Source organism: Microchirus variegatus (assembly GCF_963457635.1).
Source record: "Microchirus variegatus genome assembly, chromosome: 13".
NCBI classification, from domain to species: Eukaryota; Metazoa; Chordata; class Actinopteri; order Pleuronectiformes; family Soleidae; genus Microchirus; species Microchirus variegatus.
The window spans coordinates 26,042,277-26,186,455 of NC_139814.1; the positions used below are offsets into that span (position 1 = coordinate 26,042,277).

Below are 144,179 nucleotides of genomic sequence, written 5' to 3' on the forward strand. Positions count from 1 at the left end.
CAAAGCGAGAGAGAGAGAGAGAGAGAGAGAGAGAGAGAGAGAGAGAGAGAGAGGAGGATAGAAGCAGTAGAAGAAGACGCTTCCACGCAGAGAAGAATCCACGCTGCTTGACAAACACCGCGGGTTCAAGCACGCGCTGATGGGATCACATTTGAGCGCTTTCTCTCTCTGTGTGCGCGAGTGTGTGTGTGTGTGTGTGTGGCGCGCGCGCCCCCGCGTGCCTTCGCATGTGTTTTCCGCGAGGACCGAGGAATGATTTTTGCAGCGCGAGCGCCAATGAACGAAATCACCCCCCACGCGCCACTGTGATCCTCATCCTCTCGCGGCGGTGATCTGACGTGGATCCGCGTGGACGTTGACAAACTTTTCGCGCGTGTGTGTGTTTTTTTTTTTAATTATTGTTGTTGTTGTTTACTTGGAGCGCGTGAGCATCCTGGACGTCATGGAGGGCGAGAAGTATTTGCAGGAGCTCGTGGCGGAGAAGGAAACGCTGGAGCCGCATTATCAGCACTCACAGAGACTCCTGGACCAAGGTAAAGACACGCGCTTTAAATATACTGTGTGTGTGTGCGTGTGTGTGTGTGTGTGTGTGTGTTTGTGTATTCGCACGTGAACGCTGTGGTGATGGAGCTACAGGCTGAAGAACAGCTGTGTGGATTCTTCTGTTTGTGGAGTCATGGCAGTTTTGTCAAGTTGTTTTGCACCAAAGAAGACGCTCTTTCTTTTTGTTGACATGAGGACACACAATTTTGGTATTTTAACTGCAATATTAGATCAGAAATACAAATTTCCACCAGTGTAGGACACAGAAAACGACTATCAGAGGGATTAAAATGTGTAAAAATGCCCAAAGTGCTGCTTATTGTGAAGTGCAGGGTTGAAAACTAAATTATGACAACGTAGAGGTCTTCCCTACACACACTTTGGCATTTTACCTGCAATCCTACATCAGAAATTAAAATTTCCACTAGTGTAGGACACAGAATTTAAAGAAAAAGTACAGAAAACGACTACCAGAGGGATTAAAATGTGTAAAAATGCCCTAATATAAACCACACGTGCTGCTGAGTGTGAAGTGCAGGGTTGAAAACTACACAAAAGCATGATTTAAAACTAAATTATGACAACGTAGAGGTCTCCCCTCTACACTCACTTTGGTATTTTAACTGCAATATTAGATCAGAAATTAAAATTTCCACCAGTGTAGGACACAGAAAACGACAATCAGAGGGATTAAAATGTGTAAAAATGCCAAAATATAAACCACACGTGCTGCTGATTGAGAAGAACTGGGTTGAAAACGACACAAAAGCCCGATTTAAAACTCCGAAAGCAGTTTAAAGCATGAGATATGTGTGCTAACCCATGATAAAACATACATTATGACAACGTAGAGGTCTCCCCTACACACACTATGGTATTTTAACGGCAATATTAGGTCAGAAATTCAAATTTCCACCAGTGTAGGACATAGAATTTAAAGAAAAAGTACAGAAAACGACTATCGGAGGGATTAAAATGTGTAAAATTGCCAAAAGTGCTGCTGATTGAGAAGAACTGGGTTGAAAACTACACAAAAGCATGATTTAAAACTATAAAAGCAGTTTAAAGACTCAGTATATTTGTTGCAAGGGTTAACCCAATCCTAATCCAGGATAAAGGGTAAATTATGACAACGTAGAGGTCTCCCCTACACACACACACACACACACACACACACACACACACACACACACACACACACACACACACACTGTTGTTAGTTTACCTAAAACACTTTGTGTTTAAAATTACTTCAGAGTCTGTGACGTTATCACACGGCTAATCTCTCTCTCTCTCTCTCTCTCTGTCTGTGATAAAAACCCAGATTAGATCACAGTAAACTCAGCCTTAAGGTCAAATTAATTGCATTTTTTTTAGGAAACTCACTGTGAGTGTGTGACATGAAAGAGTTTGCTTCTCCTGCTGCGTCCTCAGATTAAAAACAACAACACTGGGATGAACCAGTTTAGAGAAATGTGACACTTTGTTCTGACGGACGTCAAAAACGTGTGATTTTTTAAGTTTTTAATTTGATTCTGATTATAGTTCATTCAAATTTGGGTTATTTTTTTATTATATTTCCCTCCATTAGCTGTCACTTCTTCCTCTGTTGAGCTGCGTTAACACCGTCTGCTATTTTTAGACTTGTTTAGTTTAGTTTAAAGATCATTGGTTTTATGTCATGATAACATTTGTGGTTTTTCCCCCTGTGGCACTCGGCGCTCGGTTAAATCCTCTAGTCCACGTTTGGTTTTTGAAGGCCAAGATCGTGTCGCGTCGTTTTCGAGCGATATTCAGTTTAATGGACTCTTTTGTTTAGCGATGCTTAAAAAGACAAACAAAAGTGATGTAAACAGGAAATGCCGCTGAGTTATTATTCAGGTCAGATATGGAGGTGGATTTAAAAAAAGGCAAAAATCGCTCGTCATTTCCACGTCACGGAGCGTCGTTCTGGGCAGGTTCTCTTCACCGTGGTCTTCAGCTGATGTTCTGCAGTGTGTTCTGTCCAAAATTCACTTGCAAGTAACCGAGACTATATCTATACAGATATCTATCGTCTGCATGGACACAGTGGAACATCTGGTTTTGGATCCTACGCTCTTAGAAATGAAGGGTTCCAAATGTGTTCTTCTACAAGGGCTGAGGTTCTGGAACCATTAGCTTCTAAAAAACCCTTGTTTTTCAAGGGTTCTTGATAACACTAATGGTTCCAGTAAGAACCATTTTGATCCACAGAACCCTTTAAAAGCCCTTTCCTGAATAAAGGGTTTTAAAAGGGTTCTCCTGAGGACAAGCCGAAAAACCTTATATGGTTCTACTTAGAACTTCTATTTCTAAGAGTGTACTTTATTTTTCCTTTGGTTTATATTCTCCTGTAGATGCTCTGTAGTTAAAATAAATGCCCCATAGGTGGCCAGTAACAAGTATAGTTAATAAACTTTAATGTTATACTTATGTGTACTTAAAAATGACCAATTCCTCCTCATTTTATTGTATTTTAAATTTTTTAAATGTACAGTTCTTACAAGAAGAAATACACGATAAATGTTGGGTTTTTTTTTTTTACGCCAAAGCTGCATGATGAGCGGATGAAATCTGCGATGAAAGTCACGTTAAGATAATATAAACCATAGTAAAAGCATAGTTTTAACCATAAATACTGTACAAAACACACAAAAATATACATTTGACTCACCATGAATGTGAGTCTGCAGCTGGAGACGTTCATATCCCGGCCGTTAGCTTTTTAAAACAACTTGGACAGTGCTAAATATTTAAATTGAATTTTTTTACTGTCTTAAGGCACCGAAGTATAAGATACATAAGAGGAACGGGATGACGAACCCTTTAAAAGCCCTTTCCTGAATAAAGGGTTTCAAAAGGGTTCTTGCTAACACTAAGGGTTCCAGGTAGGTTCCTTTATAAAAGGAACCAAAAAGGGTTCTCTGAGCACTAAGAGTGTACTACAAAACAACTAAATGTTGGACTGCATCCACACAAACTCTAGGGTTTGGTTTACCTGGACTACACGAGGCAGGTGTGACCGCACCCTTGAGCCATGTTAGCATTAGGAACAGAACCAAAGAAACCGCCCCCCGACTGTTCCATTTTTTCGGTAAACTTCCCCTGGGGTACCACAGTAAAATGGTACGAGACTGTGGAGCGAGAGGGTCGATCTAGATCGACCACAGACGGCCACAAACCGAGCAGGAGAAAAACCGAGCTGCTGGATTTCCTCCTTTGTTGCCCGCTGTGTCGCATTCAATGTACGACGCTACGTATCTGTACTGTATCACAACCTGTGAACCGAGTAAAGGTTCTGTTCACAGTCGGAAACGCAAGCCTGACCGAGGGCTTCACCGCTCCAAACCGTACCGTAACTGTACCAAACCCGACTATGAGATATGACGATTTAACGCTAAAAATGATGGAATAAGGATTAAGAAAGTTTTTTTTAGAGCTTTTTAACAGTTCAACTGAAGTTTGTTTGTGATGTTTGTGGAGGGGGCAAAGGTCGCCGTTGGTGCGAGTGGCAGAATTAATCCGTGACATTTCATGAAGTGAGTGGAACTCAAAATCTGGCCAAAAAAACAAGTCTGCGCCACAAACTCCCAAACTGTAAATACTGTTATCTCTGTCGTACACAACAGATGGAACCACGGCGCGGCTTAAAAGAACACTTCCTCTGCCATCTTGTATGCCGCTGATGAGTTCTGGACTTGATTATGCGACTGCAGAGGGAACAGCGGCTACAGTCGGCGCTCAAATGGCAAATATGAGATTAGCGCAGGTCTGGAGAGACTCGCAATTCAGGAGAAATTAGAGGAGCTTTGTGTTTGGGAAAAGCTCGGGGACGAGGCGGAGCGCTTTGATAAGTACGAGCTGTTCGCAGAGGAGCGAATCTCTGTGACGAGCTTCAAACACTCAGAGCGACAGACACTCAGAGCAACAGACGCTTAGACATATGGACACTGAGAGCGACAGACTGTTAGAGCGACGGACGGTTAGAGCGACAAACACTTAGAGCGGCAGATAGAGCGACAGACACTTGGAGCGACAGACAGAGCGACAGATGGTTAGAGCGACAGACACAGAGCGACAGACAGAGCGACAGACACTCGGAGCGACCGACAGAGTGACAAACAGAGCGACAGACATTTAGAGATATGGACACTGAGAGCAACAGACGCTTAGAGCGACAGACAGTGAGAGCGACGGACGCTTAGAGCGACAGGTGCTTAAAGCCACGGATGCTTAGAGCGACAGACGGTTCGAGTGACAGACACTTAGAGCGACAAAGAGCGACAGACACTCAGAGCGACACACAGAGTGACAGACACTTAGAGCAACAAACAGAGTGACAGACACTTAGAGCGACACACGGTAACAGACACTCAGAGCGACAGACACTTGGAGCGACAGATACTTAGAGCGACGGACAGAGCGACAGACACTCAGAGCGACAAACAGAGCGACAGACACTTAGAGCGACAAACAGAGCAACAGACACTCAGAGTGACAGACACTTAGAGCGACAGACAGAGTGACAGACACTCAGAGCGACAAACAGAGTGACAGACACTCATAGCGACAGACACTTAGACCGACAGACACTTAGACCGACAGACAGAGCTACAGACACTTAGAGCGACACACAGAGAGACAGACACTCGGAGTGACAGACAGAGCGACAGACACTTAGAGCGACAGACAGATCGACAGACAGAGCGACAGACACTCGGAGCGACAGACACTCAGAGCGACAGACACTTAGAGTGACAAACAGAGTATCAGACACTTAGAGCGACAGACAGAGCAACAGACGACGGCGTCTTAAACCACAACAGGACACAGTTTGTCATCAGAATCTCTAACAAGTTGCTGTTTGTTTTTATTCGTCTTACATTTATTTGTAAAGTGTGAAAACTTTACTCGTCGCCATAGAAACAGCAGCTTTGGCAGCAAAAAAAAACATTTAGACAACTTTTAGTGTTTTTAATACAAATCAAGAGTTCAAATGTATGAATAAATCCACTTCAGACCCTGGCACTGTCCACTTGTTATTCAGCTGAATGCCAAAATTGAAAAAAAATAAAAAAAATAAAAAAAATAAAAAAAATCTAGCAAGCCATGCCAGAGACGTCTAATAATCTGGAAACTATTAAAAAAGTGAGTTTTTAAAGAATAAAGAACATCTTTATCAAGATATTCTCTATTTCTATGTAGTGTATGCAAATGAGCTGATTGGCTTGATGACATTTGCGATTCAGCAATTTATGCGAAAGATATTTAACATAAAAAAATAATGAATATGCGAATATGAGATTATTTTGCATTATTTTGTCTAATGCACACGACGACGGTGGACGGGGAAAAAACAGACTTTGTCAATTAAACGAATCAACCGAAGTCAGGTTTATGAACCTTGTTAGAAGTTAAATGTTTGTATTTCAATCCCTGAGGATGTGAAGTCCTGTTCTCCATCATTTTTACAGCGATTATTATTATAAAACAACAACAACAATAACAAGGTAAACGCGTCCGTGCAGCAGCAGCAGCAGCAGATGCAGCGTGGAGCTCGGCTCTAACACCAGTCGCTGCACATAAGCTCCACATCAAGTGCTTTTATAATTGGACGTCCCACTGCAGGAGCACTCGGGCCAATGTTTGCTTTTGCATTAACAGCCTCAGCCTCTGCTTATTCACAGACGGAGCTGCGGTGACGGAGCATCCTCATTTTTAGACACGACGATACCCCGCTGTTAATTCATCTCATTTAACAGAGCAGGAGGAAGAGGAGGCTTATTTTTAGCCACGACGACGACGACGATGATGAGAGGAGATGAGAGGGTTAGAATGTGAAGTAAAGTCAGCTGCGGATCAAAGGCAGCGGTAAACGTCGACGGTGATAACGATCTGTGGATCTGCGGTCGGCCGACACACGCCGAGCTAACGCAGGTGGAGGCGGCGTTAGGCAGCGGCCGAAACCCTCGTCTGAGGCCGGGAGACGACGACGACGACGACGACGACGACCGGTGGATTTGACCCCGCAGATGTAGCAGCGAGGGCAGACGAGGGAGCAACAACAACAACAACAACAACAACAACAACAACAACAACCTGCTCAGCATGCAGACGAGCGGGAGGCTGAGGCTGCTGCTGGAATCCAGGGGTGAATAGTGCGGCAGGACAACACAAAAAAAAGCCCCTAACAAGGACTTGTTTGCAGACACGACAACGACAACGCATGCATGTTCTCACACCACATGGCCGCAGTAATGCGTCAAAGGTGCTATCATCATTTAGCTTCTTTTGCCCCTCCTCACTCGATGTTTAAAGCTCCCACAGAGCGGTCCTATCGCACATATATGCGAGTTATGGAGGTCCGTTCACGTACATTCACTTGTTTTTACGGTCAAAAACGTCCGAGTTGCTGGAAACGAGCCGATACAAATCTCTCCTCGCTGAAGCTCTCTCAGCGCAGCCGCGCTGTTTCAGACTGAACTCTCACCCCCCAGAAGACAGAACTGTGTTGTGATTGGTCAGCCAGCGTAGAGCCTTCCCAACTTGTGTCTTGTGATTGGCCAATACCAGGTAAGTGACGTAATTAGCTGACGTGCTAATTACGTCACTTCCTGGTAAACATTGTTTTAACAATCCACCTCCACAACGGACGTTGTTCTTCTTCTGCGGTTCAATGTACGCAACCGGATGTGCCCGGACTAGTGCCCGGAGCAGGAGATCTCGCTGAGCCCGAGATTACAACATTACGACACAGCGTTCTCAGCAGTGGCTGAACTGTTTGTTTGGAACCTTCAGGGCTTCATAAACGAGGGTAATGACGCAGATACACACTAAAAAACAGCGTTAATTGAAACTTCCAGTTTAGGTCCGCTTTCAGCTTTCAAGGCGCCATATGTAAGAATGTGGCCAAAATCGGTTACTACACTCAAATTCAAAACACCGAGGTCTTTTAGGTTTCGTTTTCTGACGTAACTGGCAACCCGTGGTGGCTCGGACAGCTGAGACTCTACTGACTGCAATGATTGGTAGACGGCGGTAGGTGGCGCCACATGCCGCCAAAACAACTTTTTTTTTTTTTTATGTGAATATTTTGTCTGTCCTGCTGTTGTTGGTGAGTTCAGTTTGTTATATGAACATTATTTCTGAGTCTCTGTGACATATTAGGAGGATTTTTAAGGCCGTTTGCTTTAGATTTATTACATAATGCAGATTTAACGCAGTCAAAGATGTAAAAGATGAACTGATCCTCAGGGTTTTTAATGTCATTACAGTGTTTGAGGACTTCTACAAATGTTTAACTCCAGCATGACACGCTTTAACAACCCACAACACTAAAAACTTTTTTCAGTCTTTCTCTATGTGTGTAGAGAAGATTCTTGCTTTAACTTTACAGTACATGAACTTTAAAGGGTTAAAAGTTCCTTTTTTAAATGTATACGTTTGGTATAGGCCTTAATGAAGACATAGGGAACAGTATTTTTGCACAATATTCTATTCTATTCAACAGATTAAAGTTCCCTGTCGCTACGACAACGGCTCGACAACAACAACAAATGAGGAAATAATGTGATTTAGTTCATATTAACGCACATTTTGATTTCCCTCAAACGGTTAGAGACGAACACTCGTGCCGTTATATACTCTTCAAACTTAATTATTGCAATTATCGAGTAGTATCTTATACTAAGTTATATAAAAAAAACAAATCCAACGTATGTAACCCTTTGCAATACTCATTATATCTCATTATAATCAGGTTTTCTTTTTAGGAAAGGGACAAAAAAAGTCTGATATAACGTACGTATGTTTTTAGTGTCCGACCTTTTCCAGACTCCTACTAAACTTTATTTTATCTGAACATGACGGCGGTTTTAAATGTTTAAAAAAAGAAACACATTATATATATATATATATATATGCTCAAAAGGAACCAGTACTTTATTATAATTGTTATGTGCGTTTATTCTCTCCATCTGTCGTTCGCTTCTCTATCGTCTCCATCGTCGATGTAAAGCTCTGAGTTGTGGCCTCGGGCTCAGCCTGTTGATTTAACGCCGTCACATTCTCCGCGTGGAACAAGCTGCTGCTCGGCGACAAACGCTGCATTCATATTTCAGATGTGTGTGTGTGTGTGAGTGTGTGTGTGTGTGTGTGTGTGTGAGTGTCTTCTTCCACCTGCATGCATGCATACGTACGTGCATGGCTGAAAGGCTGCCTTGAGCTGTCTGCTACAGGACACAGTGATCCAAGAGGAGACTTTCCAATTAAAGGGCTTTGCCAGGATGCTTTAAATAATGCAAAGTGCACTTGTTTAGGCACGAGCAGATGATGTATGAGTGTGTGTTTGTGTGTGTGTGTGTGTGTGTTTGTTTGCTTGGGACTGGGACTGGATACAGTTTGTGATACTTTTAGTCCCAATAATCCCACCAGAAGATGAATTGTCAACGTTAACTTCAGGATAAACCTTTATATATGAACGGAAATAACACTTCAGGGGGTGAACAATGTCAGATTAACGTCGCAATTTTAATTATCAGACAGCAAATGCTGCAAGTCATTATTTGAGACCTCGCTGTAAATCTTTAAGTACGTAAATAGAGTACAGTTTCAATTGCTGATGGTATCTCATGTCGCTGTATCAATATTTAAGGCTGATATATATCAGAAATCTGTTAGATTAAGACATAAAATGACCCTGTGTAGCAGGTTTTATTTCTACAACACGCAAAGAGCGAGTAGAGCGGGTTAGCTGCTAAATAGTGGAGTTAGAAAGCCTCAGCACGCTTCTCAAAAACATCTTGACCAGACGAAAAAACAACAACAACAACGTTGAGGGTCTGCAGTGGAAATGTTTTCAGATTTAGCAAATTCTCTCTCTCTCTCCTTCTCTCACACACTTTGTGGGTGAATATTTAACTTGCGTAACTTTTATACGATCCTTTATCTCCACTCGTCACACGGCTTTAAATTTTCCCGCACTTTTACGGTCATCCGTCGCTGACAGTAGACCAAAAAATAGGTTGAATGTTTGTAAAATTTAAACATGCAAATGTGGGTAGGTGAAGCAGCGTCTTATTTACGTACGTAAACCACGCGCTAGCAATGTTTTCAATTATGATTGTTGTAACTGTTGTACATCATAGAATTTATAGATGAAGAATCCCAAATTCGTTTTTCCCCAAATAACAAGCACCATTTTTCCACATTAAAAAATTCAGTTAAATGAATTATTTTATGTTGATTTCTGCAAACGCAGTCGTTCACCAATAAGTCAGTAGTTCTTGTTCCACGTTTCTTTTTTCGTCAGCGGCAGAGAGGATAAAAATAAGGAAGGTTTAGAGACCCTGTCACGGCCTTATATCTTGTCAATCTTTACTTCTGGCTCATGTGATTCAGTCTCTTATCCTCCTGCTTCTCTTCAAACGTGTCTCTCACTCTCACTCTGAGCTTTTGGCCTCTGCAGCAGCAACAAAAACAACAACAACAACAACGACAACGTCGTCAAAGTCTCACTGTGTGTGAATCTGAGTCATTATCATCATCATCATCAGCGTCGTCGTTTATCTGCCGCATTCACTGTTCTTTCTCTGAACGCGAACGACGACGTTAGCGAAGTTTGTCGGAGAGGCACAAACATCATTGCCTCTAAATATCTAAATGTACACGACAGTGTTTCAATTTTTGATGGCATCTCATGTCGTATCATTATTTAAAGCTACATTAAGACATATAGTGACCCCGAGTCGCCAGAGATTGAGGAAAAGTGTGAGATTTAAATAAAAAATGGTGCAAAAGTAGAGCCACTAAATATCCGAAATACTGAACGATACTGGAGTTAGAAAGCCTCAGCAGACTTCTCAAAAACATCTTGACCATAAGAAAAAACAACATCGTGGGAATGCAGTGGAAATGTTTTCAAATTTAGCAAATACACTCTCTCTCTCTCCTTCTCTATATACATCTATATTTAATATTTATTGTGGCCTTGTTATCTCCTTAAATTTCCCCACATTTCCCAATTTTTTTCCCAACATTATCGCCTCTATTATTAATCGGATAAACACGTATTTTGTTGCATCCAATCTTAATTGGTGAAACGGAGTGAGCCAAAGCAGACTAATTGATGAGTGTTTATTTTAGAACAAGACGTCGTGATTCGTCCAAAAAACTAAATACATATCTGTTTGCTTATATATTATTATATTTATGATTAGATGGAGGAAACACTGGCTTCACTGATAACGACGCCGCCGCCGCACTCGGTCTCGTTTACACTTTTTTAAAATTGAATTTACAGCTTCCTCCTTCTCCGTTTCCTCACACCTGGCAAACCTTTAAAGCACCTGAAACCTCGGGGGTTTTATTTGGAGGGTGGAGGAAATTCAGCGTCACCAAACGTCACCTCTGCTTCACCCAGCATCAGCTTTTTTAATGCTGCTGCTGCTGCTGCTGCTGCTGCTGCTGCTGCTGCTGCCAGACACACTGACAGGACACAGACAGACTTGGATTACACTGGATTAGTTTGTAAAGGAGAGGAATTGCCAGACTGTATCAATCTGTTTACTGCGCCTGAGGCCGAGAGACAAAGGGAGATGAGGATAGAAGAGAGGAGTGGAGTGAAAGTAAGAGTCTTCACTTCCCCAGGGGGAAGGTTATTTGTAAAGGGATTGAACCAAAGTCGCTTACAAAAGGGGAAAATGCAATCTGGGGGGAATGGGAGTTGAAATTGAAGGGGGAAAAAAAGGTTATGGCGAGGGCTGTCGTAGATGTGATGGCGATAAATAAAAAAAAGTTCAGCTGTAGCTGAAGAAAAAACACACAACTTCCTGCATGAGTTGACTGTTCTTACAGGTGCTTAATCTCAACCGGGACTAAATCACTGTCATTACAGCGGTGAGGAAATAACACGTGTGATTATCGCTCTACGGATCTGAGCGTCGTGAATTCAGAAAACACTTTTATTTAACAAAAACTGAACTGAATCCGACTAAAACCACACGATTACACTTCACGTGACTCTCTCCCTCTTCTTTATTTATGTCGTTTGGCACCTCTTGCACTGGATTAGCTCCTCAAAATTTCCCCCCAAACTGAAGCACAAACATCATTGCCCTCTAAATATCTAAATATACAGGACAGTGTTTCAATTTTTGATGGTATCTCATGTCGTATCAATATTTAAAGATTCAGAAATCTCAGTCACCAGAGATCGAGGAAAAGTGTGAGCCGGTCAGCTGCTAAATATCCGAAATACTGAACGATACTGGCGTTAGAAAGCCTCAGCACACTTCTCAAAAATATCTCGACCAGAAGAAAAAACAATAACATCGAGGGTCTGCAGTGGAAATGTTTTCAAATTTAGCAAACAGTCCCTTATTGTGGCCTCGTTATCTCCTTAAATTTCCCCATGTTTGCCAATTTTTTTGAAATAACACGTGCGATTATCCATCCACGGATCGGAGCGTCGTGAATTCAGAAAACACTTTTTTAACAAAATCTGAACTGAATCTTTTCTTCTTCTTCTACACTTCATGCGACTCTCTCCCTCTTCTTTAGTTATGTGGTTTTGTGTGTCTGGCACTTCTGTACAGAGAGGATTGCACTGGATTAGCTCCTCAAAATTTCCCCCCAAACTGAAGCACAAACATCATTGCCTCTAAATATCTAAACATACAGGACAGTGTTTCAATTTTTGATGGCATCTCATGTCGTCTCAATATTTAAAGATTCAGAAATCTCAGTCACCAGAGATTGAGGAAAAGTGTGAGATTTAACTCAAAAATGGAGCAAAAGTAGAGCCGGTTAGCTGCTAAATATCCGAAATAACGATACTGGAGTTAGAAAGCCTCAGCACGCTTCTCAAAAACATCTCGACCAGAAGAAAAAACAATAACATCGAGGGTCTGCAGTGGAAATGTTTTCAAATTTAGCAAATGCTCGGAATATCTTATCAATATTTAAAGGTGCATTATGTAATAAATCTAAAGCAACTGGCCATAAAATCCTCCTAATATGTCACAGAGAATAATGTTCATATAACAAACTGAACTCACCAACAACAACAGTACAAACAAAATATTTGCATTAAAATTTTATTTTGCAGACTGCAAATCATGTTTACGTTTTTGAAATCAAGTTTTAGCGTCATGTGGCGCCACCTACCGCTGTCTACGAGTCATTGCAATCAGTAGAGTCTCAGCTGCCGAGCAACCACGGGTTGCCAGTTATGTCAGAAAACGAAACCTAAAAGACCTCGGTGTTTTGAATTTGAATGTAGTAACTGTTTTTGGCCACATTCTTGCATATGGCACCTTTTAAAGATTCAGAAATCTCATAAAATGATCCTGAGTCACCAGAGATTGAGGAAAAGTGTGAGATTTAAATCAAAAATGGTGCAAAAGTAGAGCCGGTTAGCTGCTAAATATCTGGAGTTAGAAAGCCTCAGCACGCTTCTCAAAAACAACTTGACCAGAAGAAAAAAACAATAATATTGAGGGTCTGCAGTGGAAATGTTTGCAAATTTAGCAAATGCTCTCTCTCTCCTTCTCTATATACATCTATATTTAACGTTTATTGTGGCCTCGTTATCTGCGATTATCCATCCACGGATCGGAGCGGTGTGAATTCAGAAAACACTTTTATAACAAAAACTGAACTGAATCTTTTCTTCTTCTTCTACACTTCATGCGACTCTCTCCCTCTTCTTTATTTACGTGGTTTTGTGTGTCTGGCACCTCTGTACAGAGAGGATTGCACTGGATTAGCTCCTCCACCTTTTCCCCCTCAAACTGATCCGATCCGTTTTGTGTAATCCAACTCAATTTAATTATGTTTATCGTTCCGCCTCGCTGGTGCCGAGCAGCAGCAGCAGCAGCAGCAGCAGCAGCAGCACCTCGCCCAAGATAAGCCCGGGGACCTTGTGCCTCTTTGCTGGCAGAGCGTCTGCCTGAGCTTGTTGCTTCACAAACAGATGGTGTAAGTCACCTACACTCTCGCTAAATACTGCGCGAGGCACAATATAACGTCTCAGAGCTCCGACGCGGGGAAAAAAAAACATCCACCCGCCCGTCCAAACGTCGCAGATTACAACCTCCGTTATTCGTGGTGCAATAGGAGTTTGTGCACTTAAGCAGGGCTCTACATCCCACAGCTTAAGATGTAATGTGCCCACTCATGTACACAAGACACTTTATTACTTCTCAGAGAGCTGGTGCTTGGCATTAGACATCAGAAGCTCTCAATAAAAAGTTAAATGCAACGACAGTCGTGACCAAATGTCGGAGGATAGAGCTGCAGATGTTAGAGCCTAAAGCAGAAGAAAACACCATGCTCTGGATCAGCTCTGTTGTCAACATTTGTCCCATCAATCCACGCTCGATAACCTATGACGCCAAAACTTAAACAAAATAAAAGCCCTGAAACTCGACGTCGTCTAAAACCTCGGGAACTGGCTGCACGTCGTTTAAAAAGCCCACGACCGGGGAAAAGATCCTTAAAGAAAAGCTGCTCCCTGATCTGAGGCGAAACCCGAGGACGGCAGTAAACAGACTTCCTTCCATCTGCTCGGGAAGAACGAGATAAACTGCCCTAAATCCAAGCTCGCAGCCACTCACACCACGAGACTCCAAAAACTCTGATTGTTGCCAAAAAAAAGTCTCCTGAATGAAAACGTCTCAATGATACTTTTTACTTGGGAATTTACTATGAATTCATGACAAATATTGATGCACAGCACAGTTTGAACAGGCTGTGTTCAAACAGCATTGGTGCAAAATGGCCGTTTAATCAAAAGACGGCGGCCTTCCTGTTGAGTTTGGATCATAGTCATAATATCATTTTTCGATTTTCGTGCATGTACGACAATTATTGTGCTTTTCAGGGTGAATTTGGGGGTCACTTATTGGCCCCTCCCACATCCAATTTACCCTGCCATCTATCTAGTTAAGTATCTATCTATCTATCTATCTATCTATCTATCTATCTATCTATCTATCTATCTATCTATCTATCTATCTATCTATCTATCTATCTATCTATCTATCGTTTAGCTAGCAAGCTTTCATGTTAGCAAGCAAAGCTATCTATCTATCTAGTTAATTATCTATCTATCTATCTATCTATCTATCTATCTATCTATCTATCTATCTATCTATCTATCTATCTATCTATCTATCTTTTAGCTAGCAAGTTTTCATCTTAGCAAATCTATCTATCTATCTATCTATCTATCTATCTATCTATCTATCTATCTATCTATCTATCTATCTATCTATCTATCTATCTATCTATCTATCTATCTATCGTTTAGCTAGCAAGCTTTCATTTTAGCAAGCAAAGCTATCTATCTATCAATCTATCTAGTTAAGTATCTATCTATCTATCTAGTTAAGTATCTATCTATCTATCTATCTATCTATCTATCTATCTATATTTTAGCTAGCAAGTTTTCATCTTAGCAAAGCTATCTATCTATCCATCTATCTTTAAGCTAGCAAGCTTTCATTTTAGCTATCTATCTATCTATCTATCTATCTATCTATCTATCTATCTATCTATCTATCTATCTATCTAGTTAAGTATCTATCTATCTATCTATCTATCTATCTATCTATCTATCTATCTATCTATCTATCTATCTATCTATCTATCTAGTTAAGTATCTATCTATCTATCTATCTATCTATCTATCTATCTATCTATCTATCTATCTATCTATCTATCTATCTATCTATCTAATTCAATCTGCAACAGATAAAGTGCAGATTTCAGAATGTTTTAGTACAAATTTATTAAATATCCTTCTCCTCTTTTGAGAAAAGGAAGCATCTGCTTTGGTGGCATCTTTGTCTTTAATGAGCAAACACAGCGTCGCTAAATTCTGTAAATTTCGTGCTTTTTCGAGCAGCAGAAGTTAACCTGTGTTGCTTTGGTGAAGAGAACATTGACGCTCGTTTACAGCCATGTTTCCAGGACACTTCCCTCTGCTCATGTGTCCTGTCGGGCTTCTCCGTGTCTCCCGTCTCTATTTTAAGAGCCTCGTATTAAAGACTAATTGTGTCCTAACATAACATAACATAAATAAATAAATATACAAACACACAGTTTTTATGGCCACTCTTCATTCAACAAATAATCTCATGTCCTCATTTTCAATAACCAGACGCGGCCGTGTGCATAGATCCTCGTTAGCTCGTGAATGTGTCGCTAACGTGGCGACGGGCAGTAAAACATTCATTAAGTCTTACAGGCCGAACCATAAACAAGGGGTCAGATCAGGATATATGACCCTCATAATAACGAGGCCCGCTGTCGACCCTCTGCGCCGTAATAAAAGCGTACGCCGACGCGGTGACTGATGGATCGTACCAGCTCCGCTAGGCTGCACTTGTTGTTGAGAGTCGGACCGATGGTTCTGTCCAATGAGAGGCTTGTTAGAGTTTGACCTAGTGTCTGCGTCTGTGTTCTCATTAAATCTGTGTCTCTGCTGCCTTCATTAGTCTGTGGGTAATGTTTGGGGATGTACAGCAGTCTGGTTTTCTGTAAATATAATCATCAACAAATAAGAATAATAAGAATAAGAATATGACCTTGCAGTAGTTCAGCTCTCAGACAGGGATTTTTTTTTTAAATAACAGAGAGGTCTACAGTTATATATACTGGTAAAATGACTAATATTTAAGCACCTACAGTATATGACGCTTGTTCTCAGTTCTCAAGCTTTCATCTATCTATCTATCTATCTATCTATCTATCTATCTATCTATCTATCTATCTATCTATCTATCTATCTATCTATCTATCTAGCAAGCTTTCATTTTAGCTAGCAAGCTTTCATTTTAGCTAGCAAAGCATTCTATCTACCCATCTATCTATCTATCTATCTATCTATCTATCTATCTATCTATCTATCTATCTATCTATCTATCTATCTATCTATCTATCAGCTAGCAAGCTTTCATTTTAGCTAGCAAAGCTGTCTATCCATCTGTCTTTTATCTATCTATCTATCTATCTATCTATCTATCTATCTATCTATCTATCTATCTATCTATCTATCTATCTATCTATCTATCTATCTTTTAGCTAGCAAGCTTTCATTTTAGCTAGCAAGCTTTCATTTTATCTAGCAAAGCTGTCTATCCATCTGTCTTTTATCTAGCAAAGCTATCTATCTATCTATCTATCTATCTATCTATCTATCTATCTATCTATCTATCAAGCTTTCATTTTAGCTAGCAAGCTTTAATTTTAGCTAGCAAAGCAGTCTATCTATCATCTATCTTTTAGCTATCTATCTATCTATCTATCTATCTATCTATCTATCTATCTATCTATCTATCTATCTATCTATCTATCTATCTATCTATCTATCTATCTATCTATCTATCTATCTTTTAGCTAGCAAGCTCTCATTTTAGCTAGCAAGCTTTCATTTTAGCTAGCAAAGCTGTCTATCCATCTGTCTTTTATCTATCTATCTATCTATCTGCTAGCAAGCTTTCATTTTAGCTAGTAAATCTAGCCTAAATCAAGTCTGTCTGTCTGTATCCGAAATCTGCTCATTTTTACGCACAAAAACGACAACACGACCTATAACGGAAGCAGCCCAGCGTACCTGCAGCAAAGGTTGCTAGACGGAGGTTCCATTGTAGGCACCTAGCCTATTACGTCACTTCCGGGTACCTGGCCAATCACAAGACAGTTGGGAAAGCTCTCGTTGGCTGACCAATCACAACACAGTGAGCTATTTGCGCAGCTGAAGAGAGCTTCAGTGAGGAGAGATTTCCATCGGCTGGTTTGCAGCAACTAGGAGGTTTTTGACTATAAAAACACGTTAACGTACGTAAGCAGACCTCCATAACTCACATATATGTGCGACAGGATCACTCTACGTGAGCTTTAACGGAATATTTGTCGACATAGAATTATCGTTATGGAGCTACAGCCACACAGCATCTCTGTGATCATTACGACACGTCATTAATTAGCCGCTGGGAAACAAGAATCACGGCTCAATTCTTATCCGTCATGTGTAATTCATCTCCGGTTGGCAAATATGATCGTAATTACAGAAAGCGCGGCGGCGGCGGCGTACATAAGTCGATGCCTCCCGACGACGCGTCGATGCGATGAGGAACGCTGCTGCGAGAGAGAGGCGAACGGATAGAAATCAAGTTTATAGATCTGCGGTTCGCCGCTCGCTCCCACCTCCACGTCGAAGGTTCCCCGGGTTTTTAATTGCCGTCTGACCAGAGCTGCTTCTGTGTGAAGATGGACCGATTGATACGAGGAGAAGCGAGGGAAGGAGGAGGGGGGGGGGTGGAGAGGAAGAGATGGTTTTCTTTTTCTGTGGTTGTTGTATTGACAGCTTCTCATCCTGGAGGAGCTGATAAGAACACAAGATCCAGGGAGACGCAGGGAGAGAGAGAGAGGGGGGGAGTGGATTGCATTTCAGGGGCCAGGAATCAGAGCTGTTTTTGGGGGACGAGCGAAGCCTTTAGAGGTCCTCGTGTTCAGCGGCGTCTCGTGATGATGAGGACACGGAGAGGCAGGTGGAAATCTCCAGGAGGAGGTGGAGGGCAAGGAGGTTTTAACCTTGTAACGTAAATGAATTGGCTGCATGCGCGGGGAGCATCGTGTTCACGATCGATAGCAGGAGCGCATCGATCCGCCGAGCAAAACACAGGAGAGCTCTTTGCATGCCTGCGTATGTGAGGTCACAGCTTTATTTACTCCATGAGGAGACTTCATTATTTCCCCCCTTTTTCCTCAGCAGCTGTTTAAGCCAAACATCAATTTTTGTTATGATCAAATCTGACTGGATTTTGTCTTTTTTAATGTACTTAAAATACGATAGGATTTACGCTGATTGGCGGAACCACGGCACAGATTAAACGCTTTATAAACAGGTTTTTGTTTATCTTGTTGAGTTAGGATTATAGCGCATTTTTAGTAGTGACTTAAAGGTGCATTATGTAATAAATTGGCCGTAAAATGCTCCCAATATGTCACAGAGACTCAGGAATAATGTTCATATAACAAACTGAACTCACCAACAACAACAGTACAGACAAAATATTTGCAGTAAAAAAAAATATTTTTGCAGACTGCAAATCATGTTTATGTTTTGAAATCTCGTTTTTTGGCGTCATGTGGCACCACCTACCGCCGTCTACCAATCATTGCAGTCAGTAGAGTCTCAGCAGCCCCAGCAACCACGGGTTGCCAGTTACGTCAGAAAACGAAACCTAAAAGACCTCGGTATTTTTGAATTTGAATGTAGTAACCGTTTTTGGCCACATTCTTACATATGGCGCCTTTAAAGATTCAGAAAAATCGCGTAAAATGACCCTGAGTCACCAGAGATTGAGGAAAAAAGTGTGAGATTTGAATAAAAAATGGTGCAAAAGTAGAGCCGGTTAGCCACTAAATATCCGAAATACCGAAGGATACTGGAGTTAGAAAGCCTCAGCACGCTTCTCAAAAACACCTTGACCAGAAGAAAAAAAAGAACATCGAGGGAATGCAGTGGAAATGTTTTGAAATTTAGCAAATGCTCTCTCTCTCCTTCTCATCTGTATTTAAAGTTTATTGTGGCCTTGTTATCTCCTGAAATTTCCCAATTTCTTTGAAATAACACACCTTTAAGATTTTTGGTCATTTCCTGCTCCGAGACCTTTTCAGATATCTCCACCGGTCCAACTCTGGAACGTCCGGTCTGAACCGGTGTAGTGTGGAAACTTGAAACTGAAAATATTTTACAAATTCAATCTGATCATTTTTTTTAGCATTTTTAACTCAGGTGTGTTTATAAAGTTGGTGAAAATGAGAAATAAATTTCATCACATGACCTTTAGGTTGTGCTTAAATAAAAAGACATTAAAGCCTGTGTATAAACTATGTTTAAACATAGTAATGGGGAAAAAAGCAGCAGTGTTCTAAAGGTTAAATGCAGAGGTCACATTCACTATCACTAATTGGTGTAAAGTAGAGTAAATAACACATTATTCCACTTTATTCTGGCTTATTACGCGAGGCTTTGGAAACTGTAGTCAAATGTTCTGAAGTGGTTTCTGACAGAATATAACATCCAAAGTACAGTTTTGGTGAAAAAGACTTGATTTCACTGCAGAATTGTTTTTTTTAATAGTCTTTTTTTCAGCCACCGCGCTCTGGTCAGGGAGGAGCTCTGGTGGATCACATCACACTCAATCAATACTTGATGTGTAATGAAAGCCAAATATCTACAGAAGCAGCAATAATACACACAGATAAGCCCTCACATGGAATGACATCACTCCAAACACTTGACTTAGTCCACCTCCTGTATATGTGTGCGTGTGTATATATATATGTCTATATATATTTATGTGTGTGTGTGTATATATATATATATGTGTGTGTATATATATATATATATATATATATATATATATATACATATACATATATATACTTACATATACATATATATACTTACATATATGTGTATACATATATATATACATACGTACATATGTGTATACATATATATACATACATACATACATATGTGTATACATATATATATACATACACACATACATATATATACATACATGTGTATACATATAAACACACACACACATACATATATACACACATGTATATAATGTGTGTAACACACATATACACATATATATACACATACATATATATATATATACACATACATACATATATACACATACATATATACATACAAACATATATACACATACATATATATATATATGTATATACATGCATATATACACATACACATATACACATAAATACATATATACACATACATATATATATATACATACATACATATACACATATGTATATACATACATACATACATATACACATATGTATATACATACATACATATATACACATATATATACATACACATATATAAACATATATACACATATATACATACACATAAATATACATATATACATACACATATATATACATATATATATATACACATATATACATACACATATATATATACATACATACATATACATATATAAACACACATATATACAAATATACATACACACACATTTATATATGCATACATATATAAATATATTTATATATATATATATAAATATATTTATATATGCATACATATATATATATATACACATATATATATATATATACACATATATATATATATATATATATATATACACATATATATATATATACATATATATACACATATACGTGTGTGTGTATATATATTATAGATGAGAGTGTCAGTAGCACATCACCCTCACTGAGCTCCTCAGGTCACTCAGCGAGTGGTAATTGTGGCTCCTGCTGAGAGGAAAAAGCCCAACTTACAGGAGCCACTTTCCATCCATCAGAGCTCATTCAGAGCCAGAGTAAAGAGGAGGAATCCTGGGTTTGGGCCTGTGATGTTTCTCTTATCACCTCTTTTCTCCACTTCTGGTGCTTTGCAGTGCAGCAGGAGAATCCCTGCCAGCTCAGCCACTTTATTTCACAGTTTGCAGAAAATTAAAGTCGTCTGCGTCTGCGTCGGGTTCACACGAGAATGAAAACCTTCTGATATAGTTAACTTCAAATGTGATTTATTATCATTCTGTTTACGTTGAGACTTGGCATGTTCACGCTGGATGTCGTTCTATTTTTGTTACCGATGAGGAATATAAGTCAAATAAGTGAGTGATGCTTTATTTATGCAGCGGTTTTTTTTTTAAAACCACAGTCAAGTCACAGTAAAATGCAATATTTCATTAAGACAAATTAAAATAAATAGAAATTCAGTGGTAGTGAAAAGAGGTACTATAGGTATTTTTTTTGAGGGAATTATTTTCCTGATTCTGACAGTGAGGCAAAGTGTTTGAAAGATGGTAAATAAATGAACAAATAAAGTTCCATTTGGTGATGTGAGAGGTATAATAATGTTCTTTGCGCTCCCTGAAATTTTTTTGCGCTCCCTGAATTTTTTTTGCGCTCCCTAATTTGTCCTTAGCTGTTCTTTGCGCTCCCTCACTTGTTCTTTGCGCTCCCTTACTTGTTCTTTACACTCCCTTACTTGTTCTTTACACTCCCTCACTTGTTCTTTACACTCCCTTACTTGTTCTTTACACTCCCTTACTTTTTTGCACTCCCTTACTTGTTCTTTACACTCCCTCACTTGTTCTTTGCGCTCCCTGAATTTTTTTTGCGCTCCCTAATTTGTCCTTAGCGCTCCCTCACTTGTTCTCTGCGCTCCCTTACTTGTTCTTTGCGCTCCCTTACTTGTTCTTTACACTCCCTTACTTGTTCTTTACACTCCCTTACTTTTTTTGCACTCCCTTACTTGTTCTTTACACTCCCTTACTTTTTCTTTGCGCTCCCTGAATTATTTTGCGCTCCCTCACTTGTTTTTTATGCTCCCTCACTTGTTCTTTGCACTGCCTGAATTTTTTGGTGCTCCCTCGCTTGTTCTTTACACTCCCTTACTTTTTCTTTGCTCTCCCTGAATTTTTTTGAGTTCAGTTTGTTATATGAACATTATTCCTGAGTCTCTGTGACATATTAGGAGGATTTTATGGCCAGTTGCTTTAGATTTATTACATAATGCATCTTTATAACTGAAATTACTGGATTTACTTTTTCAGACCCCGCGGATACACTTGTCTGAAACATTTAAAAAAAACAAACAAAGCTCTGGCTCTTACAAAGGCAGGTGCGGCCGTATCATATCAGCGCTGGCTGTATTTAAGGCAACAGACAACACTCGTCAATAAACGTAGACGATGGGAGAAGGTCAGGGTCAATTAGATGTATGAAATATCGCCGATGACATTTATGTTGGCACGAGCGGAGGCGCTTTCGACCCCGCGGGACCCGAGGGGGCGGCTGGGGTTGAGACCTGGGCCGGCTACAGGAAGTCAATGACGGACGCCAGCGGAGACGACCATGTTTTTGCCATTGTGCAAATTGAAGAAACATAACCATAAATTTGCGAGCGGCAGATCGATGCAGCCCAGACGTGGCCAAGTCCAGGGGAAACGTATCCAGAGGCGGGGGTGGGTGGGGGTTCGGTTGGGGTGGGTTGGGGGGTTTAAAAGCATTCGATAACGTTGAAAAGAGACGGACGGAGCAACCTGCTATTAATCTTCCATTACAGGCCACAGGCCGGCGACCACCGCGAAGCCGGCACCGAGACGCTCGGTGACAGATTTCGGCCATTAAGCTCTCGCGCTGATGTGTGCACCTGGCAATCAGGCGGATTTCTCGGCGCATTATTGGCGCAATCACGGACATTCATCAGATGCGGTCCATTAGAGTGGTCGGGTTACCGAGGGCAGGACCGCAGCCCCCGTCCCTCCACCGACACCACTCTATATAGCGTGTCACAAACCCGGCGGGCAAACATATTTAGTATTTCATCTCGTATTGCTTACATGACGGGTTATTGATCGGGGTGGATTTCTAACATTGGCTCCGTCAAAAGATCAAGGACGTGGTATTGTAGTTATATATCAGTTAGGAGGGTTCGTTTTAATGACAAGGACAAGGAGACTGTGACTACGCTTTAACAGTAATGTTCCCATTATGCGCAGCGGCATCTCGGGAGACTCCCCTTAAATACGCGACTACTCAATCGTGACGAGACAAACCCATGTTGGAATGAAATGGGTCATACCATACTTTAAATAAATATGATAATGAGGCAGACGCCACAGATTGCCGCGGGGGTTATTATTTGTGTTATGTGTGGAGAACAGGAGGCGAGGCTGGGACTGAATAACGCCGCCGCCACCGCCGCCGCCGCCGCCGCAGTTTCAGTGGGAATTGGCCCGCGGCGGCACATGGGAGTTGAGATGGAGTGGATGTGACGGGTGTGTGTGTGTGTGTGTGTGTGTGTGTGTGTGTGTGCAGCGCTGCGCTCGGTGTGAATGAGCTTTGTGTGTTGGCGTGAAAAATGTGCAGAGTTCACACAATGTGCGTCGAGTTAAATTGTAAAACGCGCCGCAGCTCTACATAAATGACTAAATCTTTTTATGTTTTTTTTTTTAAATGCGACGGTTACTGTTTCATAAAAATGTCCTGCTAACAACGCACATTTTGAGTCAGAATCGAGTCAAATCAGGGAGCGTAAAGAACAAGTGAGGGAGTGCCAAGAACAAGGGAGCGCATATAAAAAATCAGGGAGCGCAAAAAAATTCAAGGAGTGCAAAGAAAAAGTAAGGGAGTGTAACTGTTTTTGGCCACATTCTTACATATGGCACCTTTAAAGGTGAAGTAAGTAGTTTATAGTGCCATCTAGAGGAGAGGCTGAAATTTACATCAAATAACTGCTCCTCTGCTCACCCCCTCCCTTCCCTGAGCGCTACGGTGTCCTCAGCTGGTCAAATGTCGTCCTCGTCGTCTTTCTCCGTGTCAGCAGATGAGGTTCGTGAGGCGAGGGAGAGGGCGGAGCTACCGCGGCCGTAGCAGACGTAGCGGAGAGAGAGGAGGCGGGACTTCAGCTACAAGTAAAGAGACGCTTGATTTGTTCTCTCGCGTTTGTCCTTACAGGCTCCGGTAGAAACATGGCGTCTCGCTGCTAACAGTGGCTATGCAACCGCGGCCCGCGACCATGTTATTTTACATGACTTTTTGAAACACTACGAAAATGAAACAAAAACTGTTGTCCCTTTAAGGCCTAAAATCTCATAAAAGGTCTTAAATACAGTTTTGAAAGGTCTTAAAAATCTATTAACGCTACTTTTAATAAAAACGTGCATAAACTTAAGTCTCGCTTTGAAATGTTTCTATTTTTGAGGATGCCGATAACAACAACTACAACGCGGAACTAAAGTAGGCCAGACCTGTGCTGCACGGTGAGAATTTACGCGCGCACCACTAGCTAGCGTGCTAGTGTGAGCGCGCAGCGGTGTGTTACAGCTTAGCATAGCAGCGGAGAAAAATTTCAACAATTTGTGGCACCAATTTTCCTTCATGTCTTTTGTACTTTCTTGCCAGTATGGATTTGAAATGGGTCTGAAATTGTATTCATATTATCTTAAAAAAGTCTTAAAAAGTCTTAAATTTGACTTTTTCAGATTATTCAGCTAAATCACGCACATCCCATCCTGGTTGTCGAGTCTGCTCAAGTCAGGAGGTGATGGGAGCGTGTCGAAGACTTGTGGAAATCAAAGCCCGATGAAAACCATAGCCTAACCTGGTTTCGCCCGACACCTTCCTGACTTTATCCTCGCTTTGATTTCACCTCCCGCTCGGGCGTTAGCCTCAGATTTAGCTCCCTTTCATCGCAACCTTTTTCGTCCTCGCGCTCGTCTTGTTTAGCCGGCTTTATCGGAACCAACTCGTCAAACGGCTCTAAGCTCTTCGACGTCTGAGAAATAATTACCGAGACGTCCGTGCACTCCGTCGTCCTCCAGGCACGGCGCTGTAGAAACGTCTTCTGGGATTAAGAAGAGCAGGTAAAAGCAGCGGGAAGATGTCGTTCAGTTAGTGAGCGGTGAGAGCGGAGTCGCAATAACAAAGGAGTAAAAACGTGCTGAATGTCAAAAATATACTCTTCATATACAATCTCCTTTATTGTGTTTGCATTTTTACATTTCTAGTGCAGCTCTTTGGGGCAAATACATCATTTACAATAAAAGCAAAAAGTGTAAGAGGTGAATGTTAATCTTTGGTTCTTCCTCTCTGAAGTCTTAGCCCTCAGCTCAGCAGGCGTAAGAAGTCCTCGTTGTTCTTTTAATCTGACTAACTCCTGTTCTCTGATTCAGTTTCGCTCCCCGTCGCGTCGCTCAGGTCATCGGCTGTTTCTGTCCTTTGTTTCCAAACATCTTCACAAAGAGCTGCAACATCTGGACGGAATATTCACCTCCATTATCGCTGCATGCAAGATGCTTCGGCATAATTTAGATTTTTAGTTCTTTTGAGCCATTTCACATAATGAATTAGACGTAATTCAGAAAATGCTGTGTAATACAGAAAATTAGCATGCTAATAATAGCTGCTAATGTGTTGGTGAGGGTTCTCAGTTGTCTTAGGTAGTTAGTGAGTCCAGCTAACTACAGAAAATTAGCTGCTAACATTAGGTGCCAACGTGTGTGAAGGTTCTCAGCTAACTACGGAAAATTAGCCCGCTGACGTTTGCTGCCAATAATTCTGTGAAGGTTCTCAGCCAACTACAGAAAATTAGCATGCTAATAATAGCTGCTAATGTGTCTGTGAAGGTTCTCCGTCGTGTTCTGTAGTTACCGAGTCCTGCCGCTTACAACTAACTACAGAACACAAGCTGCTAATGTGTCTGTGAAGGTTCTCAGTCATCTTACGTAGTTGGTGTGTCCAGCTAACTACAGAAAATGAGTGGCTAACGTTAGCTGCCAATATGTCTGTGAAGGTTCTCAGCCAACTGCAGAAAATTAGCATGCTAATAATAGCTTCTAATGTGTCTGTGAAGGTTCTCAGTCGTGTTCTGTAGTTACTGAGTCCTGCCGCTTACAGCTAACTACAGAACATTAGCCGCTAACATGAGCTGCTAATGTGTCTGTGAAGGTTCTCAGTGGTCTTTCGTAGCTAGTGAGTCCAGCTAACGATAGAAAATTAGCTGCTAACATTAGCTGCCAACATGTCTGTGAAGGTTCTCAGCCAACTCCAGAAAATTAGCATGCTAATAATAGCTGCTAATGTGTCTGTGAAGGTTCTCCGTCATCTTACGTAGTTGGTGTGTACAGCTAACGACAGAAAATTAGCTGCTAACATTAGCTGCCAATGGGTCTGTGAAGGTTTTCAGTGGTCTTCCACAGTTAGTGATTCCAGCTTACGACAGAAAATTAGCTGCTAACATTAGCTGCCAGTATGTCTGTGAAGGTTCTCAGCTAACTGCAGAAAATTAGTGGGTTCTCATTCTCTAAATAGATGGAGAAAAATGTGACCTGAAATGTGTCATTTGCATTCAAGCTATTAAACCCACACAGCGACTAACTTGTTGGATACGTCGGTAAACGTGGACTTGTACAACATTATAAGCTTTACTTTCCTTAATAGCTGGTAGCTTAGCTTTGCTTTGTGAGTGTTCATCACAACATTTAATCCCCGAACACTAAATCTTACAGTGATCTTTGACTACAGAGCTCGATACTTGAGACCGTTTGAAAAGAACGGGTTATTCAGCGCAGCACTACCTTCTTTGCGAGCACTTGTTTTGATTCTAAAGCCCTTTTGTCTTCAGTGTGAAAGGACTCCATCTCAGTTACAGGCACTGCAGTGTCTGCTCAGAGACACCAGGGCGTCCTCTACAGTGACGTTTAACCAGAGACACTGTGCTAATGTGAGGGTGAAAAAGGTTCTGGTTGAGACCTGGTGTCAAATATCCAGAACCAAGACCTTTGTATTTCATACATCTGAAGCCAGCTGAGCTGAGAGAGAGAGAGCGGCACTCGTCCAAATCATGTTTTCTCATCAATGTTTGATCGAGTAAAGGCTGAAGTTTGAAACACTCCTGGATTCCCGGGTTACAGTTGTTTTGCTTGTGCAGTTTAATCACGAGCGTTCGCAGAAGCAGGGCAGTAAAAACTATTTACACCAAGGCTACTATTTACACCAAAGCTACTATTTACACTAAAGCATCAAGAGGAGGTGTCTGGCCCTTTATCAACTTTTTTATTTTTATTTTTAATTTTGTACAAATCGTCAGTGTCTCTAAACCTGCCGTATGTACATGTGCTCAACAATGACGTCTGTGTCGATTCAGAAAAAGCAATCACTGGGTTCCACTTGTGTTTAATCTGACTGCTGCCAGAGCGACTCCATTATTTTACAGAATGGGTTCGATTGTTTTATTTATTTTATTTAAGGTGTTTATTTGATAAAATTCTCAAGGAGTCGATTGTGATTCTTTCTTTTTTTTGGTTTACCGCTGAATTTCTGTTTTTCACAATTTTAAATGTCTCTAAATGATAATATTATCCACCAACAGAATATGGTTAACAATGGTGTTTGACCTTTACCATCCCATTATCACCTGCCTACAACTGGTGTGTGTGTGTGTGTGTGTGACCTTCACAGCAGTCATTACAATGAGAGTTTTTCATTACCAGGGTTTTCTGCAAACACATTGTCTATTATCTGCCATTGTGGCAGCACGACGGCAACAACAATCAATAATGACAAGTACTGACAAGCTAAGCTAACAGCTAAAGACAATGGCCAAATCACTGTTGAGACTGATTTAAGGTCAAAGCTTCAAAAACACGATACCTGCAGTTCTAGTCGCAGAGAACTCTGTGTTTATTCTTAAGAACCTCTCTATACCATTTTTACACTACATGCCAGCTAGCTCGCTAAATTGTTAGCCTCTGTGGCTTTTAATTGTTTAAACAAATCTGCTTAAAGCTAACTACAGGAAAAGCTGCTTTACATTAGCTGCTAATGTGTCTGTGACGGTTCTCAGCTAACTACAGAAAATTAGCATACTAGCATTAGCTGCTAATGTCACTGTGAAGGTTCTCAGCTAACTACAGAAAATTAGCACGCCAACATTAGCTGCCAATGTGTCTGTGAAGGTTCTCAGTCGTCTTCTGTGGTTTGCGAGTCCTGCCGCTTACAGCTAACATTAGCCGCTAACGTTAGCCCATAGAATAAAACTATAGATTTAGCACACGGTCTTATTATGGTCAAAACCCGGTGCATTTATTTACATAATGTATGAACATTTTGGTTTATGAGGAATGAGAAACGTTTTTTTTTTAACAATTCAAAAAATTTAACCATAGCTTATCAAACGACGCTACTTATCACGGTTCCAAGCTCGAGGTCGGCGAGGACGACGGTGCACATGTTTTTGCACAAATTTAAACGGTGCAAATTAATGCTGTGCACCAACTTGGACCCAAACCGGGGGTGAAGTCGATGGCAGCAATTGACAGTCGCTCGTCAACTGGGACCGCGGCGCGCTAATGATGTGCATGGGCTGGTGATGCTGGTGATGCTGGTGAGGCCTAACACAGGCGTCTGCCATGGTGCGAGAACGGATTCTCGCTTTCAAACGCGTGAAGCCACGTCTTCATGGCATGTTTCTCCGTGAACATGTCATCCTGGAGAGAAGGAATGGAGTCTGTCTTACCTGCTAGTTAAGCCGCACGATAATTGGGGGTAAACAACCCTGCTATTTCATCGTCGCTTCCCCATCATCTTTTATACTCGTGTTGTTGTCATCTACCCCCTCCCCTCCGCTCCCGACGAGCACAAACGCCGGGCAAAAATATGGTTAACGTGTTTCATGTGACACTTTAATTTCCTCTCCGTCAATCGGCGCGACCGCTGCATCTTTTCACCGCCGCGCTGACTGACGGCACGCGATAGACGCGGTTTTTGGTTAGCGGCGGAAACCTGTGATTACACTATGGATGTGCGAATTAAATATGTATACGGCTCAATTTGACGTAGAAACAGCTGCACAGACAGTAGGAAAAACATTCCAAATAAATCCATTTTTATCCTGGACTGAACTAGTCGTTTACAAAAGAGCCGCCACATGTTTTATGTGGACATGGGCGGCTTTAAAGGAATCTGCTGTTCCCCCCCCCGAAAATGGATTTTTGTTTACAGTAAATCCAGCACAATCTGGGCACAGAGGTGAGGGCTCCCGGGTGCTTCTGTACGCCGGCAGTGGCCTCGCAGAGACTGTCATAAAAATGGCAGCGTCCTGAAGAGATAGCCGGCAGCGCTGCTGAGTCGACAGCCCCGCTGCGTCCTCGAGTAGTCCATTAGCTTTACCTTCCCTCGTCTCCGCAGGATCCTCACAACACTAAATGAAGCCAGGCATGTTTTCATCTTCCTTGACAGCCGGGCTTGCAGGTGCAGCCGTGGGAGATGGAGGTCCGTGTCAGCCTGAGCGTTCTGCCACATTCCCGTTTGCGTGATTGGCCCAGATGTTGACGCACACAGACCTCAGACTGTTCTCTGTTCACGCTTTATCCGAGAGAGTGAATTCCCGTCTATACGGTACCACCACAGCAGCCCAATTAAAGGCTTCGAAATCCTTTAAACTTCTTCCACGAGCTCAAATAAAATAAATAATATGACTTGTCCATGTTAGTCAGTTACTTTCCAAGTTCAAATGAGCCATACCAGCCTCCCTCCGTCCACGGTATCCAGGCAACGCCCGCTGAAGCAGTAGCGTAGAGGAAGTCGCCACACAAACGCTACCCAAACGCTCGCATGTTCACAATCCACCTACAGTGTTGTCTGTTAAAAGTGTGTCTTTAATCATCTCGCCGAGGAACACGGCATCGCACTTAAAACCGAGCGTTTTGAAAGAAAAACAAGTGTGGCTGCCAAGCAAGTCCACCTTCACGTCCTGAGATGCCGTTCTCAAACTCATCATTTGGCGTCTCTGTTAAAATTGTAAGCAAGCAGGTGCCGTTGACTTTTTACAGTTAAGGTTTACATGACGGTTTAATGTGGTTTTCTTCGTTCCTGCTTTACGCAAAGTTATTATGCTCTCGGAATAACACAAGTCTTCAAAGAGAAACTGAAAAACAAGAAATCTGGAGTACAAAAATACTGTTCTCTGTAGGCAATGAGTCAATAAGAAACACAACTTTTAAGCGGACCTAGACCGGAAGTTCCTATTAACGCTGTATTTTAGTGTGTATCTGCGTCATTACCTTGTTTACGAAGCCCTGAAGGTTCTAAACAAACAGTTCAGTCACTGCTGAGAACGCTGTGTTTTATTGTAATCTCGGGCTCAGCGAGATCTCTGAAAAAACCCGGTCCGGTTACGTAAACAGCGGTTCTCCTGAACAGCAGATCCTCCTGCTCCGGGCACTAGTCCGGGCACATCCGGTTGCGTACATTGAACCGCAGAAGAAGAATAACGTCCGTTGTGGAGGTGTTTCACGAGCGACAGTGTCTTCTGACTCTGTGTCTGAGTCGTGAAGAAGCTATTTTTAAACACTGTTAAAACAATGTTTTGATAATGAGTAGCAGTGCATCCACTGTTCCAGAGGGGGGAGCTGTGCTTCTGAGAGCGGGTGTGCTGAATATACTGGCCAATCACAAGACTCTGTCTTCTGGGGGTGAAAGTGCACTCTGAAACATCGCGGCTGATGAACAGCGTCAGAAAAGAGGATTTCTATCGGCTCGTTTACAGCAACTTAGAGGTTTTAGACCATAAAAACAAGTTAATGTATGTAAGTAGACCTCCATAACTAACATATATGTGCAACAGGACCACTCTATGTGAGCTTTAATATAAGTTGTGTTGCAGTCAGTGGAGACACAAACCACTCACTTTAGGTCACATTACCACCCCAGTACAGACTGTAGCACCAATGCTTGTGGCCAGTGTTGACTCAATCTCAGTCTGTCTCTGAACTAATGTGTTAAACAAACACAGATTTGCAATCATGAGTGGTCGCCCTTCACTCCTGTTACGCCAGGCTTTTTTTTAATCATCTGTTACTCCGCTATTCTTCTCAAAAAACTGACTCTACACAAAGTCCAATCCGGGTTTTTAACACTACCAAGTCGTGTCAAATTCATGAAATGAGCGATATTACATACGATCCTATCATTTACAGGTACGTCTGCAACCTTTAGAACGAAAAGAGCCATTTTTGTCACATCTCTGCAAAATAAGCTGCAAAATAAAACCAATTTGATGCTTAAAATGAAGATAATATCTTGTATAAAGTTGTTTTTTTTATACATATATACTCTATTTAAAGAACTACAGTTTTTCGCGTTTATGAAATTATGTAGTTTATGCTTGAGAAAACCTGCCTGGCATAAGTACATGGATCTAAAAATGGACAGGACTCCACAAATGTCTATTTAAGTGTTGGTGACGGCTTTCAGGAGGTTTTTCCAATCGCATTTGACGTCAAATATCAAAAACCCTTTTATTTACACCTTCGTCTCTACAAGAAAGTGTGAAAAACGTGGACATAAACAAAAATAAACACATAGTTAAGCTACAAGGAGCCACAGTTTGCAGACCCCGGTGCTGAAAGCTAAAATCCTGGTGTATTTTCATTCATATAATCACAAACGTTCCCTCACCTGCCGCCACAAAAATCTCTGTTTCGGATTAAAATGCTCATAGGAGAAAAGGACTGAGGCAAACAGATGAGTGTTAGCACATAACAGCAGCTTTACATGAAGTATTTATGTGCAGAGAGAAGCTTTCACGTCCTCCGGGAGAAAGTTTTTCCTCGTGTGTGGAGGAGTTGCTGCATCCGCTCAATCTTGAGCCACGGTGGCCTTTACAAAACTAACCACCCACTCCAGTCAGAGATACTTTTTTTTTTTTTTTTTTTTTTTATATAAAGTACATCTGCCAAAAACTCACCATGCGAGAATGTGAAAAAGAAAATAATGTGCACACTCATGAGCAAACATTCACACGTCTCTCTCTCTCTCGCTGCAATGTTTATTCTACCAGACGAGAACACTCGGAGCCTCTGCCCAAAAACATTCCCAGCTTCTTCTCCCAGACACTTCCTATGAAAATGTGTTAATTATATTTCCCATGATGCATCATCTCCCACCACAGCCAAAGTTCTTGCACAGTTGTGAACACAGTTGTGAAAGCAACTTTCAGCCCCGGATAAGGGGTTTCCAAAGCAGCCACAATCGAGCTGTCAATCCAAAGAGCGAACGAGTTCGTTCCAAGATATGGCTTCTCCAGCAACGGCTTTAATTCTCTTCATCCTGATGTTGTTCGGAGTCGTTGGCGAACTCGGGAGGATGCAGGTGTGTCATTCCCTCCGGTGTGTGGTCGATAATGAGACTGGGAGAGTGGTATGAATAACTCCATGAACTCTTTTTTTTCCATTTTCTTAATCTCTCCCTACAGGCCAGTCGAGCAACACCGAGTCATTATTTTCCATCAGGTTGCTTTGCTACTTGATCACACATATCACTTCCTGTGGGGAAGGACATAAAGAAGGGAAAGGAAAATCTCCGCTGCACTAGACCCGAAATTCAATATCTTTAATAAAGACGGGGGAACAGATCTCCTTGTTAAGGCCTCATGTAGGATTATTAACAACTGTCTTACAACTTTAAGTCAGCGTGGAACTTGTGACATGAGGTTATCAGACCGTAAAGACAAGAGTGGCCTCTAACTTCAGGAGAACTAACGGAGGTAGTTGATGTTCCCTTTCCCCCCGTAATCCCAGATTACCAGAGATGTGGTTAAGTGCTTGTCTGGAGCGCGTAGATTCATCAGGTCGCCGCCGTCGCACCTCGAGCACAGAGCCTGAAGCTAAGCTAAAGCACTCGCAATTGATCTAATCACTTAAAAAATAGATAGGAGTGAAATGTGGGGAAGAAGCTCCGATCACGTCCTCCCCCCCCCCCCCCCACGCTTTTAAAAGCATCGAAGCCGGGGATATCGCTTCTCGTTTTTAAAAAAAAATCCTAATGAAGTAGTTGAGAAAATGTCAAGGGCTGCACTGAGGACTCTGTGAAACATGTGGACGGACCCTTGACGTGGATTCTATCACAGGGAAGATGTGAAAATGCAAATGAATGCGTTTGTTTTTGCAGTTTCTCTGTATTTATTTAGAGTGCACTCTCTCTTTAGCACCGTGACCTTTTATTGAAGAGGCCCATGTTGCCATCGGCACACTGAGATGATCCTTTACCCACAGTCCAGAATAAACTCGGGGTTAAAGCGGCCTACGCTAGATTATACCCTGGGTATATTATGGCCTAGGCCACTTTAACTCTAGCCTACACAGAGGGTCTAGCCTAGAGGGTTATACTCTGGCCTAGGTCTGGCCTAAAGGGGTATAGTCTGGTCGAGAAGATTATAGTCTGTACTAGAAGGATGTTCTCTGGTGTAGAGGAGTATAGTCTGGCCAAGAGGGGTATAATTTGGCCTAGAGGGATAAAGTCTGGCCCAGAAGGGTATAATTTGGCCTTGAGGGGTATCGTCTGGACTAGAAGGGTATAGTCTGGTGTAGAGGGGCATAGTCTGGCCTAGAAGGCTATAGTCTGGCCTAGAGGGGTATAGTCTGGACTAGAAGGGTATAGTCTGGTCTCGATGGGTAAAGTCTATCTTAGAAGGGTATAGTCTGGCCTAGAAGGGTATAGTCTGGCCCAGAGGGATATAGTCTGGCCTAGAAGGGTTATAGTCTGGTCTAGAAGGGTTATAGTCTGGCCTAGAAGGGTATAATTCTGGCCTAAAGGGATATCATCTGGCCTAGAAGGGTATAGTCTGGCCTAGAGGGGTATAGTCTGGCCTAGAGGGGTATAGTCTGGCCTAGAGGGGTATATTCTGGTCTAGAAGGGTATAATCTGGCCTTAACGGGTATAGTCTGGCCTAGAGGGGTATATTCTGGTCTAGAAGGGTATAATCTGGCCTTGACGGGTATAGTCTGGCCTAGAGGGGTATAGTTTGGCCTTGATGGGTATAGTCTGTCCTCGAGGGGAATAGTCTGGCCTAGAGGGGTATAGTCTGGCTTAGAAGGGTATAGTCTGGTCTCGAGGGGTACAGTCTGACTTAGAAGGGTATTGTCAGGCCCGACTATAGGGGTATAGTCTGGCCCAGAGGGGTATAGTCTTGTACATGCCATGACAAGGAGTCAGAGTACACGTTAAATGTGGAAACATGTATGTAAACAATACGTCTTCTTTCCCGGGCAATTATTCTCCAGTGAATCAATGACCTGCTGGATTATCTCGTTCCCGTTTTTCAGCGCAGCTCCTCACGGCTCGCAGATAAAAACCGGTGTCGGCAGACGAGTCGTATCTGCGACAAATGACGTGAGATTTGTTTGAAGGGATCTTCACGAGTCACTCGACTGCCTGTGGTAGAAAACCAAGCCTCTCAGATTAAGTGTCTCCGCTTCATGTTCACCTCAATCTTCTGGAAACATTTCAAAGAAGCCGAGAACAAGCTTTTCCTCAACTTCAGGTCTCAGGCAAAGGAGAACGAGCTTCGACAAACCTATATATATATATTTTTTAATTGCCTATTCCTCCCTCCCTCCCCCCTGCCCTCACTTCCTCGTTCACTACGATGTTCTCTTTCATAAAATCCCACAGATGTGCTTCAGTGCTTGTTATGAGCGCACACATTCAGCAGGAGCTACAGCAGTTAGCGATTGATAAATCGGAGAAATAAAACAGCAGAGGAGCGTGGGGAAGCTTCTGCTCAGGTCTGCTTCTGAAAGGTTAATCAGATATGATGACCTACTGCAGACGGGTTAGGGTTATTCAGATGAATCAATCCATGATGACATTAAACGATTTCTTTGCCATAAAAGGTAAAAATAACGATGCAAACTACATATGAAAAGCAGCAAAGAATGCTTGAACACAAAGAGGACGTATAATTAACACTGAGAGGTTGACTATCCAATGGCTCAAACCTATTTTTGCTCATTTAAAGGAGAGAAAATGTGTGTCTCGGTTGGTTTTCTGTAATGATTCATCATCAAAGCAGCGATAAAAACAGACGTAATGCTTAATAGATGCAGTGTAGTCAGTCTGTCATCGGAGAAGTACGGAAAAAACACTTTATTCTTCCATAAATTAAGACTTTTTGATAAAAACATTGTTCAGTTTTGTGTCTTTTTCTTGAAAAAAAAAACAGAGACTTGATATTTATAATTTCTCATTTATTCTTGCCTTTTTCATGCTTCTAAATATCGTTATTCTGTCTGTCCACCTCTAATTACTGTATTATCGTATAGTTGGGAGGTATTGATAAAAAATTTAAAAATGTTAGGTGAATTAATGCACAAGTTGTTTCAAAGAAAACTAAGAACAAAGACTTCTTAACAGCCTCTACCTCATCTCCCTCTTGTCCTTTCACCACAACCTGTCTAGGCACATGGCTGCACATCTTTGAGCCTGGTTTTGTAAACTGGAAAAAGCCCAATTTTTATTTCCTGGACTGAAATACAGCAGCAGGGTGTGTGATGTTACTAAAATCACCAGACTACTGGGTTAAATATTGAGATTTTAGACATTTCCCTGCTAATTGTTGGAGATTAACCCACGTTTTTTAGGATTTTTAAGTCTTTCTAACTGGTCTACAGTTCGCCTTGTGTCGGACATCTCAACTGTTAGCACGTACTATGCTAGTGGAAACGCAACGTAACCGTGGCGCGGCAGTGCGGCGCACACGTCATGATCATGATGGTCGTTAAGCGTGTTGTTAGCGAGCGTATTTACAGTCTGGGCTCAGAAGTCGTTTACAATTAGCGACGGTGATTGAACTGTTGACTGGTGTTACGCCGCCTCCGTACGCCGCCCGTTAATGATCACCGTGTCAGCCATTTAGAGAGAGATGTTTATGAAAATGGTCTAGTCCAATTACCCAGCTGTTATTCCAATGATGTGCAATTATTTACAGTCATAACTGTTTTTTTTTTTGGTTTTTTTTATTACAGCTCTGGTGCCTCCAGGCGCAATTTGAGGGAATCGAAGGACTAAACAATTAGAGAGTTATTTGTTTGTTTCATAGCTGTGTAACTGTAAAGCATTGATTTAATTGCGTTTAAATCATTCAGACGAGGAATCTGCTGGTTTCAAATCCTCAAAGTGGTTGAGAAACGATGACATGATTTACTGAGCCAGAGTAGAGTCTTTAACAGTCGTGTGACCTTTTATCGCAGATTAAAGTGGCCCGTGTTGCTGAGATGATAATCCCAGGTGTCTGGGATGGAGTGCCTTTCTCATGCTTCTAACTACTGTTATTCTGCCAATTCCTTTCACCACAACCTGTCTTGGCAGATGCAGATCTTTGAGTCCGGTTCTGATGTTCAATTTACAGTCACAACTGTTTTCCATCTACACGACACGATGATGGTAAATATGTGGGGGGAAAAGCTAATACTCTTAGCCAGAGTAGAGTAGCCGTCCCAATACCTCCCCTTTAAAATTTCCCCTTGGTTTTGAGTGCCCTCAACCGTAAATTTCCCATCGTTGAGGGAAGTGCTATTGGGACATCACTACATGCAAATTAGCGTAGCGAACACAACGGACGTGCTAACCTACGTCACGTTTGTTTTTCTCAGTCAACGCCTTGCCGGGTGCTTCGAGAGCGTTTGCACTCTCAGGGCGCTTGGCGGGTAGCCGCTCGCTAGCTAGTTAGCTAGCTGCTTTCATAAATCGTCACTTATTTTCTGACATTAGTGTTCAAAGCTCAACGGTCGTTTGGATGTGTATCGAACCAACATATTCCAACACAACTCCACATTGTAACGAGCGTTTTTGAGGGGTCGATTATAACGGCAAAATCACATTTCCCCTTGCTCCTCCCTACACGTGAACGCGCAAAATGTAGGGTTAGGGAAAAAATGTAGGGTTAGGGGGAAAATGTAGGGTTAGGGGCAAAATGTAGGGTTAGGGGGAACATGTAGGGTTAGGGGAAAAAATGTAGGGTTAGGGGGAAAATGCAGGGTTAGGGGCAAAATGTAGGGTTAGGGGCAAAATGTAGGGTTAGGGGGAAAATGTAGGGTTAGGGGGAAAATGTAGGGTAAGGGGAAAAATGTAGGGTTAAGGGGAAAATGTAGGGTTAGGGGCAAAATGTAGGGTTAGGGGCAAAATGTAGGGTTAGGGGGAAAATGTAGGGTTAGGGGGAAAATGTAGGGTTAGGGGCAAAATGGAGGGTTAGGGGGAAAATGTAGGGTTAGGGGAAAAATGTAGGGTTAGGGGGAAAATGTAGGGTAAGGGGAAAAATGTAGGGTTAAGGGGAAAATGTAGGGTTAGGGGAACAATGTAGGGTTAGGGGCAAAATGTAGGGTTAGGGGCAAAATGTAGGGTTAGGGGCAAAATGTAGGGTAAGGGGAAAAATGTAGGGTTATGGGAAAAATGTAGGGTTAGGGGAACAATGTAGGGTTAGGGGCAAAATGTAGGGTTAGGGGAAAAATGTAGAGATAGGGGAAAAATGTAGGGTTGGGGGAAAAATGTAGGGTTATGGGAAAATGTAGTGTTATGGGAAAATGTTTTTAAATCATTCAGGTTTGTGTTTAAATCATTCATGTTTCAAATCCTCATCGTGGTTGAGAAAATGTCAACGGCTGCTTGGGATTTAACACGATGACGGGAAATATGGGAAAAGCTAATACTCGTGATTTACTGCGCCACAGTAGAGTCTTGTGACCTTTTATTACAGATTGAATTGGCTCGTGTTGCTGAGATGATAATCCCAGGTGTCACAACCTGTAAAAAAATACATGACAAGGAGTCACCGTACACCTGACGTGGAGGGGGAACATGTATGAAAACAATATCTTTACCGGGCGATTAGTCTTGACTGAATCAATGAGCAGATAAAATTAGTTCCCGGTTGACAGGTCATCGCTGCGACAAATGATATCAGATTTTTTTTTTTGCTTTTTTAGAAAAAAAAAAAGAAGATATTTTCCAGCGATCGCTCGTAAAAAAAAAAAAAAAAAAAAAAAAAAATCCACTGGCTTTGTGGGTGGAAATGTAAGCCCTCTCAGATGAAGTGGCTCAGCTGCATGTTCACCTCCATCTTTGGAGACGTTTCAATGACGATACAGGCTGAGACATTGTTCAAAGAGGGGGGGGATGAGGGTGGTGGTGTCCATTTACCCAGGAGAGAGATGGTGTAATCCATCAGCCCCGGCTGCTGCTGCTCGTTCAGCACGGCCCTGGCCTCAGCTGCCGACTGCTAACCATCGCTCCATCTCTCTCTCCTGACTGGACTTTCCTCCCCCACTCCTCCATCAACAGCTCTATTTTTTTTTTTTTTTTCTCGTCACTCCTCTTCCTTCTTTGAGGCTTCGCTGTAGCAAACGCTGGATTAAACCCGGATGATTTGCAGCATGAGAGGAGCTAAAAGCATGCAAATATCTTATGGATAACAAGGATATTAGGCCCTTTTATAGCAGCCATTCCAGTTTTGTCAGCCTTATACTAAACATTTTTACTTATTTTACGTGAAATTAAAGATGCATTATGTAATAAATCTAAAGCAATTGGCCATAAAATCCTCCTAATATGTCACAGAGACTCAGGAATAATGTTCATATAACAAACTGAACTCACTAACAACAACAGTACAGACAAAATATTTGCATTAAAAAAATATATATTTTGCAGACTGCAAATCACGTTTATATTTTGAAATCACGTTTTGGCGTCATGTGGTGCCACCTACCGCCGTCTACCAATCATTGCAGTCAGTAGAGTCTCAGCTGCCGAGCAACCACGGGTTGCCAGTTACGTCAGAAAACGAAACCTAAAAGACCTCGGTGTTTTGAATTTGAATGTACGTAGTAACTGTTTTTGGCCACATTCTTACGTATGGCGCCTTTAACATTTTTACTTATTTTACATGAAATTAAGTCGTTATTAATTAATTAAACAAACATCTCTTAGAAGTGACTGTTTTACAGATTTTAAACGGTAGTTAAAAATAGTCCAAAACATTAAATTACGACAAAATAAGTTGCTGTTATGATCAAAATAGTTTCTCTTTAAACTAGAGCTGCAACTTACGATTATTTTCGTAAGCAATGAAGAAATTAAGAAAATCTTCACATTTAAGAAGCTAAAAGGATCAGAATTCTTGTTTTAATCATGAAAAAAGCTTCAAACCGATTAATCCATGATCAAAATAGTAGTTAAATTACGACAAAATTAGCTGCTCTTAGCGTTAGTTCCTGCAAAAACAGTGAATCTGCAAAAGCAAGGGCTTTCTAGGGCAGTTTTTTCATTTTTTTTTTTTACTTATTTTACATGAAATTAAGTCATTTTTAAATTTATCTAACAATCATGTGTTGGAAGTGACTGTTTATTTGACTTTAACTCTCACAAAAGGTTCAATTAATGACATAAAAACACAGTGACGGACGCTCTCTAGAGCACTTTCTATATTATTTGCAGATGATATTGCGACTTCACCAGCTTAAGTTAATTGAGTTGATAAATAATTCGCATGAAAGTAATTCTACTCTGGATTCAATTATTCATGGGCAAATGTTTAGTTTTCCCCTAATCTGCCACCGCTGCAGATTAAAGCATACCTGTAATCCCTCTGCTGTGCTGCTGTTGTCGTCCTCAGACGCTCGCTCACGCCTCCTCCTCCTCCTCCTCCTCCTCCTCCTCCTCCTCCTCCTCCTCTTCTTCTTCCGGTTCACATTAATGCGTCTGTGTTCCATCCTAATTATTAGCCGCCGTCCTCTTGCAGTGAGAAAGCTGCAGAGGAGAAAAAAAAAGTAAGAGTGAACAATGCTTTCAGTGTGTGTGTGTGTGTGTGTGTGTGTGTGTGTGTGTGTGTGTGTGTGTGTGCGTGCGCTTCACGTCTGGAAACGAGAGAGCAGCGCCGGATCGCTTTCGTGTCCATTGAAGAATATCACTTACCGTAACGATACACGGCGTCACGGGACGCACCACGGAGTTTTCATCGTTTGTCCAAACTGTGACCAAGACTGTGAGGAGAACACACAAGCAATTAGATTAGATATTAGATATATATATATATATATATATATTTTTATATATTATATTTATATTTTTTTATTTATATTACCTACATATACATATATACATACATATAAACACACATATATAGGTATACACACATATATACACATGTATATGCACATATATATGTATACAAACATATATACACACACATATATGTATACACACATGTATAAACACATATACGTATAAACACATATACGTATACACACTTATATATGTATACACACATATATATGTATACACACATCTATGTATACACACATATACACATGTAAATGCACATATATATGTATACACACATATATACACACATATATATGTAAACACATATATATATATACACACATAAATACACACATAAATACACACATATATATGTATACACACATATATATATACACATATATGCACACACATATATATGTATACACACAAATATATACACACATGTATACATACATACACACACATGTATACATATATATATATATACACATATATATATATACATACATATACACATATATACATAAACATACATATATGTACACATATACACACATATATACATACATATACATATATGTACACATATACACACATATATACATACATATATGTATACATATACACACACATATACATACATATATGTACACATATACACACATATATACATACATATACATATACACACACATATATACATACATAATAAACTTTACTCACGTTAAATCTCGAGTCATTCGTCCCTCGCTTCTTCATCGAGGTCAAGGCTCTGGAAGAAAAAAAAAAGACAACTTCTTATCAAGAAATACGAGTACATTAATATTTGATCAGTGTGAAATCACTTTAATCTCCTTTTTTTTCTCATTAAACCTTTGACTGTGGTGTAATGGAGAGATGATATAAGACATAATTACTTCATTTTAACTCATCAGAGAGACTTTACTCATGTCTCAATCCCATCATTCTCCAGGGAAACAGCGACAGCGTCGGCCATTTTTTTTACAAAAATGTTCTGTTTTTGACGTTGTTCGTGTGTCAGAGGTGAATAATTATTGACTTATAAAGAGTTTGTCTCAGTGTGGACGACCTGTCGCAGAGAACAGAAAACACATTTTTGTGTATCGAGCTACACGTCGGTTGTTTTTTTTGTGTGTTTTTCCTCGGCCTCCTGTGGAGAAATAGTTCACAGTTATCAAACTCCGTCGCTTTGTTGTTGGAGTTTGGAGAGTCGCTCCGCTGGATTCCTCAGATCATGGCATCAACTTATCAGAGATGACAGATTTTACATTTTCAGCCAATGCCTTCATCTTGACTGATTTTCCCCAGATAACACACACACACACACACACACAAATAACACAACTTTGGAGCTTTAAGTGGCCTTAAAACATTCATGTGACCAAGAAAACTGCAAAGTGAATGAATAAAGGGCAAAGGACGGATATATATATATACATATTATATATATATACTGTAGTTATAGAGTTTTTCCTTCTCTCTCTCAGGAGGTAAATCATCTGCACAGCTTTATTCCGACAGCACTGAGTCTCTCTTGGCTCATTAGGACGTCCCTCATAACTGTGAAGCTCTTCATGGTTTAATCCCTGGAGCTGGATGAGCTCACTGAGCATTAGAGGCGTCTGTGAGAACGTTCTTCAGAGGAGTTTAGTTTTTAAACTTTGCTCACGTGTCTTAAAGGGAGCAACGTTTAAAGAGATTAAAGGCAGAATTATGGAGATTAAAGTCAGAATTCTCAAGATTAAAGTCAGAATTCTCAAAAATTAAAGTCAGATTATCAGATTTCTCAATATTAAAATCAGAGGTCTGGAGATTGAAGTCAGATTATCAGAATACTCAAGATTAAAGTCTAAATTCTGGAGATTAAAGTCAGATTTCTGGAGATTGAAGTAAGATTATCAGAATTCTCGAAATTAAAGTCAGAATTCTCAAGATTAAAGTTGGATTATCAAAATTCTCAAGATTAAAGTCAGAATTCTGAAGAATAAATTCAGATTATCAGAATTCTCAAGATTAAAGTCAGAACTCTGACGATTAAAGTCAGAGTTCTGGAGATTGAAGTCAGATTATCAGAATTCTGGAGATTAAAGTCGGTTTAAAGTCAGAATTCTGGAGACTGAAGTCAGATTATCAGAATTTTCAAGATTAAAGTCAGATTAAAGTAGAATTCTGGAGATCAAAGTAAGAATGCTGAGATTTAAGTCGGAATTCTGAGATAAAAAAAAATCAGAATTGTGAGAAAATGTTAATCTGAGATCAAAGTCAGAAAGTTAATTCTAAAAATAAAAAAAAAGTTTGAATGCTCAGAACGACTTTTTTATAAGTTTGTTTCCCCCCAAAAAAAGTTCACATGTGGCGCTAATCCTCTGCCGTATCACACTGATGCTGCTCAGGAAGTCAGAATCAGAGGCTTGGTCTGGGTTTATGGCTGATGCTGATGCTACTGATGCTGCTGATGCTACTGTTACTGCTGCAGATCATGCTGCTGTTACTGCTGCTGCTGATGTTACTGATGTTACTGCTGCTGCTCTTCATGTCAGCGTCTGACACTTCCCTCCCCGTGCACACAGCAGCTGTAGGTGAAGCTGCAGCTCAGCTCTGCAGGACGACTGCTAACATCAGCCAAGCTGAGCTTCTTCTTTTTTTTTTTCAAATAACTTTCAAATAAAAAAAAAACAACAAAAAAACGATTCATTCCTCAAGGGAGGTGGAGTAAAAAAAAGTGCTCAGACAATTCACATAAAAGAGAAAACTAAAAATACAGATCACTCTAAAAATACTCAGTGGTGGATTAGGTGAAAGAGGGAAAATGCATTTATCAAAGTAAACCAGCAGCAAACTTCACAGGTGTGTGTGTGTGTGTGTGTGTGTGTGTGTGTTTTAAATGACCTTCTCTGGCCTCGTGCACCGCGCTCTCTTAACGGCCGATTACACACTTAAGGCTGTGATATATGTGTGAGTGAATGAACTCACTTACATTGTTCGTAATATATAACGTGCACTTAATAATTAAGGCTCATTTAAATTTGGATATTTGTGATTTGCATAATTAATGGCCTCGTTTGCACTCTTACTTCTAACGGCAGATTTACGAGGCGGCGCTCGCTGTAGAGGAGCTGTTTTTATAGAGGAGAACATGTTTAATCCTTCTGATCCACTCACACCAGACACACACCTGGATTATATTACAGATTTTTTTTGTGATAACTGAACCCAGGTAATCTCTGAAAATGCTCCACTGATATTTAAACTTTTTCTTTAAGCTTTGCACAGTGAACAGTGGATTGGAATATTGATGGAATAGTGAGGGAGATGAAGTAGAATAGAATTAACTAGAATCAATATAAAACGTCAGATTAGAGACAGAATTCAGACTTTAATCAGAATTCTAAAGTCAGAATTCTGAATAATCAGACTTTTTTTCCCCCCAGAATTTTGACTTAAATTTGAATTTTTCAGAGAATTCAAAGGTTAGTGATATTAAAGTCAGAATTCTGAGATTAAAGATAATTTTTATATACAATATAAAAAGTCAGATTAAAGCCAGAATTCTGACTTCAGAATTCTGACTTAAATCAGAATTCTAAAGTCAGAATTCTGAGATTAAAGGGTATTTAAAAAAACCTCTCACTCTCAATATACGATATTTAAAGTCAGAATTCTGACTAATCTGACTTTTTTCCCCCAGAATTTTGACTTAAATTTGAATTTTTCAAAGAATTCAAAAATTACTGATATTAAAGTCAGAATTCTGAGATAAAGATCATTTTTTTAAAAAGTCAGAATTCTGAGATTTAAGGGTATTTAAAAAACCTCTCACTCGCAATATACAATATAAAAAGTCAGATTAAAGTCAGAATTCTGACTTAAATTTGACTGGTTCAGAGAATTCAAAAGTTAGTGATATTAAAGTCAGAATTTTGAGATTAAAGATGATTTTTTTTAGATTTTTAGAAAGTCAGAATTCTTTGAAAAAAAGTCAGTCTGAGATTGAAGTCAGAGTTCTGAGATTGAAGTGAATATCTAAAAAAGTCAGAATTCTTAGATTAAAACCAGAATTCTGAAAAATCTGAGATTAATCTCCAGAAGTCTGAGAAAAAAGTTGGAATAAAGTCAGAATTATAAGGAAAAAGGTCAGATTAAAGTCAGAATTGTGAGAAAAGTCAGATTAAACAGATCCTAACACTGATCCACTCACAAGAAAAGACAATAAAGAAACTTTGACAAAGCTGTTTTTCTGCGGTCTGAGTTAAATAAATGGACTCAGACGTTTCCTGTGCGATCATGAACTCAGCGAGGGCAGACTATTAATCCCAAATACAAAAAAGCTGTCAGATAATCCATGTAAATAAAGAAGAAGAGAGGATGTGCTTTCATTTCATTTGCACCATTGATTCTTTTCTTCTTGAACCGTTTGAAGCTCCTCGACATAAAAGAGGCGACAAAACGGCAAAGTCATCGATTTGACCCAGTCAGGAAGTGTGTGTGTGTGTGTGTGTGTGTGTGTGTGTGTGTGTGTGTGTGTGTGTGTGTGTGTGTGTGTGTGTGTGTGTGTGTGTGTGTGTGTGTGTGTTAGCATTCACATGGAAATGTTTGTGAGGAGAATAATCTCACTTTTTTTTTTTACCCTTTATAATTCATCATTCACACCACTCGTTTAATGCCTCTTTAAAGCTCTCTGTTCACCAGGAGCCTCTACTACAATATAAACTGTCAGATTAAAGCCAGAAATCTGAGAAAAAAATTCAGATTAGAATCAGAATAATGAGAAAAATCAGATTAAAGTCAGAATTATGAGGGGAAAAAACATCATATTAAAGACAGAATTCTGAGATTAAATGGTATTTTTTTTTTTTTTTAAGCCAGAATTCTTTGAAAAAAGTGAGTCAGAGTTTGTATTCAGAATTCTGAGATTAACGTGCGTATATTAAAAAAAGACAGAATTCTTAGATTAAAGCCAGAATTATGAGAAAAAAGTCAGAAAAGTGAGAATTATGAGAAAAGGTCAGATTAAAGTGAGAATTATGAGAAAAAAAAAATTCAGATTAAAGTGAGATTTATGAAAAAAAGTCAGATTAAAGTGAGATTTATGAAAAAAAGTCAGATTAAAGTGAGAATTATGAGAAAAAGTCAGATTAAAGTGAGAATTATGAGAAAAAAAAATTCAGATTAAAGTGAGAATTATGAGAAAAAGTCAGATTAAAGTGAGAATTATGAAAAAGAAAATCAGATTAAAGTCAGAATTATGAGGAAAAAAAGTTAGTGCTATTAAAGTCAGAATTATGAGATTAAAGTGAATGAATTGTGGAGATTCTTTAACGCTCTCCGCTCAAACACAGCGGGGGTGTTGACGCAGAAAATCACCGCTAATGTTTTTTAAGCTAGCAGTCGTGTGTGAGTTTGAACAGACAGAAAAATGAAGGTGGTTTTCTCATCACGAGCGATGATGATGATGATGATGATGATGAAGATGATGATGATGATGATGACGACTCGTTTGATTTTGAGAACGCTGCTCAGGAAACAGTCGCCTCCAGATAACGACGCACATTAGCGACGGCACAGTTTTCCGTCTAATGACAGTTTTATGGGAAACGCCATTAGGCGACAGGACCAACATCAGCTAACGCTAATCGTGGGACGAATCGAGCCTCGATTTGGTCGCCTCACGCCGAGTTTCCACGAAGAAACTCAGGGTTTTCACACGAGGAGCTCGAGCTGTGACCTGATACATGATTTATCAGTGATTAATCCAGATTAAAAGGATTTCTCTCCTGTTCCTTCCTCCTTAATGACGGTCTTTTGCTAGAACAGTGTGTTGGTATCATGCAGCGCTGTTATTAGGTTTAAAACAGGGACAGAGTAGAACTCTCAATATACAATATAAAAAGTCAGATTAAAATAGGAATTCTGAGATTAAAGTGAATATACAAAAAAGTCAGAATTGTGCAGATTAGAGTTATCGTCCTGATGTTTTTGGCGTCGCAGGTCGTGCTGTTTGACGGTGATTCATTTAAGCTGTAATCTGAGCAGAGTTAATGGCGTCTTTTGTTAGAACAGTGTATTGTTATCATGCAGCTCTGTTATTAGGTGTAAAACAAGCCCATAATGACACTGTAGTCTCAGCAACTCATGTTCTCACTTTATAGTTCTGTTCTTAAATGAAAACAGAATATAATCTGACACTCTGGTGATCAAAGTTTGGGTTCAGACGTGTGTTTCAAAACTTCAAAAAGTTAAAAGTGAAGGATTTTCTCTATTTATTCACATTCTATTTATTCTTAAAATACCTATATTTTATTGCACGATCACCAAAGGTGAGGAGATTGAAGTCAGAATTCTTAGATTAAAGCCAGAATTCTTAGATTAAAGCCAGAATTCTTAGATTAAGCTCTAGAAGTCTAAGAAAAAAAGTGAGATTAAAGTCAGAATTCTGTGAAAAAGTCAGATTAAAGTCAGACGTCTGAGAAAAAAAGTCAGAATTATGAGATTAAAATTAATATATAAAAAGTCAGAACTCTAGAGATTAAAGTCATAATTCAGAATTATTTGGAGATTTAAGTCAGAATTCAGATTTCTGGAGATTATAGTCAGAATTCTGCAGATTAAAGTCAGAATTCTTGAGATTAAAGTCAGAACTCAGCAGATTAAAGTCAGAATTATTTGACCTCAGCTCGACAGAGTACAAACAAAGCTTCAGGGAACGACATCCTAACGTGTGAAAACGTGTTTTTAATCCCTGTTTATTGCTCCTTGTGTCACAGATGAAGGTAAATTTACAGAACACACAAACATCTGCTTCAATAATCTCCTGGTGAAACCATCGTCACAGGTGTATGAAGCGCTGTTAGCAGGTAAAGCTAAAGCCTGCAGCGACTCTTTAATCTCAGAAGTGAGTAGAGAAACATTTAAAAGGCCTTAAAGAAAACAAGAGTGTGCACTTTGAACAACCTCCACTCACACGGTGGATCTGGACGTGTCGCTCCAGAGAATCCTCCTCAACATGCTGTTGTCGTGCTGCGTGTTTGAGATTGACGGATTAAAGCATCGTGTGCTGAACGTACACAGCGTCTATGAAGCAGATCCACAGAGTCCTCGACTCTCTGTGTTTATGATGATGCTTCACAGGCCAAACAGTCAAATGAAAGCTGCACCACTCCAGGGCCTCTCTGTCTTAATCCACGGACATTATCACTACACTGTAAGCAGGTCTTGGCTCGTTACCTCGCTGTGGAGCGCCAGGCTGGCAGGGCTGCACACAGGAAGAGGGAGGAGGGAGGGAGGGGGCCCCAGTCGACGAGAATGTAATCTCTAGATTAGGGGGGCGAGACGAATTCCCGCTGCCAGCCTGACCTCGTAAAAGAGCGACGGAGGAGCCGGAGTGAAGTGAAATTGACGTTTTCAGCACAGGAGCGTGTTTTTATTTGTTTATTTAAGCAAAGAGTTTAAAAAATAAGAGTCCAATAAAATAAAAACGGGGGAAAAACCTGAGTCCACGAAACACTGAATTTGACAATATCCAAAAATCCCTCGCTCACTTCAACGGTTCACGTGAGCTTCGAGGACTCAAACTCTCAAATTGTCCGCCTTATTTTAACCATAAAAGGACCAGAAAAATGCCCTTCAACAAAGTCTTTTGCCCATTTTTCCCAGAATAACGTCCAACATCCAACAATTTACTGCATGTTCAAATAGCGTTTCAACGATTTAAAATCAAGAAAAACAAAAAACGTATTTACAATAACGCGTTCTTCCCACAAAACCACGCTCGACGACAGTGATGCGATGTGCGCTTGTGCAAATGTGGTGTTAGAGGGTTAAGATAAAAGGGTCAATCTGAAAGAACTCTAATCTCGAATTATAAAAGACTCTAAGAATGAACCCTTCCACTGTAATTTATTGTCAATGTCAGTTATTTTTGAGCTTATTGTCTTAATTCTTACATTTCAAAATCCACCGTTGATGTTCACTTCACTGTCGCTACTCGTCAAGTATTCAGAATCAAATGACCGGATCGTGAAGCCCCGCCTCTTTTCTGCACGGCAACAGCGCTAACCAGCGTGTGTTGTGTAGAAAAACAAACAGCTTTAACTCCACGACACCTTTTCTGCTCATTTAAGTCTACAGAGAGCTTGTTTCACACCATATTCCTGCTTAAATATTATGCGCTTTACTTCATATTTCCTCTTGCCGAACGACACCCAACGTTTTTGGTTGATATAAACGCAGAAAATGAGAATAAGGACATTTCCCGTTTCCTTTGTTTGACCTCGTAATTGACAACAAACAGAATAATTGTCCGTGTCCAACCCGAGTTCAGTTATTTCTTTAAAACCATTGATTAAAAATGGAGGAAGAGGAGGACGTTCATATGATTCCCTATCGTCGACTAAAGATGGAATGAAATGTCTCAAAAATAGCCTCAAAAAGGACGATAAAAGAGACGATTGCGTGTTTAATTTCTTTTTTCCCTCTTTCCACTGCTCCCGTAAGAGTCGTCGCTCCGGCGGATTTTTCCGCTCCACGTGTTTTGGCACAGTTTTCAGACACTGGACGATCTTCACGATACGACGCTCTCCAAACATCAAGGCCGGGCACAAAGTCAAAGCCAACTCGGCAGATATCGGCTTTAAAATGCTGATAAAATCTGCTGATATGACAAATGACCACAACAGGAGGCCAAATAATCGGATATTGGCAAAAAAAAGAGTCCGATATTGTGCATCCAAGAAAACATCCAAAGAAAACAAGTCAAACAAGCTCGTACAAATATCGTATATGGTGCGAAATCGCCCAAATCGCCAAAGAATAGCCGTTCAGTCCAAGATGGCGTCCTTCCTGTGGGACTTACGGCAAAGTCGTCATCGACTTTTTGGACCGTCCTGACACGATTGACACGTGTACCAACTTTCGTCGGTGTACGTGATACGCGGCAAAAAAGTCGCCTGACGAAAGCTGATTTTCATTCCGCGCGTACATTCTGGTACGGGAAAGAACGTCAAAAACGCAATTTATTTGGAGGCAAAATAAGGTTAAATAAAAGTTTCACCTCGTTTCCTCGGAGCCAAGAAGAACCAGAAAGAAGAAAACCTGCTCTTTCCTCTCAATCACATGTGGAAATATTCACTTCTTCATATTTTAGAGTGCAGAAAGTCGACCGTGGGTCTATTTTAGTGCATAAATGATCATTTAAATTCTGATGGCTTGTCAGGCAGGGTGCACTGCACGGGGACAACTTCACGTCAATATTTTTAGCTATTTAAGCCACTTACGCGAAAACAAACACGGACTGAAATGCACATTTAATTCAGAATATTGGCTATTTACGCCATAAAAACGGTGTCATAAACTCTATAACCAGGAACATCCAAAGCAACAGAGATTAATTAGTGTTTGAATCAGAGGGAGAAAGCAGCTCTCATTATATATAAATATATGTTTTTAAAGCTGTAAACTTTTGACTCCCACATTATTGTTTACCGGCTGCTGATAGGCTGCCTTGTTAGAGCGCTGCTGACCCGGTCAGTGCTATGTTTCACAGCTAAATCACAGCAACACTGTGATATCACCGGTAATGAGCCGTGTTAAAATGGAAATGAGGACAAACAAAATAAAGTTTAACAAAAACAAATATGGAGCAATTCCTCTCACTCTTGTTTTTATGTGCTTCAGGTTCACTGACGTTAAAGGAATACTCGAGATCTGCTGCTCCACAGAGAGAGAGAGAGAGAGAGAGAGAGAGAGAGAGAGACTGGATCGATACCCCGGTTATGTTTGTGCATTAACTACAGCAGCACAAACTCACTTTATATCACTGTGAGCTTCAATATGAGAGCGAGAGAGAGCGAGAGAGAGCGGGGTTTTAAAGCTGCAGACGCTGTTTAAGGACTGGACTGAGCTTCACCGCACGATTAGAGCTCACAATCGTATGTTTCATAATATACTCAACAAAAATATAAACGCACAAACTTGAAACGGTGAACAAAAATTAGAACGTCATGACATTTGCTCAGATTCTTGATGCATTTGTTTATGGAATTACTTGTTTTGCTCAAACCCAGTAGTCCAGGGCCACTGCTATAGACTATAATCTCAGATTGAGTATTTCAAGGGCCAATTCCAATTCCTATCTTAACCCTCAAGATCAACCCTTAATCTTAACTAACCCTCAAAACCAAGTGTTGAGGGTTATTTTGTCACTTAGAAATGGGACACCCCTTAAATGCAGATACGTCTTCAGACTGTAGGGGGCAGAATAACGCCAAAGCTGCGTCCAGTCTGTCAACTCCATCAACTCCAAAACATTTACGTCAGGATTATTTATTACGATCTGTTTGTCAGTCAAGTTATTAGGTTGTCATTTAGTTATAAGATGATACTCGTACAAATATTCAGCTGACAGTTACCACACACCACGACTTATTGAAAAGTAAACCATAGCAAACCATCGCTATTGACAAAAGATCGTAAAATAAAAATAAATGTTACGCAACAATGACGTCAGTAATCCATAATATGGGCCTAAACTAAGATAATACAATGGTTTTCATCATTTTTATATCTCTATTAACAAAGAAAATACTTCATTTGTATCGTACTCGTTTCGGTGCCATCTTTGTTATGTGAAAACACGCAATGCACTCAATGCATTCTGGGTAGCCCTTGCTCCCAAGGGTGGTCTCGGAAAATCTCAACATTGAGGGCGATACAGCCCTTAAACTTGACCCTCAACTTAATTTTTCTGAGAATCGGGACAGCACTTGCACTAGAGGGAGAGCATTTTTGAGATTGAGGGTTACGCAAGAAATTGGAATTCACCCCAACTCACCAGAGTCATGGAGCCTGGCAGAGTGGTGGTCAATATGCATGACCAGTACACAGACACTCATGTGTCTTCATACCCATGACATGGTCTGGTCAATAACAGGGCACACCAAAATGTGGACTTTTGTCACTCATCAATATGCCACAGATGTCACAAATCATGAGGTGAGCGTGCCATTAGCTTGCTGCATTGTGTTCTTCCTGTCGTTACTCCAGGACTTTTGTTTTGAAATTGATCCTAATGCTCGCAAATTAAAGCCACTTTACTGATAAAGTTGTACTGTGTTATTTTAAGTTTTTCTTTGTGCGTTTATATTTTTGTTGAGTGTATATTACGTAAAGCTTCTTTTGTAGCGTTCAGGTCGTACATGGTTGTCAGTAAAAACCAAATTGGCAGGATTTAAAAGGTGCGTAGTCGGCTACGTCGCAGTTAACCGCGTTGAGAAACGTCGCGGTTAATACATCGTGAAGATTAAGCTGACGTCAGCAAACGACTGCATCCAAGACGGCGGCAGAAGAACAAGAACCAGACCCTGAAGTCTGAAGTCTGCTGTATGAGACTATTCTGGGTATCCAAGGAGATGTCGAAGGTGTCGTTCAAGACAAAATGTCAAAGGCCAAACGCTCATATTCCATGTTTTCACGATCGACCGCTAAAAAAAATAACTGTTGAAAGCATAGACTGTTAAGAAAGAATAAAGAAACTGACAACTTAACGGTGTTTTAAAGCATCTAGAGCCTTTGACCTGAAAGTTTACTGAGCAGAGGTCACTTTTATTGAATTAGCACTTCTTTATTCTTATTGTGTTTAAAAGGCAGCAAAAAAATAACCTTTAAAGGTCTTTGAGAACGATCCATCTATCATTAATCTAACGCCATTCACTTGAAAACAGGCTCTATGAAGCAATACTATCAGGTGCGACTGAGCTAGCGTTTGTGTGCTAGCGCAGGAGTGGGCGGGATCAAGACGCATTTATCCCATTCAACTTCCTTTTAGGAGCAGAAAAATTTACTTACGGAACTTTTTTTTGTGGCACTTCTGTGCGTCATGTTTGCAACCGGCTCGCTTTGCTAGCGCAAGGTTGCTGTTGTCGTCGCCTTTGTCTGTGATCCGCTAACGTCAACATGACGTTAGAAATTGTAGAAGACTTAACGACCTAAAAAAACACCTCCGTCTCTACACCGACTCTCCGTCACGCTCGTGTGCAGCCGAAGTCGTGCGTAATCCCACAAAATCTCTGCAGCTTAAGAATTCTAAACGGTGAGTCGATGCTAAACCACAGAGTCGCTTTGAAGCGAATGCAGCTGGGATTGTGTGCATGTTTTAAATATATATTTAAATCAGTCACTCATCTCTTCAGGTTTGACTCTGATGCACTTTGTTCTCCGTGTTGTGAACAAACAGAGAAATCCTGCACTTTTTAACTATTCACTGGGATTTTTGAGCTCTTCGGTTCGACAGATCTACAGAATGGAATATGTTATCACAGAATCGTATCGTGATATTATTGGCATCGTGAAGTGTGTGCCGTAAAAACTAAACTACTACGTTTGTTCAGAAAAGTCGTCTCTTCGCGTCTCAGAGGTGTTTTTATATTTGTTTGTTCTGAACGACCAGACATGAAGGAGGAGGAGGATGAGTGAAAGAGCTGCTGTCGAACAGACGAGTGACATTCATTAAATGAATCGTACCGACAGGGACGGGAATCCTCGCGTCTCAACCGTCTTCTCTTAAAAGGCAGCGATGTTTTTGAACCTGTGTGTGTGTGACGAGTAAATAACTGTTTTTAAGATTGTTGAAAGCCATTCTGTAAAAAAAGGTTAAAAAAAGGACACACAAGCAAAACTTTCAACATGGCTTCCTGATTTTGTCATGAACACATGATTATCCATCCATCCATTCATTCCCTGACATCAGTTTTTGTGACAATAATAAAAAGAAAGAAGAATTAAACAACCTCTCTTGAACCACATGCACAAACAAAACCTCCCTGGCCTTAAACCACAGCCTTAAAGCGCCATCAGACACTTCACCACCGTCTTTGTTCGTTCATTGACACAAACACGCGGCAGCAGGAAGTGTCGTATTAGTTTTCCCTGACCCCGCGCCGTATACATCACATTATTCTTATACTTTCGAGACATTCCACTCCTTCAGCTTCAGTGTCGCATCAGCTCTAATGACAAACATTATTCAGGTGCCCTTACTTTAAAGTGGTTTTAAAGTCATTTATATCTCACTTGGTATCCGTGTCGGATCGGATATCCGTACATCCTTAATTATCGCGTAAATCCTCGAAAAAGAGCATCAGCACGTGATGTATTATTTACAGCTAAGTTGTTTAAAAGAGGTAAATGATTGTATTGGAGGCATGCGGTATCTGCAGTGGTCGAAATGTAACCATTTATCGGGCAAAGGATTATATTTAGTCACTTCCGCAGACATCCAAAGTTCTGAAAGTACGGTCATACGGCGCCGTCTTCTCCTTCATTACAATAGACTCTACCTGTTATTTATATCATTTTGCAAATACTACCAATTTGTTTATTTTATGTCTATTTATGACATTTCCTCTGTGCTGTATGTCCTGTAAAGTATATTTGACAAATAAAAAGTTGAAGTTTATCTATGGTTCTATCTCAGAAACTAGTTATGGTACGGTGATGAAACCAATCAGGTGTCTTGGAGCAGGGGAAACATCTAAAACATGAAGGTCCCCAAAGACCAGAAAATGTTCTAAGAGATAATGTTCCTTTCACTTTATTTGTGTTTTTCGTGTATATTCTCATATATATAGTCTTTTTAGGGGGAAGGAACCATATGCGGTGCCTTCATGGACATTGATTATCTACATGATTTCATTTAGTGTCCTGTTAAGGTTTAAGGCTGTAATATCAGACGCAAAAAAAAAAGTGTCCAAAATGTCCAGCCCTCATCAGGAGAACACACTGAACATACGAAATCAACAATATGAAGACTGAGAAGCTCTTCTTGAGCCAAAAGTAGGATCAAAATGAATATATCTTGAGGGGGAGAAGCTGCCAAACGTGGTCACGGAGGTCTAATCAACCCACTGAAGTCATTTCATTCTTCACGTAACTCAACTATTGCTGAATAGTAAACAAATATTGATGTAGAGTAGGGTAGGGTAGAGTAGAGTAGGGTTAGGGTAGAATAGGGTAGTGTAGAGTATGGTAGAGTACAGTTAGTGTAGAGTTGAGCGAGTAGAGTAGAGAAGGGTAGAGTAGAGTAGAGTCGAGTAGGGTAGAGTAGGGTTAGGGTAGGGAAGAGTAGGGTAGAGAAGGGTAGAGTAGAGTAGGGTTAGGGTAGAGAAGGTTAGAGTAGAGTAGGGTAGATTAGAGTAGGGTTAGGCTAGAGAAGGGTAGAGAAGGGTTAGGTTAGGGTAGAGTAGGGTAGATAAGGGTGGAGTAGAGTAGGGTTAGGGTAGAGAAGGTTAGAGTAGAGTAGGGTAGATTAGAGTAGGGTTAGGCTAGAGAAGGGTTAGGTTAGGGTAGGGTAGGGTAGATAAGGGTGGAGTAGAGTAGGGTTAGGGTAGAGAAGGTTAGAGTAGAGTAGGGTAGATTAGAGTAGGGTTAGGGTAGAGAAGGGTAGAGTAGAGTAGGGTTAGGGTAGGGTAGGGTAGAGTAGAGTAGGGTTAGGGTAGGGTAGGGTAGAGTAGAGTAGAGTAGGGTTAGGGTAGAGAAGGTTAGAGTAGAGTAGGGTAGATTAGAGTAGGGTTAGGGTAGAGAAGGGTAGAGAAGGGTAGAGTAGAGTAGGGTTAGGGTAGGGTAGGGTAGAGTAGAGTAGAGTAGGGTTAGGGTAGAGAAGTGTAGAGTAGGGTTAGGGTAGAGTAGGGTAGAGTAGGGTAGGGTAGAATCGAGTAGAGTAGGGTAGGGTAGAGTAGAGTATAGTAGAGTAGGGTTAGGGTAGAGTAGAGTAAGGTAGAGTCAGTGATGTGGAGAATGCTTGTATATCTCTTTCTTTTTGAACACTTAATAATGACTCTAAGGTGCCGGGTGCTTCTAACTGTGCTTAAAGAGTTCCTCTATTTTGGCCTGAAATGCAAAAGTTGAGTCTTCTCCAAACCAAAAACAGGTGTTTGTTGTCATACGCTGAGATCTTCTGTCGTCGTCTCCTCACATCTCAAGAGTGTTTTTCAGGAGCGGTGAAAGGAGGGAAACTGGTCCAGAGTCTTGGCATGTTGCTAGGCGATGCATGCATTAATATTAATGCCGTCTTTTCTCGGAACACATACGCTCCCGCCCGCCCGCCCTCCCAAGACGCATCTCCATCTCATGGTGCTTCTTTTTTATCCTCCTCGCAACTCTGATCAGGGTTTTAATTACAATACATTCCAGTTTTCATAGTTGTTTGAACATGTGAAGATCTAGCGCGTCATGATTTCTCTCTATTTGCTTCTTTCTTTTCCATCTAAAACCTGCACATTTCAGCCTCGAGTCTTTGTCGTAGCCTCGCTGCACCTTTCACTCGCCCTCTCTCTTTTTTTTTTTGCCTGGCACTGAAACACAGATGTTATCACGTCTGATTAAACGCTCAAGGTTACATCTGCAAATACATCACAGTCCACACCTCTACCAAATAAAGACTGTAGAAGAGAAGGGAACTCCAGCACGTGTCGCGTCGAGTAAATCCATCTATCGAGACGACTGAGAATCAGCGAGTAGGTGAGATGAATGTCACTAAAGGAACCTCAATAATCCACATAAACACTCAGAGTCGTAACTTTTCTGCATATTAACGACGTTACAGACGCTCTGGAATGAAGTGAAAACAAGCTCGATGTGGATTTTCATGATTACGACCGTCATAAATGTCTTCGTCGCACTTCAGTTGATTTCCTCCTCAGTTTCTCTCAAAATTGTCTATCAAACTTTTTTGACCCATATAATGTGAGAAAATAGAACCATTTTTCAACTAATTGTTTTATCTGAAAGAATTACTCGATTATTCTTAATTTACTCAATGAATCATCAGGTGTTTTGATCATTATTAATTAGATTTCTGGTCGTTTTCAATCGATCGTTTGGTTTCTTAGTTTCTTTGCCCCGTAGTACAAACAAAATCATTAAAACTGAATCATTTTGGTTCGTTGGTTCGTCATTTCCAGGTTTGACCAAACGATTCATCGATTAATCGAGAAAATAATCGACGGATTAATCAATTACGAAAATAATCATTATTTGCAGCTCTAGTGGAGTGTTTTTAAGGAATAAAAACAAGCTTCGAAAATGTGAATCATTAAAACTGAATAATTGTTTTAGTTTTTTGGACAAAACAAGACATTTGAGAAATACTGAAGGGTATTTTCTGAAATTTTCTGGAAAAACGATGACTATTAATCGAGAAAACAATCTACAGATTCATCGATTATGGACATCTAGAGCTGAAACTCACAATTATCTTCCTAATCGATTAACCTGTCGATTATTTTCACGAAAAGTCGATGAATCGTTTGGTCCATAAAATGTCAGAAAATGCTAAATGCTAAAACATTGATTTTCAGTGTTTGGCAAACCTGGAAATGACGATGTCCTCCAATGTCTTTGATTTTGTCCACAAACCAAAATGATTCAGTTGTAATGATTTCTTTGTTATGTGGAGAAAGAAAATATTCACATTAAGGCGATTCGAAAATCCATTTTGATAAAGCGATTAATCGATTATCAAAATCGTTGACGCTAATGGACATCATCGTGAGTTGCAGCCCTCGTGCTAACGCACGTTAACGCATGATGGGTTTCCATGACGACCGGAAAAAGACGCACATGACGTCATGTTTACGTGCCGCGACATTGGAGTCCAGGCGCCGTTTACCAATTAGCTCCGTTAGCTCCTTTTTCGCACCGGTTTAGCGCGCCTACAGTGGAACCTGAGCGGTCCGTTTATTAAAGGAAAAGAGCAGCGCTACAATTAACGTTAGCGTACCTGTGTAACTGCGTATGTGCGCCTCTGTTTTTAAAGTTTAGCGTTAGCTTTATAGACTAATTTTAACAAATCGGGGAGTCACGTAAACATGACGTCACGCACGTCTTTTTCTGGTCAGTCGTCACGGAAACGCGCCATGCGTTAACGTGCACCCAGCACTCAAAATGAAAGATAGTGAACAAATAGCTGCTTTAAAAACTGAGAGAAAGTATTAACCACTAATATGACTTTATAAAACAATAGAAACACACTCTCATGTGTTCACTAACCTGTCATCTATTTGCTTAATAACAAACACAAACAGCAGGACCGGGCTGACGGTGAAACTGAGTCGAGTTTCATCTGAAGAACGATCAAACAACCATCGACGTCTTCTTTTTTTTTTTACTCATCCTCCTCTTTCCCTCTTTTCTCCTCCGCAGAGATCGAAAAAGTCCAGAAAGACGACGGCAAAGAGGAGGAGAAGTTCATCGACGTCGTCATCAACAAGAACATGAAACTGGGCCAGAAAGTTTTAATACCAGTCAAGCAGTTTCCTAAAGTAAGTGCTGTTCCTAACACGCACCAGAGACTTCACACACACAGCAGACACACAACTTTAGATGTGTGTGTGTGTGTGTGTGTGTGTGTGTTATTTATAGATAATGAAGCTCTGCTCTGCTTTTCCATTTCAATTCCTCACAACAGCCACTTGACAGATTGTGTTGATGCTCCGTGTTATTAGATGTAACACACGAGGAAGACGTTAAACAGCTGACAGAACTGGGCTAGGGATTAGATTAGGGATTCTACTTCCTGTCGGAGGAAGGGACTCTTTAAGGTTTTTGGAAAATGTTACAGCTCCTCCCTCACACTCACACACACACACACACACACACACACACACTAAATATCGCAATAAAAAACCGGTAATGGAAATACTTTATTTAAAAAAACACTCAAATATCGGAAAAATGGAACGGAAACATATTGAGATCACTGTTTTAAAAACCATGGAAACGTTCAAATTAGCAAATCGCAAAGGCTTCTTTAGTACGTTAGGAACCAAAGTCACTTTCTTTATTCTGTAAAGTTATGCATCAAGGTTTTACACTATTATAATAATAATCTATTACACAGTAAATATCGAAATTAAATGTAATTACATTTTTAAGCAATTGCAGTAAATATCCCCCCCAAAAAATCTATTATTTTGTGAACTGTGCTAATGAGACGCAGCAGACCAGTGATAAAATCCACAAAAAAGAAGATGCTAATAATCTCAGGTAACTTTATCCCATTGAGTCATTGGGAAAAATGCTGGATTATTAATCTAACCCTCCAACACATGTGCATGTAGGTCTTTCTTAAAGGGGAAACATTATGCAAAATCAACTTTTTAATCATTTAAATCCTTATATTTTGGACTCTGGAGGTCCTATCATTCAGCAAAGTGTGAACAAAGACGACTCACTCCTGTTTTTGTGGTCCTCCTCAGTCTAAGTACAGGAGATTAAAACACGCGATGTTGACTTCCGCGCTCATTGGGACGTCACAATGCGCTAAATTCCTGGAATTGTCTCGCTCCGCTTTGTCCGTAAAACACGCGAGAGAGTGCTGGCGAGGGCAACGCCATCCGAAAACCGGAAGCCCGGGAAAAGTTCTACTCTTGGCTCCACAGTGCAGCACAGAGTTCTACACGAACTTCCAGCCTCAGAGGATTTATCTGTCCAGTGGACATATGTTATATATGACGGCAATGTTCCCAGCTAGAGCCTGCACATGATCACTTTTCCAAATGCTAACTGCTGTTAGCTCCCAGTAGCCTCTGTGGCTGATGTCATTTCCTAGTTTCAATTTACTTTTTTAAGGTGGACCTAAAGAGACACTACAAAACAGAGCGTTCTGAACAGGCATGTTTTGTTCAGGGTGATTGAACTGCTGTGGTGCTTCATCCTTAAGGTATTTTGACCAAAGCATGTCACAGACATGTTCATCAGGACACCAGGGAACGAGGTTCACTTGGAGAAATTGGGTATAATATGAGACCTTTTAAGTCCTCATCCTAATTAACACCAGTGAAGGTGAGAGTGGATTTTAACTGAGGCACGAAAACACGTCGGCTTCCTCCGTGACGACCTCCACGCAAGACCTCAGCTGTGAGTGAGCAGTCGTCACTTTTAAAAGCACTCGCGCACACACACACACACACATTCTTGTACTTGCTGCATACTGAGGACCAGCATTTCCACTTTATAAATCAACACAATTACAAATATCTACTTCATGAATGACATCTACAAAGAACTACTGGATGCAGTACCATACAATGTCTGCAGGTGGAGCCCCAGAGCAAAAAGGGCTGGAAAACGTTTTTTTTTTATTATTATTTTTGGTCCAAAATTTGACAAAAACGTCATGCTATACTATGTCGTCCAAAAATTGTAATTAAAGAAGAAAAATTGAGTATAGCATGTTATAGCAACCTAAGGAAGTGATTTCAATGAAAACAAAGTGAGGACCAAAAAAATTACCTCACTTTGTTGGTTTAAAACCCTCACTGGTCCTCAGTATGCTGCAAGTACAAGAACACACACACACACACACACACACAGCGGTTTATTGACAGCACACACACTCTCTGCGTGACAGGGACCTCCCACTGGGAGCTCCACTGAAAGGCTGATGTAAAAGTCAGAGACAGAGAGTCGCTCTTTTACAAGGACATCGCTGCAGTTCTCAGTCTAGACTCAGCAGACAGAGATCACTCACAACACACAACCAATAACAGCTCACAGGAGAACGTGGAGAACTCCACTTCCCTCGTGCCGTTATCGTCCTCTTTAATGACACAGCGTCGTAAAAAAAATCTGCAATATACCAGATTTTATATTAGTCCACACTCAGCATTTATTTTAACACTAAATCGTTGCGTTGAAGACTCGCGGCAGAGTCGTCCTCGTCGCTGCAGCAGCAGCAGCTGTGTGACAAACGTACTGCTCTTTAATTCAAAAACAAGGAAACCATCTGCAGCACCACGAGTGCTTTTCCCTTCCCTGCAAATATTAAACTAGTGTTTAAAAGATTAAAGGCCTTCGCTTACACCTGCTGCAGAAGACGCAGGAACGGGAACAGATGCAGTTTTCTATGGTTTATTATTTAAATTAAGTTTACGCTAGAAAAGGTTTTTGACACCGGACACAGTTTTTTTTTTTTTTTTAAATAGACGCACGAAATCTAAGGTTTAACAAGTTTACATTTGAATTCTGGGAAACAAACGTTACACAAAACCGTAAAACAGGGGTCTCCAACTTGCGGCCCGTGGGCCAAATGTGGCCCTGCACGTATTTTGAAAGGATTAAATTCAACATTTAATTATATATAAGTTAGCACGTCAACAGCGTTTAACGACGTCAACGTTAAAGCAAAAAAGACGCGCGTGACGTCATGTTTACGTGACCCCCGATTGTTAAAATTAGTTAAGTTAAGTTAACGCTAAACTTTAAAAAACAGAGGCACACATACGCAGTACACAGGTAAGCTAACGTTAATTGTAGCGCCGCTACTTGTCCGTTAACAAACAGACCGCTCCAGTTCCAGTGTAGGCGCGCTAACGGCGCTAATGCAGCTAACGGAGCTAACTGGTAAACGGTGCTTGGACTCCGGTGTCGCGGCGCGTAAACACGACGTCACGCGCGTCTTTTTCCGTTTTCAGTCGTCATGGAAACGCGTCGTGCGTTAGCGCGCGTTAACCTATTGCACAGCACTAGTATATTTATGTCTGTTTTCAGAATCACTTTTTTTAAACTATATATCAAAACAAGATCTTTTACTTTGAAATGTTGTGCAACGTCATCCTCAATATTTGTAATTGCAACACCATGATGGATTATCCAGACGTAATCTTAATTTCTAATCTCTAAATCGCAAATTTTTACCCCAAATTGTTGGATTTTTTTTCACTTGAACAGACTAGAAGTTCACTGGCCCCCAGGACATTTTGAGTTTGAGGCCCCTGCGGCAAAAATCTAATTATTATAAACTAAAATGAGATTATGCAGAGTCCGAATCTTTCAAATTAAGACTGAAAATAAGGGAAATAAGTTCCAAATTGGTCCAAATGTTATGATTCTCCCGTTTATCTCAATTTGCGTTGGCGTTTAATCGAAGAAGGCTTCTTTGGGCTGTTTTTGAGTCAGTTTTGGAGCGTTATAATCTGCGTTTGGCCGGATTATATCTCACAGATTATATATTACATATTATCTATAGTTAATACTTAATCATTTGGCTTTTTTTCCCACTGGAACATTTTGGCCTTTGACTTTTTTGGGTTTGCGACCAATAGCGAACAGCAGATAACGTATAAAACAACCCTGATCCGAGTGACTTTGAGTCTTTGTCTCATGCGAGTGCTGCAGTGAAGGGGGAGGAGCTAATCCCAGGTGACATTGTGGCGAGAGGCAGAACACACCTCGGGTCGGTCACTCGCCTACGGACAAACGAACAAACACGGAGACAAATAAAGAGTCTTTGAACTGTGTGAGGAAACTGGAGGATTTACAGAAACATCATTCCTATCTTAAATCTCATCTACACCCTCATTATTTCCCTAAAAATCCCAATTTTAAAGTCCAATTTTGACGTGAATGCATTAAATTATTCTGTGTTTTAGCAAAAAAGACGTAAAAAAAGAGGACGAACAGAAAGTTAACAGAGTCTTGGTTGAAAATCTTTACTGTTCAGACTATTATAACGCATGATATTGGTATTGGTTCTGTTTTTACGTTCTTAAAAAGCGATGATTTGAGAGGATTTGCCTCACAAATGTCAGACGGAGACGTCTTCATCTCAGATATTTACACACACACACACACACACACACACAGCACATAGCCGCTAATCCCTGCTGTTTATCAAACATCAGAATCTGTCTGCTAACGCTTCAGGTTTCACGAGGGGATTACGAGGCTCACGGAAAACCGCGGCGGCACTGTTCATGTCTGCAGGCTTTGAGAGAGGATTGTGCTGCTGCTGCTGCTGCTGCTGCTGCTGCTGCTGCTGTCTGTAATCACCAAAATAAAAGCTGATGCGTTTAATCACAGGTTTGTTTCCTGCTGCTGTAAGAGACAAATAAAACAAAAGCGATGTCGAGGGACGAATGGCGAGGAAAAGGAAACGGACGATTAGCGAGAACCGTATGATTAATCACGCTTTAAGTTTGTGGGTGGACAATCTGAAATATTTTCATCATGTCCTCAATGTATTACTGCAGGAGCTGCTGAAAGGTGTGTGTGTGTGATTGTGCTGAGGACAGCAGCGACAGCGGCAGAATAAATCACCTCTCTCTCTCTCACAGAAAAGCCAGAGTCTGACTCTGGAACTGGAAATAAACCAGTGGAAGTCCTTATGCCTCACTAATGGTCTGCAGAGCTCTCTGCCAGACGAGGACCCGCACGGATCAGGAGGAACCATGTGGGTTACGTCCACTGATCAAAAGCCATTGGGTTGTTTTCATTCATCGTCTTGCTGTAGTGTAGCGTGTGCACACAACAGTGTGTACACAACTGTAAACAGAGCTCAGTTAAAGCTCAGACAGACCAAACCTTTTCGAGCTTGAACTCGTCATTATGGTGTTTGGTGTTATGGAAAAACGCCGTCACTACGGTTGATAACGTCTCCCAGAAGTAGGGTTGCGTACGTAAAGTAAAGCCGGTACTTTTCATACTTGGTGCCAATTCACGTCGGTGAGTATCGCTGCTAAATTTCAGTTCTTGAAATGTCTAGGAGGGTCGCTAGACAACAAGAGCGCAACAGCAATAACGGCGAGCCTAAAGTGGTCAAAATTGTGCACTGCTACTACTAGCACTACTAACACTGCTACTACTAGCACAGCTAACACTGCTACAACTAGCACTACTAGCACTGCTACTACTAGCACTATGCGCACTGCCACTATTAGCACTTCCAGCACTACAAACACTGCTACTACCAGCACTACTAGCACTACTAGCACTGCTAACACTGCTACTACTAGCACTGCTACAACCAGCACTGCCACTACTAGCACTACAAGTACTGCTACTACTAGCACTGCAACTACTAGCACTGCTAACACTGCTACTACGAGCACTGCTAGCGGTGATACTACTAGCACTGCCAGCGTTGATACTACTAGCACTGCCAGCGTTGATACTACTAGGACTGCCAGCGTTGATACTACTTGCACAACTACTACTAGCACTATTAGCACAACTACTACTAGCACTGCCAGCAATGCCACTACTAGCACTGCCACTACTAGCACTACTAGCATTGCCACTATTAGCACTATCACTATTAGCACTATGAGCACTGCCACCACTAGCACTACTAGCACTGCCACTATTAGCACTATGAGCACTGCTACTACTAGCACTATTAGCACTGCCACTATTAGCACTATGAGCACTGCTACTACTAGCACTATTAGCACTGCCACTATTAGCACTATGAGCACTGCTACTACTAGCACTGCCACTACTAGCACTACTAGCATTGCCACTATTAGCACTATCACTATTAGCACTATGAGCACTGCCACCACTAGCACTACTAGCACTGCCACTATTAGCACTATGAGCACTGCTACTACTAGCACTATGAGCACTGCCACTATTAGCACTATGAGCACTGCTACTACTAGCACTATTAGCACTGCCACTATTAGCACTATGAGCACTGCTACTATTAGCACTGCTACTACTAGCATCACCCCTGAAGCTAGAAGCTTTGACGACGAAATGAGCCATGAATCCACCTCATCGACACGTTCAGGTAATTATCTCAGAAGTCTAGACTTTGTTTTACAACTGAAAACATTTAAAAAGTACAGAAATAACGTACCGTTTGTTACCAAACTCCAGCTACCGTTAGCTGTACCGTAACGGTTCAATTACGAACGACACCCAAAGACACTCCCTTTGGCACCAGGGTGAGATTTTCCACGGGAGAAAAAACATGACAACACAAAAGAACTGCACTATACTGAATCCAAAAAGCAAAAGTAATGGTCTTCTTATTATGACACAACAGCAGCTCTGAGGAGAAACTAATTCAAGTCTTTACAACATAAAACTTCCTCTGGATTTTTCTCTTTTTCGACTACTTGAATACTTTAATTTCCTCTGATGTCCTGCTGTGAGTCTCACACCACACGACACTTCTGTCAACAACGTTCTGTCTTCTCTGTACGATGATGCTGCTGACTTTATTCCACACAAATTAAAAAGTAATGTATTTTTTTTCTTATATTGAAATTGTCAAACTGTGCTGACGGACACATGAATGGATTTTTTAGAAGTCTGTGTGATACATAACAAGTGAGACGTGCATGTTCTGAGTGTTGTCGTATTTGTCTCTATTAAATAATAAGTAAATAGATAAGATAGAATGGGATGCAGCGTATCTTACTCAGAGTTTATGGTCAATAGATCTAGTTCATACTGTAATGGAATAACCAACACAGTTCAGAATACAGTGTTTTGACTTGGAGAAAAATTTAAAATCATTATAATATCTGTCAGAAAAATCACTGTCAGACATTTTCCCTAAATGTGATGTTTCTGTCTCTTGGCTCCCAGTAAATATTTGAGGCTAAAATTCTCCATAAACCAGTTTGAGGAGTGTTTACATTCAAAAATGTTCAGATTTCCATGTGTTAGACATTGATGGAAAGCTTAGAAATCACACTTTCTGCTCACTTGTCGGCCAATATTCTCTTTTAAAGTAACCGTGTAAGAAATTTCTAGAGACAACATACAGAAACCAAGAAAACTAGTTATTTCCCACATAACAAAAATGGGATTTGCTCTGAGGTTCCTTCCCACAGTGGTGGTAAAATATACGAATGTGTCGCGGTAATGTTCAAACTAGTGCTGTGCAATAGGTTAACGCACGTTAACGCGCGACGCGTTTCCATGACGACTGAAAACGGAAAAAGACGCGTGTGACGTCATGTTTACGTGCCGCGACACCGGAGTCCAGGGCACCGTTCACCAGTTAGCTCCGTTAGCTGCATTAGCTCCTTTTAGCGCCGTTGGCGTTAGCCTACAGTGGAACTGGAGCGGTCGAAAAGAGCAGCGCTACAAATAACTAGCGTACCTGTGTACTGCCTATGTGTGCGTCTGTTTTTTCAAGTTTAGCGTTACTTTACAGACTCAGGTAAAAAACATGGTCGTCACGCGCGTCTTTTTCCGCTCAGTCGTCATGGAAACGCGTCGTGCGTTAACGGTTAACGCTGTTAGCGTTTGACAGCACTCGTTCAAACAACTGCGTCTTCAGACCTGGTGCTTTAGCCCGTGTTGTAGCCAAGATCTCAAATGTTCTTGAACGTCTTGTTTTTGTTTATATTTTGAAATCGTGTTTTGGCGTCATGTGGCGCCACCTACCGCCGTCTACCAATCGTTGCAGCGAGTAGAGTCTCAGCTGCCGAGCAACCACGGGTTGCCAGTTACGTCAGAAAACTATTGGTTTCTATTTTGAAAAACCACACAAAACACCAGTTTGTGTTATTTGTTTAGTTTATTTTTGTAACTTCTGGGAGAAAAAGGCAGCTAGCTTAAGCTTTTATTTATGCAAGTTATTTTTTGTACAGGAAGTAAGTTTTTGTTTGTTTTGAATGAATAAATGTCAACTTTTGTCTTTGTGTGATCACATTATCACATTATCTTATACAAACTGGATTGTTTTGATGCCATCATTTGCCTTAACCATATGCATTGAATACATTTTTGAATCGAGAATCATACGATTCGAATCGTGAGTCACCCAAAGATTCACATTTAAGAAGCCGAAACAGTCAGAAATCTTGTTTTAATCACGAAAAAAAGCTTCAAACCGATTAATTGAGCAATCGTTTCAAGCTTCAGACGTAATTTCAAGGTTGAAAACCTACACGTCTGTGCAGTTCTGTAGGATCAGAAACACAAACACCAACGCAACACAATGGAAACATCACTCTTGCGCAAATAGCTCGGCGTCTAAAAATCCATCAGTGCTCGTTTTTCAAAAAAAAAAGAAAAGAAATCACCTCTGAGGAAACGGCTCCATCACGGAGAATCGGCGGCGTGGAACCCGTTTGGTTTCTGATGAAAAGCTGCGAGGACGGATTTAACCTCTCTCTGCACATGCGTCTGAACGTCTATTTTGGAAAATGGCCGTGCTCGTTTTCAAACGCCAGGAGTCAAAAGGTGACGGCGCTCGCGGCTCAGGAGGAGCGAGGAAAAAACAAAACCATCGGAGTCAAAGCGATCGCTCTTACCGTCGCTTCCTGTCACACAGAACAAATTGAATTTGTCTTCCTTCGGTGGCTCAGTGTTGGAGCTCTAAACAGCGTATTAGTGGCTCTACTTATCAAAGCTGTCAGGACAAATCTCAACCTGGGAGACGCACATGCACCTCCACACACACGCTAACACGCGAGTGTGTGTGTGTGTGTTCTTGTACTTGCGGCATACTGAGGATCGATGAGGGATTTTAACCAACAAAGTGAGGCCATTTTTACGGAGTGAGGACATTTTGGCCGGTCCTCACTTTGTTTTCATTGAAATTACTTCCTTAGGTTGCTATAACATGCTATACTCAATTTGTCAAAAATTTGGACCAACAACTTTGGGTCAAATTTTGGACCAAACATTTTGGGTCAAATTTTTTTTTTCAAATTTTGGACGTCAGTATAGTTTGACGTTTTTGTCAAATTTTGGGCCAAATTTTTGGGTATTTTTTTTTTTTTTTTAATTTTGGGTCAATTTTTTTTTTCAAATTTTTTTTCTTCAAATTCTGGGTCAAATTTTTTTTTCTCATTTTGGTGACGTAGTATAGTATGAGGTTTATGTCAAATTTTGGACCAACAACTTTGGGTCAAATTTTGGACCAAACATTTTGGGTCAATTTTTTTTTCAAATTTTGGACGCCAGTATAGTTTGACGTTTCTGTCAAATTTTGGGCCAAAATTTTTGGGCAATTTTTTTTTTTCAAATTTTGGGTAAAATTTTTTTGTCAAATTTTGGATGACGTAGTATAGTATGATGTTTTTGTAAAGTTTTGGACCAAAAATAAAATTAAAAATTAAAAAGTTTTCCAGCCCTTTTTGCTCTGGGGCTCCACCTGCAGACATTTTATGGTACTGCAACCAGTAGTTCTATATAGATGTCATTCATGAAGTAGATATTTGTAATTGTGTCGATTTATAAAGTGGAAATGCTGGTCCTCACTTTGTCAGCAACCCAGTCCTCAGTATGCAGCAAGTACAAGTATGTGTGTGTGTGTGTGTGTTAATGAGTTGAGCACTCACTCACTTTTGTGGAATTAATTTCTGCTCAACGCAGAGTCACTACCTGGTGATTTATTACATTCTTCAAACAAGGTTTGTAAATGTTGGAACTACACTGACATATATTCAGTTAAAATACATATAAATATACATCCATGTGTTATCATCGCTGGAGATTGGAGTCAATCCCGACTCGTGTTGCACGACAAACAACAACAAACAACCGTTCAATCCAATCTAATCCAATCCAATCCAATCCACACCAACATATCAAATCCAATCATTTTAAAACCTGTAATTAATCCCCAATCCCTGCACGTCTTTGGACTGTAGCGGGAAACCGAGGAAACTGAATCACACATAAAGAGAAGATGCGTGAAAATAATTCACATTAAAAGTGCTGATTAGCTTTTTTAATACGAAATTATGATAAACTCTGAGACGCAGTAAAGGCAGATAGTTTTCTACGTCCAGAGCAAACTACTGTTGTAATAAAACACTGGGGAAACGGCTCTTAATAAAGTTTTTTTTTAAATAAAATAAGAATGAAGTAGTCCCCGAGTATCATAACATCTGCACGACAGCGCCCCCCACTGACCTGGAGCTCTTCTGTTATTGAATACGCTTGTGTTTTCTCCACGCCTGTGTTTTTGGTTTTAGTTTGTGAATCTGCAGCTTCGTATCTCCTTCTGCTTGTTTCCTTCTCCTCCATGTGTTTTCACTCCTGCTTGTGTTTTCTCTTCTCCTGTTGTGTTTTCACTCCTGCTTGTATTTTCTCAGTGTGTTTTCTCCTGCTTGTGTTTTCACCTCCTGCTTGTGTTTTCCCCTCAGTGTGTTTTCTCCTGCTTGTGTTTTCACCTCCTGCGTGTTTTCCCCTCAGTGTGTTTTCTCCTGCTTGTGTTTTCACCTCCTGCTTGTGTTTTCCCCTCAGTGTGTTTTCTCCTGCTTGTGTTTTCACCTCCTGCTTGTGTTTTCCCCTCAGTGTGTTTTCTCCTGCTTGTGTTTTCACCTCCTGCGTGTTTTCCCCTCAGTGTGTTTTCTCCTGCTTGTGTTTTCACCTCCTGCTTGTGTTTTCTCCTCCTCAGTGTGTTTTCTCATGCTTGTGTTTCCTCTCCTGCTTGTGTTTTCTCCTCAGTGTGTTTTCACCTCCTGCTTGTGTTTTCTCCTCCTCTGTGTGTTTTCTCCTGCTTGTGTTTCCTCTCCTGCTTGTGTTTTCACTCCTGCTTGTGTTTTCTCTCCTCCTGTTGTTTTATCCTGCTTGTGTTTTCTCCTCCTCAGTGTGTTTTCTCCTGCTTGTGTTTCCTTAGCTTCTCGTGTTTTCTCCTGCTTGTGTTTTCAGTATTGCGTCGTTTTGTTTTTGCAGCGTTTCCATCGATGCATTTGTTTCCGTTATCCTTGTTTGTGTTTGTGAAACCTTCGTTTCTCCTCCTCCTGCTTGTGTTCTGGTTGTCGTTGCAGTGGCGTTTGTTTCCCTGTCGGGCCACCGTACTCTGGTCAAAGTAGGATTTTGAACCACTCGGTCACCATTTGTCTTTTCCCCACTTCTCACTCGTCTTCTCTAACATTATTGCTTTATTGCTTCTTGGGTTCAGTCACGGACGTCGTTTAGAGAACGTTAGACTCTCCAGATTGCGTCCTTGAATATTTCATTTACTTGCTAACTTGTCGATTGAGAGCAATGAAAGTATATCGAGTAAGAAATATCGACGTAGCAGCGGTGCTTCAGCATGAATACTTCCTGTGTTTCTTATAAATATTTGGGAGGAAACGCGAAGCTCATCCCCAAAGCCCTCATGTGTTTTTAAACATTTATTGCTCCTTGCTACAGTTTCACAGATGTAACCAGATCCAAACTGGAGACATTATTACAACCTCTACGACTACGACGACGACGCAAAACTTTAGACTGGATTTATCGGATGTGTTCGCATATTATTATTATGTGAATTACTTTGTTCATTATGTAGAAGAAAAGGCAGAACGAATAAGGCCAAAGAAGAAGGTTCGTCTGCTGGAGAACAAAGCAGAGCCTCCCTTACATTATGTGTACTTTTAATTTACTTTCAAGACATTTCATTAAATTCAAACATCACCTCCAGGTCACCGACTACATCAACACAATCCAGCATAATTACATTCTCAAACTAATGAAGTAATCTGCAGTTTAAGGTGTATGTTTGGTGGCTTACAGCATGGATTTAGATTAGTTTTTCTTCTTTTCAGTTTTCGTCCGTCTGCTGTAATGACATAAAAAATAAAAAGGGCATTTGTTCTGGCTTTAGCTCAACAAGACAGACTCTAATTGTTCCAGCGAAACTCCGTCTGCAAACACGGTCGATTCGTGTCTGCGTTACGTTCTGTTTCACAGTCCGTCTCATTTCCTTTTGTGTTTTCGCCGTCCGCGCCAGTGTTGTTTTTGACAACCATCTTAGATTTAGTCTTGGTCTTAGTCTTTTGGACGAAAAGGCTTATTAGTTTTAGTCACATTTTAGTCACTTCTATGTGATAGTTTTAGTCCAGTTTTAGTCGACGAAAACTCAAAAAGGATTTAGTCTAGTTTTAGTCGAAAAAAGAAGTATAGTCTTTTAACAAATGTATTGGAGATTGTTGTTGGGCAGTGTCGCACATAAGTTGTATAAAAATAGCAGCGGAGCTATAAGTTCAACACACTGTGAGCTTGCAGATCGGCTATTATTACACACAAAGAGATCACCACACCGTCACTGAATGTAAACACGGCTAAACATGCTACTAAAGAAACACACACATAATGAATTGACGTTAGCGTAACAAAAGCTGACTTAAGCCACTACTACTAACAACTGTGTCCAGTTATTGTCATGTCCTGCTTTCTTTCTGCCGCTAAATAATCCATCTGTTTGTTGTTTGCTTCTGTGGGATTCCTTATCCATCGTCATTCAACGGTGAAAACACACACACCCACACACACACACACACACACACACACACACACACACACACATTCTTGTACTTGCTGCATACTGAGGACCAGCATTTCCACTTTATAAATCAACACAATTACAAATATCTACTTCATGAATGACATCTACAAAGAACTACTGGTTGCAGTACCATAAAATGTCTCCAGGTGGAGCCCCACAGCAAAAAGGGCTGGAAAACCTTTTCGATTTTATTTAATTTTTTAAATTTTTGGTCCAACATTTTACAAAAACGTCATACTATACTATGTCGACCAAAATTTAAAAAAGAATTTGACAAAAAAATTTTGGTCCAAAATTTGACAAAAACGTCATACTACACTATGTCTTCCAAAATTTGAAAAAAAAAATTGACCCAAAATTTAAAAAAAGAAATTGACCCAAAATTTGAACAAAAATGTTGACCCAAATTTTTTTTTAAAAATGGACCCAAATTTTGAAAAAAAAATTGACCCAAATTTTGAAAAAAATTGACACAAATTTTGAAAAAAATTTGACCCAAAATTTGAAAAAAATTTGACCCAAAATTTGAAAAAAAAAATTGACACCAAATTTTTGGTACAAAATTTGAAAAAAAAAATTTGTCCAAAATTTGAAAAAAAAAATTTGGTCCAAAATTTGAGAAAAAGTCGTCCAAAATTAAAATTTTTGACAAATTGAGTATAGCATGTTATAGCAACCTAAGGAAGTGATTTCAATGAAAACAAAGTGAGGACCAGCCAAAATGTCCTCACTCCGTAAAAATTACCTCACTTTGTTGGTTTAAAACCCTCACTGGTCCTCAGTATGCTGCAAGTACAAGAACACACACACACACACACACACACACACACACACACACACACACACACACACACACACACACACACACACACACACACACACACACACACACACACACACACACACACACACACACACACACACACACACACAGCAGAAGTAGTAGCGGGGGACGTGCATATTAAGTAGCCATGTGCTTTCTCCGTGACCGTGAGGTGATTGGCCGAAAAAACGACAGACCACACCCACTGACATTTCCGTCCATTCTCGTCTCGTCAACGAAAAATCACAAGTCTCGTCATGTTTTTTCGTCATCAAAGAGTCACGTTTATCTCGTCACCGTCTCGTCATCGTCATGAAAAAAAGTGGCGTCAACGAAAAGATTTCGTCATCGTTGACGAAAACAACCCTGGTCCGCGCACGCTTGATAACGTTCTCCTGCAGCTTTGCATCGAAAACCAACGCAAGGGTTCACACTTTGTTCTTGATCAAGCTTATTCTCCTTCAAGTATTTTTATCCACCGTCAGCGGGAGAACCGAGCGTCGTCCCGGAATTCAATCCTGTCAGAGGGAACTAGCGCACAGGAGGCGAAATAACACCGGGGCGAGACGTCGCCGATCGTCGTTCAAGAGACGGGAAAAACGGCTCGATGATCAACGCTGTTTCTTCTTCAGGTGGAAAAGTGATGTACGCTCAGGACGTCAGTTAAACTCGGCACATTCAGAGCTTCTGTTTCATCATCCCTTTGTTAAGTTGAAGACATCAGAGAAGCAGGGCCACGCGTTAGCTGCTCACAGTACTTTCAACTGCAGTTTTAACTCTCAAACTACGGTGTTTGTGGGACTTGATGTACGGCACGTTTGAAGTTAAATAGTTTAACAGAGACGTTAAACTGTTCTGTAGTAGATTAGACATTAACTTCAGTTATAACACATATTCATTAACGCTAGAACTACCAAGGGGAAGGTCATTTTGACTGTTTTTTGATTTTTGTAACATATGAGAACATGTTTAAATATGTCTACTTCTTTATTTAAAATGCAAACAAGTTCTGGTCACGTCTTCCTTTAATTACCGTTAATTAATTATGCGTTACAACATGTAAGACGTCACCGCGAGTTATTTTATGCTAATTTTCAATGTCTCAGGAAAGGTTTCAATCTTTTATCTGTAATATCGAGAGTGGATTCAAGTTCTGTTTCTGCCAATTAACACATTTTCTCACTTCCTCACATTTACTATCGCCTTTGTTCACGATGACATATCTACTTATTTTCACTTTGCACTTTGATTATTGAAATTATATGCAACAGTAATTGCTATAGTTGTACTGTATGAGGACGCTATGATATAGTTTTTTATGTAAAGTAATTTTCTTTGCAGTGAAGTATTTGATCCCAAACTCCATTACCAATATATAATATATATTATCTTACTATATGAAGCAAATGCAGGCTTAATCCTTCTTACTTAACCCTTCACACGTCTCTGTTGGCCAAATCCCAAACTCTCGCTAACGTAGAAGTGTAACGGCTAATCAGTCGTTCAAACAGAGAGCTATGCTAACCCAAAAGACATTTATTGTCGTTATACAACCGCCAAAATTGCACAACTAAATACAACTGACGACAGAGGAGGGTTGAGAACAACAGATGATAAGGCTGGAGGATCGCTACCAATTTCCTATAACGATCCGATCCATATTCACAAGATCTCAATTCCACGTCTTCTTCGCAGCCAAAAACCTCGTTGTTAGTCTCGCGATATTTTACTGAGATTAAAGCCTTTTTTAGGACGTATACGTTTTCACCAGAGTTTGTCTGTCTGTCTGTTAGCAACATAACTCCAAAACAGATTTGGATGAAATTTTTCGCGCGATCCGTAGACGCTAGCACTATTTTTCTCGCTATTTTGTGGGCGCCTGAGCTGCCTCGGCGGAGGTCTGCGCTCTCCGAGTGCTTCTAGTTAAATAGCGTAAACAGCTGATTTTGGATCATCGACAGACACCTATCACGTTATTGAAGGAGCGTACTGTAATGTAGTCAGTGTATTAAGCATAGTATATAATCCTTACTCCTTGTAACTCCCCGTTCTGTGTGACAAGAAGGGGTAAAAATGAGAAAAGGGATTGGGCAGCAGTCGACGTCTGGGTTATGAAGAACATAAACCCGGACGCTCTCTTGTGAAGCCGTGTTTTTGTCTCGCACAATCACGACGGCCAAGGTCAGAACTTCGCAGGAGGCCACGTACTCACAATTGTGTCCCGTTTGGAATTAGCACAGCGGGGCCTTTACGACTTAGAAATAGAAATACAGTACAGTGTTCAGTCCGGATACAAAGGCAGCAGTGAGTCAGTCAGTCAGTCAGTCAGTAACTGCATTAGCAGAGAATCACCATAGCTCTCCTCACAAATCCCTCACCCAGGAATTGGCAAAGCCTCCTAATAAGCGCTCGCTTTGGCACAAAATAAAGCAAAAGAAAGGCTAAAAGGTGAGGAGGTAAAGGTGAGTTATAGGTGAGTTGTAGAACAAAACTGCCTGGGTTTTTTTTTTTTCTACCTCCTGCTCGTTAATTGATGACCTAAATAGTTGGTGGAGACGGCTGAATAATTCACTGCAGGAGGAGAGAGAGTGAAGCATCTCCTTTGTCTCTTTGACCGTCTGCTGCTTCATTTGCGTTCCGCCCGTGTCGAGCTTAGTATTTTGCGACTTCAGACCTCGACACCGTCGCGCGTTCAACACGTTCGGTTGTTTATCTGCCGTCTGACCTTGACGCTTGGCGACGGACGGCTGAGCTCCAGATGTGGTCAAATTTAAATTTAGCTCCAGATAAATATATTCGTAACATCCTTGAAATGTTTGGAACCAAGGCTGCGCTTTACGCGACAACGCTCCCGGGTAAAACAGACAAAATATTTGATCAGATGTGCCTTTCGTTTGGATGGCGGCGGCGTTTTTTTGGGGGCTTAGAAACACAAAAAAAATGAAGCCACCGTCCAGAGTGGAAATCTTAAAAACGCTCCACTGTCACGTTCTCGTCTAAAGGGTTGAAAACGCAAAAAGTGCGCTCTGAGCTGCTCACGCTGGCTCATCCTCCCGTACGCGTTGACGTCAGATCCACGTGCAGTTACAGCCAAACAACAACAATCATGTGGGTTTATAATCCATCAGTCGCACATTCAAGTTGAGCTTAGCTGCTATTTGGCGCTACTGGAGAGAAGTAGAAGGAAGTTTCGACGCTCCTGCGCTCCTGGTGTTGTTGTACGGCAGTGCTTCACAGCGCCACCTAGCCACCTAGCATGCAAACTACATCAAATTTCACACAGTTTTGCGTCACCGCGTGCGTGCAGATTTCCACCCAAAGACGCTCGTCTAAACGCGGAATAAAAAGTGGGAACGCAATGACACTTTTGTGTTCAGATCGTTGTCGTGTAAAGCTAGCCTAAGTCCACGACCTAACGATATGGACAATCAAGCGATATTACCTAATATACTCCATATAATGTGTAATTTTGGCTGCTATTTTCCATTGCTATGTTAAAACGACAGGTGAAACAATCAGTCGATTCATCGGTTTGAGGCTTTTTCATGATTAAAACCAGATTTCTGAGTGTTTTAGCTTCTTAAATGTATATATTGTCTTGGTTTCTTTGCTCCAGAAAACACACAAATCATTAAAAGTGAATCATTTTGGTTTGTGGACAAAAACAAGACATTGGAGAACATCATTGACTCCAGGTACAAGAACCAAACGATCACTCGATTAAGTGAGAAAATAATTGTTTGTTAAAACCGTACAGTTTATACAGAGGCTATAAGAATGTGCAATATAGATCGTCTTATATCCTTTTTTCCAGGAAAAAACAACAATCTCTCCAAGTGTACACTCAAAGGGTTCTTCTACAAGGGCTGAGGTTCTTCTGAAAAAGAGTTCTTGGTTCTTCCGGTAAGAACCATTTTGATCCAGATAACCCTTTAAAACCCCTTTCCTGAATAAAGGGTTTTAAAAACCTTTATAAAAAGGTTCTACCTGGAGCCCAAAAGGGTTCTCCTATGAGGACAAGCCAAATAACCGTATATGGTTCTACTTAGCACTTTTATTTAACTTATTTAACTGAGCAAAAAGTACTAAAAATCGGATTGAATTTGTCAAATGTGTTCACTTGGCCTGTTTTTTACAAAAACAGAAGAAAAACACTCTTTTTTTTTTTTTTACTTCTGCACAATTACTCGCTCTCTATATCACTACCAAAAAAAATGCAATGCAATAAAAAATGAATCATAACTTTGACTCAACAACACATAAAACGAGTGTTTTAAAGCCTGAATATGTTAGCTATAAACACACACACACACAGGACGTCCATATAAGGAGTTGTGTGTTATTCCCACAGCAGCGATTTTACCTGTGGCTCAGATCTGTTGATGAAAGCGACCTAAAAAAAAAAAGACGGGAAACGACATGAACTGAAAGTGAAAGTAACATGAGAGAGACGTCGTCTTCGCTGTTTAACACAGACGCACAGATTCTGACTCATCCTCTTTGTGTCTTTGTGTTTCCGTCTCAGTTTAACTTTGTGGGCAAACTCCTCGGGCCGCGAGGGAACTCTTTAAAGAGACTACAGGAGGATACGCTCACCAAGATGTCCATTCTGGGGAAAGGCTCCATGAGAGACAAAGAAAAGGTAAGAGTTCATACTTTATTCCTCCTCCCTTTCTTTCACTTTCCTGTGGTTTTTAAAGCGGACCTAGACCGGAAGTTCCAATTAACACTGTTTTTTAGTGTGTATCTGCGTCATTACCTTGTTTATGAAGCCCTGAAGGTTCTAAACAAACAGTTCAGCCACTGCTGAGAACGCTGTGTTTTATTGTAATCTCGGGCTTCAGCGAGATCTCTGAAAAAAACCCGGTCCGGTTACGTAAACAGCGGTTCTCCTGAACAGCAGATCCTCCTGCTCCGGGCACTAGTCCGGGCACATCCGGTTGCGTACATTGAACCGCAGAAGAAGAATAACGTCCGTTGTGGAGGTGTTTCACGAGCGTCAGTGTCTTCTGCGGCGGGGAGTCGTGAAGAAGCTATTTTTAAACACTTGTTAAAACAATGTTTTGATAATGAGTAGCAGTGCATCCACCGTTCCAGAGGGGGGAGCTGTGCTTCTGAGAGCTGGTGTGCTGAATATGTCACTTCCGGGTACTGGCCAATCACAAGACTCTGTCTTCTGGGGGTGAGATTTATGTCTGAAATATCGCGGCTGAGGAGCAGCGTCAGAAAAGAGAGATTTCTATCGGCTCGTTTACAGCAACTAGGAGGTTTTTGAGCATAAAAACAAGTTAATGTATGTAAGTAGACCATCATAACTCACATATATGTGCAACAGGACCACTCTATGTGAGCTTTAAAGGAAAAGGTGAGCCGGACAAATCTTTGAAGACAGGTTTGAAGACAGGTTTTAACGTAAAGCGTCATCTTGTTCCACTTCCTCGTATCACGTGCTTAAAAAGTAAAGGTTTCTAACCTCAGTATTCTGACAATATCACAGATAACAAAGACGACCTCTCGGTTTAATGAACAGAGCGAGAACAGAAGAGAGAGAGAAACTAGAGTCAATCAAAGTGGAAACAAGGGAAGTCTGTAATTAAACTCTTCATATAATTGTTCTCTGTGTCCCTGAGGTTCTCAGCGAGTTCTTCTTTCATCTTCTCAAGCTGTTCTCTTTAGCTTTTTATATTTATAATTATATATATATAATATATTATTGTTTCCCCTCCTGACCGCACACATCAAAGCACCTGCTTCATTATTATGTCATTCCCATTCCCAAAGCTGAGGTGGTCCAGCTGATGAGATGAAGACGTGGTTTGAATGTTACTCTGACAAAACATGTTTGTTTTTTAAAGACGATAAATAACTACTATTTTGTGTCTGGATCACCTGACGTACGTACGTATGGACGCTCAATCCGTGTTATTGTCGTTGTGAATCATAAACCGGCCGCTTCATGCTCATCTGTAACTGCAGTGTAAACAAACACACACTCGAAAGCTAGCGATTGAACAATTACCAGTGAAGATAAAGAGCTTTAAAAACAACATTGTGAGTCGCGTACAGTCTCTAAGTGTAAACCATACATTCCCTCCCGACTCCTGACAGTCGTCTCTGTACAGTACGTTCTCCCTCAGCGACAGCGTGAGCTGAAACACGTTGTTTACGACGACAGCAGCAGAACTCACGTCGCTCTTCTTCTGTTTTTATAAAAAAAAAAGCCTTTAGGTTTAGAGCCGTCTTCGTCGCTCTGTGTCCGACCTACACAAGGAATTTTAAGTGGAAAACACTACAGCGACACAACAAGGAAAGAAGAAGAAGAAGCAGCAGCTCGGCACAGAGAAACCTGTCACTCATGAATCCCCACAGAGGGTTTGAACAGACAGGTGAGATCTGCTGAGTTCAGCACAATCTCAGTGACAGATCTGTTCTCCAGCTGCTGCAGATACTGAGGAACAAAGAGCTTTTGATCACAGTGATCGTAAAAGAATCTGCTGCACGACGGCCAAATAAAAATGACTGTTGAATAGAGCTGTAACGATACACAAACTCACGATTCGATTCGTATCACGATTTTTGACCCACGATTCGATACATTCGGCATATTGTTTATTTTCATCATTATTTATCATTATTTGATCCTATTTTGTATATTTTCATCATTATTTGATTCGATTTTGTTTATTTTCATCATTATTTGATTCGATTTTGTTTATTTTCACAATTCTCTATCGTTAATAGATCCTATTTTGTTAATTTTCATCATTATTTATCATTATTTGATCCTATTTTGTTTATTTTCATCATTATTTATCATTATTTGATCCTATTTTGTTTACTTTCATCATTATTTGATTCTATTTTGTTTATTTTCATCATAATTTATCATTGTTTGATCCTATTTTGTTTATTTTCTTCATTATTTGATTCTATTTTGTTTATTTTCATCATTATTTGATTCAATTTTGTTTATTTTCATAATTCTCTATCGTTATTAGATCCTGTTTAGTTTATTTTCATCATTATTTATTATTATTTGAAAATATTTTGTTTCTTTTCATAATTCTCCATCGTTATTAGATCCTATTTAGTTTATTTTCATCATTATTTATCATTGTTTGATCCTATTTTGTTTATTTTCATCATTATTTGATTCAATTTTGTTTATTTTCATAATTCTCCATCGTTATTAGATCCTATTTAGTTTATTTTCATGATTATTTATCATTTTTAGATTCCATTTTGATGCCAATGCTCAGTTTTTTAACATCTCTAGTCTTGTTGACCACTCACACATCTACAGTAATATAAAGCAGTGTTTCTTTATCACACATCATTCTCATGCTGCAGCAGCAGAAATGTGTAATTCCACGTGTGACCCAGAGAAAACACTGATCATGTAAAGGTAGAGAGGAGCCAGATATCAAAGCTTTAACTTCAGCCTCTTTTTCTGCGTTTGATTTGATTCGTTTGGGAAAATCAAGTGCTGTAAAAAAAATAATAACGAGGGTTTGATTGATTGACCAAGTCCTCAGACGACATGTTCAGAGTTTGCTTCTGTCGTCGTGCAAACGCAGACGAACACATGAAAGACGCGTCTCCGCTCATCACCATCAGAGCCGCTGCTGCTGCTGCTGCGCAAAAGAAGCCCCTTTTTGCTCGTAAAGCACAGATTTATGGAGCGAATTAACATATCATTAACATACCACAGGCTCTCTCTCTTATAAAGGAAGGTTATTTATAATTAGACGATATCAGACTCACTGGTGAGGGAGCAGGAGGGAAGAGGAAGTCGCTGCCATCGGAGAGGCCCAGGAGAAGAAGAGGAGGATGAGGAGGAGGAGAAACTGGGACACAAAACGCGTTGTTGTGTCGTTTGTGTGTCGTTTGGTTGAGAGACATTTGGGGGCTTTTCGTCGTCCTATTTCCTCTGCTGTGGGTGACACTCTGCTGCTGGCCTGCTTCTGTCCTCACTGTTTACATTCACCAAACTCAACTGTACTTCAGTGGAGAAGAGAGCGCAGATACACAGAGAGAGTTTTGTTCCAATTTCAGCGTTTTTCAGCAGAACTCGTCAAGGAATTCATCTTCTCGCAGTCTTTAGAGGTGGAAATAGACTTTTGAGTCAACTTTGCGGCTTGAAACTTTGTCGTTACGGAGCTAAAAGTGACTGTAACGGTGATGGATTGTGTTGGTCCTCTGCAAAAGCTTCCTATTAAAGTCATTCCCTCACACAGGGATTCCTATGAGGACAAGTATTGTTATTGTTCTCCCTCTGTTTGGGCTCCATGAACAGAAAGGATTTGTATGCTCTGTTCAGCAATACTATCAGACCTGACCGAGAGAGCATTTGTGTCTCCAGCAGTTTATCTATGTTTGTTTATATTTAAAAAGTCTCGCAGTAGACGTTGGATCCATTGCGTATGATTTGGTAGCTTCTAGCAGTTAATAAGTCAACTAAACACTCCTTAACCACTTCTTCCCTGACATGCCCAAAACTAAATAGAGTAAACCTCTGCAGTTATAAGCTCTATGTGGATTATCTTGGTATCAAAATGAAGATAACACTTGTGAGATTCCACCAGAGGTGTAAGTTTCACTGTAGATGCCACTGTGTCAGAGTAAATGTACATGGAACACAGCATAACTGAAGGATTTTTTTCTCTCGCCTAAAGAAATATTGCATTTTAAAGCAAATATCACCTTTAAAATACGCAGCAGGAGCTTAAAAACACATGGAGGTCATGTAACAACATGTGGACATGAGCTGTGCAAAGTCTGATGCTGCTGAAGCTAAGCAGAGTTAAATTACAGAGGTTTTAGTAAAGAGATGTTTTGGGCGTTCTCACTGCTGGAAAGTGTAGTTCTTCATTAGAAGTGGTTTTGTTCCGGTGGAAATAACTTGTTTTGATAAACAGCAAAGGTAAGACGACATTTCTGCTTGTAGTTCTTGAAAGTCAGTTGTTGTTTTGCTCTTATTTTGGGGCTGGATCCGTGAATCTTGGTCGTAGAGTGATAAAAATGGTATCTGTAGATTCACGGAATCTGTAGATTCACAGTATCGACAGAAGAAGAGGTTACTTTCCTTCTTTGTGTGGTAGAAGATGCCACTAGACTATATATGAGGACACGGATGTCCACAAATTTTTAAAAGCTGTGGCTAATGCTCCAACAATGTCTTGCTGTATACATCAAATATGAATATGACATTTTTTGTCGTTCAAATACGATTATTGGTGCCAAAAGCTGACAAAAACAAAACAATTATTACCAAACGGGGATCCTGTCCCGCTCATCATCTGGGAATTTTTTTTATTTTAAGATAAATTCAAAAGGTTTCATTCAAAATTTCATGTTCAACTCAATTTGTGTCAACGAATAATCATTGAAATAATTGTGATTTCAATTTAGACCCAAATAATGATGTGATTATTATTAAAGCAGCCCTAACTTTGTATACAGCTCCTTAATATTTAATTAAAATCTTCTTCACACTCTGTATCTTTCAAAAACGTATAGATTTCTTCGTCCTCGCAGCGTTGATGCGTTTGCTTTGCAGCAGCCACGGTCACGACGTATATACGAGAACCAAGCAGAGAGCAGAAACACATTCTTCATCTGAACATGGGTTATGAGGACAGGCAGCTGTGCCAGGACAAAAGCAATCGATTACATGTGACACCAACAGTTAAAATGATTAAAGGCACTGCCTGTTTGTTGGAATCCAACAAAAAAAAACAACACACACACAGAAGTATGTTTTTGTGATTGTTGCTCTGCAGAACTGACGCATCAAACCTCGTTATGTAAACACACGCAGTAGATTCTCACTGAAATACTGAAAAAGACAAATGTTCCGACTTAAAATCCATCTCAAGTCTGGAGGATTTACGACGACATACGATACTGTGTTCTTGTTCCATCAGGAAGAAGAGCTACGGCAGAGCGGCGAGGCCAAATACAACCACCTGAACGAGGACCTGCACGTCCTCATCGAGGTGTTCGCTCCCCCGGCCGAGGCCTACGCCAGGATGGGCCACGCTCTGGAGGAGATCAAGAAGTTCCTCATACCAGTATGTTCTCACACACTCACACACTCGTACTGAGGGTTTACAGAGGTCTTCTTGTTAGGAGTCATTTGGACAAACCAACCAAAACCTTATCACTACCCTAATCAATCCATTCATCCATCTTCTACCTCCACATGAGGGTCAGGTTTATCTAATCCTCCTAACCTAAACCATAACAAGTTAATACCTTTGTCTTAAGCCTAATTCACAATCCAAAATCTTAAGCCCCAAACTTAACCAGAGCCTCAGAAATAAGGTCCTGCCTCATTAGGACCCATCTTTGGATGGTCCTCATTTGGGTGGACCACTGGTTCTGAGAAGGTCAGCGATTACGCCCAAAAAAAAAAGGTCAAAAAGGGGTCATAAAAGTAGGAATACACACACACACACACACACACATTCTTGTTCAGTGTTCTTAGTGAGGACCTTGACAACCATCTAACTAAATCCCCATAATCCTAAATTCCAAATCTTAACCCTGAAAAAAGCCAGTTTCCATCATCTAATCCTTCTTACCTAAACCATAAGTTAATAGACGTTTATACCTAACTCTTGTCTTAAGCCTAACTCACAATCTAAAATCTTAAGCCCCAAACTTAACCAGAGCCTCAGAAGTAAGTGTCTTGCCTCATTAGGACCCATCTTCAGGTGGTTCTCTGGTCCTCAGAAAGTCCAATTATTGTTTATTAAAGGTCAGACAGAGGTCATAAAAGTAGAAATACACACACACACACACTTTCTTGTTCAGTGTTCTTAGTGAGGACATTGACAAACGTAACCATCTCAACTAAATTCCTCCAACCCTAACCCTAAATTCCAAATCTTAACCCTGAAAAAAGCCAGTTTCCATCATCTAATCCTTCTAACCTTCTCCGAACATAAACCATAAGTTAATACAAGTTAATACCTAACTCTTGTTTTAGCCTAACTCACAATCCAAAATCTTAACCAGAGCCTCAGAAATAAGGTTCCGCCTCATGAGAACCCAGTGACCTTTGGGTGGTCCCCATTAAGGTGGACCACTGGTTCTGAGAAGGTCAAGAATTATGCTAAAAAAGAGGTCTTGTTCAGTGTACTTTGTGAGGATATTGAACCCTCTCCTAGCCCCCTCTGCTAATCCTCTAACCCTAAATTCCAAATCTTAACCCTTAAAAAAGCCTGTTTCGGTTTGGAACGGTACAGCCCTCGGTCGGGCTTGCATTTCCACTGAGAACAGCACGTTTACTTCGTACGCAGGTTGCGATGCGTAGCGTCGTACCGGTGTGCGGCTCTACGAAGGACGTCGAATGCGACCCGACAGGCAACAAAGGAGGACGTCCCAGCAGCTCTATTTTCTGCTCGGTTAGATGTGGTCGCAAAGGGTGTGTGACCGTTACTCTGGTACCTCAAGGGAAGGGAACCGGAAAAATGGAACACTTGGGGCCAGTTATTTTGGTAACTGATGCTAAAGGAAACCAAACTGTTCCACTTGGTCGGAAAAAACGACTACATTAGAGTCGTGAGCACCAGCCAAAATGTCCTGGTGTTTCTTAGCTTTTTGGTCCTCACACATGACGAAGTGTGTGAGATCTGGTTCTAAAGTGTTTTGCGATCTCTTCTGTATCAGTAAAACCCCTCCTCCTCTGCGACATGGAGCTTATTTACTCCCCCCCCCCACACTTCCATTCATTATGTATGATCTCTCCAATGCTCAGAGCAATGATGATCTACATCTCATTAATTATCTCCATCCCCCACCACCACCACCACCACCACCACGTTACTTACCCTCCTCTTCTCGTCTCTATAAAACATCATATCAATCGATTAACGACTCATTTCCATAGCAATAATAATAATAAAAATGTAAAAAAAAAAAAAGAAGAAGAAAACGTGTGAGAAAATAAAAGGCAAATAGGATCCGGGCGCTTTTATCAATGTGAGATCTGAACAGTGGTCACGGCAACACTGTAAAGTACATTAATTAGATATTCCCGCGGCTGTAGCCCTGGAGATAAAGGATGTAATTTAATACAGAGCAACTGAACGCCGGGGTTTATTGCTGACTGAGCGCGTGTTTGTGTGTGTATATAATGTGTGTGTGTGTGTGTGAACACACCGTTTCTTCTTCTGTGTGCAGGATTACAATGATGAGATCAGACAGGCCCAGCTGCAGGAGCTCACGTACCTGAACGGAGGCTCGGAGGACGCAAAGGTGCCGTCGGTGAGGGGCAAGGCAGTCACCCGTACGAGAGGGACACCTGTTCCAGGGCCTCCCAGGTAGTCCACGCATGTGTGTGTGTGTGTGTGTGTGTGTGTGTGTATGCTGGGGGGGAGGGGGGGTTGGTATTATTTACAGCTGGAGAAGCTACTGGGAAGACGGCGTTTGTTCTTGCTTTCTGTAAACGGGAACGTGCGCGGTGTCTCGTTGCCGTTTCAGACTTAACGGTGTCACTTAGAGCGCGTATTTACGGTCGCCGCGCGATAATACGCGTAACGTATACGCGTCCGTGTCACAATAACGTTCACTTTGTGTGAATGGAGACGTTCTATTTGTGTGCGTTCGCGTGTCAGTTTTGTTCCAAAATGCTTTAAAAAAAACGACCGGGAATCGAAACGCTTCGGCGCAAACGTCGGCGGCGGGCCGCGAATGCACCGAGCTCCTGATTTAACCAAGGCGACAGCTCATTACACAGTCAGCTCCACACTGCGCTGATCCAGGGTCTGCCCTGCAGGAGCGAGCTCTCGGTGAACGAGCGGCATGAATGGGACGACTGTGTTCGTCGCCACAAGCCGGGAAACAGAGAATAAGAATAAGAACATAAGCGTGGAGAGGATTCAGACTGGTGCTGATTTGACGAATATATACTTGTACGTTCATGAACGGTGGGAAGACTCAGAATGACATGCTAACAGCTGTTAGTAAGGCTTATATACTACTTTACAAGAAGCCTCACTTACTTATACTTTATTATTATCTTTGTTGTTTGACAGTTTTTCAATTTATGCTTCAGGGAGTTCCATGGATCTCCACGGTTAATTGAACACAGTACGTTACATTTCACTAAATCCTTCTGACATCTCGCCTTGTTTTGCGTCTATATTTATTACACTTGTTTGCATCATTTGATGAACTGCTGTCAGATTTTACTGAGATATTTTAAATGTACTTCAACTCGAGACAAACCAGAAAGCAACTGGGGAGTTTTGATGAAGTCCAAAATCACTATGTACAACAAAATGTGACGCTGTCTGCAACCTATAAGGTGTGCGACATGACACAGGAAAGTGTTTAATTACGCCCAAAACAAAGCATGAAGTAAGTATTTTCAACTGACCTCGCTGGGCCTGATACCACTTTTATATATTTTTCTCAAAATTGATTTATTTTTCTCAAAATTTGAATCTTTCTCAAAATGTGTTCATTTTTTCCAGTATATTCATTGAAAAAAGTGGGTTTCCTTCAAAAAAAATAAGGAGATTTCTCAACTATATTTTTTTCTCAAAATTTTTCTCAAAATTGTTCTCAAAATTTTATTTTTTCTCAAATTTTTATTTTTTCTCAAAATGTATTTTTTTTTCTCAAAAAAATTTTTTTTTCTCAAAATTTTTTTTTTTCTCAAAATTTTTTTTTTTCTCAAAAATTTTTTTTTTCTCAAAATTGTAATCTTTCTCAAAATTAAAAAATATCAAATTTTAAAAAATGTTCTCAATTTTTTTTTCTCAAAATTTTTTTTCCCTCAAATTTATTTATCTCATAATTTGAATCTCTCTCAAAAATGTTTCCAGTATATTCATTGAAAAAAGTGTTTTTTTCTTCAAAAAATAAGGAGATTTCTCAACTGTATTTTTTTCTCAGAATAAAAAAAATACATACATTTAAAAAAAAAAATCAAATTTTTTTTGATCAAAAAGTTTTTTTGTTGCTCAAAATTTATTTATTTTTGCTCAAAATTTGAATCTCTCTCAAAAATGTTTCCAGTATATCCATTGAAAAAAAGTATGCTTTTCCTTCAAAAAATAAACAAATTTCTAAGTGAGCCTAAACATTTGAACGGTAGGGTAGATATTTGCAAATATTAACAACTTCTCCTCTATATATATATGATTTGGTTAAATGTCAGCTGACACCACAGAGTCGCAGTTTGCCGTTGAATTGTTGCTGAAACATCTGTGAAAAGAACCATTTCTGAGAGGTTGCGCTGTTGTTATTTAAGACTCGTCGGTTTCTCGTCTGACTGACAGAGAGCAAAGTGTTTCCTAATGTAGCTGCACAGAGTGATACAGGACAGATACGACTTCAAAGAAACCAGACAAAGACTTCCTGTCTAATGTGATGAGTTATCTTTCCCTCAACGTGTGTGTGTGTGTGTAGAAGATGTTTCTCATTTTCTACAAGAATGAATGGCAGCAGCAGCATTAGCATCAGCATCGCGGCGTCTGAAGGCAGGAAAATGAGCCCTGATATTCCAAACTATGCTGACAGTGTGCAGACCTCAGCTCGAATTACAAAGAAGAGAAGAAAGCCACAGATGATTGGCAGAAAAGTACAAACCAAAGCGAGGTTTTTTTTTTGTTTAACTTGTGCACCGTGCAAATAAATATGCAAACGCGCGGTTGCTTAATGAGCTTAACGTGGCCGTGTTCTGTACAACAAAGACGAGCAAGAGGAAACAAACGGGACAAGAGATGAAATGTGGACTGAGCTGTCAAAAGACGCTGATTTAGAAAAGAACCATCAGACTCATTATCAGAACAGTTGCAGCGCTGGCCTCGCTCCATAGTCAAGTATTCACTCACTGTTACACCACGACAAAAATAGAATCTTTATTGAATTTGTCGTAAAACGTGGACATGCACTGTACTTCACTCTCTTCTCGTTAGCCCCGCCTCCTCCTGAGTTTCCACATGACAAAACATGTCCTGTACAACAGCAGCGCTCCAATAAGCAAGCGACGTTAATTAAACCCTTTTCCTGGACCGGTCAGCCAGTGTTGTCCAATTACAGACTATACAAGTGGTTTTATTCCTGTTAGGGTTAGGCCAAAAGCTGTGTCCATGCCAGTCAAAGTAAGAGTATTCAGGGTTCGAGGCTGCTTTATTAATTAGCTATTATCATACATTAAGTGGTTATAATTGAAGTGATGATCTGACCGTGCTCTTTAACTCAAAACCTTGCTCCTGCGCCTTCGTGGAATGAGCGTAGACCTATTTTCAGACTTTACCCAGCATCAAAATAATGCTATTTTCTGATTGGCTAACAGGTTGCTAACGCGAGACAGCCGTGTGAATGAACTACGCAGAGTAATCTGCCTTCGCATCATCGATTACTAATTTATGTGCGGTTAAGTTTTATCACTCGATAAAACACATCGTATTTCATAACGCATGAAATGCGATGCGTTTGTTGTTATTTCCACGTTACGATGCTAGCAGTGTTAGATAGAACACGACGCGGCATTCGACGTGGTTAAGCTATATTTTTTTTCTGGCGTAGCTTCCTCAATTTAGCGCGTTGGCCGCAAATTAGAGCGCAACGGGCCGCCGCGCTTAAATGCGCTAGCTAGAAGCCTGGTATTAGCTTGCAGTACAACCTTGAGTGTCGGAAAGGCGCCAAACTAATAAGATGTATTATTACTATTATTAATAATATCTTTGGTAGTAATACTGCATCCAGGTGGAAGAGTCTGATTCCTGCATTCTCCTGAACGGCCACCAGGTGGTCACTCTTGGAATTTCTCTCACTTTGAGCTAAAAAACAAACAAACAAAAAACTATGTATGACAATGCGTTTCCTATGAATTCTTCAAATCCAACATAGTCCGATGCTCAAATAGCGTCTTTTAAGCCGCACAGCTAATAGCAAAAAGGCGCCAAACTAATAAGAATTATCGTTCAAACAATACCAAAAAGACTCAAAAACAGGATGCATTTGTCGTAGAATAAGCGGCTAACGGTAAATACATGTACCATTATGCAGTGACTAGTGTCAATAAACATTAGCGACGCTGAGCCACTTTTGTATTTAAGTCTTTATATGCAAATGAGCCCACGCTCACCTCCCTTCTATCCCACGCTAATTCCTTCTCCTCCGAGACCAAACAAGACTACAAATAAACACACTCGCGGTCATTAGACGACGTTAGCGCTCGGCTGTATTGACGCTGTGCACTAAAAAGAGGAAAAAACAAATAAACTCAGAGTATTGTTTGTTCTTTTGGAGTTTGAAAAAACAAAAAACGCACTTCTTTCATCAGATTTTCTGATAAACAAGGTCACAGCGAGTCGCTGTTTGTTCCGAGTCGGAATAGAAACCGCGCGGTAAATTAGCATTTACCTAACGTTCCCACGGGCTCCTGCACGGGGAAGTAGAATATAGATTTGGTCCAAATGCTTGATGTGGATTAGCATCGCAGCATCAGACGTCACCTGACTCCACTTTGACTTGAAGCTGAACAAACTGTCTTTTCCTCGGCTCGAGGTGTGGCCTCATTTCCCTATCAAGTAAACATCTATTCATCGCTGTCCTCGTTATTCAGAAAATTAGACGTTTCCTTCTACCTTCTGACGTTGTGCGGTGCTGCACAGATGAAATGACCTGGAGAGCCGTTCAGCTGCTGCTTCAGATCATTTAACTGCTTTTTTTAAAGGAAAGCTCAGTTGAAATGACATTTTCCACCAAAAACCACCACAAGGTCACGGTGCCTTTGATTCCCCCCCGGAGCAGCTCCGCACCGCCTCCGTTTCCATGACACAGCAGCTTCCACTGTGCGGGGTTTTTGGTGTTAATTTGTGGAGATGACCGTACAGATCAGTATCTGTGTCTCTGTGAAGGACCGGGTTTGTTTACTTTGACATTGGAGGCTGCAGAACTCTGCAGAACTCTGAAGAGCTGCCATGTTTGCCGTATAGGGTCCGCGGGGGTGTTAACGTACGATAAGATTTGCAATATTGATAATGTCCTGTTGACAAGTGTGTGGAAATCAATACCTTTAAGGCACTCACATAGTGATACGTCAACACGTCAACAAAGAAGGAAGAAAGTGCAGGGTTTGCATTCTTGACTTTACCCTCAACCCTGTATAATCCCTACAGGCATAAGGCGTCATGAACTCACTTATCAAGATTTTCTATCTTATCCTTTAGGGATGCACAAAAAAGTATTGTCCCATTCTGCAGGACCATGTTTAAAATCACGTAGCCCTACTATCCTTATGACTCTATGTAAAGCTGTTTTTTTTTTTTGTTTTTCATCACATTGACAAACACACAACAGTGTAAAGCATCAATCACTAAACAGCCAGAAGCATCTTCATCTACATTTTCCTTCATCGACAACAAAGCAATCACAAGAAATGTGTGCTATTTAAAAAAAATAAAATAAAAAAAATAAGTAATGGATGTGAGTGACTCACTCCATTCTCGACAGGAGGAAAAACCTCAACTTCCATCATCTCTGTCCACCCACACACACACACACACACATTCTTGTACTTACTGCATACTGAGGACTGGGTTGCTGACAAAGTGAGGACCAGCATTTCCACTTTATAAATCAACACAATTACAAATATCTACTTCATGAATGACATCTATATAGGACTACTGGTTGCAGTACCATAAAATGTCTGCAGGTGGAGCCCCCTTTTTTTTTTTTTGGTCCAAAATTGTACAAAAACATCATACTTATACTATGTCGCCCAAAATTTGAAAAAAAAAATTGACCCAAAATTTTGGGTCCAAAATTTGACAAAAACGTCATACTATACTGTCGTCCAAAATTTGAAAAAAAAATTGACCCAGAATTTGAAAAAAAAATTTGACCCAAAATTTGAAAAAAACAATTTGACCCACACCATTTTGGGTCCAGAATTTGACCCAAAATTGTTGGTCCAAATTTTTGACAAATTGAGTATAGCATGTTATAGCAACCTAAGGAAGTGAATTTGAAAAAAATATTTTACCCAAAATTTGAAAAAAAAAATTGACCCAAAATTTGAAAAAAAAAAATTGACCCAAAATTAAAAAAAAAAATAATTGACCCAAAATTAGAAAAAAAAAATTGACCCAAAATTAGAAAATAAAATTTGAAAAAAAAAATTGACCAAAAATTTTTGGTCCAAATTTTTGACAAATTGAGTATAGCATGTTACAGCAACCTAAGGAAGTGATTTCAATGAAAACAAAGTGAGGACCGGCCAAAATGTCCTCACTCCGTAAAAATGACCTCACATTGTTGGTTAAAAACCCTCACTGGTCCTCAGTATGCCGCAAGTACAAGAACACACACACATATATATATAACCTGACTGAATGTGTCTGATGTAGGAAATCATTTCATGGAGTGGAAGTGGAAGCAGAAGAGCTATAAACATAATAAACTGCAGCACCTCATCATGAAGACAAGGCGTATAGAGTGGACACCTCCATGTCACTGTAATGTTGTCATTTCAACATGGTTTCTGACTCGTCTGGATGTCTCTGCATCTTATTTGTGACTCTTTCCTCGCTTTAATTAACAGAATATGTTCAAACATAAAAGTTGTTTTTTTTGCTCTTTCATCTCAACCTGCTGCGGATGTTTGTGTCTTTCCCCGTGTGTCAGGAGTCGAGGAGGAGTTCCTTCCCTGCACGCGGCAGTGCCCCGAGGGGCAGCGCCCAGAGGAGGAGCCCCCCTCAGCCGGCCTCCGTCCTCCAGAGCCAGGGGGGTACAGAGGGCCAGAGGGGCCCCACCAGCTGCTGGGTACCGGCCGGCTCCTCCCCTCGTCCAGGACACGTACGGAGAATATGTGAGTGTGTGAAAAATATCCTGGTAGAAAATCCACTTTACAGTCAGCGGAGTGAATCTCTGAAGGGATTTTCTATTCTTATCTCCATCGCATTATCGTTTTCTCTCTGACGGTTAACATTTCTCTGAGCTCGTCGTCTGTGACGGAGCTAATTCTTAGAGATTTTCTCTGCCGAGAACTCTGTCTTTTACTTTAAATATACTGTATTTTACAGCATCACAGAAAGACAGAAGTCGCAAACGTGCTAGCTTGATTTGACCCGTTCTGAATTTCTCTTGAAAGACCTCTCTGACGCGATTGCTTCATAGATCTGGTGCAGACAGATGTCGTCACGGGCTTAAGCTAATTCATGAATTGTTAAACTTCCCCAGTTTAAATTCACGCAGCATTCAAATAGATCATCAGAAATGCTAAAAATGAGCGTTTGAGTGAGTTTGGTGAATAATAAACAGGGTAAAGAACGGAATACGGCTCATGAAGGTAATCCCTAAATCCATAAAGCTAATCCCTGTTAATCAATGTAAATCCCTTTTTGACTGACATAATATGAGTTTGTTTTCTTTGAATTGTTGTTGTATAATTGATAACTCTTACACTAAAAGAGCTGGAACTCAATGACACTTATATCAGTAAAGCTGGTAAAGCAGCATTAAATTAGCAGCTACGGCAGCAGCTAAGGTAGCAGCCAAAGAAGCAGCTACAGACGTGGCTAAAGTAGCCGCTACAGATGCATCTACAGTAGCAGCAAAAGTAGCAGCTACAGACGCAACTACAGTAGCTGCTAAAGTAGCAGCTACAGACGCAACTACAGTAGCGGCTAAAGTAGCAGCTACAGCTGCATCTACAGCTGCATCTACAGTAGCGGCTAAAGTAGCAGCTACAGACGCATCTACAGTAGCGGCTTAAGTAGCAGCTACAGTAGCGGCTAAAGTAGCAGCTACAGACGCATCCACAGTAGCAGCTAAAGAAGCAGCTACAGACGCATCTGCAGTAGCGGCTAAAGTAGCAGCTACAGACGCAGCTAAAGTATCAATATCAATGTAAATCCCTTTTTGACTGACATAATATGAGTTTGTTTTCTTTGAATTGTTGTTGTATAATTGATGACTCGTACACTAAGAGAGCTGGAACTGTGAAATGACACTTATTCCAGTAAAGCTTGTTATATAACGTAATATAACACAATGACAAGGATTTAGTCTTAGAGACATTGAAATGACTTCCTTTCGGTCACCACGTACCCAGTTTGGATGCAGTCCGCGTCCGTTTCCATCCTGATCAATAAGAAACGATGCCACCTCCAGAGTTTAACGGTCTCGTTCGTCTTTAGAGTCCCATCATGCATTTTTAAATCCTCTTCGTAGTGATCGCAAAACCTCGTAGCACAGCATCGTCCACAGTCGCCATCGTCTCCGACCAAACCTGGGAGAATCAATACATAAGAAAACAACGTCAGGCTTTAAAACGTCCAAAGATTACCTATGATAGTTATTTTGATGGTTGTAAATGTCAGACCCTATAAAACTGCACAATGAGCACAACAAAATGCCAATTTCAACGATCCAAAGTTAGCTATTGAGCAACGCTGAACAGTCCAACATATTTAGTTGTTTGTTCGTTGAGATCAGGGGTTTCCAACAAGTAGCTCGCGAGCTACCAGTTGCTCCCAGTTCCTTTCCAAGTAGCTCGCCAAAGGGTTAAATAATCCAACATAAACCCGCTTACATTTTTATCCAATCCCCCCCATCAAGCTCATTCAGTTAGCAAGTAAAGTAGCTCTCAGAAGAACCCTGGTCCGGATTCATCAAGGAATTGAGTGTGAATTTATCATTAAAGTTGCTATTGAGATCTGGTTTTATATAGTGCTGTCAAATGTTAACGCGTCAACGGCGTTTAACGGCGTTAGCGCACGGCACGCTTCCATGACGACTGACCGGAAAAAGACGCGTCATGTTTACATGACTCCGGATTGTCAAAATAAGTCTATAAAGTAACGGAGGCACATATACGCAGTACACAGGTACGCTAGTCATTTGTGGCGCTGCTCTTTTCCTTAATAAACAGACCGCTCCAGTTACACTGTAGGCGCACTAACGGTGCTAAAAGGAGCTAATGCAGCTAACAAAGCTAACTGGTAAACGGTGCCTGGACTCCGGTGTCGCGGCATGTAAACATAACGTCATACACGTCTATTTCCGGTTAGTCGTCATGAAAACGTGTCGTGCGTTAACATGCGTTAACGCGCATTAACGTGCATTAACCTTTTTCACAGCACTAGTTTTATAGCTTTCATGTCGTCAGTCTTTAGGGAACCTGGCTGTAATATCAACAGCTGCAAAAGACAAATATATTTTATTATAGTATTATAGTCCCAATCGAAAGGAGCTGCTGGATGTCCTCCTTTGTAGTCTGTTGTGCACCACTCCCATTACAAGGCCATTGGGCACAGCACACAAGTAAAATACTGTTCTCCGTGAAAACCCAAGCCTGATCCAGGACTTTTACCAGTCCAAACCATAGTGAACTGTACCACGATGGAAAAATAGCTTCAGAATTAGCGGCGTGAGAGCGACTCTCGCCGCACCGTCAGAGCAAGTTTCCTCAGGAATCCAACATCCACATCGCATATTCACCAGATAGAAGGTGGTAAATTGCACCCCCCCCCCCAACAGCCTACACCTAATCACATGTGACAGGTTTATTCAGAGGTTGCGGTTCAGATGCACGGAGGTCGTAGAGAACGACTTCTCCACCAGCTGTTTCGCATCATTGTCGCCGTTGTAAACTGCACCTGTGTACTCGAGTAAAGGGGGGAGGATGAGGAGGGAAGACCCCCAAAGCCTCTGCCAGATGATAAATCTAACAACGCTGCTGCAAATTAGAAGCCGAATGAGTTATCTGAATACTCCATCACCATCCCAGGACAAGTGTTCTCCATCGAGTGCTAACAAATAGGCTCTTGTATTCATCAGCGAGATGACAAAGTGATGCCTCGTCTTCGCGTGTTGTTGCCTTCATTTATCACTGCTTAGCGTCCGCTCATGCGTGTTCGCGGCCGTTCTCCACTCTTTTTTTTTTCTCCGGTGAGGAATTTTCACTCCTCAGGACATCGTAACACAACATATGGACACAGTGTTTTTTTATCTCAACATAATCCACCCCTGGTTTTAAAGCCTGGAGATGTATCTCGCTATCAAATGACCCTGAATCCATTTGTTAGCAAACACTAGAACATAAATGCTATTACTCCGTGAGCCGTTCTTGGCAGCTCCCGTTTTTTTATGACTGCGGTTCAAATCTTATTTCACGTAATTCATTCGGTGCGCGGAGATCTGATGTCTTGTTACCTGCGGCTAATCCCATCGGAGAGGAATTAAGTGCTGTGTTCTGTTTGAACACGGCGAATGTGGGGAAACTGATCAGGAGAATCAACATATGAAACTTCACTTTAGCTCACTGCTAAATCCAGAGCTAGACTTTTGTTTCTGTTTGATTACTAAATTAATTAAATTAGCAGCTATGGCAGCAGCTAAAGAAGCAGCTACAGACACAGCTAAAGTAGCAGCTACGGCAGCAGCTACAGTAGCAGCTACAGACGCAGCTAGTAGCAGCTACAGACGCAGCTAGTAGCAGCTACAGACGCAGCTAGTAGCAGCTAGAGACGCATCTACTGATGCAGTTAAAGTAGCAGCTACAGACACATCTACCGACATAGCTAAAGTAGCAGCTACAGACGCATCCGAAGTAGCAGCTAAAGAAGCAGCTGAAGTAGCAGCTACAGACACAGCTAAAGTGGCAGCTACAGACACAGCTAAAGTAGCAGCTACAGACGCAGCTAAACAAGCAACTAAGGTAGCAGTTAAAGAAGCAGCTACAGATGCAGCTAAAGAAGCAGCTACAGACGCAGCTAAGGTAGCAGCTAAAGAAGCAGCTACAGTAGCAGCTACAAACACAGCTAAAGTAGCAGCTACAGACACAGCTGAAGAAGCAGCTACAGAAGCAGCTAAAGTAGCAGCTACAGACGCAGCTAAACAAGCAGCTAATGTAGCAGTTAAAGAAGCAGCTACAGATACAGCTAAAGAAGCAGCTACAGTAGCAGCTACAAACACAGCTAAAGAAGCAGCTATAGTAGCAGCTAAAGTAGCAGCTAAAGAAGCAGCTAAAGTAGCACGATGACTCGATTAATCAAGAAAATAAACGTTAGTTGCAGTTCTCGTGGAGGCTTAACGCCACAGAAACCTTCACATGCTAATAAGCACATGGGTAAAATCCTCTACACACAATAATCCATTGTAGCGTTTAATGGGTCCTTGAAATAACAAAAAAGATCCATACGTTCTCTGTGGCGCTGTCCTTAACCTAAATAGGTAATAATATTCCATATACAGTCATAAAGAAGCTGCTTCTCACCATCAGACAATGTCAATAAAGAAATAATAAAGGGTCAAAAACCTTATGACTCACAGGAGAAAATGTAATTATCTTTTTCTGTGTGGCAAATGTTTCCTATAGAAAAAGAAAGAATCTCTAATTGCTTATTCATTTCGTGTCTGAAAGGAGCCGTAATTTGTTTTCGTCTTGGAAAAATATATATATTTATATTTTCCTCTACTTTAGCCATAGAATGACATTGACATAACATAACACAGCCAATGAATCGACTTGTGTTGCTGTGGATTATTCACACTCAATCCACCCGAATCCCATTAATGCTGTGATCTGCCTGATGAACCATACTTTAATTTACATTAAAATAAAAAAATAAAAAAAAAGGTTTTAACATATAAAAAGAGAAGAATAAAAGTTTAGTGCAGATATTCATGGATGAACCCCACAAACTTCTCCTTCTTCCTGACTCTTTCTGGTCAAACTTTTGGCGATTTCTCTTATTATTTTGCGTCTTTATGAATGAAAACTATGAGTTTTTAAGGAATTAAAGCATCGTTTCTGATTGTTTCAGCTTCTAAATCTGTGTTAACAGATAAAACAGTTTTTTTTAGCAGTGAAATTCACTTCTGCAATTTTTTGTGGCTGCTGCTTTGTGTTTTCAGTGGAGCTGAAACTAAGGATTATTTCCATCCATCAATCCATTAATCGAGTAATCGTCAGAAAACTATAAAAAAAACCTGGAAATAACGAGGTTCTTGAACGTCTTGTTTTTGTCCACGAACCAAGATGATTCAGTGTTTAAAGGCGCCATATGTTAGAATGTGGCCAAAAGCGGTTACTACACTCAAATTGAAAACACCGAGGTCTTTTAGGTTTCGTTTTCTGACGTAACTGGCAACCCGTGGTTGCTCGGCAGCTGAGACTCTACTGACTGCAATGATTGGTAGACGGCGGTAGGTGGCGCCACATGATAAAACGTGATTTGCGGTCCGCAAAAGATTTTTTTAACGCAAATATTTTGTCCGTACTGTTGTTGTTGTTGGTGAGTTCAGTTTGTTATATGAACATTATTCCTGAATCTCTGTGACATATTAAGAGGATTTTATGGCCATTTGCTTTAGATTTATCACATAATGCACCTTTAATGATTTCTTATTTTCATTTATGGAGCAAAGGAACCAGAAAATATTCACATTTAAGAAGCTAAAACAGTCAGAAATCTTTACGAGACCAACAGTGTTGTGCGGAGGCTTCATCAGCACTGAAATAGTTGAATTTTAAAGATCAACACTGTGTGTACTTTGTGGATCAGTGGAATGGACAAATTCAAATGAGATGCACATATTTATGAGTTACAGTGTGAGAAAGGCCTCGACCCCACGACTCTGCACAGTGTTAGCAAACACAGGTCAAATACAGTCAATTGCGTGTCAGTTCCATTGCAGATTCAGATTCTAACCCCGGCAGAAGGGAAACAAGAGCTTATTGAAAAGCAAAGATCAGGAGAATCAAAAGCAGAGGTGGTAAAATAAGACGATGGTGTTGGGGGGTGAAAAAAAGGCAGAAAACATTTGTCAAGCGTAAACGCAGCAGCAGCAGCAGAGTCTCCATACTTCAACTTGATGCATGGAGGCCAACTCTCTGGCATCCGCACGCTCGTGATAACACGACGAAAAAAAAAAAAACTCCTTCCTCGGAAAATACGCTGGCAAGAAAAGCTGAATAAATGACACGGAGATTCTCCGAGAGACTGGAGTACAGGACGATCGTTGTTTTTGCCTTTAATCTGCGAGGTTTTGGCTCAGACGTACGGAGGCGATGTCTTTGTCTTTGAGCAGATGGTGTCGTAATTGAATCATCTGGGAGGAAACGAGGCCGTTTCCCTGCTTTCTTCGGCGACACCTTTGAGTTCTCTCTCATCAGAGAGTCACAATCCCAGCGTAACACGACGCTCTTTTCTTGATTTTGTTTTATTCCTTCAACCAAAATTCAATTCAATTCAATTTCTGCCGGCAAAAAACCCCCCCAAGAGTCACTTTACCAGAATCAATGCATCAATCGTCACACGTCCGTCAGTCTAGAGTGAAAATGACAGCGGTGAATAAAAGAATGTTGAAGTCGAAACTGCTAATAATAATAAAATAAGAGGATAAATGAATAAAGTCCTGCTCAGTGTTTATTGATCTTGCTGCTGTAAATAATTAAATAAATCGAACACAAAGACTTCAAATTAAACTGACAGAAGGTGGTTCGCACTCTGGCCTTTTTTGCAGGTCGGAACAATACGGAATTACATTTGTGTCAATATTATCAACAAAGATTTAACAAAATATCAATTTAATCTTTCGAAATTAATGTATTTTGTTTGTTTGAAAATAGACTTTCTTTTTGTTTAGCAATGATCGCAATTTAGCCCCAAACTTGTTGTTTTTCGCTCCCTGTTTTTTTTTTTTTGTCTACAATCTTGTCCATGGGCGGAGCTTAGGAGGCTGCCTCCTGATTGGCTACTGAGCTTAATGGACAAGAAGTAAACTCGTTTCGTAAAATACATCAAATACGCATATTCACCATTAACTGGGTAGACGCATATAAGTCGCACACTAGCCCTTTATTAGTAAATATTAAGCACGTATTAACACCTTATGTAGGAAAAATCTTAATTCATGTCGTCACAGAGGGAGAATAATGTAATTATGTAGAATAAGGTGTCAGTATGTGCTTAGTGATTGCTAATAAAGGGCTAGTACGCTACTTATAAATGTTAGCAAGCACCTCTTCTAAAGTGTTACGGAATTATGTTTGTGTCTTAATTCCACGACAAGGTACTTGGAATAACGTTTGTCAGATTATAATTGAGATATTTTACGAACAGCGACTCCAAATCTGTGTCTTCTGGTCCATTGAGCTCAGTAGCCAATCAGCAGGCAGCATCCTAAGCCCCGCCCACTGACAAGATTGCAAACAAAAATAAACAGGGAGCAAAAAAGAATACGTGTGGAGTGAAATTGCGATCATTGCAAGACAAAAAAAAGTGTATTTTCGAGCGAATAAACTACAGTAAATTTGGATGATTAAATCAATATTTTGTCAATAAATTATTTATTTATTTATGTTAAGTGTCGGTCGCTTTGATAATATTGACACAAATCTAATTCCGTGTTTTTCCGACCTGCACTGCAAAAACCTAAATATATGCTAGTTAGCACCGAGTCGATGATGAATATCGTTAGCCTGATAGCATAGTTGCCCAAGTCAAAAAACACATTTCTTAGCAAGCACGCTGGTAAAGTTAGGCAAATAGCACAATTACCAAAAAAAGTGACTTAGGCTATTTATGCTATTAGGCTAACGATGTGTGTTACCCATAATTCCACAGAGCGAGGAGGGCTTTTCTGTATTACTCTCTAAATTGACCGTAAGTTGTTAATAATAATAAAGTAGTAGAAGTGGAATATTTGAGGTAAATTGGTGAGTTATTGTAGCCGTTTCTGTTCATCGCGACCCTGAATTATCTCTGAAATTGTCTCTTTTAAAGACAAAAAACACACACAATACACAGCTGTGCAGCGCTGCTGCCGGATTAAGAACAACAACAGCGTGTGTGTGTGTGTGTGTGTGTGTGTGTGTGTGTGTGTGTGTGTGCGCGCAGGGAGCAGCAGATCCAGTGCTCTGGGCGTCGGTGTCGTCCTATCTGTTACAGCGGTTATTGTCGAGCACAGTGGAGCGGCTGTGATAGCGCTGTTGTAACACGCAGTGCCAGAGCCTCGTGTTAGTGCTCTGTGGCCTCAGAGGCCAAGTCCTTATCTTTGAACAACACGCCTCTCAGCTATCCACTGGCATACAAATGAAAGACTCACTTAGAGGCTGATCCCTCCTCCTCCTCCTCCTCCTCCTCCTCCTCCTCCTCCTCCTCCTCCTCACTAATCCTGTTGCAGCGTTGTCGTCGTTATTGCGCTCTCGCAGATATTGCGAATAAACGACGCGGGGCGGAAAAGCCTCGTGTGTCGTATAAATCACTTTAACCCTAGAACGCGATTATCGCTCAAATTCAAAACGCCGTCACTAACGCCGGGTGATTTTTACCCGATAAGATAACAAATAAACCCAACTTTGTCATCAAAATATATCAAAACATGACAAATTTGAGTCATGTTCTTTTATTTTAAAAATGAAAGAAAAGCATCACGAGGGGACTAAATATATAAAAATGCTCCAAAATTACTGGAAAATGAGGAATTTGGGAACAAAAAATTCGAAGATGAAAACTTGGTTTTTTATGAAAATGACATAAATGCACTTGGTCGAGGTGAAAACCAGCCGTCAATGGTGTTCTAGGTGTTAAATGTGAGTTCTATTTATGAGTTATTTGAGATGAAATAATATAAATATAAATGAAGAGAACAGCATGTCGTCATTAGACCTGGACGTCTGAGACAAAGCTATGATGATTGTTCCCTAATGTAATATCACGCTTTATACATTAAAACCATGTCGTGTGTGGGTGAGTCCATTCCTCATCGTCGTACATGAAGTTCATCATATAACAATTCCATTTTCATTAAAAAAAATGGTTTAAAGTCACAAATAAAATACGGAAACAATGTGAATTTACGTTCACAACATGGTTCCTCCATCTTCTGCTTATATCAATATGTCTTCCCTTTATTTATGATAATTCAATATAAACAAACATTTCATTGACTCCTCTGCGTTAACGCTGTGTTAACCTCAGTCGGAGTCTTTTAGTTGAAGCTTCCTCAGAAGTTTCTCGGCTTCAAAGGCTTCAGCTGTGACTTTGAGCAAACTGTGTTGTTGATGTTGTTGTTTATTGTTGTTTCCACCACTTTAAGAGCGTTAACACTTCATATATCAACTAGAGTCTCAGTCTGTTTGTGTCTTTCAGGAAAAACATCTCTGTGTAACCTTTGTTATAACTAATAAACAACAACAACAACACAGTCATTTGATGATACTGCAGATTCATATTTGATGAACTTAGAAAGAATGACGTTCTCAAACGTCTCGTTTTGTCCAAAACAACAAAAATGACTCTGTTTTAATCATTTCTTTGTTACGTGGAGCAAAGAAACCAGGAAAATAGTCACATTTAAGAAGCTGGAGAATCTGAAAACTTGCTTTAATTCCTTAAAAACACAAACAAGTTGACCATTCATTTAGTAATCGATCAATAATCCATTAAGTCGTATTTCATTATACTGTACGACAGGTCGTATATATATGTATATATACATATATATGTATATACATACATATATCTATATATCTATACGTATATATACGTGTATATATACGTGTATATATACGTATATACGTATACACATATATACGTATACACACATATATACGTATACACATATATATACATATATACGTATACACATATAAACATATACACATATATATACACACATATATACATATACACATACACATATATATACATATACACATATATATACGTATACACATATATATACGTATACACATATATATACATATAGACACATATATATACATATATACATATACACACATATATATACATAAATATACATATACACATATATACATATAAACATATACACATATATACATATACACATATATACATATACACATATATATATATACATATACACATACATATACATACATATAAAAATATATATATACATATATACACATATATATATAAAATGTCAAACAACGGTATTATATACATATATATATACATATACATACGTACATGTACATATACAGTATATGTATATACACATATATACATAAATATATATATACATAAATACATATACATACAGTATATATATACACAAATATATGTATATATATATAAATATATATGTATACAGTATATATATATATATATATATATATATATATATATATATTATGTGTGTATGTGCAGTTGTGTCTCACACACTTAGTGGAGGATTAAAGATAAAAGACTAAACTCAAACGCTGTCATTTGGCAAAATGTATGTTTCTAATCAGGATTTAGGGCCTGAATCATAATAATAATATTAATCTGAAATACGATGAGCACTTTCTTCTGCTGCTAAATCTTCATTTCAAACATGCAAATCAGGGCCAGATGGAATTAGCCAGGACTGGTGTGTGTGTGTGTGTGGGGGGGGGGGGATGGGGGGGTGGATCAGAGATGTGTCGCGAGGGGTCGACGCCTTTTGTGGAACATAAGTCCCATTTATGCCAAATTAGGACGGGTGCGGCACTGGTTCTCTTTGATGTGGGTCTTGGCAGGAGGCCCCGGCTGTGGTGAGGGGGATGTGAGAGACGAACACAAGCAGATGTTCAAGGCTCGAGCTTTGAGGTGCTGATGAAACGTAGACCCAGCACCAGTCTTTACATCCCACCGTCAGGTCTTCGACACGGAGACGAGGGCAGCGGCGGCGGCTGAGGTTTCCTCCGTCGCGCTGCTTCCGCGGAGTCTGCTCGACTGACGTGAAGCGATTTGACCTACATCTGTCTGTGCCACGGAGGCTTCGGTGCGTCGCCGAAACAACGTGATGGATGGTATAAAAGACGATAAAGCGCCAACCCCACACGCTCTCGGTCATTCCTTCCACGTTCCATGTCCGCGGAGAGACGTTTAGTGTCGCCACAAATGGTCGCGGTTCCGTTCGTACTAATCCAAAAGGTCCTTGTCGCGCATACTCAATCTCACATTCTACTCCGGTTCACCCTCCATTTATTTGCCCTTGTATGCAGACCTCTCATAACCTCGACCAAGTTTCCCCGGTTATCGTTTCCTTCATCGTCTCCTTTTGACCAAAGTAAAAAAAAACACAAACGCCACAGACTGGACAACGTGGAGAAGCCAAAACTTGCATCACGTGGTCCCTAGTTGACATGGAAAGTCCCAGCGTTTACCTTAAACCCACGATATCCTTCTGCACTTAGCTTATTCCAGTGTTTCCCCAACCCTGGTCCTCAGGGAACACTGCCCTGCCATGTTTTAGATGTTGCCCTGCTCCAAAAATGATTCAAATTAATCAGCTCAGTCAGCTCATCATCAAGCTCTACAGAAGCCTGATAACGAATTTTTGTCAATTAATTTTTTTTGTTATATTTCAACTTTTTTTTTTTTCAACTTTTCTAACCCATTTTTTTAATTTAATGTTTCAATTAAAAAAAAAAATTAATTTCAATTTTTTTTTTTTTTTTTTTTTTTTTAATGTTATATTTCAACTTTTGTTAAAAAAAAAATCAAAAGTGTTAACTTTTGTCAGTGTTTCTTTTCAGTGTTTCAACTTAAAAAAAAAAAATCAAAAATGTAATGTTTCAACTTTTGTTATTTATTTATTGCAAAAATGTAATGTTTCATCTGAATCAGGTGTTTTTGGAGCAGGGCAACATCTAAAACATGGCAGGGCAGAGTTCCCTGAGGACCAGGGTTGGGAAACACTGGCTTTTTCTGTATAGACAACATCACGGAGAGCAGAGAAACCCAACAATTGACACAATGAGCAAACACTAAAGGCAATCAGTGGTGAGAGGATAAAAAATCCCTTTTCACAGAAGAAGAAAATCTCTGACAGAACCAGACTCAAAGAGGTGCGGCCATGTGCCTAGACAGGTTGGGGTGAAAGGAAAAATGATGAGCTAGAGACTCTTTAGTAAGTCGCGTCTGCTTCAATGTAAATGTAAAATACTCTAAATACAGTTTGTTACGATGCACAGTCCATTTTCCTTCTGTAAACTCACTAATTTTTTTGTCTCCGCTCCTTCAGGAATACGACGACGACTACGGGACGGCGTACGACGACCAAGGATACGAATCGTACGACAACAACAACAACTACAGTAATCAAGGGCAAAAGTAAGTCAATCTTCCTCCTCTCACTCGAACCCGAAGCACCACATAAAACATACGAGGTTACTCGGCGAAAGTGAAATGATGCTAAAATGAGCCTCTCTTTACTTAAGGTTCAATTCAGGATGATTTAAGTTCAGCTGAGGGTTTACCTCGGTGTACACGTGTGTTTGTTTTGCTGCTAATTGCTCATTAGGAGTTGAGAATAATATGAGTTAATAAGGCTTCATTTTTGGGAGGTTAAAAGGTGGGAGTTTCTAAGGGTTTTGAGAACAGCTGGATTACGGAGTAATTTAAGATGGTTTTCTGCCTGGATTGGAACTCTACAGACGACTTTCCTTCATGTTAGTGATGGTTATTTTGTGGAGGGTGAAACGAGGCGTTCTGAGCGACCTTTCAGTCGAGCTTTGAGATTAACGTGGAATTCAGGGTCAGTGTTCGAGATCTTTAGTCATTTGTGAAGCAGTTTGACATCACATTACATGCTTTATCTCTGTTGTAATCACTATATATTATATTATATATACTGTGTGTATATATATATATATATATATATATATAAAAACTTAATTAACGGAGGGTCCTGCATGGCTAAATGCAGCATATTGATTTTCTAGCCACATTTTTCCAAATGACACGAGGTCAAAGGCTTTGCTTGGGTGCACGGTATTTATATACGCCGGCATGAGCCACTTCAAAGGATTCTAAAGGATTGTTGCTACATTTAGAGTCAAATATTTTAGTGTGTATTTGGCAGAAAATAAGAGGAAAGAAAAGAACAAAAACATTATTCCGTCTCTTGGCTCTTGTGAGTATATCGTGGTCAGTGTTTTGTTTGGTGGAGGCGTGAGGATGTATGTCACCGAGGCGTCGTCCATCTTTTCTACTATCTCTTTACTCGCTCTCTTTGTTTGGCCACATCTCACACACACACACACACACACACACACACACACACACACACACACACACACACACACACACACACACACACACACACACACACACACACACACACACACACACACACACACACACACACACACACACACACACACACACACACACATTCTTGTACTTGCTGCATACTGAGGACTGGGTTGCTGACAAAGTGTGGACCAGCATTTCCACTTTATAAATCAACACAAATCTACTTCATGAATGACATCTATATATCAAACTACTGGTTGCAGTACCATAAAATGTCTGCAGGTGGAGCCCCAGAGCAAAAAGGACTGGAAAACTTTTTTTTTTTTGGTCCAAAATTTTACAAAAACATCATACTTATACTATGTCGTCCAAAATTTGAAAAAAAAATTTGACCCAAAAATTTTGGTCCAAAAAACGCACTGTACCACATTGTGGGGACCACGTTCAGGACCGGGCATAATGTCCCCAAAATGAAAACTGTCCCCACAAAAAAGGTGTTATGCCGGGGGTGGGCCACACAAGCATAGAAAGACAAGAGCACACACACACACCTACATGTCTGTACCACATTGTGGGGACCACATTCAAAACCGGGCATAATGTCCCCACAAGGAAAAATGTCCCCAGGGAAAAGGTGTTATGCCGGGGGTGGTCCACACAAGCATAGAAAGACAAGAGCACACACACACTTACACTTGCACACACACGTCTGTACCACATTGTGGGGACCACGTTCAGGACCGGGCATAATGTCCCCAAAATGAAAACTGTCCCCACAAAAAAGGTGTTATGCCGGGGGTGGTCCACACAAGCATAGAAAGACAAAAGCACACACACACACACACATCTACATGTCTGTACCACATTGTGGGGACCACATTCAAAACCGGGCATAATGTCCCCACAAGGAAAAATGACCCTAAAGAAAATGTGTTTTGCCAGGGGGTGGTCCACACAAGCATAGAAAGACAAGAGCACACACACACTTACACTTGCACACACACGTCTGTACCACATTGTGGGGACCACGTTCAGGACCGGGCATAATGTCCCCAAAATGAAAACTGTCCCCACAAAAAAGGTGTTATGCCGGGGGTGGGCCACACAAGCATAGAAAGACAAGAGCACACACACACACACACACCTACATGTCTGTACCACATTGTGGGGACCACATTCAAAACCGGGCATAATGTCCCCACAAGGAAAAATGTCCCTAAAGAAAAGGTGTTTTGCCAGGGGGTGGTCCACACAAGCATAGAAAGACAAGAGCACACACACACACACACACTTACACTTGCACACACACGTCTGTACCACATTGTGGGGACCACGTTCAGGGTCTGCATAATGTCCCCACAAGGAAAAATGTCCCCACAAAAAAGGTCTTGTTCCAGTATTTCCAGGTCTACAGGGTTTTTTTTTTTATTTGTTATTTTTTATTACAGATAACATGATTTATGGATTACTATCAGGATTATTTTTTTAAAACACGAGACGAAAAGCGTTTCGGGCGCAAATTACAGACGGAAATCCCGTTGAAAACATGGTCGAGTTGAGCTGCGACTGACATTATCTGTTATTATACACGGCAAATTTTCAACATTTTTTCCGGCTGTAGATATGAAAATGTTTCTGTCAAAGTAGTTTTAGAGTAAATGATAATTGCACTGAGCAGAACAGAACACTGTGCTTCACTGGAGTCTCTCTCTCTCTCTTTCGCCCTCACAATCCCATTTAGCTCAGTGATGGACAAAGGTGCATTATTTTCAACCCAAGCCTGAAGTCACAGCAGGAACCAGCTGCTGCTGCTGCTGTGGGGCCTGGAGGGCTGTGTGTGTGTGTGTGTGTGTGTTCTTGTACTTGCAGAATACTGAGGACCAGTGAGGGGTTTTTAACCAACAAAGTGAGGTCATTTTTACGAAGTGAGGACATTTTGGCCGGTCCTCACCTTGTTTTCATTTAAATCCCTTCCTTAGGTTGTAAACAAGCTATACTCTGTTTTTAAAGCGGACCTAGACCGGAAGTTCCAATTAACGCTGTTTTTTTAGTGTGTATCTGCGTCATTACCTTGTTTAAGAAGCCCTGAAGGTTCTAAACAAACAGTTCAGCCACTGCTGAGAACGCTGTGTTTTATTGTAATCTCGGGCTCAGAGAGATCTCTGAAAATCCCGTAATAGTTACGTAAACACCGGTTCTCCGGAGCAGCAGATCGTCCTGCTCCGGGCACTAGTCCGGGCACATCCGGTTGCGTACATTGAACCACAGAAGAAGAATAACGTCCGTTGTGGAGGTGTTTTTCACGAGCGACAGTGTCTTCTGACTCTGGGTCTGACTCCGGGTCAAAGGTCGTCAAAGGGACTGCGGCGGGGAGTCGTGAAGAAGCTATTTTCAGTGCATCCACCGTTCCAGAGGGGGGAGCTGTGCTTCTGAGAGCTGGTGTGCTGAATAGTACTGGCCAATCACAAGACTCTGTCTTCTGGGTGAGAGAGTTGAGTCTGAAATATCGCGACTCTGGAACGGCGTCAGAAAAGACAGATTTCTGTCGGCTCGTTTACAGCAACTAGGAGGTTTTTGAGCATAAAAACAAGTTAATGTATGTAAGTAGACCTCCATAACTAACATATATGTGCAACAGGACCACTCTATGTGAGCTTTAACAGAGCTCCTCAATTTAGTACAAAATCCTGTTTTCCAGCCCCTGGTGCTTCACACACTTTTTCCTCAGGGGCGCCACCTGCAGACATTTTATGGTACTGCTGCACCTAGTAGTTCTTTATAGATGTCATTCATGAAGTAGATATTTGTAATTGTGTTGATTTAAAAAGTGGAAATGCTGGTCCTCACTTTGTCAACACTTTTACCCGGTCCTCAGTATGCAGGAAGTACAAGAATGTGTGTGTGTCTGTGTGTTCTTGTGGCATACTGAGGACCAGTGAGGGGTTTTTAACCAACAGAGTGAGGTCATTTTTACGAAGTGAGGACATTTTGGCCGGTCCTCACCTTGTTTACATTGAAATCACTTCCTTATGTTGTAAACATGATATACTCTGTTTTTAAGAGAGATCCTCAATTTAGAACAAAAATCTGTTTTCCAGCCACACACGTTTTCCTCAGGGGCTCCACCTGCAGACATGTTATGGTACTGCTGCACCCAGTAGTTATTTACAGATGTTATTCATGAAGTAGATGTTTGTAACTGTGTTAATGTATAAAGTGGGAAATGCTGGTCCTCACTTTGCCAGCACTTTTACCCGGTCCTCAGTATGCGGCAAGTACAAGAATGTGTGTGTGTGTGTGTTGGTGTGGCAACACAACTCTCTTAACAATGTTTCCCTCACAGCCTCAGGAGCTCCTCCTCCTCCTCCTCCTCCTCCTCCTCCTCCTCCTCCTCCTCCTCAGTCTGAGAGAGCTGTGGATTTCACTTGGCCGCCGGATAACAAGCAGAACAATTTACCGACTCTCTGTCGTGGTATTAGCCCGGTGGCTTTCTGCAGGAAGCAGGCCGACCATTTGTGAAGTGAACATAAGGCAGAAAATGTGGATTTATTATTTTATTTTTTTTCCCAGGCTGCAACAGTGCATGGATTTACTCACACCTTAATTAACTCAGTTATTATTATTGCTGGACGTCAGCTATCGGCTCGACAGCGGCTCAAAATGATTGGTTATCATTATAATATGACGACGACATGCTTGGGTAATTATTTAAATGATATTCAAGGTGCAAGGATTGTGGCTTTACCCTATATTTACCTTTATATCAAGAGGTTCTCAGCTGCCGATCACACAAAACAACGATATTTCTAACAATTGTCTCAACTTGTAAAAAGAATAGAAATCTCCATAAAACTATAAGATACTTTTTAAATGATGACCATAGATAGAGAGAGAAGAAGTGTCATTAACCTTTACAACACAACGTGCACTAATAGAGTGTCTTATATCCTTTTTTTAAGCACAACATATAGGCAAAACAAATCATTTTCATCAACTATTTAAACACAACTGATTGAATTTGTGAAATTTTCTTCACTTATTCTCGTTTTTTTGAACAAAAATGGTCTAATTTTGTGATTTCTGCACAATTACTGCTACTTTATATCACTAATTCATATCTGAATATGTGACCCATAAACACACGGCCCCAGGATGTCCATATAAGGAGTTGTGTATTATTCCCACGGCAAATTACCATGGGTACCATGATGGTTAAAGGCCTATATTATTATTTTAAAAAGAGATGTGTTATTTTTTCACTTAAAACTGGGATGTGTAGCTTTTAAACATAGACAAATTATTATGTTTTTTAAAGCCTGATTATGTGACCTATAAACAAACGGCCCCAGGATGTCCATATAAGGAGTTGTGCGTTATTCCCACGGCAAATTACCATGGGTAATGAGGGTTAAAGGCCTATATTATTATTTCAAATACAGAAGTTTGTTTTCTTATAGAAAATGTGCACTTAAAACTGGGATGTGTAGCTTTTAAATATAAACAAACTGTTGTCAAATTAGTTTAACACAAGTAACGGTTCCACACGACAAGTTTAAGACCATGAGTGGACAATCGTCATGTTTTTAAACAACTTTGGATTTGCCGCTGAGCATTATGAACTAAAAGTGATGTTTAATAGCCTGATAATGGCGTTACAGTGACTTAAAATGGTCGTATTAATGAAATGTGCACATAGTAATAGTAGATAAAGGCGCCATATGTAAGAATGTGGCCAAACACAGTTACGACATTCAAATTCAAAACACAGAGGTCTTTTAGGTTTCGTTTTCTGACGTAACTGGCAACCCGTGGTTGCTCGGCAGCTGGGACTCTACTGACTGCAATGATTGGTAGACGGCGGTAGGTGGCGCCACATGACGCCAAAACACGATTTCAAAACATAATCGTGATTTGCAGTCTGCAAAAATTTTTGTTTAATGCAAATATTTTGTCTGTACTGTTGTTGTTGGTGAGTTCAGTTTGTTATATGAACATTATTCCTGAGTCTCTGTGACATATTAGGAGGATTTTATGGCTAAGTTGCTTTAGATTTATTACATAATGCACCTTTAATATTGTATTGCAATATAATCTTCATGTTCTCTGTGTTAAAGTGACACACAGAACACTCTTTAGAGTCCACAAAGTACGTCTCATCACACCCACAACAACAACAACCGGAACGGGTTATTTTTTTCGACACGATCACGTCTGTAAAGGCAGGATATAACACTCACGAGTGTCAGACATGAGACTTTAAACACCCTGAAGACCACCGTCGAGAGAGTTCTCAGACGCCACGGCTGTCGGGTACCAACGGAGTGGCTGAGGTCGAAGAGACCGGAGGACGCGGATATCTTTAATTTCATTAGCGCAAGAGGAGGAGAGAGGAGGTGATGTCTCTGCAGGGAAATGAGGAGGAGGAGGAGGAGGACGACAGCTGTGGCTCAGCCCCGGCCTGGACACTCGGGGCGAGGAGGTCGCGGCGAGGTCGTCTCTCGCAGCTCGAATCAAAGCATTATTTCATACCCGACGCCTCAGAGACAGACCGCTCGCTCGCTCATCGCCGTCACCTCGCACCTTCGCTTTGGTCCGGCGGTCGTCGCGGGGGCCTCGTCCCAAAGGGCCCCCCGAGGGGTAAAGAGGATAGAAACTCCGTGTGTGTGTGCGGCAGTGTTTTAAAGGGCAGACGCATCCTCGGGGATCAAGTGTAAATCTTAGCGCGAGAGAGCAGGTTTCACGGTGTAGAGCACTGCAGAATTGATTGTTCAAGAACAAGAAGAAGAAGAAGAAGAAGAAGAAGAGCCCTTAAACTACTCCACGACGCACCGACGATGCCTCCAGTGACTCACTTTGGGATTATTAACTCTTTTTTTGATATTCTATAATACATCTACGGCGCAGAAAACCACGTCCTTGAAGTTTAATCAGTGTCGAATCTCCCTGAAAGAGAAGCACTCCGAGGCGGTTACAGCTTCCAACGCCGAGCTATGTTCGTAGGTTTGTGTGACGGCTGTCAGGACATTATCATCATCATCATCATTATCATCAAAACACCACAAAAGAAGCCACAGATATCACAGCGGTGTAAAAAAAAATGCAGCCGTAAATTATTGAGTACACGGCGCCGAGTAGTGCGAGCACCTGTGATTATAGACCTGAAAAAGGAGAGGTGGATTATAATCTGCCTACACCGGCTTATATCATTCAGGGAGTAAATGATCAACATTTTCGCTTTAACAAAAGAAACAAAAAGCGACAGCTAAAAGACGGATATGAGCAGCACGCAACAGCAGTTTTTTTACAAAGTACAGCCTCGCCTCTACACCATTGGTTCTCAAAGTGCGGCCCGGGGGCCCAATGGCGGCCCGCAGAAACATTTCTGGCGGCCCGCAGTGAATTACAGTTGATGTACTAAGCTTGTTAAATGTTTATTGGACATTACTGGATACAGACCAATAAGTGTAAACAAAAATACTGGGTATTTACCTGGTTTCTATATGGTGAATTTTAGTGTATTATTGGGTTATAAGCTGGTAATAAGCAGGTAGCTACAGCCCCCAATTACTAGCTATTTACCCAGTAAATATATGGTAACAGAAATGTGTTACTTGGTATTAACCTGTAATTAGAAGGTAAGAACAATGAAATCCCATTACAAATGGGATTTCTTTGTTTTTTTTTTCCCTTTGGCGGCCCTCAGTCCAATGTTGGGTTCCTAAATTGGCCCTCAGGTATCAAAACTTGGAGAACAACCGCTTTTTTTTACAATAACAATATACTTCCTCCTCAATGTGGGCGGAGTCATCGCAGCACGGCTGCATGAAACTGCTGCGACTTTGTTTTACAGGCGACACAAACGAAAGGGACTTTCAGTAAATCATTAGGACTTCTTCTTCTTCTTTTTACGTCACTGAGAAGAAAAATCATCATCAGATCTTAAATTGAGGCTTTTGTATCTTCTCTATGACTCTGCAGGAGGTCAGGACCAGAGATACCTTTGCAATCAGGCACCACACAACATGGAGCAATCACTATTCTGTCCACGAGGACGCCGGTCTCCATTCAAAATTGATTGGAAGAATCAGAAACGAACAAAGCCGAACTGTAGAGGAGTAAAAAAGACTTAAAAATCCAAAAAAAACGTGGCTTAATCTCCGACCGTTAGCATGGAAATCTCAATATTTAACACAGGAGTCTGGTGTTTTTCGTGACAGCTGCCGTATTTCAGTCAAATACGTTTAATTCTAAGGATTCAGTTAACCTGAAAACAAGTCACTAGTTTGTGTCACGGCAGTTTCACGCTGCTGTGATGACTCCGCCCACTTTTGTCGTGAAAAAAACTAACGTAAACCGTGTGGGGGGAAAAAAGCACACGGCTGCTTTTCTCTTCAATGAATTTCCATTGTATTGTTATTAAAAATCAGTATCAGCATTTCACTTTTTCAGCAAAAGGATAATTGAAAAACACAAAAAGAAGAACATAATACGTCCTATTTCTGCTTGAGGATTAGCAGCCATGCTACATGCCTCCACAGCCCTTTGCTGTGTTATATCCTCGTAGATTTACCCCCACACTCCCAGATTTATCACAGAGCACCGGGAAGATTGATGTCGACGTAAGGAAAACAAAGAGCGCGAGGGACGTGTACTACATCATTCAGATTTAACACCGCCATCTGTTACCACGACGCCCGGCGACGGCAGCATCAGTGCTTAAGACAAAGACGACAGATGCCGCCGGTGTCGCTTACCTGCGGAAAAGTAGGCGACGGGAGTCAGACGAACGACTGATGAAAGAGACGCATTTATGTAAGAGACAGATTTTTTTATTCTGAAGCCGAGGGAGAAACAAAGCCTCCGAGACACCGGAGAGAGTGCTAATGAATGTCAAATCAAAAAAGCCTGGCCTCTTGTTTAAAAAGTCCTGTGACATGGAGATGTAACCTTAATGAGGTCTAAACACTCAGAGCAAGAGTGAAGCGGTGATTCCAGACGACCTCAGATGATGAACGACACGACTTAACAAATACATTTATCTGAGGAATCAATCCAAACGTTGGTCAAACTCTGTGATCGTTGGTGTTTGGATTTGGAATAATGTGACAAAAAGATGCCCTTATAAGGTATAGGTAAATGTATTATAGTGTATAACTACATAGCAGATATTTTCTGACAGGAAATAGCAGGAGAAAACACGGGTATAAAAACAAACAAAATACACAAGTTATTTATCATGAGTGTTGTCCAAGTATTTGCCAAAAAGTATGACTTAAAAGACCCACTTTAAACCGGTCTCAATAATTACTGCAAAAAATAAAAATCATCATTGGTCAGTATTAAAAAAAATACTGGGCCCAACCTTGAGCCCTGGGGAACTCCACAATTATCTCCAATAACTTAAATAGAGTTTAAAGAGTTAATTTGGATATTTTTGATGCTTTCTTTAGGTTTTTCTGCATAAACTGGATATGTGCAACACAGAACATCTAGATTTTCCGTTTAAAAGCCTCACAGAATTACTTACAGTTTAAAATAAAATAGTGGGCCCAACCTTGAGCCCTGGGGAACTCCACAATTATCTTAATATATCTTAATTTGGATATTTGTGATGCCTTCTTCAGGTTTTTCATGCATAAACTAGGCCACACTGGATATGTGCAACACTTTTGCATCACAGGACATCGAGATTTTCCGTTTAAAATCCTCACGGTATTACTTACAGTTTTAAATAAAATAGTGGGCCCGACCTTGAGCCCTGGGGAACTCCACAATGATGTACGCTTTTCGGAAAGGGGAACAGAAGTGAAGACAATAAAAGAAATGTTTGACGCTTTAATGTCGGGTTCCTTTTGCATCGAGGCCCCAAGATCCTTTGTAAAGCCCCTGCCTACAGTATATCTAACCAACGTAACGACCGCGGTACATACTGACGTTTTTACGCGGATCGTAGTTGACAACAAAGATCGTTATCATTCATTCATTTCCCTACCAACCCGAATCCATTATGCACTACAGCACATTAAGACTTTTATTTTCTTGCTGTGGGGCCTAGAGACATGTACGAAATTAAATGACTCCATTATATTTTAAAGTTAACTTCATGGTAAAAAAAAAGCCCAAGTGTTCAGTTAATCTACACCAGAATATTCTTGACTTAATGTCAAACCATTCTAATCTAATCTGGAGAACCTCTGGCCACGCAGAGAAGTAGAATTCTCCCAGACTTTGTCCTTCAGTAACCACCACCTCCTCTTCGTCCTCGAGAAAGAATCCGGGCAGAGAGAGAGAGCACACGTGAAGCGTTATTGACAAAACGTCACCTCGGAAATTAGAGGGCGCTTTACGAGCTTTTGTTGCTCTGTTCTCTTTGCACAAAGAAGCAGGTTCTGCGCTGGCAGCCGTCAGCACAATATTCACCTGTTATCTGCTCCGTCTTTGGCATTTAAGAGACAGAAAGGTTTAAGTGAACGCCGGTATTTCTTTTTGTCTGTGATGTAAACAAAGTCAAATTATTGGGGGGGGGGGGGGGGGTGATGACAGGTGAGAGAGCGTGTTAGCTAGCCCCCACGACGAGTTTAGGTTTGTATAACGTGGATTTAATCCAGCGTTTTTCTGCGAGCACCTGTTAGATCGTGGCAAATTGATTTCCTGACATTCATGAAAAATTGACGTTTATTTCAAAAGTTGTGCTGGTCACGTTAGCGGCGTCAACATTAACATTAGCTCCTTTAGCGGCGTTAACGCGCGTTCATGTTCACGCATGACGCGCTTCCATGACCACTGAGTGGAAAAAGACGCGTGTGACGTCACGTTTATGTGCCGCGGCACCAAAGTCCTAGCACCCTTTACCAGTTAGCTCCGTTAGCTGCATTAGCTCCTTTAGCACCGTTAGCTCGCCTACAGCGGAACCGGAACGGTCTGTTTATTAAACGAAAAGAGCAGCGCTACAAATAACCAGCGTACCTGTGTACTGCGTATGTGTGCACTCTGTTTTTATAGTTTAGCATTACTTTAGAGACTCGTTTAAACAATCGGGAGTCACGTAAACATGATGTCACGCACATCTTTTTTTCTGGTCAGTCGTCATGGAAACGCGGCGCCGTTAATTGCCATTCACGCGTTAACATGCCCAGCACTATTCAAAAAAGTACTGCTGGTCACGTTAGCACCGTTTACCAGTTAGCTCCGTTAGCTGTGTTAGCTCCTTTGGCGGTGTTTATTAAACGAAAAGAGCAACACTACAAATAACCAGCGTACCTGTGTACTGCGTATGTGTGCAATTTAGCGTTACTTTAGAGACTCATTTTAACAATCGGGAGTCACGTAAACATGACGTATCGCGTGTCTTTTTCCGGTCAGTCGTCATGTGATGCGTTAACATTGACGCGTAAACATTAACGCTGTTAGCACTATTCAAAAGGCGAGGAGGACCTCTGCAGGAAAAACATCCCTAGGATTTATATTCCAGATCCACGGTGGCAACCACAGCCACGGGGGCCGACTCGGCATCCGGCACTCGCTCTCTCCCACTGCCGCGGCATTGTTTACAGCTGAATTATGGGCTGTGTAAAATTTATGCTAAGCCCGACTTAAGGCACGGGCGTCTTTAGAGAGGCTGTCTCATGTCTCATTGAGCTGCTCTTAAAAGCCATCCATTCCACAGTCTCTCCACACGATTGGTCATGTTTGTCTGGGCTTGTTTTGGTTTTTTTTTTCGACTCGAGCAAGAACGGGAAAATGTTGCAAGGAAACAATGAAGCCAATCAGTTTGTCACGCTCCTGCTGTTGAAGGGCATTTATCAGAGGCAGGGGAGGCTGCCAGAGTACCAACCTTTGCCCTGGTACAATGGAGGTAAACGGCGGCTGCTTGCGGCGCCAAAAGAATTACAGCACAATCCAAAGAAACGTCAAGATATTTCCTCTTTTTTTGTTTTCTGTGACAGACAAAAACAATAACTGGAAGAACCTGCTGAGAAATTAGAAATAAAATTACACCCACATAACCCTGTAACAGGAAGTGTATGGTGCAGCAAATATAAAGACTCTGCCATCAGCAGAAACCAGTGGAATGATATGGTATTTTTTCAGAGCCGATACCGATTATTAGTCGTCAAGGAGGCCGATAACTGATATTTGGAGCCAATACTCATTTGCAGTAAAAGTGAAAATATTGGTGTCAAAATTTTGTTTTAAAATTCTAACAAAAAGTACGGGAAGCTTCCTAATGTTTTGTACAGTAAATAAAGTTTTACCAATGAAATGTTATTTTAACTTTCATTTATCTTTGCTGCAAGTTCAAATAAAAACAAAAATTGCAGGGAGTTCCCAGGGTCAGCAGCATCTCTTAAATTAAATAAATTAACAGAAATTTTGAATGCATAAATTGACCTCTGATCAGCTGTTGGATTTAAAAAAAGTTGATAATGTCCACTACTGAATGCGGATAATGGGTCTATCCATAGAAACCATGCTGTAAATACACTGTAAATGGATGGTATCAGGACTCGGGGCCAAAAAACCATCATTCTCTGACAGAAAACCAGCAGAATCACTGTTTCCTGTCTCTCAACAGAGCCACAGTCTCCTAATTTGTTTTTAAAAAAGTGATGAAATCAAACAATTATCCCTTGCAAGGTTCTCATCAATCCATCTAACCCTAATAATCACTCATTTATTAAAGTCAGAAAACCTAAAAACTCATTGTTTGCACAGAATCCTGAACTTCGAACCCTGAAGAGGCTCGAGCCCAAAGAAAAGAAGATTTAATAGCTGACTGAATTTGTAGAAACTGATTTCCCGGATCGCTGCAAAACAGCTGTAACTTGATAAAGACGCAGAACGTCTCGGAGCTCAGTTTGAAAACCAGCAGAATCACCATTTCCTGTCAATATTTTTTCTACCCCCATTTCTCTGAATTATTCGAGATACCTCGAACTCTCGCGAGAACCTCCGAAACCCGCAAGTGACTCCTATGTCTGCGTAAAAGTCGACACATAAAAACTAATGCTAACACCATCTACGATCGGGACGATCTTCGTCTCAGAGCCTTAAACCCAGATCAAAGCAAAACTTGATTAATCTAAACAAGCCGTCCATGTTGTTACCTTTAAATCAAGCTCTCGATAAAGGAATGAATGCATTTAGGGTTTCAATCATGCTCTCTAAAGTCAGAAAATACAGTAAATCAGAAAAAAATTACTCTGAAAAACAAACCAAAAATGATTTATTCTGTACTCGACAGAGCCAAAGCTTCCTAATTTGTTTAAAGCTCACATAGAGTGGTCCTGTTGCACATATATGTTAGTTATGGAGGTCTACTTACATACATTAACTTGTTTTTATGCTCAAAAACCTCCTAGTTGCTGTAAACGAGCCGATAGAAATCTGTCTTTTCTGACGCTGTTTCCCAGCCGCGAGATTTGAGACTCAACTCTCTCACCCAGAAGACAGAGTGTCTTGTGATTGGCCAATACCTGGAAGTGACATATTCAGCACACCCGCTCTCAGAGCAGGACGATCTGCCGTTCAGGAGAACCGGTGTTTACGTAACCGGACCGGGTTTTTTCAGAGATCTCGCTGAAGCCCGAGATTACAATAAAACACAGCGTTCTCAGCAGTGGCTGAACTGTTTGTTTAGAACCTTCAGGGCTTCGTAAACAAGGTAATGACGCAGATACACACTAAAAAAACAGCCTTAATTGGAACTTCCGGTCCACTTTAATTTAGAAAAAGTGACGCTCCCAGTAATTTCTCACTCATTTTCAAATCAAAACCACGATCATCTTACCCTAATAATCACATCATCATTAAAGTCAGATAACCTAAAAACTCATCGTCTGCACAGAATCCTGAACTTCTATTCCTGAAGAGGCTCGAGCTCCGAAGAAAAGAAGACTTAATAGCCGATTGAATTTGTAGAAATTGATTTTCCCGGATCGCCGCAAAACAGGCGTAACTTGATAAAGACGCAGACTCTCGACTCTCGGAGCTCAGTTTGGCTTTCAACGACCGCAGAGAGCCGCTCCGTTACAGTAACACGAGCAAAAAAAATAAATCAAGAAAAGAAAAGAAAAAGAAGTGTAATTCGTTTTACTTCCACAGCGGCGCGTCACCGCCGTCACCTCTTTGCCCTCTGCAGTGGAGGGCAGTGTGGATGTGAGGCGTCGGGGGGGCTTTGGATGATGCCTTCAGCGCTTTAATCCACCTGAGCTGAAAGGTGCTGGCTGCTGCTGCTGCTGATGCTGATGCTGATGCTGATTCTGCTGCTGCTGCTGCTGCTGATTCTGCTGCTGCTGCTGCTGCTGCTGACAGACTGACAGGCGAGCGGGAAGACGACCCAGCTGTGATGGCTGGTGTCGGCTCAGTGGCAGCCTTATGATGAATTGCCTTCTCTTGAATGATAGTCCTGTTACTGAATGATACCGACGCAGGATTGTTCTGTCAGCATCTCTCACCGCTGACCGTGGAGCCAAAAATAAATAAATAAATAAATAAACAAGTAAACGAGCGAGCGAGGGGGGAATGAACAGCCCGTCTTTTTATTTTTCATTTAAGTTGCCAGCGCTCTCAGATCTCCATACGCAGTGATATGGAACCAGAGGTTGGTGCAGTTATACGGTGGAAGGGAAATTGCCTTTGCCAAACTTTTCAGCTGCTTCTTGTTTGTTATATTTCTTTTATATCCAGGACGCGTGGTTTCACTGCGAGGTGACGCTCTGCAGAAGACGTGCATCTCGTCTTTGCTCTCTCCGTGTCTTAATAACTGCAATTTGTTGAAAATGATAGCATTTCACCTGACTCTCCTGTGTCGTTTACAGCTCAGACGACTACTATGAATACGGACACAGCGGGGAATCGTACGAAGAATACGGTGAGTTGTTGGAAAAACTTCTGTTCTATTGTCAGAACCGCATATTCTTCTCGTCTTGGAATTCACTTTCTTAGTTGCCATAGCACCTGGTTATTTCCATGATGTTCATATATACCGTGAATGACGATAAGAAGAAGAAGCATAAGTGATTTGTTTATTTGTCAAATTCTGTGATCGTTGCTCTTATATATATATATTACTAGGTATATATATACCTAGTAATATATAAACAGGTGTATATAGTATGAATAAACCTGGTATAATCGACCTTTTTCATAGCATATATTGTTCGACATGAAATAGCAGGGAAAAACACAGGTATACACACAAAATACACAAGTAATTTCACATGATGGTGGTCCAGGTGTTTGGCAAAAATTATGACTTAGAAGATCCACCAATAATTACTGCAGCAAGTAAAAAATCCTCGTGGAATTATTTACAGTATAATAATAAAAAATGTAAAAAATATCGGGCCCAACCTTGAGCCCTGGGGAACGCCACAGTTAACTTCAATCACTTTAATAGACTTTAATGAATTCATTTGGATATTTTTCATGTCTTCTTTAGGGTTTTTATGTATAAACTCAGTAATACTGGGTGTTTGCAACACTTTTACATCACAGAACATCCAGTTTTTCCTTTTCTGCAGCCTTTAAATTGATTAGAACGATAATAACACAGGAATAGATAGTCATTTTCATAATATCTATTCCTGATTCCATATATTCTTTTATTACATTAGATATTATGATATATAATTATACTGACATATACCTGAGAGAGGCATATTGGACATAATTATTCACCGCAATGCATGTGAAAACAATCTATATTTAAACATAGAAGTCCCTCAAACGCAAGCAACACAAAAGTTGCTCGATAGCTGTCCTTGTCAGTCTAAAACCATATCACTGATTAATTAGTTGTTTGTTTGTTTGTTTGTCTCTTGATAGATTTTAAAAACACAAAAAAAATGGTGGTGATAATAGATTCAAGGTTTCACAATTATGAATTGGGAGGGAAAAAAAAAATATCGGCCTTCAAAATAAACAAAGACATCTAACAACGGAAAAACAAAATATAATCTATCAAACTCATGTTACTGTACTATACACAACACTGTGCCGTCAGGTTTAAACAGAAGAGATTCACCGTACGATTAAGGCCACTTTAAAATAACTGCTTCTCAGTTAAATGTGATTTATGGCGTCTGAGAGGAGGAGGAGGAGGAGGAGGAGGAGGAGGAGGAGGAGGCGCAGAGCAGCTCCAGTTTCTTCAAAAGTTCAGAGCGAATGGATGTGTTTAACACGACTGTGTCAGCTTACCGTCACGGTAAAGAAGGAAAAAAAAGAAATGGGCCAAGGTCAGTTCTGCTGCAGCGCTGTTAGCGACAGTGAAGCTATTATACAGTAAAAAGTCGAGTACAACACGAAACCACCCAAAGTTCTGCACTGACCACTAATAACTGTAACTGCTGACAGGACACTTTATTAGAAATGTTAAAAATCTTCCTTAAGGACAGAGGATCCCATTAAAATGTTCTCCGTGTGTTTCACCGATGAAGGTTGATCTATAGCTCGTCATGTAGTGAAGGCGTAGCTTCTGTATTAGCGCTCAAATATCGCTAGAAACAACATCTTTGGTAGTAAAATAAAGGCCAGGAAGTCAGATCTCAGAACTTAGACTCAAATTTTGATATTTAAACGACCACCTGATGTAATCTAACCACAAAGCACATTTGATGATTTCAAAACACAGTGGTTTACAGTGGTGCAAATGCCTAAAACCACACATTTACACAAAAGGTAAATATTGTCATGTCCTTCTCAATACAAGACTCACGTACTGTATATACACATACGCAGTACACAGGTACGCTGGCTATTTGTAGCGCTGCTCTTTTCCTTAAATAAACAGACCGCTCCACTGCGCTAGTGGCGCTAAATAAGCTAACGGAGCTAACTGGTAAACGGTGCCTGGACTCAGGTGCCATGGAACGTAAACATGACCTCACACGTGTCTTTTACTGGTCAGTTGTCATGGAAACGTTGACGCCGTTAACACGTTATCGTTAATTTTTTTATGTCCTTTTTTCCCCCCTTGCATCACTAATAACCGCACAGTAAAGTTAGCATCAACACTGGTGTGAAACGCATCATTACAACGACTCAAAGTCAATATGAAAATGTGATATGTTGCATTTCAATACAACACCTAAAACCTCAAATTTACACAATAAAAGAATAAATATTGCAGTGCCCTCTCAATACAAGAACTCCAATTTCTCACATACTGTATATTTACCATGTAACATTTATTCTATATCCAAAAGTATATTTTTATGGGGTTTTCTCCCATGAATCCCCCCGTTGAGTTAGCATCAACACTGGTGTGAACGCATCATTTCAATGACTTAAAAACACCTAAAACACCACATTTACACAATAAAAAGGTAAATATTCTCAATACAAGGACTCTTTTTAATGTCATTTTCTCCCTTGCATCACTAATAACCACAAAGTAAAGTTAGCATCAACATTGGTGTCAACTTATCATTACAATGACTCAAAATTAACATGAAAATGTGATATGTTGTATTTCAAAACAGTGGTTTACAGTGGTGCAAAAACCCAAAACTACACATTTACACAATCAAAAGGTAAATATTCCTAAATATAAGGTAAATATAACTCACACTACATGTAAATGTCTTTTTTTTTCATATCCAAAAGGATATTTTTATGTGGTTTTCTGCCACGATTCCCCCCTTGCATCACTGAACTCAGCGAGGACCTACTTCTTGTATAAAATATGAATTTGACTAATAAGTCAGAGCAAAAAAAAAAAAGAACTTCCCTCCAACTTTTGTTAGCGCAGAGGCATCTTCAGCTCATTAGGTGGTGGTGTGTGCAGCCACGTGGGTCACACACACACACACACACACACACACACACACACACACACACACACACACACACACACACACACACACACACACACACAGTTCAAACAAACACAAACATCTTCTGAAAACACAAGGTTACCTTGGTGTGTTTTCTTCAAAGTGACTGTCAGCGAACGGGGCGACAGGTTTAATTAAGGGGTATCGGCTCGTGTGCCGAGAACTCGTACGCACATACAATACAAAAACACACAAAAACAAGCCTTTGTGAGGCCTCAGCTGCATGGAAGTGTGTGTGTGTGTGTGTGTGTGTGTGTGTGTGCGGCGCTGGCTGCAGATCAGACAAAAGGCTGCCATCGATACTGGCACTTTCACATCGACAGTACTGGAGCTGATTTAAGCTAATGGTAATCGTGACCTTTTTTTTTTTTTTCAGCTAAATGGGTCCTTTTCAAGTCGCCGTTTGATCGTCTCGTTCAATTATCCGAGATGCGTGTGTTCAGGTGGAAGTCAGGTTTTCTGTCTTTTGTTAATATAAACCGCGTCGATACCTCAGACACTTAAAGTGCTCCATCCATCCATCCATCGCTCTGTGAATGAATGAATGAATGAATGATTCCAGTTATTCACCCACTCTCTCCCCCATCTGCTCTTCTTAAATCAGGTCAGGACGAGTGGGCAAACGGTCGCGGCAAAGCTCCGTCGGCACGGACGACCAAGGCGGCGTTCAGGGAGCAGCCGTACTCCAGATACTGAACTCTTTATACGACCACCTGCACAACCTGAGTTCCTCCTCCTCCCCCCTACATCACCACCACCACCACCACCACCACCACCACCACCACCCCCGCACCGCGTGGTGGTTTCAACCCAAGTAATGGATTTTTTATGGACACTCCCATCTTTTTAGACTCGGAAAAAAAAAAAAGGGAAAAAATCTAATAAATAAAAACTGACAGCCTGAAAATGAAAATTAAGAAAAACAGAGTAAAAAAAAGAGAACTCGATTAATGTAATATGTCTTTTCCCCCCGTAGATGAAATCAACTGGAGATTAAGATTAAGATTAAGAACAAAGACTCTGATAAAACATTAAGTTTGTCTGTGAATGTGAAGAATGACATTGTATCAAGTCACTGGTTAGTAAATCACCACAGTATGGAAGAATGTTTATGCCAGGAAATGAAAAACAAGAAAACTTCTCAAAAAAAGTCATAAATATGCGATAACATTCGAAATTATGAGATTAAGAAGACATAAATATAAGATAACAAGTCATAAGTATAATTATTAAATAATTTTTCTCATAATTCTGTCTTTTTATGTCATAATTTCGACTTTTCTCATAATTCTGACTTTTTAATCCCCTAATTTCGACTTTTTATCTCATAATTTAAATTTTTTTATCCCATAATTTCGATTTGTTAATCTCATTATGACTTTTTATCTCAAAATGTTGACTTTGTCCCATAATTTCAACTTTATCGCTTACTTATGACTTTTAAATCTCATAATTATGACTTTTTAATCTCATAATTTTGACTTTATCTAATAATTTCAACTTTATCTCATTATTATGACTTTTTAATCTCATAATTATGACGTTTAATCTCATAATAAAAAATGTTTTATCTCATAATTTCGATTTGTTAATCTCATGACTTTTAAATCTCATAATTTTGACTTTATCTCATAATTTCAACGTTTTAACTCATAATTATGACTTTTTATCAAATAATGTCCACTTTTTGTTTTACAATCATGACTTTTTAATCTCATAATTTCTACTCTATTTCTGACAGAAACAGGCTTCCATACCACAACCTGTTAGATACAGTGCTTCTCCACAGCTTCCCGGTACAACTTAATCTCTCACTATCTGGATCTCTGTTCTTTAAACCCTTGAAAACACTTTTTAAAAACATGTGGTAGTTTAGTTCTAGGAAAGTGCAGTTACAGTAGATCTCTATCTTTCTTTCTCTGAGGGGTTAATCTGGTGAACTTGTGTCCCACCCTGTGTGAATTGAACATGATCAAAAGTGAAAAAAGAGATAAGTCATATACATAAATACTGTATACATATTGTATTGCTGTTCCCTCCTCTCTCTTTTTTTTCTTTTCTCTCTCTCTCTAGTGTTAAAGGGCTTATAAAAGCATGGTGTGCAAACTGTGGATTATTGTCGGCTGTTTTATTCTGAAAAGCCTGTGTAGTTGTGTTCAAAACATCCACTTTAATACGTCTATAAATAGCTGCTCATACATTATGTACCACACTCATCAGCAGAGCCGCAAAACAGTCCGGGGGCTTTTTTTTTATATTATTTTTGTGATTTTTATTTCCCTCTAAATAAGTCATTTTGATGTCATTTTGATTGATGAACTTTTTTTTCCCTGACTGTGTAAAAGGCGTCACAATCAATTCTGAGATCATAAATCACATTTGCTGGTGAATTGGTCATCATTTCCATCTACAGTACAGGAGATTATTTTCTTCAGCTATATTGATTCTGAGCTTATGTAAGCCCTTTAATATATATATATATATATATATATATTATTTTATTTTCCCCCCCTCTCTTTGTTGATGCTGAATAAACATTTTCAAAGAAAAACAAATTTGTGTTTGAGGAATAATTACGAAGAGCGATAAAAAGACTCATAATTTAAACTAACCAGCCTAAATCATCACGATTGGAATATCGAGTTAAATACAAATCTGTATAATTTTTACGACATTATCTTAGTGTTGGGAGCGTTAACGCAGAGCGCGTTTCCATGACGACTGACCGGAAAAAGACGTGCGCTACGTCACGTTTCAAGGCACCGTTTACCAGTTAGCTCCGTTAGCTGTGTTAGCCCCTTTAGCGCTGTTAGCGTGCCTACAGTGGACCTGGAGCAGTCTGTTTATTTAACACAGAAAAGAGCAGCACTACAAATAACCAGCGTACATGTGTCAGTCATCATGGAAATACGTCATGTATTAGCATGCATTAATGTTGACGCTATTAACGCTAGTGCTGTCAAACGTTAATGCTAGCGGCGTTTAGCGGCATCAACGTTAACGCACGACACGTTTCCATGACGACTGACCGGAAAAAGACGCGCATGACGTCATGTTTTTACGTGAATCCGAATTGTTAAAATGAGTCTCTAGAGTAACGCTAAACTTTAGGCACACATACGCAGTACACAGGCACGCTAACGTTATTTGTAGCGCTGCTCTTTTCGTTCAATAAACTGACCGCTCCAGTTCGACTGTAGGCGCGCTAACGGCGCTAAAAGGAGCTAATGCAGCTAACGGAGCTAATTGCTAAACGGTGCCTGGACTCAGTTTTTTACGTCATGTCAGTCGTCATGGAAACGTGTCGTGCGTTAACACGCGTTAACCTATCGCACAGCGCTAGTTAGCGCTGTTAACGTTGACGCCGCTGCTAGCCGCCGTTAACGCGCCCAGCACTACATTATACATGCATTAAATCCTATTTGGTCGCAAGATTACCAAAACATACCGTCTGTGACCTTGCGTGTGACCTCGGTAATCTGATAAGAATGGCTTCCTATTTGTATTTCAGCTCAACGTGATGTGATTTTCTCCCTCACGACGGAGATTTAGAGGGATTTTAGCGATAGCGGAAACTCTATCCACATCGGTAAACACGCATTAACTTTTCTGAGTGTTTACCCCCCACCCCCCCCCCCCCCCCCCCCCCCCCCCGACAGAATCAGCCTCCTCGACCTCCTCTTTAAGCCTTGTTTGGGTGTTGTTGCGAGTAGGAAGTGGGCGGGGAATGGTTCACTCTCTCTTTCTTGTTTATGCTCTTCCTGTTCTCCTGTGATCACGTGACCCTCCCTCTCCGCCGCTTAAAGAGGCGTCCATTAAAGAGACTCTAAATGACCTCCTGACCGCCGCCGAGCGAGCTGTTTAAAAAGACCTCCGTCCCACAAGGTAAACAACCTGAACCCCATCTAACCCTCTAACCCTAGATGCTCATAAAACCCTCTCTAAACTTTAATGTAACTCGTCAATGTTTTCCTTTCATAATCTTTAATCCACAAAGCTAGGAATAATACGACGATAAACAGCAGACTGTGTAGTAAAAATAACTTTTTTTTATAAAAATGTACCCCTCTTGTTACAAATAATTAAACCATCATAAAATTATGTCTTGATGTTCTGCTCATATGATGAAGCTGTGTGATTGTATTTATGAACCTGCATGGTCATCATTGTTTGTTTATATTCTTTGTAGGTTGACGTCCTAGCTAAACTGGACCATGTGACCGAGGACCGCACTGGCGTGGAAGGTACGTATCCGTTTTTTTGTACATGATTATTCAACTATTTACGTTTAAGCTGTAATTTAATACTAAAATGACTAAACGGTAAGACTTATGCATGATAACAGTGAATCTGTGGGGTCAAATCTCCTCGAGTTGTGATTCATCATGGTCTACAGGAAAAATATGAAACTATTAGGGCTTGACCTTTACTTGTTCGGCAGGGGTGTGCGTTGTTGTGTCAGCGAGCTACGTAGCATGACGTCGTACTAGTGCGCCAAAAACGAACAACGACGTAACACAAAAAAAGACTACAAAGGAGGACATCCAGCAGCTCGGATTTGGCCGTTTGTCTCAACAAGACGTCAAGCTTTGTATGAAAATAGACTACACGCGTTGTCCAATCAGCTGACTCTCGTGGGTCTAGCTCCGCCCATAACGTACCGTATAATTACTATCGTACCACAAAGGAAGCGTAGCAGAAAATTAAGCGGTTGGGGTTGATTATTTTGGTACGATTCCGACTGGAAAATACGTGCCGTACCGAAGCGTTCCAGCACGCCATTAGCGAACAGTCTATGACTTCCGAAAAATGTATGTTTTTATCTACACAATGCCATAGATACACAGTGACTCATCATGGTCTACAGGAAAAATATGGAATTATTAGGGCTTGACCTTTACTTGGTCGACAACACCAAAAAAAGACTACAAAGGAGGTCATCCAGCAGCTCGGATTTGGCCGTTTGTCTCAAGACGTCAAGCTTTGCATGTACTGGTTACTTTTCTGTCGTCCAATCAGCCGACTCTCATGGGTCTAGCTCCGCCCATACCGTATTGTATAATTACTCTCATACCACAAAGGAAGCGTAGCAGGAAATTAAACGGTTCGGGTTGATTATTACGGTACGATTCCGTACCGAAGAGTTCCAACACGCCATTAGCTAACTTTCTATGACTTCCGAAATACTTATATTTTTATCTACACAATGTCGTATAAGCTGTTACACGAGGCCAGGGATAGAAGTGTTATGTTAGGCTGAGGATTAACAACAATCTGACAGGATTAAAAATGTATTGATCTGCTGCAGTGGACAACACTGAATATGACTCCAGGAGATGAGATGATTGTGTGATTGTAAATATAACAATATGCACAATTTTGTAGTGGTTGAATAAGGGTGAAAAATATATCTGTACACAGTGACTCATCATGGTCTAAAGGAAAAATATGGAATTATTAGGGCTTGACCTTTACTTGGTCGGCAGGGGGGTGCGATGTCGTGTCAGCGAGCTACGTAGCATGACGTTGTAATAGTTCACCAACAAGGTAACGACAACGCAAAAAAAAAAGACTACAAAGGAGGACATCCAGCAGCTCAGATTTGGCAATTTGCCTCAACAAGACGTCAAGCTCTATGCATGCACTCGTCTCTTTTCTGTCGTCCAATCAGCCGACTCTCGTGGGTCTATCTCCGCCCATACCGTATCGTACAATTACTCTCGTACCACAAAGGAAGCGTAGCAGGAAATTAAACGGTTCGGGTTGATTATTACGGTACGATTCCGTACCGAAGAGTTCCAACACGCCATTAGCTAACTTTCGATGACTTCAGAAAAGCGTATGTATTTTTTATCTGCACAGTAACGTATAAGCTGTTACACGAGGGCCTGGGATAGAAGTGTTGTGTTACGCCGAGGATTAACAACAATCTGACATGAGGAAATCCTCCCCGACGAAGGGGTCACCCTCAGAGAGACATTCTTAAAAAAAAAAAAAAAAAACGCTCCAGAGGACGCAGCATTATCTCGACATATCAAATATTAACGCCACGTCGAGGCATCTCGAGGCCTCTCTTGACAGCTGTTTAAACGGAGGGTGAAAACGTACATTTTCTTCCGGCTCCAGGTTTGGAGTTAAGTCGACCTTCAGCTCTCCCCTGCTTTAACCCTCCCACAATCACCTCGAGGGGGATGGCGGGCGTCCCGCCGGACTCGGTCTCGCTGCGCACCTCCGCAATTAGTGTGCGAGAGCACTCGGCGTGTGTCATCCGAACCCGCCGCCGAGCACTCGCCGCAGTGTGAAAAACGACACCCCAACGCTTGTATTAAGCAGAGACGCGGTAATGCCTGATTGCATTATTTAAAAAAAAAAAAGGAGAGACGAGGAAGTGCGGCCCGCAGAGTGTGACAGAGGACACTTCTGCTCTTTGTTTCTGCAGAAGCTCACGTCCTTCTCTCTTTCTCTTTCTAGACTCGATGAACCGCAACACGACCGAGATCCTACCCTCCTCCAAACATTCGAGCCTGAACGTGAATCCACCCAACAAAAAAAATCCACCATTTTCTCACTTAGACTGAAGTGAATCCTGCAGGGTTTGGGGGCGATACGAGCCAAACACAGAAGAAAGAAAGGGCCGGAAAAAAGAGCGAGGCAAAATGGAGTTCCTCGTCCCCTGGGAGGATCTGTCGGAGGATATTTATTTTGAAATGCCTCTGTATACATTAGGAGTTTGTGTCTTTCTTTTACGCAGACGACTACCTCTTATATCAGACGTCAACTGTAGCCATGGAACGAGGAGTGACAGAACACTCTTAGAAACAAGGGTTCCAAAAGAGTCCTTCTTCTACAAGGGCTGAGGGTTCTACTTGGAACCATATGCTTCTGAAAAACCCTTTCCCAAAAAAAGGGTTTTTCAAGGGTTCTTGTTGACACTAATGGTTCCAGTAAGAACCATTTTGATCCAGAGGACCCTTTAAAACCCCTTTCCTGAATAAAGGGTTTTAAAAGGGGTTCTTGGTGGAACCCTCTAAAAGGTTCCAGGTAGAACCTTCTACCTGGAGCCAAACATATGGTTCTACTTATCACTTTTATTTCTAAGAGTGTAGAGCAGATTAACAAGTGGAAAAAGCAACACAATTTGACTGAATTATACTCTTTTTGTCATTCTTTTGAAATATCCCATATTAGCCATGTACATTTCAAAATGGCAGTCATTTTTAAATTAATTAAGATTAGATTAAGATTCCCTTATTAGTCCCGCAGTTAGTCCTGCATTTTACCCATCCGTGAGTTAGTGAACACACACAGCACACAGTGAGGTGAAGTACATGCTTACCCAGAGCAGTGAGCTGCCTGCATTCAGCGGCGCTCGGGGAGCAGTGAGGGGGGTCAGGTGCCTTGCTCAAGGGCACTTCAGCTGCGGACAGGTCGAGGTTCGAACCGGCTACCCTCCGGTCTCAAGTTTGAGACATTTCCAAACATCTTTTACATCAGAATTTAATTTCCTGGGCCGCTTTCAGAGATTTTGGTGTCAAATGATAAGGTAAAAATCCTATTTATTTGTTATCTCTTGCTGCCATTTACTCTGAATATTTTCCACAATAATGAACAAAAGGTTGATTCACATTAAAGATGTCAATGTGAAAAATGCACATTGATTCTAATGTTCAGGTTATAATTTAAGTTATAACATGTTTGTTGTATGTAATGCTGAACAGTAGTAAGCAAATGATTCAGCTCCTCGTGAGCAAATACGTGGACCATTTTTGTACATTTGTAATCGATGTTTTGATGGAATAATGTTGTGTTTCTCCATATTTTGTACATTATTTTAGAAAATGTTCTGCGTAAATGTCAGAAAGAGATATAAAAAGGATTTCTGATTAAGAAATTCGACACCAAAATCACTGAAATCGGCCCAGGAAATGAAATTCTGACGTAAAAGACGATTGGAAATGACCTCCCATTTTGGCCTAAGAGGTAATTTCAGGCAAATTTTGGTGCTTCTTTCCTGAAAAAATGCAATAATCTGCTCTTACTATGAGTGAATAAATTAAGCTATAATCCACTTCAGCTCATTGCGTCATTCACCGATCGTGTGCCTTATTGTTGCGTCGTAACGACAGGTTTGAATGTTTTCGAGTTAAAACGCGGTTTATTCTTCTTCTTCTTCTTCGTTCCTTTGACTCCTTTGGACGAGGAGATCAACCTCCACCGCAGCCACCAAAGACACAAAAAGCTGACTCGGCGTGTTTCGCTTAATCAGAAACGACTTCAGTGGATATTACAATTCCAAAATAGCTTTTTTTCCCCCCGTCCAGTATTCCACACGGCGTCACATGTCCTTTAGTGGCAGACAATGGTTTTCCATTAGAGGGGGAGTGATTCTCTGTGGAGCCTCAGGCCAAAACCTCAGACAATAACACGGCAGCCGCCTGAAGCCGGTGGAGTCGACTCTCATATCACCCGCCCTCGGGGAGTGGATTCTCCCGCTCTCTGAAGTGGTTTATAACGACAGGGTTTTATCCCCGCCGAGCTTGTCCGAGTTAATAAAGCGAGAGCAGCTTATTTGATTAAGGATGCACACAAAAGAAGGTGGTAGTGGCCAAGAGACGACTCCATTTGGACTTCAGAGAGAGCGCGAGGGACTTTACGATACAGAGGTGATGTTTTTGGGACCAGGAGATTTAAAATTAGGAAATTAAAAGTCCATTGATCGACTCATTTCGGTTATTACCGAGTAAATGGACTCAAAACTTCACTGTGTAAAACATGCGACTTTCGACGACAGTTTTATTAGATTATCGGACACTTGAGATTGAGATTAAGTTAGGGTGAAGGTAAGGTAACACGGCTCTAGAACATTGGTTCTCAAAGTGCGGCCCGCGGGCCAATGGCGGCCCGCAGAAACATTTCTGGTGGCCCCTGCAATGAATTACAGTTGATAGTTTTAATCCAGGAGCTACTAAGCTTGTTACATGTTTATTGGACATCACTGGATACAGACCAATAAGTGTAAACAAAAATACTGGGTATTTACCTGGTTTCTATATGGTGAATTTTAGTGTATTATTGGGTTATAAGCTGGTAATAAGCAGGTAGCTAAAGCCCCCAATTACTAGCTATTTACCCAGTAAATATATGGTAACAGAAATGTGTTACTTGGTATTAACCTGTAATTAGAAGGTAAGAACAATGGCCAAAATACTGGGTAATTACCCAGTAAATTATAAAAAGCGTTATTATAATATTAACGCTTAAATTACATTATATTAACTCTTATATTACTTAACGCAAATGGGATTTCTTTCAGTTTTTTTTTTTTCCTTTGGTGGACCTCAGTCCAATGTTGTGTTCCTAAATTGGCCCTCAGGTATCAACACTTTGAGAACCCCTGCTCTAGAAAGACAGAACCATAAATAAATGACAAAAACAAAAAGGATTGTTGTGAAAAGTTCACAATCGCATAATAATAATAATAATAATTCAGGAACGTTTATCTCAACTTTGGACATTTAAAACGTGGAAAAACTGCTTTAGAATATGCCGCAGTCGATCGTTTAAATGAAGATGTAGTGAGATGTTATGTTTTTTTATTTGTTTTCCACATTAAAAAGGCAAAAAAAGAAAGTGACTGATATGTAAAGTGAACTAAAGTGTCAGTTCCTCCTGCCTCTTGTTCTGAACTTAGGGTGAATATTATAAGAGCAATAACGGCCAAAACGACGTCCCATCTCTGTACGGTGTCTGTCAGATTGTACAAATTGTGCATATTGTACATTATTTAACCCTGTGAAACGTCCTCAAATCTGTCAGTAAATACATGTTTGTGTTGTCGATATCCTGAGCAGTAATAAAGACTGGTTATAAATAAATAAAACGTGTGTTAGTGACGATTTTTCATCCTCAAAAGTCATTTTGGAAAGTGAAAAACCGCGAGAAAGGAAGAGAAACAAAGGAATCGTGGACGTCGGCTGCCGTTAAACACCAAAGAAGAAGAAGAAGAAGACAAAATGTTGGGAATCACAGAACCGAGAGCAGTGAATCTGGACTAAATATAGTTGTATTGACTCCGTGGGGGAAAGAACTGTGATGAGCTTTTGTTGCTCTCTAACATCACAACCCTCACCTGCAGCGTCATTATTCACCTTCAAACGTCCTTGAAACGATTTGGAGTTGGAGCTCAGACGGAGTTTGCGTCTGCAGCAAAGGCTGCGGCCTCAGACCGGACGGCCTTTTAAATATTGTATGTTTCTCCTTCACTGCAGCCTCGGATACATGGCTCTGCTCATGTAGATGCTGCTGCTGCTGCTGCTGCTGCTGCTGCTGCTCTCTATTCTCCCTGTTCTCTCCGTCTACGTCTGTCTCTGTGTCTCAAAGGCAGTTGATTCTCCACCGTGTGTGAAATCTGAGAATAAAGTCTGTTTGTGTTTGAGCGTCTTCACGCGTTTGAGCGTCAAACCATTACATACAATTCAACCAGACAGTGCATCCTCAGTTTCCTATAAACATGCAAATGGCTATATATAAATATACACATATGTATATGTATATGTGTATACATACATATATATACATACATATACACATATATACATACATATACATGTATACACACACATATATACACGTATATACATATATACATACATACACATATATACATACACATACACATATATACATATATATACACATATACACACACATATACACATATACACACACATATATACATATATACATACATATATACATATATACATACACATATATACACACATATATATAGATATATACATACACACACACGTATATATGTATGTATGTATTTATGTGTGTACGTATATATGTGTATATGTATATATGTGTATGTATATATGTATACATGTGTATATACATGTATATATACACACATATATATATAGATATATACATACACACACGTGTATATATGTATGTATGTATTTATGTGTGTATGTATATATTCATATATGTGTATGTATATATGTGTATGTATATATGTATATATATGTATACTTGTGTATATACATGTATATATACACACATATATATATGTATATATGTGTGTATGTATATATGCACACGTGTCCTCCAGGTGAGAACAGCAGAGCATTATATTCCCTCACTATAAACAATAAAGTCAGTCTAAGGACGAGGGTTTCAGCACTTTTGTTGCCTGCTTCATAAAGTGTTGTGTCCTGATGATTACACACAGTCCCTCACTTCTTTTTATTGTTTTTATCCACACTACAGCAGCAGCAGCAGCAGCAGCAGCAGCAGCAGCAGCAGCAGCAATGAGCGAGAGGAAATATTCCCCGTATAAATATTCTCTGTAAACCAGCGGCTCGAGCAGAGTCAGGAGATTAAAACAATGGTTTACTCTTTCAGTGTGTTTGTGTGTGTGTGTGTGTGTGTGTGTGTGTGTGTGTGTGTGTGTGTGTGTGTGTGTGTGTGTGTGGATATAAGCAATAAAATAAAGTGCTCAAAAATTGAAATTATGTCATCGCAACTCTATATCAACAGAGTAAGAGTGTAAAACATTGTTTTTCAGCGCAGTCACATGGTAAATAACGGAGAAAAGAGCGTGTGTGTGTGTGTGTGTGTGTGTGTGTGTGTGTGTGTGTGTGTGTGTGTGTGTGTGTGTGTGTGTGTGTAAGGAAAAGTCTGATTAAACCGAACTGTGCTTTAACAAACGCTGCTCACACTGTTAATGAGCCTGGCTGAAAACAGGCCGAACAGCATTAGTGTAATGACACAGAGTGGACGTGGACGTGTAAATGACTCACAAACACAACAACATACGCACAATAAATGAGTATATGGTGCTCACAGGGGGAGGGGGAGGGGAATAACACACACACACACACACACACACACACAGTGTATATATACAGTATTTCTACTTTCATAGATTGGAAAATTAGAATTATACTATAATTATCTCATTATCTCTAATCATTGAAAATGATCAAAACATGACGTCCTATAATATAATTAGATATATAAAAATATATAATTTGCTAGTTTAATTTTTTTTTTTTAAGTATAGTTTTTATTAGTTTCCATGTTAGTTTTTTTATTGTAACGTGAAGTATTTTCCAGGTGCAGGGTTAAAAAAGTTGAAAATAATAAAGTATATGTGCGTCTCAAATACAACCTTTCAAAATAAAATACACTCCATAAGAACCCAACAGGATCGTGTATGAAATCAATCTACAAAGACAAAAACTAAGGAGAATTTTAGTTTTATAAACACAGTTCAGTTTCAGTCAGTTATCAGGTTCTCGTTCTTACTTTAGCTTTCGTTAGCGATAATAACCTTGAGTTCAGGTGACACTGAAGAGGTAAATTTAGTCTGATTTAGCCAAAAGTCTGATTTACTGATATATATATATATATAAAGAGACATAAAGGGAGAATGATGGCCGTGCATCAAACCAACAGTCAAACTAAAATGTCAGGATTGAGGCTTAAGTGAAACTCTCTCTCTGTGTAATAATCCCAACAATTGCCGTTATCTCTAAACTCCAGCGACTCCTTCACATTTCCATCCAGTCACAACCTGACATGTTCACCTTGAGCCAGTCACTCTCACACTGACGGAATTTAAACTACCATTTAAACGACAGTCAGTCAGTCAGTCTGACGTGTTACACTTTTAAAACCCATTCTGTTTTAATCGCTTTATTGTATGAGCTGTTTGTGTGTGTTGTTTTTATATTTTCTACAGTATTTTATTGTTTTATTGTTTGTTCTTAGGTCTATTAGGACCCGTTATATTGACTTATCTTCCAGCTGTTGTTTTAAAAGTGCTTTATAAATAAAGTTGGACATGACCACGAAGCCAAACTCATCACTGCAAAAAAGTTTTTCTTGATGTCCCAGCAGCTGTTTGAGCAGAGAGGATGATTTTCTGAGGAAACGCCAGCTCTCTCTGAGGTTCTTTGTTTAAATTCTGCTCAGCTTAGACTGTTTGATTGATCGCGGTATGTCGTCAATTTTACGAAAAAAATATTGTGTCCAAAATTTTACAAAAAAAATATTGTCCAAAATTTTACAAAAAAAATATTGTGTCCAAAATTTTACAAAAAAGATATTGTGTCCAAAATTCTACAAAAAAAATATTGTGTCAAATTTTACAAAAAAAATATTGTGTCCAAAATTTTACAAAAAAATATTATGTCCAAAATTTTACAAAAAAAATATGTCCAAAATTTTACAAAAAAGTCATACGGTCCAAATGTTGTTCAAAATTCGACCAAAAAATGTTTGGTCCAAAATTTGACGAAAAAAGTCATACCATCCAAATGTCTTTCAAAATGTGCAAAAAAGTTCAAAAAAAAGTTTTTTCCAAAATTTGACAAAAAAAAGTTTTTTCCAAAATTTGACAAAAAAAAGTTTTGTCCAAAATTTGACAAAAAAAAGTTTTGTCCAAAATTTGACAAAAAAAAGTTTTGTCCAAAATTTGACAAAAAAAAGTTTTGTCCAAAATTTGACAAAAAAAGTTGCAATTATCACAGATAATAATGGTCATCCCAGACGGTCAAATCTGCAGAGTAAATGTTAAAACGATTTGCCATAACCCGGTCTTTCACCCAATGTCGCTAAAGATTAACTCGACCTCTCCTGAACCTAAAGGATAAGTACTTCCTGACTAAATAACCAACATAATCTGGGAATAACTGTGTCTTTTCGTCTCAGCTGGCTTTTGCAGAGGACGTGGTTGGCGTCTGTGTGTGATTGACAGCAGCTGGAAGGCAGACATAGTGCCGTTTTAACGCCGCAGGGAATGTCAACCCAAAAAAAAAACAGTAAGCAAAAGCTTTAGCTTCCACGACATCGCTAGATACAGTCGGTGATTATCGGTGGTATTAAGGTGCGAGGATCACACCGGCGTCTAACTGCACCCCACTGACTTACACAGGTGCTATAACGTGCTGCTGCTGCTTAGCAGCTCATTAGCAAAGAGTAGTTAGCGGCGTACTTTTCCTCTGTGAATGTTTGTTTTGAAGGGACGACGAGATCTCACGTTTACAGATACAGAAGCATTAAGTGTTAATGTTCGTCTGCACGCAGGTGCATGTTTGGCTCAGTGAGAGCGATGTGGTGCTTATGTTACTGCTGAGTGCAACAGGGTTTTTTAAATGATATAATATAGGATTGGCCAGACAGGGGAAAAACTTCATCTACAGAGGCCAACACACGTATAAGAGGATTCTGGTAAATGAATGCAGATGAGGAAGGGTAATTATAAAAACAAAGGAAATCTAAATGATGCAGTAAATCCCTCCCTGATGTGAACATTCTTACAGCCCGTTCCACTTGATAGTGTATTTGAACTGTGTACTCCACGATAGATAGATAGATAGATAGATAGATAGATAGATAGATAGATAGATAGATAGATAGATAGATAGATAGATAGATAGATAGATAGATAGATAGATAGATTTTTTGTCCAAAATTTTACAAATAAAAGTAAAAAAAAATGTGGGTCCAAATTTTGACAAAAAAGTAATACCGCGGTATGTCGTCCAAAATTTTACAAAAAAAATATTGTGTCCAAAATTTTACAAAAAAGTCATACGGTCCAAATGTCTTTCAAAATGTGGAAAAAAGTCCCCAAAAAAAGTTTTGTCCAATATTTGACAAAAAATTGTTTGTCCAAAATTTGACAACAATTTTGTCCAAAATTTGACAACAATTTTGTCCAAAATTTGACAACAATTTTGTCCAAAATTTGACAACAATTTTGTCCAAAATTTGACAACAATTTTGTCCAAAATTTGACCCAAAAAAATTTGTCCAAAATTTGACCCAAACAAATTTGTCCCAAAAAAAATTTGACAAAAAAAGTCCAACAATTTTTTTTGTCCAAAGCTAGACAAAAAAAACTAAAAAAAAATTGGGACCAAAATTGGACAAAAAAAAGTCAAAAAAAAATTGTCCAAAATTTGACCAAACAAAGGCCAATTTTTTTTTAGACAAAAAAAAAAATCATACAGCAGTATGTCGTCCAAAATTGGACAAATAAAGTCCCCCAAAAAATTGGGTCCAAAATTTGACAAAAAAGTCATACCTTTATAAGTAGAAACAGCTCATTTCTATTTACTCACTAAAAACCTGTTGATTCATTCAAATGTATTCACACTATTGGCTCAAAATGAAAGTTAAAGCTTTCACAAAAACAACAGTTGTTATAAAGGCCCATTATGAAGAAGGGCCATGTGATGACACACTCGTCTGTGATGAATGTGATCATTGAACAAACACAGATTCAGTGGTCAGTCAATTCTCCTGCTTCAGTGCAGCCATCATTCTGTCTGTCAGAGTTTTTGGGGGCCGTCCTCAAGGCGACACGTCTCCGTCAGCTTTGGCGTTACATCAGTGTTAGTGAGGTGATGAAATTGACCGTGATCCTTTTTTTCTTCACTGCCCTTGACTTAAAAAAGCTGCACAGATAGAGATGGATTCAAGATACCTTGAAGATTCTGTGTCTGTCCTTCTGTCTGGATTCCATGCACCTCTCATCCTTCATCCTCTGTATTATTCTGACCTCTTTATTCCTGTCTTCTAACTTTATCCCATTCACTTTTATTCCCTTTGTTATTTTAGGTCAGTGTGGCGACGTTGATTGGATCGGGGGTATTTTTTCAATGCCAGGAAAAAAGTAATCCCTGGGTATTTGACCTCTCACTCGCTGTACTTTTCTCAGGTTTGAGTCACAACTATAAAAGATACAGAAACATGTATTTCAAGTCCCATTGTGTGACCATATCCAATATTGTTGCCATGCTCCTTTACCTTGAATAAATACAATTACTACAGTTTTCACTGTAATGAATTGATATTCTCAAAAGCAAAAAAGTGGGTAAGACATTGAAGTCTGTCCTCCTACAGTTGGAAAACGGTATTGCAAGTTACAACTGCCCACAATAGGAGTGAACACTGGAGCAGGGGACTGTGACATAATGATGCTGTAAAGCAGTAGAATGTTGTAGTTATTTTTGTGTCATCATTGTTCTGACAAAGTTCCATCCATGAAAGGTTTCATTCATTCTTAATCATCACTTTTTACCCTGTGAACGCCTGCTTTGGAATCACATTTAAAGATGCTTTTAACCTGCTGTAGCCCTGCCTTCAACCCAACTTCATAATTCTGTTATCACCAACCAACCAACCAACAAATGACCAAACAACCACCAACCAACAAATGACCAACCAAACAACCAACCAACCATTAACCAACAAATGACTAACCAACGAACTAATGACCAACCAACGACCAACTGACCGACAAACTAACCAACCAAACAACCAACCAACACATGACCAACCAACCAACGAAGGAATGACCAACCCACCAACCAACAAATGACCAACCAACCAACCAACAAATGACCAACCCACCAACCGACAAATGACCAACCAACCAACCAACATATGACCAACGAATGACCAACCAACAAATGACCAACTAACTGACCAACGAATGACCAACCAACAAATGACCAACTAACTGACCAACAAATGACCAACTAACCAACCAATGAATGACCAACCAACCAACCAACCAACCATTAACCAACAAATGACTAACCAACCAACCAATGACCAACTGACCGACAAACTAACCAACCAACGACCAACCAAACAACCAACCAACGAAGGAATGACCAACCCACCAACCAACAAATGACCAACCAACCAACCAACCAACGAATGAATGACCAACCAACGAATGAATGACCAACCAACCAATGACCAACTGACCGACAAACTAACCAACCAACCAACCAACCAATGAATGACCAACCAACGACCAACAAACTAACCAACCAACGACCAACCAACAAATGACCAACCAACCAACCAACCAACCAACATATGACCAACTAACCAACCAATGAATGACCAACCAACAAATGACCAACCAACGAATGACCAACTAACCGACCAACAAAGCATCAACTAACCAACCAATGAATGATCGACCAACCAACCAGCAAATGACCAACTAACCAACTAATGAATGATCAACCAACCAACCAACATATGACCAACCAACCAACGAATGACCAACCAACCTAGGGTATGGTTTGAAGCCGTTTTTGCTAACTTTATCTCCCTGAAGCTGTAAATGTCAAAAAGCAAAAGTGGAGCTGTGTGATATGAAATTGTGAAAAGGAAATTGTGCATTCTGCAGCTGTGTCTATAAAACACTATGACACCTCAGAACCAAACGAGACAGCTGCATATGAGGTATCTCATTTTGTAAAAGTATAATCCCTCACACGTACACAGTTACACAACCGTTTAAATACATATTCAAAGGTGTGTCGTCCATTACAGCTGAAAGGTCATTTCACTTTCATCCTCAGCTTTTCTGTGTCTTTATATAAAGCAAACAAATGGTTCTCCGTCACATACAGACAAATATATTCAGATCGTTCTTCATTACATTAAACTGCACAATAGTTAGTCCAGGTTTTAATTAAAAACGGAGAACAATGGACTTCTTTCTTTTGTGTTTCCTTTACCTTGACGACCATAAAAACGCCCGCAGACGAGAGAGAAACTCTAATGTGGCCGCCCATCCTGAAAGATCACTGGCATGTTATGGTGGGTCATATTTAGGGCAAATACAAGGAGGTAATTTAGTGTGAGATTTAATTAAACGGCGGCGTTTTATGTGGCTGAGAGCTGCAGGAATGGTCAGGGTGTGTGTGTGTGTGTGTGTGTGTGTGTGAGAAGTGAGATGACATAAATCAGCAATAAAGAATTCAAACACCTGCAAAAAAAAAAACCCACCGTCTAGAAACAAGAGGCTCTTTTTTGACGTTAATTTGTCACTGCTGCGTGCACACACACATCTACAGGGATCCACAGCCCTTCACTGTTCCACACCCAGACCCATTTAATAAATCATTTGGGGAAAAATATCACATCTCTGAGGAACCTTAAAACGAGAAATCCTCCGCCAGACTTCCAGCGGGGTCACGCTCGCACAAAAACCTGGTGAAATAAGCATTTTTTTTTTGTGTGTTTTTGTCTTTATCCAAGCAATTCTTCACGGGGAACGAAACTGGCTTCCAACGAATGATGCTCAGGGGTGCTCTGTGCTTCCTTTTTACCGTCTTTGTTAAAAGGCAACTTTGCCCTAATTTCAATTTAGCACTTTCTTCCACAGCCATCAGCCGTTTGTTGGACACTGGAGCAGCTTTTAAAGCCAACTCTAACATTTACACATGTCTGACGTCCTGTTCAGGCTCCAGGAGCCTCATGTGGAGGATAAAGCGGTCGGCGGTGAATGAATGAATGAATGTCTTATTCGCTTGAATTTCGTGCCAAGTGACCTGATCTATCACTATGAATAAAAAACTAGCATCACAACACGACTGTAAAGGTTCTACGAATGTTTACGCTTTCAAAAAAAGCTCATGTTGTGATTCGAGAACACCACAGGAAATGAGACAAGAGGGGCGGTCATCTTTGCTTGCCCCCTCCCTTCAAACTATGCCTAAATAAATAGATAAATACATGAAAGACAAACTCACAAGGGCATACAAGGGTCTTGCAAATGTGATTTTGCCATTTTTTTCCCCCCCGTTTAGAATATACAGCTTAGAAGCACATCAGACCATCCGAAGAGTACCCAAGCAAACCAAACTGTCCTAGACCGATTTATCGCAAATAAAACTCTTGCAGAGAAAGCAGCCGATCAGCCGCGCAACCGAATAGCTCGTGTAAAATAGCAGACAAACAAAGGTAACTCTGCGGCGGCTCGGAATTGTCCAGTTTCTGCTAAAAAACAACAACCCTGTTGTGAGCAGGCTAGCTGATTTTGTTTGTGCTAATTTAGCCTAGAGGCTAGTTCATCCTGCCAATTGCGTTAGCACTAAAAACATTTCAGTAAAAAGAATACCGTCTTATAAATTGAAATTGTCTAAAAGAAAAAATATGACTGTTTAAATGACTCCGCGGCTAACTAGCTTAAAGCTAAATCTATAGTGTAGGATTGGAGTGGCTTATGTTGCGTAATGTATTTTGATTAAAAGAACGTTGTCTAATGTATTAAGACAAGGAACCTCTGCTGAATGTAAGTATTTCTGGTTCAAACAAGAAACGGACGTGCAAAGCTTGTTAATTATTATCAAGTTGTGGTTTAACGAAGAGTCAGTGACGATATCTGGGTCAATAAAGTGATTTCCCTGTAAACGAGCTAAGCTACTGACAACAGCAGACCTGAAAGATGTAGTGAAGTCATTTCATTTTAATTTAAAACACTGTCAGACTTTGTTGTAAAATAACCGTAAACATCTAATGAAAGATGGGCTTTGATAGAGTGTTTTCTCCTCTTAGAAGACTCATTTTAATTAAGGTTTACTTTCATAAGTCCATCCAAGTGTGCCGCTTGCATTACTTTGAAGTGAAGAAACAAATTGGCTGTATTTGGGATACCTGTCAACGCTGTCAAATCTGCAAAGTGAACGAGAAATCAACCTCTTTTTTTGACATTTTGGTGCCATTTGGTGATAGCTGTGGCCACAGGGATTATGTTTTTATGACTTTTGTTCCCATCCATTCTATTTTTGAGCGCTACATGTCAAAGATAAACGACGGAAGGCTTTTAGAATTGGCTAACAGATTCAGTGCTAAAGTCTTCGATTTAACAAATTCCAAGACTTGTTAAAACGCGCCAATTGCCTTTGTTTTATGTTGGGATGGCTCATTTACGCAGGGTGCAAAGCAAAAATTAAAATGGCTGACTTCCTGTTGAGTTAAGAGCATAGTTACGGTCGACTTTTTTGTTCGTCTTGGTCGATGACATCTTTTCACCAAGTTTCGGCAAATTCTGTAGAACTCAATTTTGCCTCTGTCGTCACCTTAGGGGGTGGCGCTATAGAGCCCTAGACCAACACACAGGTCCGGGAACTATGCTAATATCGCATTTTTGCCGGACCTGACCTCTATGTCAAGTTTCAAGAGTTTTAATGCACGTTAACCCCCTCAAAAATGACCGCAAAAACACGGATAGAATAATAATCTGAAGGATTGACAATAGGTTCCTCAGGCCTTAAACCAGTGGTGCACAGCAGCAGCCCTTTGATGTTTCAACAGCAGGGCTATTGTTCATGACCTTCACCACTGACACACATGTGTTATAGCACATGATCTCATTATTAAACTTTTCTTCTTCTTCTGTTTTCTTTCCACAGCTGAGTATCCAACATCGTCTCGCGACCGCGCTTCGAGTTTGGATTTTTCCGAAAATGCAATTATTTCCAACGCGGGCGAGAGAAACAATCGCATTCTCTCGAATGTAATTAAATATGACAAAAAGAGCAAAATTAGCGCTTGCCGTGATTGACAAGCGCTGAACCCGCGGAGAGACGCTCCAGAGAGGGTTTGCGTCCGCGTTGAATTAGCTTCAGCGCCGAAAAATTTTGATAGGAATACCACGACGGTAGCCTCCGTCGTTAATGAAGGCTTTGTCCTCAACATGATGTAGAGTAAATGAGCTTTGAAAATGGATCATATTTAATTCCTCTGCTTGCGTCAAAGCCAGAAAATTAACCCCAAAGGGTTGAGAAAACGTTTGAAAACATGCGTTTAAAGGGAGGAACTTCAACATCACTTGGTGTTCGCCTCAGATCTCCAACAATCCTTCAAAGTCCCATTGAAACAATGATTAATTAGGAAATTGTGAAGTGTAATCATGTGTGTGTTCACTAGGGGGAATCACAGAGAACCTCACGATACATGGTCCACAATACCAATAATGTCATGATACAACAATTCTGTGATAATCAATATCGCGATAGAGTTTTTGAAGCCTGCTACTTGTCAATTTTGAGGGTTTTTTGGTCATATTTTCAATATTGCTGAACAGTAACATTTTCTGTATTTGAATTACACAAAATTCCTTGTAATTTTAGTTTAAAAGCCTGCGACTGGGTTTTACCGATTGTGAGATGATACATGTAAAGGAACAGTTCAAACAAGTACAAAAAAACATGAAACATGGTCCACGATACTTACAATATCACGATACAACAATTCTGTGATCATCAATATCGTGATAGAGTTTTAAAGTCTGCAAATTGTCATTTTTTTGAGGGTTAGGGATAGTTACCCTAAACCATTTTGTCATCTTTTGGTCCTTTTTTCAATATTGCTGAATGTTAAGATCAATTACAATGATAGAGTAACATTTTCTGCATCGGAATTACAGAAAAATTCCTTGTAATTTTAGTTTTAAAGACTGCGAAAACGTGAAATAAAACACGACACCAATAATATCGCGATACAACGATTCTGTGATAATCAATATCGCGATAGAGTGTTAAAGTCTGCAACTTGTCATTTTTTGAGGGTTAGGGATAGTAACCCGAAACCATTTTGTCATTTTTTCCAATATTGCTGAACATTAAGATCAATTACAATGATAGAGTAACATTTTCTGCGTTGGAATTACAGAAAAATTTGTTGTAATTTTAGTTTTAAAGACTGCGAAAACGTGAAATAAAACACGATACCAATAATATCGCGAAACAACGATTCTGTGATCATCAATATGGCGATACATCACGATATCTGTCTAACGTAAGAAAACAAAACATCCGTGTAAAGCTAAAAGTGCAAATTTCTTCACAACGCAGAGAACAAAGCATAAACATAAAGTCTATGTACTGAACATGGATGGAGCGTCTCAGTTTTAAATCAAAGCCAAACTTCCTCTTCCTCGTAAAGCTACGACTCAGAGCTCATTTTAAAGGATTTCATGTGCGTTAAAGTGGGAATTCAAAGAGGGCCTGATGGATACTATATCTGGTGGTTTTGTCCCTACCAGGGACCCACTTTCTTTACTGGATAAGTGACAGCAAAGCACAGATTCTCACTCCCTCGCACTGCCAGGCCTGCTGGCCGGCGCTCAACATGAGAAAAACGCTCATTAGCATAAGTTGAGAAGGCGCCGTCAGCCAAAGTGTTGCTGCAGACATTTTCCGCATGACATAATTCTAAACGTACCAGAGTTTCGCTGAGCATGATGACATATATATATATTTATTTTGTGTGCTACTTAAAGTGAACATCCCGCCTCTGGTTGGTCTTCGGAAACGAACAGAAACGACGTGATGTGATTTGTTTGCCGCGTCGAGCTAACGCTAACTACATCAACACGGAGAACACACAGGGGCCAGACGGGGGGTAGGACGACTTCTTTTTCAGCGTTTTCAGCGTTTTCAGCCCATATTCCAGCCTGTTTACATCTGTCACGCTTTACTTTACAACAATGCTGCTGTTTCCTCTATATCTGTCTTAACACAAAACGAATCACTCGCATGCAGAGAGTGATTAACACCAACCGCACTGAGGGGTACAGAGCGTCGTACGGAGCTGATCGGACTTAATCGGCACTGTGTGAATTTGTTTGCATTTTCAGTTGCGTGACACAGTTTTACAGAGCTTTTATTTTGGTAAAATAATCATCTTCAAACTACAAGTCAGGAAACCCTGATTGCAGCAGTTTAGCAGCAGCACTCAGCCAGGATTTATCCCAGTCTGGAGGCTGCTCTTTAAACTTGAAGTACTGTCGAAGCTTTATATGCGAGTACGAGCATTAACGGTTTAATATATATATATATATATATATATATAAACGGGAGAAGCCAACACTGCACTCCTGCCTCCAAAGGTCAACTTCAGTCAATCGCGATTACCGTCAGCTACACGTCGTCAAGGCTGAAAGACTTTATTGTGGGAGTTTCTATGTCTTTTCAGTAGGAATATGTGAGATAATACGGTGTTTTCTATCAATTCTTTGCCATTGGGTTGCATGGTTTTTAAATATTATTGTAAAATGTGATCTTTCTGTTATAGTAGTAATAGTAGTAGTAGTAGCTTTTTCATTAAATGTCATTTTTTGAGGGTTAGGGTTAGTTACCCCAACATTTTTGTAAATTTTTTGTCATATTTTTGTAATTTTTTTTAGAGTTAGGTTAGTTATCCTAACCGTTTGTAATTTATTTTCATTTTTTGAGGATTATGGTTAGTTACCTAATCCTTTTGTAATTTCTTGAGGATTAGGGCTAGTTACCCTAACAATTTGTCATTTTTTGAGGATTAGGGCTAGTGACCCTAATCCTTTTGTCATTTTTTGAGGATTAGGGTTAGTTACCCTAATCCTTTTGTCATTTTTTGAGGATTAGGGTTAGTTACCCTAATCCTTTTGTCATTTTTTGAGGATTAGGGCTAGTTACCCTAATCCTTTTGTAATTTTTTGAGGATTAGGGTTAGTTAACCTAACCTTTTTGTAATTTTTTCAATATTGCTGCATGGTAAGATCAATTACAGTAATAGAATAACATTTTCTGTATTGACATTCATAACAATTCCACGTAATCTTAATTTTAAAGCCGAGTGCGACCAGGTTTTTACCGGCTATGATATGAAAACATGCAAAGGAACAAACAAGACTACGTACCAAAAAAACACGACGACTACTAGCAGATCGTGGGGTTACTGTAGTATTTTGTTTGGGCATCGTGAGTAAAACGGTGTCTATCTTAAAACACAACTGGTATATTATGGACTTCTACAGGAGAATATCACATCATTATATGATACGATATAACTATCAAAGTCTGCAGAAACAGATTTTACTCCTGTACCCGAACACCTACGCTTAACAGCCTCCTTTCCCTTGCCGTCTCCACTGATGCATGAACCCGAGTTATACCACTGTTGTGCAAGACGAGGGGAACAAATGTAGCTCTCCTGTTTTTTTTTCTCCCCCCCCTCTCTTACCTCCAACCACGCCACAAGCTCACAAGTTGGTTGCCATGGCAGCATGAAATGAAGGAAGTTTGACAAGGAAGGGGTTTCCATACATTTTTAAACCACTTAACGGTGCTGCCTCCAACGGCTGCACCTCCCCGCTGCCCTACCCTTCAGCTGCTGTACAGCCACATCAGTGTCATGGCCCGGCTCCCTGGAGGAAGGTTGCCACTACGGGGTCTGGCTGCGGCTCCGGAGCCTAATTGGGGCCCGAGGACAACCTCCCCAACGCGGCTGCAGCTGTGCGGCCGCTGGCTGACGGCGGGGATCAGAACCCCTTTGACTATCCGGGGTGTCAAAGGTGAGCCGGGTGGCTGCTCAGCATGCAGGGGCTGGAAGAGGACTCCACTGAGCTGTGCTGCTGTCTGCACCAGGCCTGACTGGAATCCTTCAGCTGCTTTCACTCCGTCTGGTCCGTGTGGATTCTCATTTATCAAGGGTTGTTGATCTGTTAAAGTGGACTTTTGGGACCATGGGAGAAGATGCGATGTTTGAGATCCCTCACT

The 144,179-nt window shown here is 40.4% G+C and overlaps 1 protein-coding gene across 1 annotated transcript; it reads left to right on the forward strand.

Moving 5' to 3' along the window:
* Positions 1-442: 442 nt before the first annotated feature.
* Positions 443-120,504, forward strand: khdrbs3 (KH domain containing, RNA binding, signal transduction associated 3; the record flags this gene model as incomplete). Its single annotated transcript, XM_083900047.1, has 9 exons — positions 443-533; positions 57,289-57,407; positions 75,466-75,582; positions 80,867-81,013; positions 83,130-83,269; positions 89,595-89,778; positions 101,958-102,046; positions 116,791-116,843; positions 120,413-120,504. The coding sequence occupies 9 exons, from the start codon at positions 443-445 to the stop codon at positions 120,502-120,504; spliced, it is 1,032 nt and encodes a 343-aa protein (XP_083756173.1).
* Between the last annotated feature and the right edge of the window lie 23,675 nt (positions 120,505-144,179).